The sequence below is a fragment of the Haemorhous mexicanus genome, chromosome 4 (assembly GCF_027477595.1).
Source record: "Haemorhous mexicanus isolate bHaeMex1 chromosome 4, bHaeMex1.pri, whole genome shotgun sequence".
Taxonomy (NCBI): Eukaryota; Metazoa; Chordata; class Aves; order Passeriformes; family Fringillidae; genus Haemorhous; species Haemorhous mexicanus.
The window spans coordinates 4,238,996-4,383,174 of record NC_082344.1 but is presented as its reverse complement, the minus strand read 5'-3'; the positions used below and the strand labels follow the sequence as shown (position 1 = coordinate 4,383,174).

Sequence of the window (144,179 nt, the reverse complement as noted above, 5' to 3'; positions counted from 1 at the left end):
AAAAAAGAAGAGGAAAAAAAGAAAAAGTCTTGAAATAGTTCGTTTTCAGCTGGTGTTTTGTGTTTGTGGATGTTGCAGCAGCAGTAGACTCTGCAAAGCAGAGTGACTCTTGATTTAGTCTGGGACATGATTTTCCTCATTCTCCCGCTGTTTCCTAAGCTCAGCATGTCCCAGTGTTGTTTGGGAGAGATACAGAGTCAGCTGGCTGCTTTTCCAGGCAGCATTACTCTCCCCCTGCCTCTCCCTGCAGACAGCAACTTCTGTGTGATAAGGCAAAGTTTTCAGCTCTGAACATTCATCAAAACACACCATTCCTGTAGTAAGAGAATTAAACTGAGATCTCTGATGCATGGCCAATTTGTCTCCTGCACAATGTTCCTCTCAGTTTGCAGCTTTAATGCAGCAGGGTTGGAAATAATCGGGCTTTGAACCCGGACCGTGTGGCTGAGCACACAGAGCAGGAAGCAGGTTTGACAATTGCATCATTGGCTGTGCCATGCAGGCAGAGCAGCCCACCACAGAGCTCTGTATCACAAATGTAGTGGTGCAAATGGGGGTCAGTCCTCTCTCCCCCCATCCAGAATTCTGGGCAGTGGACTGGACAACAGCATGAATGTTCAGCGTTGCATTGTTCAGCTTCTGAGGTTTTTTGTTTTTCTTTTTTATTTCTTTCTGCCTTTGTAACTTATCCTTCTCTCCCCTCTACAGCATTCTCCAGGCTGATATGCTGCTGGTAGAACCAGACACTCATATTCATCCCAAATCTCTTTTGCTTTTTTACCAGCTCTACTTCCCAATTCAAACTGGCCAGGGGAGCAGTGATTCTAACCAGGCCAAGGTGCATGTTAGGAAGTGAGAACAGGAGACTGTGAGCTCTTACCAGCAACAAGAAAAGACTGCAGACAGCTTAGCAGCCATCAGGACTGGAGATGGATGGGGGCAGAATGCTGTGAGTGCTGCTGGTTCCTTCAGAATTCCTCTGAAATGGGTATTTCTGACTTAAGGGGAAAAACCCTCCCCATAAAGAATAGGGTGGGTTTAGTTCTTAGGACATTTAATGATGTACTGGCACATAGTAACTGCACTATAAATATAGTCTGAAAAAATATGAGCTTAGTTTGGAAGCTGCTCTCAGCTAAATTATGGGGTTTTGATCCTGACCTAAACTGATCCCACATGTTCATGTATTCTCCCAGTGTTTGACTGCACAGTAAATCAACTGTAATTTTTGATTTTATTGCAAAGAATGAACAGAAGAGATTGGAAATTATATGACTTTGGCATATGTTTATCACGTGGTTCAGGATTGTTTGATATCTTTTTGGGTTTAAGATTTAAATGAAGTTTAAAACAGGTACAGAGGAGCAAAACCTGTTAACTGGTATTAGCTCAGAGAAAGCAGCCTGAGGTTCACCAGAGTGCTCATTTCACAAACATTCAGTGCCTCTACAGAGAAGAAGAATGCACTGATTTACAAGTACTACCTGTGTGAAGAAAAGTACCACAGCAGGGAGCAGTAAAGGAGGAGGAAATATCAGGTGACTTCTTTGGTAATGATTCCCACTGCGTTAAAGCAACAGCCGTTGTACCCTGGGTTGTGGTGCTTCTTCTTAGAAAAATGAGCATATTCAGTATTTATTCTTTTTTATCTCTCCTAAGGCCTTCTCTTCCCTCTTTTTCACTCCTCCTCATACCCACTTTAGGGGTGATACCATAAACAAGTGCCTGCTCTGCAGTATGGAGCTTAGTTTGCCCACTTCAGCTTTAAAACTCTTTTTTTGTCATCTGATCCCTGCCTGCCAGCCTTTTTTATTTTTAAGATATTTCATACTTTTTGTTGTACCTTGTAACTTCTTCCTATCCTTCAACTGCCTTTTGCAATTTCTTTTTTTTTTTTGTTTTGTTTTAACTTAAAGAGTTGGTATTTATAATTCTTTTCTGGTACTATTGAAATATGGCTAAACTTGTCTTCTTGAACTTGTCTTTCCTAATGGACTGGCTTTCCCCTCTGAAACATTAGTCTTGCAGCATGATTTCTGTGAGCTGACTGCCCACACAAGTCTGCTGCCATGTGGGCTGTAGAGTCAGCTTGTCTGAAGCCTTCCTCTGTAATTACCAGGTAATAAAAGTTAACTGCCCCATAAAACCGCATGGATGAACCATGCTATTGCTGGCTTGCCCTACTTAGCCATCCTCTTCCTGTGTGCTGGATCTTTTGGGCAGGGGAAAGGACTACCCAGAGTCCCTTCTGGCTCTCTTCTCTGTGTTTCTGATAACTGGTGACCTGGCTATGAGCTGCCAATGGCAATTCTCAGAAGCACATCTCAAACTAGGAGCCTGAAGGAGTGAATCTAAGAAGTTCCTGTTTTATTTGTCAGGAGGGGGAAGAAAAGAAGTTAAGGCACTCCAAAGTTACCCTCCAACACTTAACTGTTTTCTAGACACCTTGAGAAATGTTTTAGAGTAATTCTTCAAAGCTTATCTATTGCAGCACTAAATTAGCTGTTGCAGAGTGAAGGTGTCTAACATGGACTCAAAAAGAGGTCAGCTTTGCAACTTGCCTGAATTGGCCATGACTCAAACTGGCAGAACTAGTCTTAATTTTGTAGTTCAGTCGATGTGTATAACAGCTTTATGGAGAATTGGAAATGTCAGGTTTCTGCCAACCTGCTAACAGGATTTATATCGCTCTTGTAACTTGTAATTTTTACTGCTGGGGCTCTGCTATCTTCTTTATCATGTGTGTCTTATGCCTCAATTTTTACTTCTTGATGAGATAAAAATCCCATTTGGGGTTTGGGTTTTTTATTTTCTTTTTTGCTTTTGTTATAACTAAGTAACTGAGTTTTCAGTCTTCTTCAGGGCTTGCAAGTATGCCTGTGCAGAGCTCCTGAGAGAATTGTAAAGGAGTTTAAAAATTGTACAGAAGGTTGTTAAAATACAGGGTGGCAGCTTGGAAGGGGGGGTGGTGCTTCTGAGTTGTAGAGCATCCAGAATCAGACAGACTGTCTATGCTTCTGCCCCAAAGAAGAATCTTTACACTAATATTCCTAACAGAGGCTTGTCTGAATTGTCCTTACATAGTGGCAACCCTTCAGCTTCATTAGGCACCCTTAACCTTAACCCTTGGAAAGCTTTTCTTAAACTTGAGTCTAAGTATTCTGATCCCAGAAAGGACCTGTTTGGGATAGTGCCAAAAGAATTCAGCTTCTCCTCTGCTTGCTGCAGATTTTCCAGAAGTTTAAGTACAGTATGAAAGGTACTTTCAGAACAAAGTGGGTATTTTCAATTCTTTTTGTCAGATTTATTCTTTTTGTCATTAACATTGCTAGGAATGCCTGCAAACACTTCAGGGCCTCCCCTCTGCAAGAGGGATCACAGCTGAGTGTTTTCTGCACTGAAATCAAAATCCTGAGCTTTCTGCAAGGGCTGCACATGGCCACACTGCTTTAAGTTAAAACCAGTGGGCTGAGAGCTGGGCAAGGGAGCTGAGGAGGGGAAGCACTTGAGAAGGCCATGAGTAATAGCATCCCTAAATGACAATGGCTGTTTTATGGTTTTTATAAGGACTGTAGTGTTTCTCATACATAAAAATAGACAAGATGTGGTTGCAATTAATGCAGAGCTCTTTGTTGGAGCTGTTGACTGTAGGAAAGAACCCAAGGGTTTGTTATACTCCTCAGTTGTAAAACTAACTAAATACATCTAGGACTGCCTTGTGTCACTCCATGGCATCTTTCAAAGCTGTAATTAGCAGATATCTAATGAGTTGTGGCTATAGCATGTGGATCAGATGACTCAAATGTTTACTTTAGGCCTCTGATTCTCTGTCTCTACACAAGGGAGAATAACTCCGGTGTAATGTCTAGAGACTAATTTTTTTGGGTTGTCTTGCCTAGAAACGTAATTTCTTCCTCGTGAGCTGTCAAACAGAGTCCTCTCCAGTTTCCTCAGTGGCAAGGTACATCTAAAATATTTACTGGTGAGTCCTTGTTTCATGAAGAGTTTTTTTTTCATGAAGACTTCATGAAAACCATGTTTTCACTTGCATTTTTTAGCAGGATTCTCCTGTTATTTCCCAGTGCAGCTTTTGAGCATAGGAAACAAATCAATCCAGGGTACATTTTTAGCCAGGGAAGGTAAGGGGCAGCTACAGCCATTCTTCCACTGTTGTCCGCTTGAATAAAGGGTGTTAACACCTCATAGTGTCCAGGAAGAAGGTGTTTTCAGAACAAGAGTTTCTGTGTCAGTTCAAACTACATAGTTTGAAGCTTTCTCATTTTTTTCAGCCCACAGGCATTTCTTCTGTGTTCTTTCCTTAGCCCATTTGAAAACTTTGAATATAAGCTTTGACAGTAATTTCTTATTGACTGTGCTTGAGCTGACCTTGGTTCAGAAATTGCCCAATTGCTCCCTCTGCTTAGTCATTCCACCATAAAGGATAAAGATTCAGATGAACCAAATATTGAACTAAATCAAAGATATATCTCTCTGTTAGCTGTTTTTCTAAGAGCTGGTTGTTCCTGAAGACTATTCAAAGCCATTCTCTAAGAAATAACTGCCTGAGTGCAGCAGTGAGAACAGCACTACACCTTGATCCATACCTCCACACAGAGTGTTGTGGGCAACTCCTGAAATGGGTTTGTTCCTGCAGTCAGCACTTTTCTAGGCATCTGTCCCAGGAGACTTGAACTGAATGTTCAACAAGTTTTTAATAAAGAAAGAAAAAGCATGGGGGAGGTTAGAATGTGCTGTAGGAGTGTCTGTTTTATAACAGTCATGGTTGTCACAATAAACATGATTGATGTGCTCTTCATCACCAGCCACTCTCGTAATTCTTTAGATGCTGGCAAAGATGAATAGGGAGCGAGCTTCATCCTTCTGGAAAGCTGTGAATTTAAGCAGTGCCAATCTCATGGTTACAGGCAGTTGACTGAATCCCATGGGAGGTGCAGTCAGGCCAGTAGTGCTTTTCCTAACAGGGATTTTCCATGTGCCAGTCTAGTTTGCCCCTCAGCCCAGTAGTATTTCTCTCAGTGATGAAAACAGAAAGTTCTTTTTCCTTTATCAAATTGGCTGCAATCTGTGGGCACTGAGTAATTGGTATGAGTTATGCAATTTATGGAAGATAGGAATTACTTTGGCTCCAAAATACATAAGTTTGTAGTTGCATCTCTGTCTATGACAATGGTTTGTCCATGTAGTCTAAAGATATGGGGGTTCTTTGGGTTTTATTAACCACACATAAAGCTGTAAAACTGCCTCCTGTGACTGGTAGGGGCACAAGTTTCCATGAGCCATTGGTAATAAGATAGCCTAGCTTGTCTGTCAGTCAGGCAGATCTTATTCTTCTTTTGTCTGCTTTCAGACATATTTAATGGACTGAACTATGGGAAAATGCCTCCTAGCAAGGATCTTCTTGCTTGAAAGCTGTTTGTAGTTCTCACTATGAAAGCTTCCCAAAAGTTATCTTTTTAGGATCTCTTTAGTGAGAAAATCCCAAACTAAAACAGGTAATGAGAGTCAACTAATTACTTCAAGCTATAAGGAGAGTAATTCCTGACATAATGATTTAGGCTATCAGCCCACGATCTAGAGCTGAGGGTCTGAACTGCACAGTGTGGTCTGCATCTGGGAACACAAAGGTACAAATTGCTTGAGCATCCCTACCCCACCAGAGCTCACAGCTTCCAAAGCAAATGGAAATAAATGGGTATGGTCAGGCAAAGGCTGGAAATAGTGAGCCTGCAAGATGCATGGCATGGCCAGGCACTTTTCATTAGAATCTCCCACCTCTTGGTGAACCCCCTTGGAATTATTACAAAAAATATTTGTAGTATTCCATCCTTTTCTTCCAAAGAGGTGACTCACATCTGGGATCCTGCAGCTTTTCCTAAAAGGGAAAGAGTGAAGGTGCTGTTGTAGAAGAACTGAATTCAGTGTTTTCCCTCCCTTTCAACTTGCTTGCAGTGATATGAAATTATTATACAAAAAGAAAATCAAATTGTCTTATAATTTAAAAAGCAGCTGCAGAACTGTTTGTGAAACACAGGCAAAGGCTGTTTTACCTCTTTCTCATGGTGAGGGTTTGGGTATTTGTGCTGAATGAGGGGAATGGGCTGCTCATAACCTAGCAGGGCAGCCTGCTGTGGTCTGACCTCACTCTGCCTGGCAGTGTCCCCTTCATAACCTTGGAAAGGGCTCAGCAATTTCAGCTGAGATGGATTTAATCACCTTAATTGCCTGTGATGGCTAGGAGCACTGGGAACTGGATGGAAGAAAAGGATTCTGTTGGTGCCCATGCTGACACACCAGCAGAACCCATCAGTTACCTCATGGATGTGACAGCAGCTGCTGGGCCAGCCCATGGCTCCAGCTCCACACTGACCACTGCAGCTCTCCACACATTCCCATGGAGACCAGATGGCTTAGGGCACTGGAAGGAGACTTAGGGGGCAAAAATTAGCAGGAAATCAAGTTCTACTGATTTTGCTCCTCATGGAGTAAACTTTTATTGTTGGAGTGGCAGAGCAGCCCCACAGGTCACTTTTTGTGAGGTTAGATCCCTCTCATCTGGTTATCAAATCAGCTATCAGTTTGTCATGTGCACCTATTTAAGTTCTTCTTTTCTGTTCTGTAGAAGGCTTGTTATTGATGCAGTCAGGAGTTTCTTTCATTCTGAACCCATTTACTAAATATATGTATATATAAAATCAGTGGAGCAAAGACATAACCAGTACTTGTGGATCACTTGTGGCCATCAAAGTATAATCAGACCTGCATTTTCCAGGCAATGTGTATTTTTATGTTCTCAAAAATTGTCTTCAGTTGATTTCAGTTGAAGGTAGTCAGAGGTTGAAATACTGACTAACTGTTTTGAAAACATTATTCCAAGATACACAGCTGGCAAAGATAATACAGTAGTTTAATAACCTGAGGTATGTCCCTGCAGAGTGGATGTAATTTTAAAAAATAATAGATAGTTCACAATGCTTGGATGTTATGGACAGGTGAGTGAATGTAGAACCAATCTCCATCTTCCATGCCATCAAATAAGCTTGTTTGAAGTTTAATAGCTACTTTTAATTGTTGTTCACTAACTTTTGAATTTTGGCCCCTGAATAGCAGGTGGAGGCTACTGTGACTGATGTTTTGGTGAGCTAGAGCAGGGTGTAGTGTGCTGGTGTGGGAATAAGGTACTGTAAGACACAGCAGCCTCGGCTGATGACTGAACTGCAGCTTTTAGCCTGGCTGGCTTTTTTGTTTATTTGTCCAGGAGAAGGGGGAATACTGAAGAAATTGTGTATTATTACAACAGTGAACAGTTGGCTGCAGTTCATATCAAGAGACAAAGAAAGTCATGCCTAATGACTAAAACAGACAGCAGGTTGCAAATTTGGGCTTCACGATGCATTCCAGCCAGTAACATGAAAGACAGGAAATATCTTACATGTGCTGCCTTTGGGAAACAAGAGAAGATATGGAGGTCAAGCATGGCTCTGCTACGTTTGCTGATAAATCTTTTTCTAATAGTGGCCTTTTTCTTTCCCCCCAAGCAGTGGGAAGATGAAGCAGCCTTGCTGCCAGCTGCTCAGCGTTGGTCACTGCCTGCGAAAAAGGATGGGCCCATCAGCACGGCTGAGCGCGGCCGTTCATCACCCAGCACGTGCAGAGGTGGGCTTGGCAGTGACCTTGAGCACTGCACCAGCAGCACTTGGCCAAGATACTGATAATGTCCATCCCTTTATCTGCAGGTACAATCCAACAGGCTGCTGCATGCAGGGATGGCTCTGGAGCAGTTTGTCACTGATGGTGTTTGAGAGCGTGTCTAAATTCAATTTAGTGAGATCACTGCAATGTTTGAGACTCCTGGTGTCGTTAGGGCTGACACGGCCCCCTGTCTGTGTTCCTTTGCACTCTTGGAAAAATAAGGTGGCAGACTTCAGGGGGTCTTGTTATTTCTGTTAGCAAATCTGGGCGAGTCACTAGAAAAATGGTGTGGTAAGGAAACCAGTAAAATTATGGGGGTTTTATTCATAAATCCTTAAAAGCTGTGAAAAATGGCGACTTCACAGTTCCTATCCAAACACACCGTAATAGAGCAAATGACATTATGTGGTTCCTAATGTGTTGGCTGTAACTGTTCCTGCTAGAATGACAAGTTAACACTGGCTGCTTTTAGGTTGCTGAGGAGCAGGATCCTTGTTCCAAACAGTTGTCATTTAAAAATGGCAATAATAGAAGTGAAGGAATAAGTTTCATGTCATCAATGGATTTCTCTTTCTCATCTCTTTAATTAATTTATTGTGGTGAGAATGATGAAGACTTTGTATGTAATCATAGTATAAAACCAGCCATTCTGTGTCAGGAAAAATACATGCTGAAGTTCAGTCCTGTTTCAGCAGAAACCAATAAGCAAATTCAGAATAACTTCAGCATTATAGGTTAAGGGATGCAATCCCTGGGTTAGAGTGCAATAAAAATCTGCCGGAAGCCCAGAGAATCAGCCAAGAAACACTTTGAGAAGTCTGGATTTCCTGTGCACAGTGAATTCTCAGAAGGTCTTGTGGCCCAGCAAGGTAGAAATTAAGCTGTTGGTTTCCAGCTGCAAGTTATCGGTGTGGGGAATGACATGGATCAACAAATGCTTGTGCATTTCCCTATTTCTGGACTTTAAAGAGCTAGTGACAAGGTAATTGTTTGATAGATGCAGTATGTTATGGGACTGCTATCCAAATAACAGCTACATCAATGTTTAGCCATATTGTCAGCATATGAGTGATCCTTCCTCAAATTGTGTCTGAGAGCAACAAAACCACATTTTCTCAGAAAAAAAGTTGCATTTGCATGTTCAGTGGAGAAAAATCTCTGCTGGTGATAACACATTGCGGTCAAGTTGCTCAAAATGGCTGAGTAACTTCTGCCAGATAAATGTACACTGAATTTATTCTGTGGAAACCAAGCACGAGCTTGGCTGGCAGAGCACAGCCCTATTCAGACATGCTTATTCTCCAAAGGAACTCCAGGAACCACTCTTGAAATTCCAGCTCAATCGGAATTCAAACTCGCACTGCTCTGAGTGACACCACAAGTTTACTGAGTTAGTGAAGAGCATTGGTTGCTTTCATTTGAGCCTTCCTGAAAGTAAATTAGATTAAAAAAACCCATATCTATAGCATTGAAAATGTCCATTTATATATTATTATACTTTGGTCTGCTTGCATTTTTCTCCATAATCATATTGTCATAAACATTTCCCACTGAAAATATTAAGTGAACAACCCTTTTTTTTTTCCAGGCCAATGAATTTTTAGGAAGATGAGCTGAATAACATTTACATAAATCAGAAAGTGTTGATGGTTGTGTTTCCATGTGTTGGGGCCATCTATGAAGGAAGCTATAAGGCAGCTTTCATGTATGAGGTAAGAAAATGGTCAATAACAGATCTTAAAGCTTTTTAGGAGACTTTGACCTTAGCAGTGTATGTCACATGAAACCAATAAATTAGAAGTGACTCAGCTCCTATTATTAACAAATCTATGTGGGCTTGAAAATTCTGTGAAGTGCCCTTAGAATAAATTTAACCTCTCCACTTTTTCTCTGGTCTTTTTCAGCTATGGGTGCATGTAAAATATTGTATATTATCCTTTGTTTAGTGTTACTAGTTCCACACCATCCAGAAAATGCATTTGGCTTGTCCTGGGGCAAAAAATGAGCCTAAATTGTACTTGACACTTTTCCTGTTACGGGGTCTTGCATGCACACTTTTCTCTTAGGAAATGGTTCAATGTTATTTGTCTGTCTTTCTATTATTGCCATTTTTTTATTTTTAACATGTTTTTTATTAGCATGTCATAATTCATGTTGAAATGCAGCGTCCTGTGTTCTTGACTCTAGATATTGCTCCTTGAAGATGCAGATTTGCTGAAAAACAATACTATTTAGAAAGTAAACAGTTTCTTTTTCTCCCAGACTAACATGAAAAACAAATAGATTCAAAGTTCTCCAAGGAACGTGTTTAAAAATAAATGGGAAGACATTTGTCTTTGTAATGGATAGTGTATTTTTAGGTAGTATGAATTTTATAGCAGTCATAAAGTTTTATGAATTTTAACAAATGTCCTTCTCAGAATAACTTGGATCTTACTGTCAGTGTGTTATCTGGGAAAAGGTCACCAGATCTGTTCCTAAAAGCGAGGAATTTGCAAGTGGGAGGTTACATACGCTTGGGAAGAGAGCTTAAAATCCATCCCTGCTTTCTAGTCTTGTAAGGTGCAGGAAAAAATGTCCCTGGAATTGCTGTGTGTCCGTGTCCTATGTGCTGGCTGGCACCCAGCCCTCAGGTGTGCCAGCACTGAGCTCAAAATCCTCCAGTCACCTTGAGGTGCCTTGCTGAATTTAATTCCAGCTACAGCCAGGGATACAAACCATATTATAATTACTGCTTCAAACCCCATTACGTTTATGGATCCAGCTTGCAGTAAGATCCTGTGCAATGACACAAGGTCTGCTCCAGCAGAAACTGGGAAGCAATGAGTCTTACCTTTTTTTTTCCTGTTCACTTTACACTGTTGACATGGTGCTAAATTCAGTACGCTGAAGGTGTTTCCATGTGTCACTTCTAATAGGATACAGGTGTCAGACAATTTGAGATTATTTCAAACCTAATTTTCTTAGAGTGAAGATACAAACAGTTACACCAGAAGCAGATGTTGGGCCTTTCTCACCCCTCCAAAATGTGGTTTGGCATCCATCCAGACTGAGTCTATGGGGAAAAAGAGAAAATTATATTTAATTTTGGCTTGCTTGGTTTCCTTCTTTCAAAATCTACATGAGTGTGTCATAAAAAAACAAACCCATCCCTTTTCCCTCTGCTTTACACAGGGACTGAGTATCTTGTTGCAAACAGATGGAGTACAGGCAGGTTGGGACATGAGCGCTTTTCCATCTCCACACTATCACTTTGTGGCCCAAAACTGAACATAAAATGCTGTCTTCTCCTTTTTGCCCTCTTACCCATGTCTCTGCCACTTGCTTTTCTGGGCACTGATGCTGAACTAACAGCCAGGAAGCAGAGGGGTGGCAAGGACTGTGCCTAAACCACCGACTCAGGGTCCTGCTCCTGGCCCACCTCCATTGGCCAGCCTGGGCTGGTCACTGGGACTCAGGAGAGAAACCCTGGAAGAATCTTCTGTCCCTCTGCCTTCCAGCTGCTTCCATTTTCCAGAGCTTGAAGTAAAGTCTCAGCTGTACACATGGATACCCAAACTACATCACTTGCTGGCAGTGGCCTATCCTGAGGACAGCAGGAATTCTCCATCAGGAGCTTCAGTGAGTTTAGTTGCACTTCATCAGAACTCATGTGGGTGTCAAAGAATGGAGCTCATAACTTTGATATTACAACTTTGTAGAAAAAAAACCCTGCTCCAAGGTTTGCCATGTGAATTTTGGGTTCTGCTGCTCAAATACCTTTCTGCTTTAAGTGAATGAATCTTGTGACAGTAAATGCCACGTGTGCTGCAACAGTATTAAAGCCAAATTACCAAAAAAGGCTCCACTTGAATAAGGGATTTTAATCAGTGTTTGTTGGTCACTCAGATGCTGCTGAACAAGAAATTCTTTAAGGGTTAAGAGCCACATGTGTACACTGGGAAGTGAAGGATATTTATATCCTGCACAAAGTCCTTCCACACATGGAGAGGACTCCACGGACAGACAGACACGGGGAGAAATGAGCAGATGGTGGACAGGAGGCATGAAAGCCACAGCTCATGTGCATGGGGCCATCCAGATTGCACTGGGAAGGTTCCTGAGGCAGCTCCCTGCCAAGGCCGCCGGCAGAGGTGGGGGAATGCGATCAATAGGAGGCATCAAGTGTTGGCTTGGCAATCAAAGGCAAAACTGTGGAAATGCCACTCTGCAAATGGGGTTTCACTGCGCTGCCAGGAAGTTCTCTAGAGGCTTTGGAAGACCAACCCGGTAACAGGAAATTAATCAGGAGCGTTTTTGAGCGGCTCCTTGGCTGGTGAGTGCTGCTGGGGCTATTTATACCTCTGAACTGCAGCAATTTACCCTGCTAAGGAGCTGCTCAGATGTCACACATTAGCCACTGCCAGAACAAGTGACCTTTCTGCACAGTATGTTAAGAGCAAAGTGATGAAAATTCCCATTTTCCAAGCATGGTCCCAAAAAACCTCTCTTGTTAAACCAGCTGCATTGAAGAGGAGTGATTAGAACAGGCCTTTTTTTTTTTTTCATCCTGCACCTGTCTCTCGTTCCACAGCTGAGGACACACTGAAATCTACTTCCCTCCAGACCTGGTCCTGTAAGAGCTTCAGGTGGTAATTAAATCCATCATTATCTACATCTACTTAAACACTTGAGGGGAAAAGCCACCTGAAGGCCAGCAGTCACTGGAACTTGCAGTATGAGTCACCCACAGGGGAATAAAAGCTCCCCCATGTCTCCATCCCCAGATGGGTGAGATTTTTCTTGGTTTTCATTCTTATGGAAGTCGAGGCCTTGCAGAGGAGGGAAGATCATTCTGAGCAGCCTTGTGTGTCAGTCTCTTGAGAAGGAGACAGCTTCACTCCCAGCTAGGAAGAGAGGTTCCCTGACTGTTCTGTCAAGAAATACACAGGAAAGAACTATGCCAGATTACTGCAGAAAAGATCTAAGTGTGATATTTTTTCTGAGGAATTTAGGATATTTTTTGGGAAGAACCTTGGTTCAGCATTGTCCCTGGAGAAATGAGACCAGTCATTTTCTCTCCTGGCCTATCCCTTCATTGTAAATATGCTTAAAGTGCACAGTGTATGAGGGATTCCACTCATTCCGTGGAAATGAGGTGTAGCAGTTTTAATGAGTGGGTTTCATTTGAAGTATCTTCCCTCTTTCATGGGAAAAACTTTTTTATTCTCCATTATTTTGCTCAGGTAATTCTTAACACATTGATCTCACCTCCCTTCAGAGCCAAAGTTTCCCCGTATTCCCTCAGTTGCTCTTCCCCTGTGACCATGCACACTGAATCAGACACAGCAGTCTCATGTCTGGCACAGTGATACAGACTTAATGGCTTCAAAATTGTCACTATTGGCATTTTTAAAATCCAAAGCCATTGAATATTTTTGCCTTTAAAATGTGATGGGTGCTTGGAAATTACTGGTAGTGTACAAGCAAATTATTTTTTGTTCAGTCAGTCAGACATCCCAAATAATCTGTATTTCTGGGGAAGCAAAAAAGTCAAAGTAGAACTTGAATCATTTTGTATCAAATTGCTGTATGGGACTGAGGCAAGACAGCCCGATGCCCACTGAAAATAACTAACCAAAAATATGCATAGCACTAAAATATGTCAAAACAAGGGTATAATAATTCATTATTGTCATACAAAATGCTGTTTGACCTTGACTCAAAGTGTCACGCCAGGTTTTATCACATGGCTATTAGATGTGATGTAAAAAAAATTGAATTTTCAAGGGTAATTGTAGCTTTTTCTTTTGTTTCTTTTAATTGTACTTTTGTCACTGCCTGAAACAGGAATAAAATCAGGTTTTTTAAGGCAAATGCGTTTAAGGTGAACAGTATCACCCAGAATATCTTGCTACAGAATTACAACCAAATTAAAGAAGAAATCTAGAAAACTGTCTTAAATAATTTTTAGAAATTTTAGAAAGATGCCAGATGTAGTGAGGATTTTTTAGCCTCCTAAAAATCATTATTGATGTATTTCTCTTCTATCAAAATAAAATAGATTGTAAGATTTTATTATTTCAAGGCTGTACTGGAATTTTGCATCGTTAGATTTTGATTACATGATAGAAAATGACCACTTTTGGCATTCTAATCAGATGGTGAACAAATTCCCTAAAAACTAGGGCTATGAACCAGAAAATGTTATTCATTAATTTTGTTTATGGTGATTTAATTTTAATTATAATACTTTAAAGCTATTTAAATCTACATTTCCATCATGTGTAAGGTCATGTAGCATATTTTGCAGAAATAATCAAGGCCTGGTAATACAGATCACTACAGAGCCCATAATTAAATCTTTGATGAGTGTTTCAAAGTGGTTTTTAAATGTGGCTTATAATGTGCTTTACAAAAGCTTTGCTTCTGTCATTGTGACTTCCCAAATGTTCCTCTGGCATTGTCCAAATTTAATTTCCATTCAAATTCAAAATGGAAGTGTTTGTAATGGAGTTATTGCCTTGTAAATAGGTGTTGTCTTTAGGTAAGGAAAACAATTAATTTTCACAGCAGCTTTCCTGTGGAAGTGTAAATAAGGATCCATCATCCTGATGTCAGTGAGCCCCCAGCCCAGCTGCCCTTCTGACAGCAGAAAAATGGGGTGGAAAGGTGTGTTCTTGTTGGGTTTTTTTTTCAGGAATAATTTCCTTGTGATTGAATTCCATGTTCAAGACAGGCTTTCAGTGCCTCATGTTACAAGATGGGAGCTCCAGGTTTGCAGTGATAAGTAGGCTGCCTGCAGGCAATTAGGGACCTCAGGGCTTGCAGAGTCTAGTCACTGAAATATGTTCCAGCTCGAGTCATTGTTTAACAATCCGAGTCTCTTACAGCTGTGAAACACTCCCATCATCAAGTGGGTCTCTGGGACTCCCTCAGGAACGGCAGGCTCTAGATATCCAGCTGCAAGGAACAAAAATAAATCTCTTTGAAGACTTATTTGCCATCACATTGTGTGAGGACTTAGAAAGGCTGAAACATTTTAATCATTAATCTCCATTCATCAAATCTTGTCATTCTTAACAAAACTCCAAAATAGTTTCAGCTGCGAGCTGGATGTTGATGACACCAGACTCTGCCCGTAGGTATCAATTTTGTGGTTAAGATGTGCCACACACTAGAAGTGCCTGTTGCACTCAGAACAGCTCCTCCCCATGCAGACACTGGGGAGCTTTTCAGAACTCATTATTATTAATGCTCTTGGCTGTCATGCAGGGAGAGCAGCAGAACTTGAATAGCTATTGATCATCAGCCTCTGTTGGGCAGTATTGGAATCTCCCTCACTGATGGTTCTGGTTATCTCTGCTGTGCTGTGGCACCAGCAGCAGCAATTAGAAGTGATCCCCTCACAGATACATTCACTGCACAAGTTGGGTTGAAAAGATATCTTAATGCCTCTCAAACTCAGCAAACCCTGCTAGTCTTGACTTCACTGGGATGCAAACAAATCCCGCTTTTCCTCCCTTCTGAGCTGCTTGTTTTAAAGTAGGGACTGTTTCTCTTTTCTTCCCCCAAGATTTTTAAATTTTATTGCTGACCTAAAAAGAAAGGAAATTTAAAAGAAATCTAGGAAAATCCATGTGTAGTTAAAACATTCTTGACCTTTTCCTTGCTAGTATTTAAAAACATTAGATAAATTAATAGCAAACGTGCTCACGACTTAAAGGTGAGCTCTTAACAGCTTAAAAGCTTTTAAACTGGCAAGTATTTCTAGTATATTTCATTAGACTGGTTTTTCTTATCATGTTCCTTCTTTTTTTATAAGCCATGTTTTGCTTCTCCCTTCTGGAGCTCTCCAGAGAGCATCAATGGCACACTTGTGACATTGGGCTGGGCTGTGCACTCAGCAGAAGCAAAGGTTGCTGCATGTGGGAAAACACACCCTGGCTCCATATGCACAAATATCCAAAATGAGCACTTCAAAGGAACAGCAGCTCCTTGCTGGCCAAGCACATGGATATTGCAGGAACACCCTCGGTGTTCTCTGCTCTTCTAGGAGACAAACTCCCCCAGGCTTCAGGAAAACCTTGCTTCAGCACTTCTCTGTCAGAGGCACAAAATGTCCTCAAATTGTTTAGGGAGAAGAACCTTATCCCATTTCAGAGACAAGACAGCTTTTGGAGGTACAGAGGTTAGATTGTCTTCCCAAATCAATACAGTATTGGAATGAGGAATAAAACATCCTAGCCCAAAAGTTATTTTGGAGGGGTTTTAGTTCTTTTGAAGCACAAGCCAAAGCCCCTTGCAGGCTCCTGTGGAAATGTTCACATTAACATCAGTTTTTAATTTTTCTGAGGTTTGGATCTATTTGATGAAGGAGAGGGAATAATGTTGAAATTGCTGGAAAATGGTAAAAGTATTTTGACCTGCTCCTGAATTTTAATATATTTTTTTAAACTGTGTGGTTTTGACTATAGTTTTATTTGTGCCCAATGCTGCAAGAAGGGAGAGCCCTGGCAGTGCTTAAGCAGAGTGAGGAGGAGGCTCCTGCAGTAGCCCTGCTGACTTCACCTTCTCTCTCAGTATAATTTCTCATCAAATTTCCCTTAGCTTCTGATATTTTTGTTTAATTATTCCCTCACAGAGAAGATTTTTCCTCTGATCCTTAGTTCCAAGGGCTTTCTGTCTGATTTATCTTCTATTTTCAGGACTCAATGAAGCAGAAAAACAATGTTAGTCTTTGGTGGCCAGGGAAAAGGAGGAAAGCTCGTGGTGGTCTCCAGATGATCTGGCCCTGACTGAAGCAATCTCCTTCCACAAGGAGGGAGCAAAGGGCTGGCAAGTGCAGGTAAAGCTGCCTGCACTCCATGTGCTAAGAAATCACCCACACAAACACATTCCAGCTTTGGCAGTGCTCAAGTAATGGCTATTACTGCTCCAGGGAGGAAATAATTAAAGCCATTTCTTGACTCTGACAGTTTGATACTGGTGGTTTTCAATAGCAAATTACCAACATCTGTACAGCAAAATTCAGCTACTGCAGCAATTATTCAGCAGGGCTAACCACAGAGGTGCTAGGAATTTTTCATTTTCTAGATGTCCCCTCGTTAGGTGTGACCTGCAGTTGAGACCCAAGCTCCACACCATGGCAAACTTAGAAATGTAAACGAAACCATCTGGAAAGCTGAATATTCTGTGAAAACCCCAGTGGCAAATGCATCAAAGCCAGAAAATGAAAGACTGGAAAGACATCTGAATGGCTTTCTTAATTATGTGACAATTTCAAGTTTCCAGAGCAATTCAGAAGTAAAATTTATACAAATCGTTCGATTCCACAAAAATTAGGGTTTTTCATTCCCACATACTGTTACAACTGTTTTGCATAGTAAACACAGTGAGTGTGACTGTACAAGCTGCAAACTCACATCTACAACCTGTAGCAAGCAACACAGCACTGCAGATTTTCATTGCTGCTGAAAGAAAGGGGTAGCAAAAGAAGTAAATAAGCTCCATATATCCCTAAGTCAAATATTTCTTTTTAAACATTAGCTAGAAAAAGTAATACAAATACAATCAGAGGCTGTGAGGCTAAATATGTTTCTAGGAGAGACCTGATTTGGGATTGATAATAAAAATGCCTTATTTCCTTTTTTATGTTGTAAATACTTGTTTGTCAGGGTTTTATGTTATAATCCACTTTGGTCACGGGTTTACTGATGTATAAAACTTGGGGTTAGTTTGTAAATTGCCACTCTGTCTTCAGCTCTGTTTCACTCTTATGAAGCTGCAGGACCCCATCAAGGTGTGGTATAATTTGCTGTAAAAGTATGCAGGAATTTTAAAGTAGAGCTTCAGACTTCAGCAGTCTTTGGCGTGGCCTGGTGGGGAATAAAAATAGATTGTGCACCTATCAGGGGATAACTGAGAGGCTTTAAACTAGATTATAGTCTTCATGGCCCATGTCAGCTAGTTAGGCTGTGGCAAAAAAAAATCACCTATAGACGTGGGACAATTAAACCCTTGCTTCCCTTTAGAGAAGAGAGAAACTTGCTTGAAGTGCTAGGAAATCAGAGGAAGTTCCTCAGAGTTAGATCAATTTAATTTAGGTATTGATATGCAAGTGTCAGTCAATAATGCCTTTAATTGATTGCTGCACTGTTATATTTTGATGTTGATAAGGAAGATTTTATTGTAATGATATTTTATCATAACTATCATACAGCAATTTCCAGACCTCATTGCAAGCTGTGTGTTGTGCAGGTTATGGTCAGATTTAATCAGTATCTGTCAGCTTCAAATCCAAACTTCAGGAAATGCAGGTCATGACATTTTTTGTGGCAGTACAAAATTCAAGTTCTATGCAGAGGAATTAAATGCCAAATAAATAGGCTGGGAAATACTTGTAGTGTTTTGAAAAGGAAGGGATTCTGCTCTGTATTCAGTCAGATGCACATTATAGAGGAGAAGATAGCTCAGTGAGTGTTTTCTTTTCACTCTTAATCTTCATTTGACATGAATGTGGACAGGCCAAGCCAGGGCATTGTATTCACATCAGCAATGCCTTCAGACACTGTGATGACTTAGTGCAGTGAGACCCACATGAATCAATATTGATTGGCCACTTACTTTAAGGCTACTTAATGAAACCTAACAGGATGGCACAGCTTCCAGGCAAACCCACAGCTCTGTGATTTATGAGTGTGCTGGGGAGAAAGTGGGAAGGACACAGTGTAACAGTTCTCTTTACTCTGCAATTGAGATCTCTTTGTGTAAGGTGAAATTAAAGAGTTTAAAAAGAGGAACTGAATGAATGCAATAAATAAACTAAATGGGCTGTTTTGTCATTATCTAGGCTGTTGGAGAGGACTTCTGGCTTTTTTCCAGGGTACCTGACTGTCTTATTGCATACTGGTATCATCCAGGGCGTCCAACATGAAGATCTCTAGTGTTAATGATAAAGAAAATTACTTCCCTATGCCTGGGGTTGGAGTGAGCACGAGTGGCATCACTGTTCTGTCAGGTTGGTCTTTAGTATTTCTACTAAATGTATTTATTTCCACAAATAAATCAAATTATAGTGTTTGTTTACAGTATCTACATCTGGGGGAATCCACTGAGATAATCTGAAATGTGGGTATTTTTCTAGAAATCTCCATCTCTTGATGCTTGGGGAGAAGTCATTTATTTCTTTACCAAGCTGATTTAGGCAACAAGTTGTTCTTTATGTGACAGCATCATGTATTGTGTGTGTTTGTTTGACCAGAGATGCAGGGAATACAACTCCCTGTGTCACTGACAAAACCCTGGGGCTTTGCACCTCCAGGTATTTTTGTTTTGCCATGTCCAGTGAGGAGGAAAAGTAGGAGAAGTCTCCCAGATTGAAATGCCATAAGGAATTGTTCCTCATCTGCTTGTATTTACACAAAAATAAATAAAGAGAATGATGCCTTTAAAAGTTCAAGCCTTTGAATTGTGCTTAGCAGGCATAAGTCAAGAAGTCACTTGCAACACAACTGGGTTTGTTTTTTATCAGCACTTTCAATATCCTGAATCTCTGCTTGCTATTGCAAACAGTTTGGTGAGGGAGCAGCTGAGATGCCAGAGGACAATGTATTGCTCTCTGAGGGGAAAGGCTTGGAAATCGTTAAGATAAAAGCAAGAATAGCTTAAAGAAGTGTGATTTAGGCAGTGAATTGAGTTTTTAATATTTCTCCCACAGCAAGAATCAAGCTTTAGAATTTATTTTTTACATCTGATGCTAGATGAAACTAAATTTTTTTGTCTCCTTACTCTACTAAAAGATAGTTTGTGTTTTCTAAGCGTTCTAAATAAAGCCAGACAGCTCCATTGTTTCTAGAGAACTTTACTGATAAACTCTTGATTGAAGTAATGCACTTAGATGAAATCATCCATTCTATTTTAGTTCTTTAGTTTTGTCCATGTGTATCAATTTCCAAAGACTGGCAGGCATCAGTTCTCTGTATTCAAAAGATGGAATTTTTGAAGTTTTTGAACCTTAGAAGTTACAGAACTTGCTGCTTAAAGTATTTCATCTTGAAGTTTTGTCAGAAGTCTGAAAACTTATCTGGTTTCCTGAGTTACCTGTAAGAGATCATAGAGTTCTCTCAAGGAACATGTATTTGTAAGGATTTCTTGTGAAGGAAAAGGATTTTATTGAATGCAGAGTAGTCCTCACAGAGCTCCTTGAACCATTTGCTTTCTCATTCTCACTCTTCACTCATTTTCTTCATCATGTCTATGGCATGAGCGTTAAGATTCTTTGAAGGACAGTGTCTCTGACTTCTCAGGAAGTTTTCTTTTGGGAACTTTTTTTTTTTTGGAACTTGTCTTTTCCTGGGATTTCAGGAAAGACCATGGTACAGTTGAGCTTATGTGAAAAACCCTTCAAAGAGCAGTTCATGGTGCTCCTTGCCTCTCTGCATTAGTGCTGGAAAAGTGTCTGTACTTTCCTAAACATTTACATGGAGATTTAACTGGGCAGGAGCCCCTGGACTTTTGTGTGGGTGAGAGAATTGCTGTCTTGTGATGTAGTGTTAACACAGACAGCACTAATAAACTGCAGGACTTGCTGGGATGTGTCCCTATCCTATTAAAAAAATATATAGATATGAAGTAGTATTTCTCTCCACTGCCATCTAGTGAAGTTAAAATGCTCTGAAAGGCTTTGAGACTCAGCTGAGCATTGTGGTGGTGAGCTGTTTCTTAGTGGCACAGAAAGTCCAGTTGCCTGCAGAGAGTCTGGTATTCATCCCTGAGATAATAGCAAACACTACAACATAAAGGAGGTACAATAAATTTGATAATAGAATTCTGTCGATGGCTGTGATGACAGAGACAGTGAAAGGATTTGTGTATGTTATCAGCATTGCAGAAGTGATTGGCAGCACCTAGATTGGAGTTGGAAAGAAAGCAAGCACCAAAACCTCTGCAGGCTGGTGGAATGCTGTAGAATCAGGCAGTTTTGGTGGAAAGCACACAGGTTCCCTGGGGGTCCAGATCTGCTGCCTCCAGCCTGTATCTTCAGGCCTGCAGAGTGATGCCCTCCAAAATCCTCAGTGGATTTTCAGCCTAGAACTTGAATGTCACTTTTTGAAAAGAGATGTTTGAGTTTTTTAGCAATGCCCAGATTGTTTTGGGCCGTGCATGGAGGTGTTCTCTTACAGCAGTGCTGGGATGGACACCAAAGGGCTCATGCTGTAAGCATGCTGCACCTCTCCATTTCTCTTCAGCTCAGCAGCATTGATTTTGCTTAAAGATCCTTGGCTATTTTTGTAACACACAAGTAGGTCAGCCCATCGCTTCCTGGTAGTGGAAATAGCTAAAATAGGACATACAGATCTGAAATCATTATTCTCTTCATCTATCATTTAGTGAGCAAAAGCTCTGTCCTAATACTCATGTGAAGTCTTCTTAAAATCAGAAGCTGTTCCCAAATGCAAGGGACTGAAATAAAGTTGAGAAAAGACACAATATTAGTATGATTTAGAGGAAGAAAAAATCAAGAGCAGTGCAAACCAGATCCCTTTGATGGCTGAAATGTGTATTTCTGCTGCCATAGCTGAGCAGTATGTCTGCACTCTGATTCATTTGCCATCTTTCCACTTCAGTTTCACAGGCACAAGGGAACAGCCCAAATTCCAGCTGATCTGTAAACCTGTGCATTCCCTCTGTAGCTGTAGTAGCAGTGTGGTGGTTTGCTCGTCTGTTTTTCACTTTCCTTCTACCAGACTTATCACAGAACCTACTGGGCAACATTTAAAGGCAAATTATGTGAGTATCCCTCAGCTCTAGCTGAATGATACATTACCTTTGAGCAGAAATTAAAGGTGAGTTTATGTTTTAACTTGGGGTTGGCTGCTAAAGTTTGTGTTTTCAGGTGGGAGCTGGACATGTACAGACTTGCTGTATTTTCTTAAGTTGTGTTAAGGAAGTAAAACAAACTGGTCATCTGGCAAATAAAAGACAAATGCAGGGTGGAGTGAGCTTATTATTATTGTTGTTAATTTTGTAGCTAAGCCTTTTTAAGGTCTTTTATTGAATTGTGCAATAAATTGTAAATTACAGAACAAAATTTCTTAACTTCGTTTACTAAAATGTGTGAGAGATTCAGGAACCTTTGAAAAATCTGAAGCTTGTAGGTCTGAATGAGTTTGCTCTATTCAGTGATTGGAGCCATGTTTAAAGAAAAGGAAAATCCTTTATTTTACTGAAGAAAGGATAAACAGGATTGAATTGTAGCCACTACCCCCCAACCAAGCTGAGTGACTGAGAAATTTGTTGTTTTACCTCTCTACTTAGGCAATGAATAAATCTTAAATAATAAATAAATCTTCCAAATAATCTTAAATCACAGTCTGCCCAGCTTATTTACAGAGTGCCAGGGCAGCCAGACAATGACCATGCTGCTAATTATAAGTTAGCAAACAGTATGGTTCATTGGCCACTTCAGCACTGATTTTTATTTTTTTTTTTCATTTCCAGCCAATTTACATTTAATATTCTTTGTTCAAGGAATCCTCTTCCTAAGTTAGAAGCAATGACATTTGAACACTTAATTACATAGTGCCATAGTACTTACACTTCATTTTTATTGAAAAAAAGACCCCATTTCTAAGTACAAAAATTCAACCAGTACATTTTTCTTTACTTAGGTTTTCATTCCAAGTGTTGAAGGGAATGTCATGTAGAGAATAGGGTTCCTAAACAGCCCTGTTATCAATAAGCAGCTAAGAAAGTACATCAGGAACTTAGAGATATTAAATGCATCAGGGAGAAGAAAAAAAAAATTGAATTACTGTGGTCTTTTCAACCAGAATTTCAACTCCTGGTTTTGACATTGTCAGGTAAGGTTGTAGTATTTAAAAGTTTTCTTTTGTTCTTTCTGTGATTGTTTGTGTTGCACCTCACAGACTCCAAGCTTTTTTATATTTCCCCAAAAGCCATCAGAGCTTGTGGATATCCCAGTGGGATGTAAATTGCCTTGATGTCCCAGGGTCAAAAGCAGCATTGCAGATGCAATGGCACATCCCCTTTGGAAAAGCAACAAGAAAGAAAAGCTGCAGGAGTGCCCAGCCACTCAGAGCAAGCTGGTGATGGATTGGGAGCAATAGAGGAGGGATAATCCAGGGCAGTTTGTTGAGACACAGGAGGGTTGAAGATGGATGACGTCCCTGGTTTTGCACTGGGCTCCTTCCACACGTACTATTAAATCCAGACTGGAAAGTGAAGGTAAAATACTGTAGGATGTGCTGAATGTGGCTTTGCACTGACTTCCAGTGCTGTCATCATTTCATTGAAGTATTGTTTTTAATTCCATCCTGTAAAAATGTTGTGTTGAAAAGATAAATCAAGGTTAATCAGGTATGTGGATATGCAGGACTGCTGCAGTTGGATTTGATAAAGCAATGCCAAAGTTTCTCATTGTGCCAGCGAGTTGAAGACTGTCCTATTTCAACAAGAGAAAAAAAAAAAAGGTTATAAAGAATGGGACATCAAGAGGAGTCTTTAAATAATTTTCCAGTAGAAAATATATGGATTTAACTTCTAATCGAGAGTAATATGTGGTATCTGCAGAAATGGCTTGTTTTCTCAAACAAAGATATCAAGAGAGGTTTTTGTTGTTGAGTTGTAGATTTGGTTTTTCTTAGAAGTCATCCTGGTTGTTATATCTCCTCTTCCTGCTTTCCAGTCAGGTAGTAATTGCATTCCACCTTCTCCACAGCGTTTCCATTTCATGTCAAAACAGTGCATGTTAAAATAAAAACACTGGGAGAAGAGAGGAAGGTCTAAGTTACAAGCATTGAAGGTGATGCTGTCACAGAGTCAGGCCCAATGTCCACCTCAGCCCTAACCTCATGTCCTAAAACCACCAAGAGTTCATACTTGGGAAGAGTGTAAGTATTCCCAAGCAAACAGTGGTAAAAGGAAAGACCTCTAGGGAGACTTATTTGCAGTGTACCTGTCTTAGCCTCTCTTGGTGGACATTACTTAAAAGTCATAACAATCACTTCATAGTTACAGAGAAGAGCAGAACTCATCAGCCAAATATAATTTTGCAAATTTATGTACAGTTTTAATTTCTTTCCATTTGCTGAAAGAATAGAATGATAAAGTAAAATCTTTTGAAAAAACAAATGAGTATTTTTTTTTTTTGCAAGGAGAAAGCATAGAGACATTGCTAATCAGGCTGCATTCCTTTGATGTCAGGCTTCACACTGCATAAACTTCATGAACCCATCATTAGTCCTTGTCAGCTCTTAGGGTCTTTTGGCTTGGGGCCAAACAATTGATATAGTGGAGAGCTTCCAGCTAAAATAACAGCCTCTGCATCTTTATCTTCCCATCCATCAGATTGTTGGTGGAAGATAGGGCTAATTTGTCACTCTACCCACTTGGAAAAGTTTGATAAATGGCTTAATTAGATTTTTTTTTTTTTTTAAGAAATCACATTTCTTGAGAACTAGAGGTTGGGAAAACAAGGGTTAGGGATTGAATTAGAAAAGAAAAATATTTTTTCTTCAGTACAGGTCGGAGGAAACAACCATTACACAATCAGGAGAAGTAGAAAGAATACAGTTGTTTGGAAGGATTTCCAAGGACAAAAAAGCACAAACCATCCTAACACACAAATGATATGTGGGCTGTGCAGCTGCCCAAAGACTGTGGCAAACCAATCTCTATAGAAACATTCACCTGAAGAGTGCAGTTTTAAATATGCTGCCCCCAAACTGCAAATTGTGCGCCTCAAAGCACAAAGTTGCTTTTGTGTTTAGTGCTCTAGAAAAGATAGCCCGGCAGCCTTATAGCTAAATGAACATCTAAATAGAGAATTACCTAACTCTGTGTGATGCTTTTCCTGTCTTCCAGCAGGCTATGGACACCAAAGGGAGCTGTGATTTCCAGGAAGCTCCTGGGATGAGTGCCTACACCACTCAAAGTCAGGACTTTGCTTCAGATCTCATCAAATCTCATTTTTGGGATAAAAAGAGAGCTGCTCCAAGGCCATGGATCAAGGACTGAGCAAGTCCAGGTCACAGTTTTGAATGTTCCTGCTCAGGATATGCTAAAGGTAAAAGGATATTTGCATCTTCTTCTTTTCTTGAGGTAATTTTGTGACTTACGAGTCAAACAGCCTACATGGATTAAAATTATTGGTTTTGATGTTTTTCAAACTTGAAGCCAGAAAAAGGGAGAGAGAAGCTGAGTAAAATGTTTCTCTTGACTGTTTCCATCCCTGTGTTTGGATAATTATCCTTCCACTTTGCATAATTATGGCGTGTATTCCTACACGTGGATGTGTTGGTGACAGCTGCCAATCTTAACATATTAGAGATGTCTGGGCTTTGTATTTCTAAGCATCTCTTTATGTAACTATTTCATTTGGGTCACTGGGGGAACATATTTCTCCTTTCTCTGGTCTGACATAAATTAATAAAGCAAGAGACAAACTGCATCCTCCTTTTTTTGATAAACTGTCCAGAAATTGGATGTAATTCAGAAATAATTTAAAAACTCTTTAACCTCTGGGTAGAAATTTATAATAGTAAGGAAAAGAGAAACATTTTTCAATTAAAAAGATTCAGAATCCCTTTCTCTGCAGAACACTAATCTGCAGTGACACTGAGGGGTAATAGGCCTGGTGTTAGTGCTTCCCCAAGGAAATGTCTTATCTTTTGCCCTAAATTAATTGTGTCTTTCTCACACATCCTAAAGCTGTCAGTTTGGGCGTTCTGTGTAAGGAAGCTCATGATTTAAAGTTTCTGAGAAGAAAGGCAAACCAAAAATGTTTAAACAATAATGACCTCTTATGCCCCACTCTCCACGACCTGTTCTGAAGAGGATAGCCATTAACATTAAATCATTCCCATTCCTGGGAAAGTCACAGGGGCAAGTTGTGGGAGCAGCCTCTGCATGGGTCAAGTCCTGGAGGTGTGGTGTGCAAGAGCACTGCAGCAAAAGCCAGGATAAAGTGGGGATGGGTTGGGATAACACAGAGGTCTGGCAAGGGCACCATTGCAGAGTTCTGCTGTCCAGCCTCCCAGCACAGTTACAATCAGAAATGGTCCCTCCTGACTCCTTGGTGGCCTCTCCAACACCAAATCATCTTAGTGCAAATGGCACGTGGGAAGGGTGCTGTTCCCCCATGCCAAGGTGACAGAAATGGGACCTTGGTGACCCAGTGCCAGCTGGCATGGCCTGCCAGGTGGGATGGAACAGGGGACTCATGACAAGGCAGATGGAGCTGCTCCATCCCAGCTGGCAGGCCATGCCAGGACCACGGCTTCTTGGAAGGGTGGGTGCAGACACCTCAGCAGCACTGGGACCTGGGCTTTGGTGCCCTCCCTGCAGCAGTTTCTGTGAGTGGCTGGTGAGTCCCCAGGAGCCTTGTCAGGGCTGTCTTGGCTTGTTCTCCACTGCTGCCTTCACCCAGGCAGGAGGGCTGCCCTGGCCTCCAGCTCAGCAGATGCTGTTTGCAGAGCCACTGTGCTGTTCTGCATCGCTGCTGCTGGCATCAGCTGCCAAGTGCCCTCTGTTGATGCTGGGAGATCAGAGCTCTGAGGCTGTGCTTGTCACTGTGGGACATCTTTAATATAACAGGGGAAAAAAAGGAGGTACAAAGGCATCTCATGCTTCCACGAGCTGTGTAGTGGTGATGGCTGGACCAGCTGCTCTAGTGAAGCTGTTCCTGGATAGGATCTGCTCCCAAGGCAGGAATTACCCCAGTCCTTAATGAAGTGAAGAGAAATTTTATTTACAGCTTTAGATCTTCACTAGGAAATCTGATTTATCTAATTGTAGAATCTAAAAGCTCAGCAAAGTGGCTGCACATTGGGACTTGAAAAGTGCATTTACAGGATTATTTTTTTGCATTGCAGAGAAATCAAGCATTTTCTTCTGTATAAAGAAATGTCTTGGACATAAGGAAGAAAAGGAATATGTTAATCCCTGTGTTGCTGATTTGCTATTTTAAAGTAACTGAATATATCCAATATGTTTTACTTTATTTTAAAAGTAAGAACTGTCAGAAATAAAGCTCTCTAAGTCTAGAGTAATTCTTTTTGATTTAGAGCCCGTTGTGGTTATTAATGTGTTAAATGAATTCAATATGTTTGAATTGCTTTGCCACTTGGTTTACTTGGAAACTAAAACCATTTGTAACAAAACAGACTGGTTCTAAGTCAGACCAGTGTATAAGAGCATGTAGAACTAATGGTGCACTTCAGACCATCAAAAAACAATCTTCTGGACTAGATAAAGGACAATTATTAGAAACCAAACCTAAAACTCTTCAGGTACTTGGAAAACAAAAGTAATTCTCTACACTTTCATCTTATGATTTGTAATTTTAAAAAACCCCAACTCAATTGAAAGGAAACTCAAGGGTGAGGATGAGATTTCTGCACACACTGGGCAGCCAGGAGAACTAGCAAGTGTGGACAGGAACTAACTTGAAGTTTTGCAACAAGCCTGCTGTAAATCCAGACACAGATACAGTTTTCAGCCTGCATAAAATGTGTGTTGTAGGTGATCTCACAAGGTGTTGCTTCATTTATGGATTAGATGATTCCCAAGAATTGAGAGAGATGAACTTAGTTTCTTCAAGCTGTCAGGTATCCTTTTTTTTTTTTTTCCCAGTGGTTTGCTACACATAGAACAGGCTCAGATACTTTTTAACAAGCACACTTTTAATACCTTTTGCAAAATGATTGTAAATCTGCCATCAGTTTGCTTGTTTATACATGTGGCTTTAGAAGAACCTGTTACATGTAATAAATAGAACAGAAATTAATAAATAGCTCTTAACCTGTGCAAATCACTGTGCAGAAATCATCTCTGGCAGTTTCTCTAAGACATGAAATGAAGCATGCTTTCAGTATTCACCTTACAGTGGACTGAGTTTTGCTCAAACCACTCTTGAGAGTTTTGTTTAGAGCCTGAGCTGAAATCTGTACTCTTAAACTCTTCATAAAATGCTTGGAAAAAATGAGTTTTCAATACAAGTTTTCAAAATGATGCCTTCATTTTTAGCCAGTGGAAAAGGGTAGACAAAACAGAAGTAAAAGGTCAGATTTATTGAAGTGTAAAAACCTGTACAAATGGATCCCAGGTGGAGTTCAGTCATGACCAAGGGTTTCAGGATTTGGTCATAGGCATGGCCTGTGGATTGCTTAGCTGTGCACCAGGCTCACTTCTGGGAAGAGTTGGTGGAATCTACCCTGAAATGGAAAAATTACCAACCCTCCACCCTCCCATGGCACAATGAACTTTGAATAGGAGTTTTAGTTATGGGCAGCTCTGGCACTGGGATTTGTCAGATAAATGGGCATTTTATCTAAGTACATGTGTATTGTTAGTGGTTTGATCATTTGGCTGTTGTCAGAGGGGAGAAAAACAACACAGTGAGTATTCAAAAACTTCAGTGCTTCACTGTCCCTCCAGTGAGTGTGACAGTGACAGATCTTGTAGTTTCTCTGGCCTCCTCTACTGACCAATAGACACAATTTCTGCCTGAAATATCTAGCCCACTACATATTATTGTAAATTAAATTAACTACATTTTCTTTTCAATGCAGATTCCAGTTGTCCCTGGACCCACTAAGAATGTGAGAGGGAAACACAGTGATGAGGGGCTATAAACCCAAGGGCCAGGACATAAAGCACAGGATATGTATGTAACAAAATGGTTTATGTATGTTTGCTTTGATCTTCAAATGTAAACCTAATGCTTATCACAAGTTAGTGATTGCTTGCCAGAACCAGATTTGCCTTGCACTCTAGCATCCAACTTGAGGCAGTAAGAGCAGCATGAAAAACAGCTTGGCAGAATGAAAAATAGCTTCCAAGCTGTTAATGCCTTGGACTTTCTTGGCTTTTCTTTGCCTGTAGAATCAGAGGTGAACGTATCATCCTTTTAGATTTCTTTGATAAATCTCATTCCCTCTAGGATTAAACTTTACTGAACTTTTTTATGCCTCATTGAGCTCTTTGGGAGAAACAAAAATTAATTCTTTAGTTCAACATTTATACTCATAAGATCTAATTCCCCTTGCCTGTAGTTGTTGTAGCCATGGCCATTCCTGCAGAGTGACTACACTGTTACTCTCCTGTCTGCTTTGAGCACTCAGATTTTATGTTCAGAGTTATTGTATGGCTCTGACCAGTGGGAAATGACTCAGCAGTGTCCTGCAGGGGTGAGGTGGATGGGTAGATGTCAAACATGGATTTTGGATGCAAAGCCAGGACACTTATGTGCATTCTGAGCATGCAAAATCAGGCTTAACCGCTAAGTACTTGGCTTTGGGTATCACAGCTGAATCCAGGCTAAGCTGAACACATAGAGACAAGAGTTAGCACCTCATAAATACTCAAATATTTGCAAAGTCATTATTGGCACAATGTGACCCAGCTCTCCTGAAATAATTGAGCCACCTGATTTATACCTGTGGAGGAGACCTGGCAAAGGTGAACAAGGACACAGCAGATGGGGTTTTGAATGGCTACCCTGTGGCTCCTTGGAAGGATGTCTTTACTAGCCACAGTCTTTTTGGTTTTCTGGCCCTCAGTCCTTGCAAAGGAATTCCCTCAGATGCCCGAGGTAAAAAAAGTAAGAGTTTTGTGAACAGCTCAGTTTTTTTATGATGAGAGTTTGCTATGAGATGGCTGAAGATATATTCCATTATTCCTGTTTGCCTTTCTGACAGCCAGCTAAATCACAAGGAGCATCCCAATAAACAGGTCATGTGCAGTATTCAGTATCTATGTAGCAGCTTAGAGCAGGGAAACAGGTGACAGTGTGTGAAGGTGATACAAACTTGATAAAAGGTGAATTTTTGTCCCAGCAAACCTTTGTTAAAGAAGTCACTGCTCAGGAGGAAGGAAGGAGTGATCCATCCCAGCTCAGACAAAACCTGAAGCACCTATAAATTAGTTTAATATTTCATCTTTTCCCATGTAATCTTAAATTATGTATCTTGGTAATGTCACAATTTGAAATAGTAAGATGGCACACCGGGAAATATGACAAAAAAAAAAAATCATGTGAACAAGAAGAAAAGCACATTTTCTCCTTCAGATGATGACTGGTTTAGAATGAATAAAATTTTAAAAAAGGCTATCTCCTTTTTTCTTTTCTATGTCACACAAACAGATTAGGAATTCTCTGCTTGAGGAACACAAGGCTTTCTATGTGATAGAGTACTGAAGTGCTGAGGTGCAACAAAACCAGTCCAGAGATGTGAGGTACATCTGGTTTGCCTTTTACATTGGACCTGCTGCTTGGCTGCTGAACAGCCCTCCTGCAATGGGCTGTGTGAAATTACAGCCTCATTTCCTGTGGTGACAGGGACACTGCTAAAGGAGGGCCCTGCCACACTCAGGTTCATTTAGATGGTCATCCAAATGCACAGATGTTTGTTCCAATCTCCTCTAGTAAAGGAAGTGGGACTCTGTGATTGTGCTCCTGTGACATTTCCAGTACTCTGGACAGGGCAGGATCCATGCAAAAATGCTCTTCCTTGCACTGCAGAATTAGCTCTGGCAAGGAGTGCAAAAGAGGCAGAAAATATGTGAAAGTAGTCTGCAATTTTTTTTTTCCAAGTGGCATGATTTGGGGATTAAAATAAGAAATTTACATTATCTGCTATTCTGTTCAAATTAATATATACATTTCTAACTTGTATGTTATATGTTTTGCATAGTATGGATCTAATTAAATTTGCAAGCAGATAAATAATTCCAAATGAAGTTAGAAAGAGGTGACCCATAATACTCAACTTGAGTGCTTTCATATCCTGGCTCCCTATTAGATTTCATGCAGTAATTTTAGAATTTAACAGTGCCATGACTTTATACTTAAGAGTTTATACTTAAGAGTTAATCTCTCAAACTTAAGAGTTATTTATTTGGACTAAAATAAATTTATTCCATTATCTACTCAATATATTGAGAGGTACATTTTTTTTTTCCATTATCTACTCAATGTATTATATAGGAAAACTGACCTCCTAAACCTTCCCAGGTAAAAATCAACTAACCAAAACAAACTGAGAGCAACTAAAGGTGATTTCAATAGCAGAGTTTTCTGGCAATTTAATTCTGTTGCTTTCAGAAGTATATTTTTGGTATTATTGTCCTTTAAAAAATTGAACAGAATACTAACCAAGTTGACAAAATTCAGCAAAAGCTAAGGCTGTCGAAAGCTCCATATCTCAAATGCTTCAAGTGTCCTTTAAGAAACTTTGTTCTGGTGTTCACATACATTAGCCCCCCCTTTTATAACTGTATTTTGAGGGGAAAAAAACCCTAAATCACCATTTGGGAGCTGTATTTCCTCAGGTAACGTCGGTAAGGCCCATAAAATTCCTCCTGCTCAAGCCAATGTAATCTTGTGAAATCTGTGTGGTGAATGCCAGAAGTACCACCATGTACAGGACATATTTTTAATATTGATGTAAATGGAGAAACCAAGCTGAGCCAGATTTGTGCCCCAGGCTTGGAATGTGAGCACTGACCACCTCTCTTGGCTACATCCAGTAGTAGGTGGGGAGATCAAGAAGTGCACAGGCTGTCAGTGGCTCCTGTGTGCCCCTGGCTGCCCTCATGTCTGGCAGTCATCTTCCTGCCTCTTCTGTGTGGTAAGACAGGATAAAATTGCAGTTTAACAGAAAAAACTGAGTTTCAGATAGACCTGCACTTCCCTCCCCAGTGGTGGAGGAGGCACCTCCAAGGAGCGAGTGATTCCACCCACAGCCCAGCCTTGTCTGTTCCTCTCCCTCCCCACTGAAGGCAGAGGGAGGTGGGATGGGAGGTTAAACCAGGTGCTTCTTTTTTGTATGTTTAAATTAGGAAAAATGAATCTACCTTAGCTGACTTCCCCAGCAACACACACAAAGCTTAGCTGGGGCATGATTAACTGTTCCATCTGCTGGTATCCTAATTACAGATACTGTAACCAGGGCTTTTGTCCTGCTGTATGACTAGGGAAGGAAAAGATAAAGAAAATTAGGCTGCTCAGCAGACACAAACAAAAGGGGGTGGATTTTTGTGCTTAGTTGTTTTTTTTTAACCTGTTAAAAAAGCAATGTGTTCCACTTGTCCTGGAATGTTATTCTCACCCAAAGTCTAAGTTTTGAAAATTACAAGTTTTTTAGCTCTTTCTGTCTTCTAATTGCTTAATTTAGTTCACTTGCAGCTCTAGAGTTCTTTAGGAATTATATAAGGAAAAAGGAATCTTTGAGCCCTGAATTGAAACACCCTCCCCAAGTGCTGCTTCTCTTGAGGGCAGTGGTACCATTTGTGCAAGAGAAGTGGTGAATGAAAATGTGATCCAGACTTCAGGACTAGTGACATCTCACACTGACACAGTGCCTTGAGAGAACAATAGGGTAGGCTGGCACATCTCCTATAACGTAGTAAATTAAAATAACCAGAATAAATACCTAAAAATGCCACCACATGTTAATAAGCTACCACCAATGAATGGCTGCAATTCCCATCCCCTTGAAAAGGAGAGGTTTTGTACTTGAGACACAATTAAATTATAACTAAGTTTTACACAGAATGAACTTTTACTGTTGAAATGACTGCCTGGGCTCCAGGCACAGCACCACCAAGGAACAGGCATTCCTTGGTTCTCTGCTGCTGCTTCAGCTCTATGTGGCCTAACAGACAGGGTGGAGTCTGGCCTGCAAAGTTACCATTATAATGTCAACATAAATATAATTACATTTTCTCCAGCAATGGAATTAGTGCCACCAGGAAACAAAATCATTTCAGGTTTCTCCTGCTGTGTTTGTATGAGCTTGGGGTCTAACTGCCAACCAGGGAAATTTGGCCTTTGTGCTCAAATAATGCAATGCTGTGCTTTCCATTTCGAGATGAAATTACTACTAGTGGGATTTGTGCAGTAGGAAAAGAATTTGTGCTGCTAAATCTTTTGGTTGTTGAGACTGCTTTGTGTCACCACATAAAGATAGTTATTTCCATGGCCATGCATACACAGACGCACAGCTAGAGCTTATGTGCATGTGTGTGTGTTGCTTTGGGATGTCTTTTTAGGAACATTAGTGTGATGTGAATCATTTTAAGTGCAATTTTTATGGAGGAGAATATGAGCCTCCAGGTACCATTCCCTGTCTCTCTGAGTGCATTCATTTTTTAAGGTTCTGGAGGTGGATGAGGGATCTCAGCAGTAAGCCCTGGGATGCTGCTCCCTGCATCTCCTTATTGCAGACCCAGGCAGGCCATGCTAAGGATTTCCTGGCAGGCCATGTGCCCACATTTTTCCTGGTGAAAGCAAGAATTGGATATAAGAAAGGGGAAGGACTTGGTTAACCATAGACTTTTATTCTGTGTTTTAATGTACCAGTCAGTTGGGAAATAAATGAATCCCTAGAGATTCCTGGAGCCTTTCTTGTGCATCAGGAGGTTGGCTTTTCCCTCAGCATCACAGAACACACAGAATTAGCTTAGAGTGATGGTGAAGAGCTAATTCTCCCTATAATTGTGCCTCCTGTGCCAATATTGTAGTGTTCCCAAAAATGGTCTCAAATGAGATTAAAATCAACAAAATGAAGCCAATTTCTCTTACACATAGCCTTAAGCCTTTTTGTCAAAGAAATCTGAAATTATACTGCAGGATAAGTACTCCAGCTGCTGCTTCAGCGGTGCCCAACTGCAGTGATTTAGAGCAAAGCCTCCCTGAAAGTAAAGGGAAATTTGTGCTCAGGCTTGCCTGGCCAGCTGGATTCCAAGTGCAAATCAAGCCCTAGTGCTGCCCTTATTCAGGGATAACTGTACAAATAAGTGAGGGTGGGCTGGCCTTTTAGGTCAGATCAGAAGGGCACTTCTGAAGCCAATTTCCTGATTTCTCCCACTTACCATGCTTTTCCTTGCACCTCAGGTCAGAGCATAGGAACTGGGCTTTTGGATAAAACCAACATCAGAAAGGTACTCCAGGAGCAGGCTTCCTGTGCTCCAGCCAGTCCAGACAAGGGGCTAGACTGGAAAATTCAGCCACATGCAAAATGTGGGTGTGGGGTCCCTACTGCCAGCTGTAGATCTGCTCCTGTTTAGCTTTCCAGTGTAGGTAGAGCCATCTGACACCCAGGTGAAACACTAATGCATTACAGACTCTTATTTTGAGTAAATTGGAAATTTAAATAAGTAGTAGAAACCTTAAAATAATACAGTGCTCATCCCAAGTGGTTTAAACTCAAGGCTTTCAACTCCCTAGCACAGTTTCTTTCTTCCCCTCCTCAGCTGAAGAAGCAACTCTGCTTTTAAGACTCTCCATTACCATATGCATGTTAAAAAACCCCTCAGCTCTTTTTCACTATGATTTACATGCCAAATTTGCTTATTTACTCCTAGGTAGATTAATCTTGTCTTTAATTACTTTTATAGCAATTACATGCTTTTAATCTGTCGTTTAGTGATCTATTACTTACAGCTGCAGTGAACAAAATACACACAGGCTGGGGGAAACACATCCCTTGTGTAGGTGGCCACTGTGGGCCTCTTTTAAATTATACCAAGCCTCGTGAGTTAAGGCCTAAGTAATTTTCAGGATTTGAACAAATGAGGACATTTCAGTCAAGGACACAATTGACAGCTCTTTATTGAAAGTGCAAAGAGTGCAAAGCCCAAAAAACTTGTCCCAGAAAGCTTAAGATCACAAACTTACAGGATTTTAATCTTCCTCTTGTTTTTCCCTCATTGCAAGTGTGTCAAATTACTCAAGTTGGGATAGGAGAAATTAATTCACAAACTTCTTAGGTATCTGGATTTAAAGTTTTAGTTGGACTGACTTCTAGTGTGCAAAAAGTGTACACTTGTATTGCTCTCCCCTCCTGAACATGTGAAGATGACAGCATTAAAGAATTAGTCCCCAGAGCATTATTATCCACTTCCAACTGATGGGGCACAAAGAGATTTGATGGCTTCTTCAATACACTGTGGTAAAGCTAGGAAAGGAATCCAGATGTCCTGGTTCCTCATCCTGTCCCTGAACCACAAACCACACATCCCTGCCTTATTAGTGACAATCAGAGCACATGAAAACAGACTATTTATATCTGAATATTTCATCTGTTCTCACTCATTATTCCCTAACTCACCAATGTAATTATGTTGGCAGGGTGACAGTCTCTTTTTTTCCCAGTAAGAGCAAACAGATTTGTTAGGTTTTCTGCTGAGATACAAGCTGCACAAGAAGAACACCCAAATAAATCAGATCAAAAGGACCATGTTTCCCTTGAAACACCCTTGGTCAGGCAGCAGTGGGAGAGAAGATTTTGTAACATCTTCCTTGGCTGGCTTGAACAGCTGCATTAAAAGTCTTGATCAAGAAGGGTTAACTTTGAAAAGAATATTAACCCAGAATAGGTTTAGCCCAAGAGAGAAAAAAAAGCCACTAAAACGGGGCTTTGGAAAGTTCTGGTTTTCAAATGTCATGGATATTTAACAGTCCTCAGAGTTTGCATAACCAGCAGCTTTGGAGAGAAAAATGAGATGGTCTGTGCAAAATAAATCCAAGATTCACATTTCATAAATATCCCTACACATCGCTTCAGTGATTGCATGTTCTCTGATTAGCACAAATGATGCTTGTTCTGGTAAAACACTTGCTTCCATGTATGGGGAATATCAGTGCATCTTGGGCAGAACACAAGGCTCCTTGAGAATTTCACTGCTGGAGTCAGTGACACCACATTTCACTCTGTAAGGCGAGCACCTCGCTGGTCTTGGCAGTGCTTGGGCTGCCTCATCCTGAAGTGGCAGCTATACTCTGTCTCAGATGCAGGCAGGACAGACAGATAATGTGCATAATCACAATCCCTTTAATTTCCAGTGACATGCAGGAGTCAGATGGTGTTTGTTAGCCTCTACACAATATGTACACTAGTCCTGCTCAATAGGACACCACAGTTCATTGTCACAAAACTTCAAGTTTCCAAGCAGACTTAGAGCAAGGGCTGAGAGCATAACATGGATTCATAATGTTCAAGTTTCAAAAAGCAATCACCAGTTAACAGGAATGTTTTGGCTGGGATTTTTTCTCTGCTGACCACGTGCATCCAAATCTAACCCTGAGAAATCTCCCCTGTAGTGGAGCACAACCAGTGGTATTTGAGGACACTGGAGGGAGAAGGCAGCTGAAGAGCACCATGTTTTCATCTCTTGCTAAGTCAGAAACTCTCCACTATGCACGTGCTCTTCTGTTTTCTGCTGGCCAGGGTTTGGTGACTTGGTACAGCCCCACTACAGTTCTGAAACCCTCTGTTGTTTAACACCACAAGTGAAATGGGCACCATAACCTCTGTGTGGCCCTGGAGCTGCACAGGAATGATTTCCTGCTCTCTGCAAAGGAAGATGCCTTCAGATTCTGTTAAATGATAACAAATAAGGAAAAGGAGGCCTCCCCTAGTTCTAGCAATCCTATCCCTCCCACTGGGCTTTCCTAGAGGTGGCAGAGTTGAAACTCACAGGTTTTATTTTCAGAACATGGTCATTTCTCATTTTGGTATTTTAAAGTAAACAATCCCTGGTTCCCATGTATTATTCAAGTAGGGAGAAGTGGGTATCCAGTGCACAGATAATCAAACATCCAGCCTGCACCAGACAACCTTCTCAAATCGCTTGAGAAACTTCCCTATTGCTGCTGTTATCATTCTCCATCCACTTCCTCCAATTATCCAGCACTTCAAACATTGTATCCCATGTTTTCCCCACAGCTGTGGGGTGAAGCAAGCAAGAGCTGTGTTCCTTCCAGCTCCCCTAACAGTGCTTGCCCACAGGAGAAGAGAGGGAGCTGCACAGATGTTGCTGGTATCACATTAATACAGAAATAACCTGTTGAAAGTAGATTTGTTTTCAAACCTTTCAGTGAGAAAATATCAGTTTCAGATGGAGGAATTAATGATTTTAACCTGCCTATCAAGCTCTTTCATTGCCAGCATGTAAAATAGTTATTGATGTTTCAAGTTGCAAGTAGTAATGTTGAGGGTTTTTTCACTGCTGCCAAAACATTTACATGAAGCTGCTATTCAGATCAAATTATCTTGGAACTGCAAAGCGTGCATGGATTCCAAATTATTCCATTGGAGAGATCGTTGCATGTTGAAATTACACAGTAGAAACTCACAAAACACCATGATTGCCTCAGAGTAACAGGGATGGCAAAAATAGCTCTTGAAAGAACTTTTCTCCTCAAATGCAGTGATGAAACAGACACAGGCTTTGGCTGTGTTTAAACCAGTATTCCACCAGCCCTGCTTTGTGATTCTGGCTTTGGTTCCACCACCCCTCAGACACAGACAGCTCAAAGAGAGGGGTGCTGGGGAAGTGATGCATCAGGAAGCTAAAGCACAGACACTAAGGAGCTGTGACCTTCTGGGGAATGACAAACCAAAAATGTAAATTCCAGAAGTGCAGTAGACACTCAGAGGTGCCCAGTGCTGGCAGGAATTCTATTAACTATCTCATATTTGCCTTCCAGGCAAAGATTATTGTGGAAAAGATTCCAGAATATCACCAAAAAGAGGATTGGGCAATTTCAAGTTTTTGATGAACCACCATTCCAGGTATTTTGATGTGCCTTTCTTTGTATAATGTTCTAAATAAACTGCTGCTTTTTAGTAAGGATTCTGTGTTGCAGTGAAAGAGCAATCTGGCCACATTAAAGGCATCCCTAAAAAAAAAGTGCTTCCCTCAAAGAACCATAAAAGTAATTTTCCAAGAATCACAGGAAGGACTCTCTAATTTAGCACCAAAGGTAAGGAGTCATTTTTCTCTAGCACAGAGGGGATGAACAGATGAAAACACTAAATGCAGAAAAATCTTAGAGATAAAACTAAAAACTCCTAACTGCTGTCAGAAAAGAGCTGGCAAAGAAAAGTGAGGGCTGTAGAAAGAGCTCACCTGTGAGGAATATTGAGTGTGGCACTGGAGCAGGGTCCTTTGCCCTTTCAGTCACTGGTAATTGGAGATTAACATCTAAAATTTGTGTGCTTTTTCCCTGCAAGTTTGTAGTTGATTTGTTCTCATTCCTTCAGTGAAATATCTTGAAAAGCAGCAAAAAAAGCAATAGGGTAAGACAGGTTCTCCAGATGTGGTGGGGAGTGCTCAATGGGTGTTTGTCTGCAACAGGAAATAAGTGCCTGTGTGCCCTGCCACTGGGGTGTGTTTTATCATGGCATGAAATCACAGTGATTTCAGCATTAGCCTGATCAGCAGATACTCTGCCCTGGTGGGTGTCCTGTGCATAACTCGCAGCTGAGGCATCCTGTTCAGAACAATCTGATACACTTCTCTGGGAAAGGGAAAAGGAATGAAAGAGCCAGATCAGGAGGAAAGAAATAGGGATGATCTCTTCAGGGGCTGTGCTTTTTCTGCTTCTTCTTTTAATGTGCATGCTGTGACAGCTCTGGGAGTAAAATACCAGAAGAATGCCCATGAGCTGCCACAGTGTACACACTTCAAAACAATCTAATACCTCTTCTCTGTTGCATTCAGATCAAGTGGGTTTTTTTCCTGAGAAGACCTAAGGATTGAGGGTTGCACATCATAGGAAGAAAACACTTCTGCAGTACTTCTGACATGGTACATCTGGCAGTGGTCTTCAAGTCACCTGGGAGAAGAGGGGCATGAGGTTTTCCCCATCATCTCCTTTCTTGCCAACCCTTGAGGCTTCCAGGAGGGAGATATCTCTTTGTTCTCCACCTTAAAAGAAAAAAAAACCAATCTGAATTAGTGGCTTTGGTTCAGTAGGGCATTTCAACACCTAGTTTAAAGCTTCAGATGAGCTCCAGTGAGTACAGGAAGTGTGGGGGCAGTCAGAATGACACAAGCACATATGTAAATATTTCCCTGGGTGAGGCTTCAAGTTGCATTTGGGAAAATGTGAAGTTACATAAAGAAAATAACACAATAATTCTTTTTTTTTTTTTTTACAGTATTTAACTACATTTTTCTTGAAGTAGGGATGTGTGAAAAGCTGCACTATTGTAGATAAAAATATATAAAATGGGGTAGATTAAAGATCTGGAAATTAATTTCTCAGGAGACCTTTTCCAGTCTAGACTCTATTGACATATCCTGCCAATTTGTTTGTCTGCTCTCCCTGTGAACATAACATTTGATACTGCAGGCAATGCAAAGATCTCTGATAAGCTTGCTGCTTCCTGCAGCACTCTGTGCTCACAATGAACTTCTTAAATACAACTTTCAGCTTCTCTGCATCACCTCCCTTCTGCTTTTTTTCCACCACCTGCTTTCTCCTTTTTTGCCCCCTGTGCCTTCATCCCCTGGGGAACCATTCTCAGCTTCCAAATCTCCTGTGAGGACAAGGATCTCTGAGCTCCCACCTCCTCACCCAGTTCACCCTTTGCCTGCTGGATGCACACTGCTGAACTGGTAGGATTTGATTGGGATCTTGCTTATTACCTGTCCTCAGCCTTTGCTGGTTTGTACTTGTAGGAGCTGCTGGAGGGAAAGGTGAACCTAAGGAATTACAGGGGTTTCCAGCAGAAAAGTGCCAGAAACAAAGCTGATCTTCAGGGGGTGATGCTGACTCATTAATGGTACTTCTGGCAGTGCCTTTACTGCTTTTTAGTTAAGCACACAATGCAGCTCTGTAATTAAGCTACAGGCATAAAATGGAACAAAAGTCACATATGGCTTTTTTTCCTGTTTTTAATTTTCTTTCTTGTAGTTATAACTGGGCCCACTAGACGTGAAGAACAGTTGTGCTTGAATTTTGCCATTTTAGATTAATCTGTAAAACTCATGGTGTTTCCTTCAAGTTGTATCTTTATTGCAAGTTAGATAAAGCACAATTTTTCTGAATTCCTTCTTTAGTCCAGATATTTTGGATTGAAAAACAAAGGCAGGAATATTTGGAATTCAAATTAAAAAATGACCTGGGAATAGGAGAGATCTACAAGCCCTGGAATTTAGGGAGATCAGGCCAGTCATCCACAAGGCAAGCCATCTCTGTTTGGAAAAGTGTCTTGATGCCCTCACCTGTGAGTAATGAATGAAGCTGAGTTCCAAGTCAGTATCCAGGCCTGCTTAGGTTGACTTTCTGGGAAGAACCCATTACAGGATGCCAGTAAACATCCATAGGGCTACTTTAATTTTCATCATTCAAATAGACCAGCATTGAGAAGCAGCCTGCACATGCTATCTCATCCCTGCTCCTCAACATCCCTGAAATGCCGTGCTCAGTCATGGTGTTCAATCACCTGAGTCTCCAGGAAAGGAAGAGCAGCTGGGAGAGGCTCTGTATCTTGGTGCTGCAGAATCAGCTGGCTGGTTAAAATTTATTAGGATTCCATTTTTTGCTACAGAGGCAATAAAGCATTATTCTAGCCTGCCTCTTACAGAACCTGGCACTGGTCTCAAAACAAAACCCCAAAGCCCTGGAGAAAGGCATTCTTTAAGGAATAGGTGTTTCTGTACCTTGATCTCACCAAGAGGTAGAAACGTTCACGTTTTCTGCAGCAAGGATGCAATGTAGCTTGCTAGGAATAACCTTTGGGTATCCTTGTGTGCATCTGGCATTAACAAATGCTTCCCACCTTACAGATTCCCTCTGGGAAGCTTGCTTCCTCTGGCTGATAGCAAGTTCCCAATAAAATCAGTTTGTACTACAGAAGCAGAGGAGTCTTTGTCAGAAAGAAATTCCTCCCAAACCATGGATAATCATTATCCCCTCTGAATTACCTAATTATCTTTTGGGAGTTTTGTTTATTGTGTGGAAAAAGAAACAAGGAGTTTTCTTGCCAGCTCCCTCAGAAGTTGTCTAAATGCTCACTGTCTGAGGGAGATCACAGGCTCAGGCCGCTGTCCCATTGTCCAGCTGGGTGCCTGCAATAGCCTGGCCCCATAAAACAGACATTTCGCTGAACAGAAGCAATTAGCCCTCCATCGTGGCCCCTGCTCACAATAGCAAAACCAGCTGATGTTCCCTTAACTTGAAACAATGGGAGGACAGGCATGGGCTGTGGAACTCTTACAAACACAGTAACTCTTTCCAGAGGGGGACCGTGAGAAAGTGGAGCCTGTAAAGAGCCTTTCAGTGGATGAACTCCTGAACAGTCTTTTATCCAGTGAACTCATCAGTCAGCTGTCTGTGGGTGCAGCTCTCTTTAGAAAACCCCAGCTCAACTGCACCATGCCAGTTTGTAGTGATAAACCTTCCTGCTGAATGATATTCTGTCTCAGCACTGTGTTCACCCTGGTATGGATTTATTCAGCAGCATCTTTTCCCTCCAGCCCTCTTTCACATTCCTTACTGTGCTTGCTCCTCTTCCTAATGATCTGGGAATAGCACTGACCACCAATGAGAGCATGGCAAGAACTGAATGTTGCTCATGACAATGGCAGTGAGGCTTCACTTAAGATTCAGATGCTGAGAAAATTCCAGCAAAGAAGCTGGTGAGCTCAGAAATTCAGCCCTTCCATATGAATCCAGTAATTCATTTCCTTTTGACTGCTTTCTCCTCCACTTTTGCCATCACCTCTAATCAGTGGATAGCCAGAGTTCAACTGCTAGCAATAAGGCTGGGTTCAATAAATGACAGCCCTTTAAAGCTGTGTACAGCACTGTGTCCCTTCCCACCTGGAATGTCTTCCAAGCACCTTCAGGCAACAGTTCATCGCTTCCAAGTGTGAAACTCTTTGAAAACACAAGGCCTTTGCTGGTGGCAAGGCAAAGATACCATTAACTTTGGGAAAACAGACCACAGTAAACAGAACCATCTATTTCCTTCAGCATCTTTGGCAACGCTCCAGTGATTTGGTTTCCAGCTGATGCCATGACTTTTCTGTAGGCACACATTCCTTATGAGCCTCTTTTCTCCTTGCCCTTGTGCTAAATTTCCTTGTTTAGCAGTTTGGATACCACAGCCCCAGAGTTCTGATTTCTGCCTGGCCAGCCAGCTGCAAATGGATATTCTGTTGCTTTTGGAATCTCCTTCCTAAAACCTAATCTAAAATCAAATTAATTATTTAGTGATTGAGTAAGAATTTTCAGTGAATATCACAGAATGGTTTGCGTTGGAAGTCCAGCCTCCAAAATGTCTCACTTCTGCTGTTGTTACCATGGTTTGCATTAAAAAAACCCTTTCCTTTGTTCAGCCCCATCATGGATCTGTTTCCCCATCCTGTCTACTCATTAAATCTTCAGGAAGAGCTCACAGAGTTAGTTCCAACATCCCATTATAGGATACTGAGAAGACTGGTAGGTCTTGTGGTTACTGAAATGTAACTATGACATATCCCCAAAAGTGCAACTGGAAGAATGAGGAGTGAAATAAAAGCCACTACATTTATGAACAAGCAGATGGTAGCTGAGAGAGCCCCTACTCCTGGATTATCTGTCCATCCAGGGACCTGGGTAAAACAACCAAAGAGATTAGCTGGTTTTGTGGGCATTCTTCTCTTGCTCACCAATAGATGGGAGCAGAGATTTCTCTACTCAGGAAATTTTCAGGCTACGGCACTTGCAGTTTTTAGTACACTGTGAGGGGCAAAAAATAAAACCAAGCAATGTCAATATAGCTCATTCATGTGTCCACAGGGAGAAGGATATTGTTTTGTTTAGTAGCATACAGATGAGGTTTGTAATGGGAGTCAAATAGAAACCAGGAGTCAGCACTCTTGGATTCTTTGACATTGGAATTCTCTGGTCTAGAACTGGTCAGAGGGTATTGAATAAGTTTATAACCCCTCATTGTTATTTCCCAGATTCTAAGTGTGTTTTGCTTGGATCCAAACCTTTACAAAAGCAATTGAATGTGTCTTAAACTTCCATTCCTTTTTCTTACAAGATCAAAGAGGAGAAGCTGTCCAGATGTAAATAGCTAAGCCTCTAATGAGATGATCAGTGAATTGTTTCTCTCTTGTGTTAGAAGCATTTAAATGACACTATTGCACTTAGGGCACTCCACACTTCTGACTTGTATAGCAGGACCCCAGCACCTAACACAAGCCAGACAAATAACTTCAGCAGTTGGCTTTCAGCATAGGTCCCTGCCCTCTGACCTTTGCTGTTCATCAGAGGCGAGCCAAATGCTTTGTTAAAAAAATATTAATTGGGCCTGGCACTCCTCTAGGGCCAGGCACGTCACAGACAGTTTCTAACAGCAAGGAGCTGTTTGCAAGAAGCAAAATCTTGTGTATTTTCTGCTCAACAGGAGGCTGACTTAGCCATGCTGGAGGTGAAGCAAAGGCAGATCTGTGGAAACCTGGGAATGGCAGTGCAGCACCTGCTCAGGTGCCACCTGTGTGTCCCCGTCAGGACTCCTCCAAACTGCCAGCAAGGGAGAGGAGGAGCAGTTTGTATAGCCTGAGGTTGGTTGGTTGGTTTGTTTGGGGGATTTTTTGTTAATTCCTTCTAATTCCTGCATAAATATTTTGTGCAAGCATAGTAGGAATATAATTTAAATGCACTGGAGCTAACTATAAAGACAAGGGTTGGTGAGACAGAGAGTAAAGAAAACCTCTCTCCTGCCCAGCTTTGGGACATGGGCTGGTGTTTACAGCAAGTCAGTACAAACTGGAGCTGAGCTCAGTGTGAGCTTCTGCCAAGGAGTACCAGAGGTGTCTGCAGAGGCAGAACGTGGTGCTGAGGCAGGAAGAGAGGATTTCCTCTCTGCCCCTCCTCTGCACCTCAGCCCAGACAGGGCCTTTGTTGGGCAGCAGTGGGATGTGACCAGGGAGATGCTTTGCCTGAACTTCTGCCCAGTCAAACCCTTTATTCCTTTTTTGGTTTTTTTTTCACTGATGTTCACTACCATGTTCATAATTTAGAGCTGAAACTTCCAGAGACAAGCAGTAGGTTGGAGCATCTGGAGCTTTCATGAGAGAGGCATCCAAGTCCTGAAGAGAGCCTAAAGAAAATGTACTTACCTAAACTCATTCAATCTTCTTTTTTAAGAGATTTCTTCTTTATATTAAAATTGATTTTACCACCCTTTCTATAAACCCAGCCTTCTAAGACATAGAAACCTTCCAGAGTCTTGATCTTGTCCCAGGGTGTGATGTTGGCTTTGAACAGCATTTCTCAGCTTTTTTTCCCTTGCTTTACTCAAGGGGAAAGATCACTTCAGCTGCATTTCATGATAGGGCTTCTCTGATGCAAAAGTCTAAAGTGATGATTTTTTTTTAATTCTGGCAGTAATCCTGCAGATAACACTACTCTTAACTTGTACAACTAGAGTAGAAGTTACCAAAGCTCTGGGAAAAAACAAACAAACAAAAAACCCCCCAAAAAACAAAGGGAGCTGACTGCTAACTTCTGATTTGTAGTTTGGGTGTGTTCCAAAATTATAAAAGCCATGCCTTCATTCTAGTAATAAGCTGTATTAAAAACCAAACTCCTCTACATAAAACTGACTTTTGACTTCCTAATTTATCAGGAACAGCAGCCTTTCTGAAAAGATAGTTTCTGTTAGCGATGAGTTAAAAATTAAAATTCAAACCTTATCCTGCAAGAGGGAGCAGTTTCACACAATTTTAGACTGTTTATGGTAACATGGAGGAGGAGTACTGCAAAATCACCCAACAAAACATCAGATTAAGATGCCCTAGCAATTAAAAATTTAAGGATGGCAGTGCTCCCTACCTTGTGTGCCCCTTCTGATCTGGAAGCCAGCAAAAGCCCTTGTGAAACTCGAGTGCAGAAGCTCCAGGCCCAGCCTGGGCTTTGCACTCAGGGTATTGGGCTTTGACAGCCCCATGGCATTTTGGTTTTACATAATCAGCTCTTTTTGTTATAAGCTGTGGGCTTCAGACAACAGCCATGATAAACAATTTCAGGTGGAAGCAGCACCCTGGGTACAGACCAAGATGGAAAACATTCAGAAAAATCAAATATTTCTTACTTTTTGTAATCACCTGTCTTACAGCAGTTGAGTGTTGTCTGCTGTTTGCTGACAACTTGCTTTGCAGGAAAAACAAAGTGAAAGAGACAGGAACAGAGGGCTTTTCTGCATTTCTGATAAACCTGTAGTTATGGCCTTCAGTGACAGATTGGCCAACAGCAGAGAGTAAGACAAATACGTGCAATCTGAAGTGTCTGGGAGCAAACTCACACATGCCTTCACTGTACTGCTTTTGTTTGCAGAACGTTTCCATCTGGATGAGTAGCAGGAACAGGAAAGCATTTGAAGCTAGGAAAACCACCATGCTGCTGTCTATAAAGCACTGATAGGATTTTTATGTGGAGCCCTAAACAGAATGACATGCAGTGCTTTTTTGGGTTTTTTTCTTTTTGCCAAAACAGAGAGCTCAGATGTTTGCAAGCAAAACAAAATAAACTCAGGCATTGAAACTCCTTCCTGAAATGTGGCTATGCCATGGCACGTCCCCCAGCACATGCATTGTGCACCCTGGGCACTGCTGGGACACTGCTAATGGCACCCATGGCACAAAAGGGAAGGTAATTAGCAGAGAACGATTATTGCTGCAGCTAGAAAGTAGACAAGTAATCTTTTGGGTTTCAGTCCTTTTCCTCAGTGTTTTCAAACCAGCACCTAATCTTCCCAGACCCCACTCTGTGGCTGATCCTTTCTTCCTTTCTTTTCTTCCTCCCCCTTTTTGCAGGGACTGTGGCTTATTCTGATTCACTCCATTTCTTTTTTCTCAAACAGCCCCAGGGCAGGCTCGCTGTTGCCAGGGATATGGTCAATGCATGTGACATCGTGCCACCAAAAACAATCCTGTTTATTTCTGCTGTGATGCTGCTGAAATCGTGCAGCCAGGCTGGGAGCAGGACACCTCAGTCAGCCACGAAATTTTGTGAGAAGAATTTTCCTTAAAGGAAGTGTTCTAAAAAAATAGCTCTCGGGGAGAAATGTGCAGGTTTTGCTCATAAAGTGGTTGTTGGCAAAGGTTTCCTTGCCAAAGTCCAGTCAGAGTATCAGTGAGGGATGGTAAACACATGCCATTTTGACAAGAAATTAGTAGGTTACATAGCACTGTGGAAAATATTAGACTTTCTTCTTCCCCTGACCTCAAAGAGCCTGTTAGGAGATTAAGAATCTCCAGCTCTCAAAGGTATTGCTGTTTTACCAAAATTCAATTAATGAAGAATAATATTTTGGGACCAAGAGAAAACACCTCTGTTGCATGTGGAGTGCTAGGAATAGATGGAAAGTTGCCTGTACAAACAGTTCAGCAACTCTGGGATGAATTATAGGAGCATTTGTATGCATGATTGCCCATCTGTGTAAAACAAGACGTGCAGTCACACACAGGAATGATGTGCAGGGCAGACCTGTGGGGCTTGTATTAACTTGCTCCAGGACAAGCCCTGTCCCATCACAAACAAGTGTGACCCAAGGAAGCTGAGATAAATCTATGTAAGTAAATAAATAGAGGAGGAGGCCTCACTGGGAGGAAACTCAAGGTATGCTATCTACATCTGTGTTTCTGTGTTTGGGGTTTATTTAGACTCAAGTCAGATTTTGGGCTGTTACTTCTCCACTTGAAGTTTTTTTGGCAGTTCCAGGAGGGCTGGAGGCTCAGATCCAGCGGGTTCCTTCCAGCTGCGTGGCCCAGCGGGCACTGGCAGGGTGTGGGGAGCTGCAGGACTTCAAACCAGGGATGCTGTCAGGAACTCTGCCTTGCACAGCTCCCCCCTCAGGTACCAGCTGCAAAATGTCAACAGCACCTTCCTCAGAGAACACAATTAATTAAACGAGGCCTAATTAATTCGTGTCAGGAAAGCAGATGTAGCGATTATGGCAGAAGTAAACAAATGTACATATTGTAAATTGTTCTGCAAAGGATTTGTTCTGGAATCCCTGTAGCCCTTTCACTCCTCCCCAGGATGCTATTGGGAAGGCCATCAGGGAAAATGTGGAGATAAACTACAAATTGATGAGGAACTAATGTGCTTTTATAAGTTTATATCTCAGGAAAACAATCAGCAAACAGACTCCTTTATTAACCCCTTGGGACTTGGGGGTGAAATACAATCCTGATATTTAATTTCCAGATCATGCAACATCATGTACCACAAATAAGTCAACTGTTTAAAGTCTGTTTAATGTGAGTGTGAAAAAGCAAATGTGGAGCCACCCCAGTCTGGTGTTTGAGTGGAGCCTTTAGACTTTATAAAGGATCTGCACTGAATGAAATCTCTCATGCCTTGTAGATATGAGAATGCTCCAAGCTCAGTATAACAGACACTGGAATAATGAAACACACTTGGAAAACTCAGATAGAAAAATTTCTGAGCTGCCTGTCAAATATCTTCAAGATGATAAAGAGGACAAATTAGGCTGGTTAGGGATGTAGCTGTAGAAGCAAATGGGACTAATGTACTGGAAGAGCCAGTCGAGATATTAAGAAACCAAGAGTACTGTGTGTGAAAGAAAATGCATTGCACAGCCAGTGCCATGCTGAGGGGAACAGCCCCTTAGGCAGCCTGGAGCAGTCACTTTCTAGATCTCAGCAGAGATTTTTACCCTTCACTCTGTGCTATTGTTTGCTTTGCAGGTAATGATGCTTTTGGTGCAGAGAGGATGGGAGCTGGGATGTACTTTAGGGTAGAGTCAGCTCACTAATTCATGCTGTGAAGAAGCTGGGAAGGTGGAAAACATCCCCTTGCCTTGGTGAAGAATGAAAGGATTAAGGTCGGCAGCAGCAGCCTGTGACCAGGGGGCTGCGAGAGGGAAGCTTCAGTCAGAGGCCACTGCTCTTCCCACCTCCTTGTGGTTCCCTTTTCCCCCAGATGATGCTGATACAAGTCAGAAAGAGAGGCTTCCATGGCCCATGCCAGGATATCTTCTTTGTTTGCTCAGGTGACAACATTTCCTGTGCAAAGGACTGCCAAGTGCCAAGCTGCTCATGAATGCTGCTCGGGGGCTATGGGCTGCTCCCCACCATGGTGAGTGCCTTGCCCTGCTTGCAGGAGATATTTGTGGATTTGGGGTTTTGCATTATGGGCTTTGTGCTTATGTGATCCTCTCCTTGCCTTCAAAAGCCAGGATTTAAAGGTGAGTACCTCTGTTTTATCATGGTGCAGTGAGTTGCCAACTTCCTGAGGGGAATGAGTTTGGTTTCTGTTCACAGACATTCTCTTCTTTAGTGCTTGTCTCAAACAATTTTTGTTCCAGTGAGTAAATGAGCAGTGAAACAAGTAATGAGAAGAGTGAAGGTGCAAACAGAATAGCAAGAACAAAGTTTAGAAATCATTCCAAACAAACCTACCCTGGTAAGATGTGTGAGAAGAGGGAAGGCAGCCTGTTCCTGTGCCCAGCCATAGGATGGGGAATCTGTTCAGGCAGCTGACAAGGCAGATGGATAATTAGGGCCGTGGGTTAGGACCTGGGCAGGCACTGCTGGTGACCTGGTAGTTGCTTTTGGCACTTTATTTGGAAATCTCCTCCTCCTGCTTTAGGTATTGGCAGAGTAGCACGAGACCATCTTGCATGAGGGACTGGGGCAGCAGCAAGAGTGCTTGACTTTTTTGAATCTTAAAAGGAAAACAAAACCTTTAAAAGAATGTTTGAAATCCCCCTTTTTAATTCTCTCTTAAAGTCTGAATTCTCCCCTTTTAAATGGGACAAAGGGCTCTTTTTCTTCTTCCCTCTCATTTAAAATTAATTTTTTGTGTGCATTCTAATGCATTTTAGAGTTTTTACAAGACAGCTCTGCCAGCTGTCAGCTTCCAGCTACAGCTTCTATGATCTGAGCACCTATTCAGGAAATGGTAACTTTACATTAAATAGTCAATGACAGGTTTTACACAAGCAGAAAATATAAATAATATCCAGGGACTTAATGCACTAAAAGCCAACCAGTTCTCTGTAACATCCCATCCTATTTTTGTACCTCGTTTTATATTTTAGGTAACACTTAGAAGGCAGGGGAGTAATTAAGGTAGTTGGATGAAATGCTCTGATAACAAAGAACATTTTCTTGTTTCTTGTAAGAAGTCATTGGTCAAATCATACAACATCTACCTATGCAGAAATTCTGAGAGTGAGTCCAGCAGCATTACTGCATTTCCAAGCCCAAGTTCATTTGTGGACCTTGTACCAGTAGATGTCCACAGGCATCACCTCTCCTGCCTCTTCCATTTGCCTGTCCTCGTGCTGCACCCACACAATGCTGCCAGTGCCTTTCCAAACCCCTGCTCTTTTTCAGCAGTCAGTGAATGACAAGCCAAAAGTAAATGGTATCAAATTTGGCCAGGCAGGGCAATGTCAAAATGAGGCCCAGCAGGGTGGTGTGGCTGCAGTCTTTGCTACCTGCCTGCAGCTGAACAGGTTCCATCCTCATATCCTGTACATTCAGCTTAATTGGCCTGGCCCTTCCAAAGAGAGGCAGCAGCACTGATTTACTGCACTGTATAAATGTGTTTATAGCTTGGCACCAGCACACTTACGCTCACTATTTTCCAACATGGATTTCCAATAAGCCCTTTGCTCAAATGAGTCTATTAACTTTAAAGTGCCTGAAGGTGAAACTGAATTATGAGAGGCAAGCTTTGGGGAATGAAGCCCAAAGCAGCTGGGAAAGGCTCCCAGCGTCTTCTGTCAGTACCTGTTGAGGTTGATATTTATATTAAGGAAAAATAATGTAGAAAGTAAAAGAAAACCTGGGACACACATGGCCTCAGCCTGAGCTGCCTTTCACTTCAGCTGGCACTCAGACCCATCCCATTCCACAGATGGGATCAGCAGCTCCTGATTTAAGCCAGTGTACAATCAGAACAGAACCCATTCCTTCCTCTCCTTAGGAATTTCCTTCCAAGAGTCACGTTGCCCTGTTTCTGCAGCAGGGCACCACGGCCTGCAGAGAAGCTCGTCTGACCCTGGTCCCTTGGGCAGTGAATTTCACAGCTCTCTCTGGTCTCTGGTGTCCTGCAGAGCTGGGACACACTTCCCTCTCCTCTCCCAGCCTGGGGGGCTGCGCACAGCTGCTCTTGGAGCCTCTCAGTGCTGCCCTGCTCGCTGCCAGAGGGGCTGGGATACTTCCATGTGGAACACCAATTATCATCCCTGCAGGGACGGGAAATCAGGCAGAAAGCTTTAGCGGACCCCTAAGTGCAGTCCGTAATTACCTACCTGTACTTGCTCAAGGTTACATCTCCCCAGCTAAGGAGTAAGACTGATTTCTAGTTGCTAATAGCTTGACTTTATCTGGAATAAGAAAGGAACTCCTTAAAGCCCATGGAGGAAAAAAAGATTAGTAGAGAATGGAATTAAATTAGGAAAAGTAGAATTTTGGATGAATATCAGGGGTAAAACTGCCAGAGTAATGTCTACTAAACTGTGGAATGATCTCCCAGGGTGAGTGAGTGATGGAGCCCCTCAGTGTGGAGAATGAAAACAGCATCAGGCAAAGCCTCAGGAAATCAGAGTCTGAGGAGGCAGCGTGGCCTGGCCATGGCAGTGCAGGGACTGTGTCTGTGTGGGAATGTCCATTGTCCATGCACAGAACCTGTTCTTGTCCTGTAAAATCTGCTGTGATGCTCAGGTAGCTGTGATCTGCAGAGCTTTAAATCCTGCCTGCAATTAAACTCTTGGGAATCTTACAGGCTGATACAGCAGCAAGCCCTCAGAGGACAGCAGTGACTCTGGCTGATGCTCCCCTGTCCCATCCTCAGCACGTGATGGCTTAAAAATTCTTCAGACTTACATGAGCTAGAACATGGGCTTTGCTGGGCATTTCTGCTTTAAGAAAAAGTCTGCTTTCACTTTTACAATTTTTTTAATCCCAAGTTATGGGCTGATCCAAGGAAGTATGGCTTCTCTGTCCGTTGGGAACTGCTCCCTTTCCACTCCAGTTACTTTTTGTGCCAGTAAAATGTTTGTGTGACAAGTGAAAAAAATCTCTGTGCCCCAAGGTCAGGGTGCAGTGTCCCTCTCTCTCCATGGAGATCAGCTTGCATTGCCTTGTTTCTGGGTGACATCCATATGAAAGACCTGCAGACGTAATGAGAGAATACAGGTTTTTAATTTAAAGTTATGATGTGCTGTTATCACATTATTAAACAAATTGAATTTGTGAATTTTTGCAGAGTACCCAAATTTAGGAAATAGTATTTCTTGGTGCAGTATTTCTTGGACCTGCTGTGATGAGTAAATACTGGACTGCATAGGTGGTCATTCAGAGTAAAGACAATGGGATTAGATGAGGGAAAATTCACAAACTTGATTTGTGTAACACTCAGACACCTCACAAGGTGTGAGAGGTTTTACCATCCAAAACAAAGGTGTGGACACGTGCTAGTCATGACCCTTTTAGCTCTTCTCTGAAAGTTCCTGTTTCTGCATAAAAGAAGAAACAGGAGCAGAGAAGCAGCAAGTGAGGAAATGCTCCCTCTCCATCTCCTGTCTGTTTGGACTAAGTGTGGGAAGCTGAGGGGGAGCAGGGCTGGCTGAACCTGACCTAGGGTGTGCAAACAAATTCTTCTCCTGCGGCTTGCCTCCCCATGGACCTGGGGAACAGAACCTCTGCAGGTAAGCAGGACTGCTTCAAACATATGTGGTAGCAATTCCAGATTTCCTTTGTAACACAGAAAAAGTGGAGCCCCTGGATTTTGTCCAGCCACTCAGACCAAGGCATTCAGTCCCCTGTCTTTAGCTCCCTGGCACCAGTCATGAGGCAGTGCTGACAGACTCTTGAAAGTCTCGTGGTTTGGGTCTGTTCAGGGAAAAAAAATGTGCCTCTTGCCACTCACCAGATATGCTGGAGGGCTCAAAAAACAGACATGGAAAAGCAATGGCCATGGCTTCTGTCCTGGCTCTTCACAGATGTTGGCTTTCCCATTCCTCAGGTTAAACTGCTGCTACTTCACAGTGCACTTCATCTCCTGGAATGAGGTTGGTGCCATTCATTTATCATCTGTATTTTTTTCTATATTTGGAAATTTTATAGTCTGGAAAGCTTATCCCCTATGATTTTGGTTTTACTTGACTGGCTCCACTTGCATGGTGACTCCCTTCCAATATTTCCCATCATGGCTCAGAATGGCTGGAGGGCTGCACCAGGTGGGAGAGCCAGGATCTCAGTGGAGCTCTGCAGCACAGGTCCACCAGAGATGTCTGATCCAGCAAAACTCTGCATCAGCCTGGGACACAAAACAGATCATTGCAATGGAAACTGAAAATTTCATTTGCTCTTGGTATTTTCTGCCCTTGCTTTGGGTTTGTTTTCTTCTCTTTTCTTCCCTAGCAATTGTCAAGGCAGCATCTGGGAGTTTTATGAAACAAATGTTACCCATTAAAAGCCCATCACTGCCTGCCAGAAAGGAAAATGGCATCTTATTGAAAACAATATGTAATGGTTATTGCTGTCTTGTTGCAAGTTATGCCCCTGAAAAATATTAGGGGCTTATTTAGTAGCAACTGATGGTGAGGAAAAGCCCAGCTAAACAGAAAATTAACTGTTGCATTATCTTTTACACAGCTTCAAGCACCCTCATACAAATGCCTGCTTTGTTGTGTTCATAGCTGTGTTTACAGTTGCCTCAAGGACAAGGAACAACACTTCTCCATTATGCTTTTGTTGCCTCAGTGTTGGAGCCACAAATAATTCCTGTCTGGTTTCACCTACCAGCCTTGGAGCAGCAATGGAGACTCTGGTCCTGACCAGGAGAGCACAACTCCAGCCATGTGAGTAAGAGACCTTCTGCACACACAGCATCCCTTGGGCACTGTCTGGGACTTTTTACCTTAAGCTGGCACCCTCAGCACCTGTCTTGCCAGGCCAAGCTGCTGATTCACTCACAGGCTGTTAATCTTCTTAATTTTTCCATCTTAATCTACTTTGTATTGTCTTTTTTAGTTTTACTTTGAATTAAAATTAGGATTAATAAATTAAAATTAACAGATTTTTACAAATCAAATTGGGAAACACAGGTCTTTTCTCTTGAAAACACAGCATTAATTTCTGCACACTGCAAAGCCCCCCTCTCAGCACAGCCTGGAACCAGGACTGGTGGCAGAACTTGTCCTTCCTAAGACTGAGCTACCATGAATAGGGTAAATATGACTGAGGCTAACAGCCAAAACCCCTGACAGCCTCAGGTGTGGCAGCAGTGGATTTCCATGTGCCTCCAGCTGGGGATTGGCAACCTTGGCTGAGCACAGAGCACTGAACAGTGCCTTGAGACCTCTGGTGTCAGGCACCCTGCAGAGGTCCCATACAGGCAGCTCATCACCTCTGCCCTAACATTTCACAGCCCCTCTATAACTCTTCTCTTTTAGAGCAGGTAGAGGAGAAGGTAAAGGAGTTGACCCTACTGAAAGATCCCCCAGATCCCATAACCTCTCCTGAGAAGGGCCGAGGCAGTTCAGGAGCTGTGGGCACCCCACTGGAGCAGCACCTTCCATCCTCTCCTCTGCTCCCTCCGAGCCACAGCAGCGCCGGTGTCAGTGCTGGCAGGCAGAGGGGCGGGGCTGCCATGGTCCGTGATGGGCAGGGAAATGCTGCTTTCCCCTTCCAGGAGAGAACATTTCCCAGGCAGGAACAGGAATCACCCCCTGCTCCCCAGGGCTGTTGAAGGCTGGAGATGCAATGGCCACGTGCTGTGGCTTGGGCCTGCAGGAATATTCAGCACTCTGGGCAGGATTACTGTTCAGCAGGGCACGGCTGGGCCCAGTGAGGTGGGGGTGCTTTAAAAGGGGCCCTTTCAGTTCCAGGAGAAACAGATTCTGTCCACAGAAACCTGAGGGTGTGTGCAACTCGGTGATACCTGAGCAGAGCTTTTCCCTGTCAGTTCCTGTAACTCACCTTACAAACTCCCCAGGGCACACAGCAATCCTCAGTGCCAAGGCTGGAATCTTCCAGGGCTGAGGTGGCAGAGCTGCAGAAGGTCAGGTCCCTTTGCCAGGGACAGAGCTTTGTCTGCACCACTCCTTGTTTTACTGTCACCTCTCCTTGCAAGCACAGTAGAGTCCACCAAGATCTATTTGAGTAAAGCAGGGATTTCCTGGTGTTTGCCACTGCTGCTCCTAGAGAACGGGGTCTGCTGGGGGGGCATGAGGAGTGATCTCTCTCCAGTCTTGGAAACGCTGTATCACAGCTGGTTTGAGTTTCTGATTCATTTTGACAGCACCTGACACATTCCTGCCTTAAAGGTCAAAGGTGCTCCTTGCCAGCCCCATCTGACGAATGAGAATATCTGTGATGGGTTAATCTGCTCTTTGTCAGCTGAGCCTGAGAGGGTGCTCTTGGAAAGGGACTGGGGACATTGACCACAGGCACTTGTGAGACTGTCAAAAGCTCAGCCTGAGCTTTGCTGAAGCAGACCAGAGCTGATCAATGTCATAGCTGAGAAACATTGGGGGATCAAGGCAGATGCCAAGTTTTCCCAGTCACTTAGGATTACTCTGTCAATGAACCTGACTGCATCACTAAATCTGCACAGGTGCCCTCCAGACAGAACAGGATTTGCAGGACCTCACTGGCAAAGGAGCTCCAAAAAAGGTACTTTATGTTGTTCTAATCTATGTTTCTGGAGCTGAAAAATAGACAAAGGAATTTTAAAGTATTTTGAAAAAACCCTGAACCAACTCAGTTTATTCCATGTATGTCCACAGTGGCACTGCAGGTTTAGCTGGAGTGTTTGGCATAGTAGAATTAATATGGATGTTTGGGCTTCTCAGAGTTTGGGAATATGGAATCATAGAACCATTTAGGTTGGGAAAAACCCTTATGGTCACTGGGTCCAATGGTGAAATACTAAATGGGCTTTGGGGGTGCCTCCAAAGGAATTATTGCCTTGAGTCTCGGCAGCGCCGTGCACTTGAGGCTGTTCAAAGTTGAGCCCAGCTCAGGAGTGATGTGACACATCATCCTGTACAAAAAATGAATCTAGCTCTATAAAGGTTCAACCTAAAACTGAGACACAGAAAAACCTACCTGGGCCCCTTGATTGACAATGCTACAGCAAAGGAGCCATCCACTGGAATTCCTTCCAGTACTGGAGTTCAGAAGCAGTTGGGTCAGAGCCGTGCCCCCGTTGCCAAAAGCCCTCAGGCAGAGGCTCTGAAAGTGCTGGATGGGGTCCATGGAGTCCCTCTGATGGTGAGGTGACACCCATGCAGTCCTGTGACAGTGAATTCCAGCAGTGTCAGAGCCACCTGGGGCCGGGCTCCTCCCCTGGCAGCCGAGCTGTGCTGGAGCTGCAGGGACACCCGAGCAGGTCATTCCTCCCGTGCCACTCCCCGCCCAGCCCCTGGGATGGGACATCCCAGTTAGGGGAATGGGAACTGCAGGGGAGTGAGGCCTGTGCTCTGCTGGCTCACAGCAGCCGGCTGGGCCCTGTGGGAGCACCAGGGGCTTCTCTGGGAGGGAGACACAGGGAAAATAGGGAAGGGCATCTTCTCAGCCATGCCACAAAGTTTCCCTTCAAAGGAGCGAGCTCAGTGAGGCCCAGCAGCCCCTGAGCCGCGCCCACTGAGCACCAGGGGTGGCACTGTGAGTCACCCTGCCAGTACCTGGGCAGCACTGACACTCCAGAGGGAATTCCTGTCCTTGTCCAAGGCAATTCACTTGATTTGGATGGGGGAATGAATTTCTCCTCCGAGTCCTCCCCTGTGCAGTCTGTCACAGTTGCCCACAGTCTGTTTCGTGTTGCTTACAGAAGTGCCAAAAGCCAAAACCTTGAGGAACACAAAGAGCAGACCCTAATCAGTCTATTTAAATAACTTCACTATCTCCTCACTGAATTTCTTTTTTGGAGGAAATCCTAATTGACTTTAGTTTTATACAGCCAGAGCAGAGTTATTCCAAAATCTGTCTCTTCAGGCTGCTTTCAGGCCTTGCATAGATCCTAACACACTTTTTCCCCCCCTTTATGTTTCTCCTTACTGCTAAGGAAGTGAAAGGAGTGGGAGATGATGTGAGAGGAGCGCAGTGAAGGGCAATTGCAAAGCTCCTCGCTCTCACCTTTGAAATAAGGAGAGAGCATTGCCCAGCAGGCAGGCAGTGGAACTGGTGGAGATGCCTTGTGAGGGAGGTATAAGGAATTAATGTCTGCAGAAGCCAAGTGAATGCTGAGGGTGTAACTGGGAGATGCACAACAGACATTGTCCCAACAAAGGGAAGAGGCAGTTTCCCGTATTTCTGGGGAATATCGGGGTGGCTGTTACTGCTGGTACCACTGGAACTCTCAGCCCAGGGCTCAGGCCATCACCAGCAATAATTTCTGCCAGGTCATGGGGATTGCTGAATGTCTCCTTTGCTGCTCAGTGATGCTCAGCAGTCTCAGTTCTGGCCAAAATCATTTCAGTGGGAACTATGAGGCATAGAAATACTGAGACCGATTTTCACGGAGACACCTCTCCCTCGTGAGTGCAGGGTGCAGTCCCAGCAGAGCAGGGCAGCTCTCCCTGGCTGAGCTTTCTCTCAGGACTGAACGAGCCTCAGTGTTCGGCAGGAAAGGGGCTCCAGTAAACTGCCTCCTTTCTCCTCTTACTGGAGTCCCAGCTGTAGAAAGAACTAAGCAATGGGGTGAAATCACTGCTTGAAATGACTGAGAACGAATCTCGATCACAGCCTCAGAACCGAGAGCCAGATCGTTGCATTTGCAATCTCCTGAATGCGCTGCAGTCACGGCCGTGCCCCGGGCCGGGATTTGTGTGCCAGGCTTTCCAGGCTAAGGTGTTGGAGATCTCTCAGTGGGCAGGAAATGGGCTGCCTTGGCTGCGCCTGCTCCTGACAACCGGATCCAACATCCACAGGTGACTTTGCAGTCACCGCGTGCGTCAGTCCCGGTCCTTAGGACAGGCTCCCAGCTCTGCCCTGGGAGTGATCCGGGAGCTCCGGGACACCAAAGGTTTGGAGCGGCCCCCGACCCTTGGCAATGTGTGCAGGGGTGGAGGCTTCCCTGGGCCAGGGTAGGGAATCCCTGCTTGTTCACAGGCGGAATTCCCGGGCTGGAGCAGTTGGGAGGCGTGGCCGATGGAAAGGGACACGAGCTAAAGGAAAACAGCTCAGGTGAAAGCAGCAGCTGCCAAGGGAGCCGAGCCGGAGGCAGCCCGGGCAGGGCAGAGGATGGGAATCCTGAAAGGTGAACGTGCCAAGACTGGCAAAGGGCAGAAAGCAGAAGCCCAAGCAAGCAAAAGACAACATAAACCACGGAGATAAAAAGACTCTTTAATTTCCCTTTTACTAATGAAATAAATACAGCTGGAGCCACATAAATAAAAGCAGTTGGAAGGATCGTACCAACAGATGGGGTTTTGCTCACCTGTGCTTTGCTTTCATGTCTTTTCCACTACAAAAGATCGAGACTTAAAGATCTAAATTAGCACATAGGTTGATCCAAGAGCAGTGAAAAGTGGGAATGAGACACTTTTAGCCCCATGAATGGCTCTTCCCTTGTGTGCTAAGAGAGCTTCAGCAGCAATTCCTGCTTTGGTGACATTGCACAACAATGTCTATTTCCTACAGGGGAAGACTTGAAAAAAAGCAGCTCCACGTGTAGATCACGTTGAGAGCACTCCAGCTCCCCAAAAGCTGAACTGTTTCTTGCAGAACGAAGGAGATGGAAATTGTTTTGCCATTATCTGTGTGGGGACAACGTGTGCCATGCAAATGTCACGAGCAGAGATGGCAGCAGGCGTTGGTCTGAGAAGCAGGGACAGGTTGGATTTAGGGCATCCTAATGAGATTAGAGTGAGACAAAATCTCAGATAATGGGAGCAAAGGAGCACGTGGATCCATCCAGGGATTTCTGTAATGGAAAGCTAAATATGCAGAGATCTGGCATCAGATTTAATTTATGGCTGTCATCTTTCTGCTTTTGAAACCTAGTCAGTGGCATGGTATTGGCCAGAGTTTTAAAAAGAAAATGGCATCATGTGTATTAATCTAACCTACGCGTAATTGCATAAAGAAGGAAAGGAGAACAGCGTTGTTTATCTTTGTTTTGAAGCCTGCAGACATTGTGGCTGTTTTGCATAATGCACAATGGTATCGCTCGGTGTGTGATACTCTGTAAAATGAGTAATAAAGCTTCTGGCCGTCCCTTAATCCCGCTCAAGGAACACAGAGCAAGTTCTCCCCTCAGGACCTGTCGGCTGCCAGTGCCGGGCTCCACCCGGGCACTCCCATCCGCCTCCTCCTCCTGGCGGAGCCCGAGCAGGGACCCCGCGTCCCCGAGTCCCCGTGCGGGATGCGAGTCCCGGGCTCGGGCACGTCCCTCTGCCCCTGCTCGGTGCAAGGGGCTCAGTGCCGGCTGCCGCCGAGCCCCGCCCGCTGGGGCTCCGGTTCCTCTCCCGAAGCACACGCTGGCCCTGAGAGAGGCAGGGCAGCTGCCGTGGCACGGGAGCGCGGCCATCCTTGGGGAGCTGCTCCTTCCCGGCAGCGGCAGGTGGGAGCTCCCTCAGCCTGAGCTCAGGGCCAGGGGAGGAGCACCCGGATCGTCACCTGCTGCTGCCCGCTCCGGCCCGGGCACCTGGCAGCCCTTCGGTTCCCTCGGGCCGAGCGGATCCGTGGGTGTTCCTGCGCCGCGGGAGCGCCGGGAGCCACGAGCGGCGTCGCTCGGCACAGCAACCCCGGGGTGGGGATAATGGGATATCTCATTGCTGGGATAACTGGGTAGTGCAGATAGGCTACAGTTTATGGCATCCTTTCGGGGAGGCTTCCTACCTTCCTGTCCCACGTGTGGTTTTTTGCTAGTCTGAAGCAGTTCTCACAACAGACTCAAATGTGTGAGAGGTCCATTCCCTGTCACCATCCGTGGGGATGTCCACAGTCAATTCCACGACCCTGTGAACTGAGACTAAATAAATTGGGCATTTTCTGGCCTCAGAATCGGAGTCTTAAGTCCTGCGGTTTTTGTCTTTATGGTTTTTTTGTGGTTTTTTTTTTTTTTTTGGTGGTGGTGAAGGTGAGGAGGGCTCAGGGACAAGGTGCTCCGCTGTTGGCGCTCGGACCCAGTCCCATCTGGCCGGGCCCAGGGCTGTGGCACAGGGACTTGAGCCCGGTGTTTCGGGGGTGCAGAACGAGGCTCGCCCAGGCCTTGAGCACAGAGGCCGAGTCCTGCATTTCGGGGCCCGGGGACAGAGCCCAAATCCTGCGTGCGAGAGCTCGGAGCACGGAGCCCCGGCCCGGCGCCGTCCGGGCTCGGCCCCGGCCTCACGGGGGCGGCTCCGGGGCTGAGAGCAGCGCTCAGGCGCTCCCTCGCGGGGCTCCGCAGCGGAGCCCGAGCTCCGGCCGAGGCTCTTCCCAGAGCCGGGACACCGCTGGGGCCTCTCCCCGGTGCCGATGGGCGGTGGGTGCCGAGCCGGGAGCGCGGCGTTCCGGGCCCGTGGGGCCGGCCTCTGGGGGCTCGGGCCCAGCCCCCGCCGCGGTCTCGGGTGCCGGAGGCCCCAGGGCCGTTCCCGGGCGGGCGGGGAGGTGCCGGGGCAGGAGGCGGTGCGGGAGCCGCGGTGTCCGTTCCCGGGCCTGGGCGGGTCCCGGACGGTGCTCGGGGACCCCGCTGCGGGCACGGCGGGCCCGGGCACACAGTGGGGGGGCGGCCCCGGCCGGGCCTTCCCAGCCTTTCTGCGGTGCCTGCGCGGAGCCGCCGCGCCCGTTCGGCGACCCCGGGCCCGACAGAGAGGGACGGGACCGCGGGGCCGGCGGTTCCCGCTCTCCGCCCGCGGCGCCGGGACACGGAGGGTGACACCGGGACACGGAGGGCGACACCGGGACGGGGCTGTGCGAGCTCAGGAGAGGCCGGGACGGGGAACGGCAGAATCCCGTCACCCGGGGGGAGAAGCGGCACCGGCCGCGCCCCCGAGCGGCGGCCCCGGGCCGGGAGCGGCCCCGCCTCAGGGGCGGGCGGGGCCGGCTCAGGTGCGCGGGGCGGGGCCGGGCAGGTGCGCGGGGCCTCAGGGCGGCTGCGCGGGGCGGGCCCGAGGTGATTTAAACCCTGGAAATCGCTGTGACCGCCATTTGCTCCCCGGCGAGCGGTGGTGTTAGCAGGGGCCGGTCGGGGCTCCCCGGCGGGGCCCAGGTGAGGCGCGGGAGCTGCGGCTTCCCACCCCTGCTTCTCTCTTCTCCTTTTTCCTCCCTTCCTTTCTCCGCCTTAGCTCTCTCTCCTCCCTGCCGCCCGCAGAGCCCCCACTTCTCTCCCCCCTTGCTCTCCTCTTTCTGCCCCGCACCTGGTCTTCCCCTGTCCTTCCCCTGCCTGCACACCTCGACTCTCCGCTCCGTCTCTCCTTTTTCTTCCTCCTTATCCCGCTCCCTCTCCCCTCCTGAACCCCCGCTCCCCTCCTCTCCCTGTCCCGTCCTACGTACCCGTCCCGACCCCTCCCAGCCCTCCTTCCTCCCCTCTCCTTCCCCCGGGCACCCAGCCCGACCGTCCCCCATTCCCCTCTGCCTTTCCTACCTGCACCTCCCTCCCCCGCTCCCTTGCAAACCCGGACCCCGCTTCTGTTCCTCTTTCTCATTCTCCCTCCACCTTCTCTGCCCCTCCTGACCTCTCCTCTTGCTGCCCTTTGGCCTCTCTACTCCCCCATTCCCTCTGTATCCCTGTGTCCTCCCCTGACCTTTCCTCTTGCTGCCCCCTCTGCCCCTCTCTGGTCTCTTCATTTCCCCATATCCCAGTGTCCCCTCCTGACCTCCGCTCTTGCTGCCCTTTGGCCTCTCTCTTGTCCCTCTGTCCCCTTTCCCCCTCTCTGTTCTCCCGCAGCCGCGGGGTTCGGGGCGCCGCACAATAAAGCCCCGAGGGCCGGAGCCGGCGCCCCTTGGTTCCAAAAGGGTCGGGGCCCGCTCTGCGGGTCCCCCCTTGCAGATGCCAACACCGCCCCACACCGCCCGCCTTGGGCCGTCCCTGCATCACACCGGGGTCAGGGCGGGCCCTCCTCAGGAGAGGTCCTGGGCTGGGTGGGTTAGCCAGGGGTGGGGGGTCCCGCACGGGCCCCCTCGTTAGGAGGGGGTCCTGGGGGGTGGTTCAGGATGGGCCCCCTCGTTGGGAGGGGGCCCTGGGGGGGTTGGGGGGGGGGGGGTGGGAGGGCCCCCTCCGGAGGAGGGGGTCCTGGGGAGGGGGTTGGGGCGGGCCCCCTCCGGAGGAGGGGGTCCGGGGTGGGAGGGGCTGGGGGGGTCCACCTCCCCCTTAGCCTCTCCCACCCGGGACCCTCTCCTCCGGAGGGGGTCGGCCCCGGCCCCCTTCCCGGGACCCCCTCCTCCGGACAGGGGCCCAGGGGGGTGGGGGGGAGGGTGGGGTGGGGGGGGAGGGGGTAGCAGAGGGGGTCACGTCACTCTGAACCGTAATTGCACATTGTGTCAGACAACAGCAGTCCCCCTCCTTCCTATCCCCCCCTCCCACCCCACCCCCCCCGGGCCCCTGTCCGGAGGAGGCGGTCCCGGGGAGGGGGCTGGGGCCGACCCCCTCCGGAGGAGAGGGTCCCGGGTGGGAGGGGCTAAGGGGGCGGTGGACCCCCCCAGCCCCTCCCACCCCGGACCCCCTCCTCCGGAGGGGGCCCGCCCCAACCCCCTCCCCAGGACCCCCTCCTCCGGAGGGGGCCCTCCCACCCCCTTCCCACCCTCCCTCCCGCCCCCAAACCCCCCCAGGGCCCCCTCCCAACGAGGGGGCCCATCCTGAACCACCCCCCAGGACCCCCTCCTAACGAGGGGGCCCGTGCGGGACCCCCCACCCCTGGCTAACCCACCCAGCCCAGGACCTCTCCTGAGGAGGGCCCGCCCTGACCCCGGTGTGATGCAGGGACGGCCCAAGGCGGGCGGTGTGGGGCGGTGTTGGCATCTGCAAGGGGGGACCCGCAGAGCGGGCCCCGACCCTTTTGGAACCAAGGGGCGCCGGCTCCGGCCCTCGGGGCTTTATTGTGCGGCGCCCCGAACCCCGCGGCTGCGGGGAGAACAGAGAGGGGGAAAGGGGACAGAGAGGGGCAGAGGGCAGCGAGAGGAGAGGTCAGGAGAGGCAGAGAAGGTGGAAGGAGAATGAGAAAGAGGAACAGAAGCGGGGTCAGGGTTTGTAGGGGAGCGGGGGAGCGAGGTGCAGGTAGGAAAGGCAGAGGGGAACGGGGGGGCAAGTCGGGGTACGTGGAACGGGGCAGGGAGAGGAGGGAAGGGGGGTTTCAGGAGGGGAGAGGGAGCGGGGTAAGGAGGAGGAGGAGGAGGAAGGAGGGGTAGAGGTGGAAGGTCGGGGTGTGCAGGGAGAGGAGGGAAGGGAGCAGTGAAGGGAGGGAAGGAGAGATTCAGGAGAGGAGAGGGAGCCGGGTAGGGCGTAGGAGGGGGAGGAAGAAGGGGTAGGGGGGGGTTAGGGTGTGTAGGGGGGCCAGGAGAGGACGGCAGAGGTGTTCAGGAGCGGATAGGGAGGGGGAGAAAAGAAAGATAAGAGAGGGAGACCTCACCGGGGAGCCCCGACCGGCCGCTGCCGACAGCACCGCTCGCCGGGGAGCAAATGGCGTCCGCAGCGATTTCCGGGGTTTAAATCACCTCGGGCCCGCCCCGCGCAGCCGCCCTGGGGCTCCGTGCACCTGCCCGGCCCCGCCCCGCGCACCTGAGCCGGTCCCGCCCCGGCCCATCCCGAGCACCTGCGCCGGCCCCGCCCGCCCGTGCCCAATTCCCGCCCCGCCCTTGTCCCTCCCCTGCGCCGCTGGGACCTTCGCTCTGCGCTCTGCGGGCTCCGGCCCGAGGAGGGCGCTCTCGCCGGGGCCGGGCCGGGAGCCGGACATTCGCGCCCGAATCCTCCCGGTGCCCTGCACTGGCTGCGGCCGGCGCGGGGCTCGGAGCCCCGGGGCGCTGTGCCGCTCCGGCCGCGGGGAGCCGGGGCGCTGCCGGTGCCGGGGCAGCCCCCGCGGTCCCGGGCTCTGCCCGTGGCCCCAAACGCGGGGTTCGGGCTCGGCCCTGAGCTCTGAAACCGTCCCGGGCCGAGCCCCAAAATGCGGGACCGGGGCTCCGCCGCCAGCCCCAGAGGCACGTCCGGGTCGCCGGTTCCGAGCTCTCCACGGCGCCGGGTGAGCCCGGCACTGGGCTGTGCCCAAGGCACGGCCCTAAAATAAAGGACTTGGTCTCCTGGCTGAGTGACCCTCAAGCCCGGTTGAGTGGTTTCATGGTCCCGAAACACAGGACTTGGTTTCTGGTTTTGAGGCCCTCCGATATACATTTGGCCTCTGACTTAAGCGCTGAAAAAGCACAGGGCTTAGTCACTGTTCCTGAGCTCCAAATCCAGCCATATGACCCTGGTTTCAGTGTCCAAAATGCAGGATTTAGTCTCTGGTTTTAAGTGCTGAACCTGAATTTTGAGACCTCTAAATGCAGATTTTGGTCCCTCTTTGAGAGCCCAGAAATGGATCAAGTGGCTCTGGTTCTGAGCCCCTGAAACACAGCAGTGATTTGGGTCTGTGAAAGCCCAAAACTGCCTGATTAGGTCTCAATTCTGAGGCCCCCCAAACCCTAAGTCCTGTTCTTAGCCCCTCGAACCCAGTGCCTGATTTACAATTCATTATTTTTATATAAATATTCCTCTAACTGCTAAAGCAAGAAGGAAGATCTAACAGGTTTTCCTTTAACAGATTTTTTTTACTTAAAAATCTACAGAGAAATTGCAGCTTTTATGTCCAATTGTCTTCTGAAGTATTTAATAACTCTTCTAAATATATTTATTTTTACACATAATTGATTTGAACAGAGCAAACTCAGTATTTTCCATTTGACCTCCAGAAACACTGAAATATGCTTTAATGTACAAACATTTTCTGAGTAAGTCAAAGAAGTGAAGCAGAGACAGAATGGTGTTTGCCCATCTCCTCCTGCCATTTCCTCGTGGGGAGCAGTGCTGGTGCTGCCGGATTTTTCTCCCGAGGAGGTGCCAAAGGGGAGCTGTGAGCAGAGCCTGGAGCAGGGCTGGGGTGATGGTGAAACAGCCAACTGGCACCGGTGCTGCTCCCCAGCAGCTCAGTGCTGCATGGTTTGGGCAAGACAAATCCCAGCAGCCCGGAAGCCAAGTTCCTAGGAACCCTTTGGCAAGAAGGGAGGCCAGTGCATCCACCTGTTACAAAAGCTGGCTGTAAAGAATTTGTCCGTGCCCTCCCACTGGTGAGACATTGCTTGGGCACTGCGGATTGTTACATCACAGCCTGGAACCAGGACTGGTGGCAGAACTTGTCCTTCCTAAGACTGAGCTACCATGAATAGGGTAAATATGACTGAGGCTAACAGCCAAAACCCCTGACAGCCTCAGGTGTGGCAGCAGTGGATTGCCATGTGCCTCCAGCTGGGGATTGGCAACCTTGGCTGAGCACAGAGCACTGAACAGTGCCTCGAGACCCCTGGTGTCAGGCACCCTGCAGAGGTGCCATACAGGCAGCTCATCACCTCTGCCCTAACACTTCACAGCCCCTCGATAACTCTTCTCTTTTTATGGCCCTGTAGGTAGAGGAGTTGATCCTACTGAAATATCCCTGAGGCTGCCAGCGAGGAGCTGCAGAGCTGCTTGAACAGCAGTCCAGATGCACACGTTCTCGTGGGGATCAGTGTGCTCTGACAGGGCTGAAGCTGCTCCAGCTCCACGGGACAGTGACACAGGGCAGCCCCAGCATGGCCAGAAGGCTCTGAGGTGACACCAGGCTCATGTGGAACAGCATTTGTGCCAGGATTAGCATCAGACCCCTCACCATCACATTTACACTCATTCTACATGGATGGGGACTGGCTGACAATTCCCTGCATTCCAGTTTGGAAGAAAGAGTTTTGTGTCTGACCTTTTCTTTTCAGTGCTGCCCTGCTAACACGCCTTGGATCCAGACCATTCCCTTCCATTTCAGTTACAGAGGAGGAAAACTAAAGTAGCAACACTGCTCTTTTTCCTGTTATGCTTTTGGCTTAGTGTTATCAAGCTGGGTTTAGTTTCTGCATTCATTTCACTGCTTTCATAAAACCGACTTGGCAAGTTTGGATGACTGATAAGGAATGAACTTTTCTCACCCACAGCTGCTCTGATGTGATTTTTTAAAATCCCTTTGGACTGAACAAATGCAGAAGATATTCCTGACAATTTTAAAATGAGATAATAAATCTCAATAAGGTTTTTCATACATATGTACTCATGAAGTCAGAGTTTTATCAGAACATAATCTGAATGCTCTGAAAATTTCCAGAGGCCTCACAAATATGAAAATACTTTTCTCAAAGTCAAAGGAGGATTAAAAGTGAGAGACAAAAAGACATTACCAAGGGAAAAATAAAAGAAAGAAAAAGCAACAAGTTATTTCAGTGTAAGCACCTTAAATAACTGGCATCTGTTCTGAAGTCTTCTGAAACAAATTGTAGCTCTCTGCAATTAAGTCCAATGGGTTACAGTATCCTGTGAGATAAGATATCTCTAGGGAATGCTGACAAGACCTTGGGTGTAGCAATGCAGTGCTGCCCCCTCAAAGAACAAAGGAAAGCTCCTGGGAAATAATTAAAGAACATTTTGGGCAGCTTGGGATGCAAATACAGACATTTCAGGTTATGCAGAAATAAGCTGGAAGCCCACAGAACATCACCAAAACAGACTAAAGGAGATGACTGATGTTTGTCCAAATGGGCCTGAAAGGAAGAGTCTGCGAAAGAGAGGACAGAAATCTGAGTAGCTGTGGTTCCTGAAAACCTCTCCTCTCTGTCCTAACTTTTTATCTTTGTAGCTTGATGATGGAGACAAAACTAACCAATCTTTTCATTAATACTGAATCCTCCTCCTTCATCTGGAAAACTGACACCAATTATGACTTCAGCTTCATCCTTTACTTACTCAGAAGTACTGTTAGAGAACAGCACTTGCATTTACAAATTTGTTGTTTTCACTGGTCTGTGCCTATACTCTGAGTCAAGCAAAGCTTTTCTTATGTTACCTTTTAATGGTGTTACAAACAGCAGAGGCTCCTCATTAGTTGAGCATGCTTGGTTAGCTCAATGCTTCCAACTGTTCTTCATCTCTTGCTACTTTTTGATTCAAGAAGAAAATTTACTGAAAAGAATAACAAGGAAAACCAAGCATTTTAAATTTGAACACTTAATTGCTGATGTCTATCTAAGAAAGCCATCTTTGGGTTATTTTGGCGCCATGGTAAATTTAGGAGGTAGCTGACCTTAAATGGGACATTTCTGGATAAAAAAAGCCAGTCAAACTTAAATCAAGACTTGAAAAATTAGGACACAAACTACAGGGAGGAGCCAAGTCATAAAGTCTCTTTCTCATACAGCCATAATTCACTAAGGGAGTGTTGGAACATTTCCTCTACTCCAAGAGTTTGGACAGAAGGAATGGGGAAGGAAATGCATTTTATCATTTAGCCTATACCTAATAGGTGGTCTCCTCCTATTCAAAGATGTAAGCCTGAAAAACGAAGAGCTGTGAAGTACATACAGTCCTAGGCATAAACAAGAGACAGACATTTAAATCACTGCTTTCACTTTTTGGATGTACTGATGTTTACAACAGTATTGTTTAATTACACTCTACTTTTTCTAAGGTACCCGAGTCCCTCATTACTGCTGAAGCCATTTGAAGGGATTATTCCATTTTTAAATAGTATCTGCAGCACAATGAAGAAATCCCACAATGGCTGCACGAGCATTATTGCCAGTGCTTGTGGTTTGAGGTGCACTGAGTTTCCTGGATGGACCATTGTGAGAGAAAATGATGTGCTGCAGGTATAAGCCAGCAATGAATCAGTAAAGAGCTGCTCCTCCAGAATGAAGTAAGGTTCCTGGGGAGTCTGTGGCACCACACATGTCAAAAAGAGAGGCATGAAACCTTGTTATGTGCTCTGACCAAGCAAAAGGAATTTCTACCTAGGCAGGATCTGTGGTTAATATTCTGCTCTTGTGCTTTGCCCACTGAAGCCCTGGCATGCTTTTGTTTATGGTGTGGTTCTTGTTCAGCACATTTCCATGTGAGCAACTGCGAGTGGCTCCGTCACCCTGGGCACAGAACAGAGCCCAGCTGAAATGCCAGAGGCTGCAGCTTTCTTTTGGACATGAAGAAAACCAAAGAAAAATATCACAACTTTTTTTTTTTCTTCTTCTTCTTTTTTCTTTTTTTTTTTCTGTGACAAAAACCTCAACAATAGCTTCCTTATTCAATAGAATGGTGTTGTATGGATATATTACAGCTGGTCAAAAGACTCCAATATTATTTAGCTTTTAACTGGTTTTTTGTACTGTTAGTTTTGTTAGTCATAAATAGCTAAATGACACAGTATTTGTGTAACTTAGCAATACCCAGCAATATTCACAGCTTAATTAAATAATTCACATGCCAATCTCTAGTCATGATGCAAAAAGACCAAAAGACAAATTAAATTTCTTGGCCAATTTCTTGAAAAAGAGAAGCAGGCTCTGTTGAGACATATGGCCAACAATGTTTTCGGCAAAGCAGCAAACTAAAACACATCACTTCTCCCACGTGGTAGGAGGCCCGATGCATTTTCAAAGCACACTCTCACCGTGAGCAGCAGGCGTGTAACTGAGCAGCTGCACCAGTGGAACTGGGAACTGGACTGCCAGGAACTGAAACAAAAGGGAGGAAGGCAGGAGAGGGGATGAAATACCATTCAAATTGCCATTTCCCAAGCAATTTTTTTAATTGTTTGGGAATTTGTGAAATGTGACAAATAAAGAAGTGACTGAGAATGCCCACTGCACTGAGATCTGTCTCTGCCAACACGTGCACAGGCAGGAATCAGTGCTGGAATTGGCTTCAGTTAAATTAGGCACCCATGCCAGCAGGAGTGAGGAATGAAGATATGGATTTAGTTGCTATAAATCTGCCAGGATTTGGGGTTTTTTTCTTACATCATGGCTTCATTATCTAATCACCCTGTTGGGATACACACATACTGTATGCAAAAAAAATATGTGCAGCACAAAAATCCAGAAAGCCACTATATATTGCTTTACACTCTGTTTAGCAGACATTATCCCACAAGTGAACAACTTCAAATAATTATAGTTTTCTCTTGACCAGGTTCTCTGCTACAGTGATGTTATTTATCCTGGTGTCACACAAGCAGCATTGTGCAGGGCAATCTACTGGTGGCAGCACAGTGATAAGTGTGCCACCCCTGTGTGCCATTTGTTCAAATTTTTCTATATTTGAAAAAGTGAAACCCAAACAAAACTGCCAAGATATGATATTCCTTGAGAGGAAGAACATGGTTTATGTGTCTCAGCTTTGCCAAAAAACTCTGGAAACCAATGCTTCAGTTTGTGAATAAAGATGTAGGCACAAACACTGCCTCAAGCAGAGTGAAGACCACCCTTGGGCAGAAGTGTTTTGGAGCTGCAGTGGTGAAAGGATGGGGGTGTGCTTTGTTTTGCAGAACATTTGGGTGTGTATAACAGGCCTGTCTAAACAGAATTGGTGTGTCTGATGGCTGATCCAATGTTCCAAGGAGGTCCTCTATTCAGAACTTGTTTTCCTTCCCACTTAGCCTACTTTGTGTATTGTGCTAGATTATACTGGTTTCGTAAGTGGCAGTCACAGTTACTGTCCATCTGGATATGTTTTGAGGCTCTATAAAGTTTTAACAACTGTGAAGGGGGAAAATACTGAAGTATGCAGCCAGTCTGAAGTGGTTATCTTGGGCTTTAACCTACTGTCACCAGCAAGGCACAAAACACCCTTCACAGGCCATGTAAAACTTATTTCCTTTATACCTTAATAACACAACAAAAAGCATTCTCTTATGAGATAAGAGATTATCTCTTTGTATCTAAAATCTCTTCATGAATGAAAATTGTTATCATATTAAAGTCATACTAATGTGTCTCTGCACATTGAATCTTGATTCAGGACACGTATAACTGAGTAAGGTAATTGGTTAACTCTTGCACTTGTCCTATTGCTTGCTTTTAAACTAGAAGATTTTATACTTTTCAGTATTTTTTTGTAAAAAAAATTATTCTCATGCTATTCATTAAGGGATGGCAATTAATTTTCAAAACACTTATGCATGCTTGTCGTGTTTTTTCCATGTTTATTTTCCATGTTATCCCATACTAAATTGCCCTGTCAATCTCTACCTCCTAGCTCTGTGATGACAGATGATGATAAACACGTGGCTAGGCACGAGCATGGTGCTGCACATGAACTGCTCAGGTGCACACCCTGAGTCTGGGCAGGCCTTTTAAGGCCAGTGAGGTTTGGACTGGCCATCTTTACGTGTTACCATAGGCAGGTGCTTGTGTCAGGCTCAAAGGGATCCAGGGCTTTGGGGCCGTGTCTCTCTAAGCTATCCCGGGCACATCACTGCACAGGGCACGGCTGACCTCCCTGAGCCTGGGCTGGCCTCGAGTCAAGCCGGGCCCAGCCCAGTGCAGGCACTCACCGGCTCTCCTGGTTCCTTCCCTGCAGCCCTGGGGCACCGGCAGGCTCCCTCTGCTCAGCTCCGTGGGCAGGCTGCCCCTGGCTGGCGCTGGCCGAGCTCCCTGGCTGCCTGTGAACACATGAATGGGAACGAGAGCGCGGCTCCAGGGCCAGATCTGTGCTGGGCTTGCCTCTGCAGGAGATTTATCGGCACGGCGAGCGCAGCTGGAGCAGGGAGCTGCGCCTTTCTGCTCTGTGAGGGGAACAAAAGCACATGGCACATGGCCAGTGCTGGTCCCCAGCGTGCCACTGCACTGCCCCGCTGCTCCAGCCTTCAGCTCCAAATCACGCTGCTGCCCAGGTGTGCTTTTGATCTATGGGTGAACACACAGCAGAGGAGAAGCCAAATCACACCAAACTGTCCTGTTCTGATCTATGGGGCAGTTAGCTACCACCAGCCCTCAGAGCAAAATAATACCTGGGCTGAGAACTGGGCTCTTCACACAGCACCTGAAGCTGTGCCTGCAATTCCAAGTGTGATTTAAGTCTCTCTTGTTCATGCACAGCCTTCTGGTACTTCATCCCTTGGCTACCCCAGATAGGCTGCTAAATTCTTTTCTCTGTCATTTGTAAGAGATGATTGAACCGTGTTGGACAGGAGGTGAACAAAAGTTACTGTGAGACCATCATAAGGCAGAGATGCTGTTAAAACAGCAAAGGATTTTCCTGAAGGTTCTTAGTACCCATCTGCAATAAATTTTTATGAGGGTTTGGATGAAATAGAGGCCCAGGCTAACCAGCAGGTTAGTGGTTTGGAAAGCTGCACAGCAGAGTTACTGGCAAATCCTTGCTTCATCCATCCTGACAGGTCCTACCATACTATTTATTTTTCTAATGCAATAATATAAATCACTGTCAGGTCATCAGCATTCCCTCAGTTTTCCAAAGTATTTTTTGTGTCTGCCAAAAGTTCCCACTGGACCTCTAGACTGATAGGATGCTATATAAGCTCCTTTAATGGAGCGTGTAGTGCTGAGCTGTGCTCTGCTCCAACATTCCTGCTCAGAGGAAGAGGTACAAGGAATGAGGAGCTCCCAAGAGTTACAGTTTAAAGGCATATTAAAGACCACCTCCAGTGAGAAAATGTCTTAAAACACCAAAGCAAAGCAGTATTTTACTTAAACAAAAGCTTTTTTTCCTCTCCCTGTCCACTTAAGAGAATTCTATGAGAATCCCAAAGTCAAGCAAGACACTGGCAGGACACTGGAATTTATGCCACACACCTGAGGCTCATGCTCCAGCTGAAAACAGCTCAAGTGCAAGGTGTGCTGGCCACGTCTCCCTGTGCCTTGTTGCTCAACTTTTCTTCCAGGTAACTTCCCATTCTTTTTCCTAAACTGTGGTGGAGCACTTCCAAAAGATGTTAAAAAAGGAAACAGAGTTCAGTTCACTGATTATTTTGTGAGACTCTAATTTCCCTGGGAGTTGAAGTTCTGCCTTTACCAGCCAATACCATGACAGAAGTCCTGACAGTAAGAGGTGGAGTCTCAGATCCCAGGGCTGCCCATGCCATCCCACAGCCATGCCTCAGTGCTCTTGGGCTGCCCTGCTTTGCTGAATGTCAGGAGATTAAAGCTCCAGCCCTGCTGAAGGATTTGAAGCACAAGAGGCCCTTTGCAGATCACCTCAAGGGCTTCTGAGAACAGGAGGAAATCAAATGACAGCTAATGGATCAAGAAGGGCCTGACCTGGGGATAAGGTGAAGGGGTGCAATAATCTCCATCCTGACCTTGGTGCTGTGCAGCAGCTTCCCTGATGTGCTTGGTCACCAGGTGAACTACTCTGAGCCAACCCCACAGGCTTTTTGCCTACACCACTTACAGCAAAGCATGGGGTTCCATTAACCACCTGAATCCTCCCCTAAAACCCTTTATTTTCATTAATTAATGACTATTTTCATCCACACTACGCTCACTGATAAACTTGCCTTATTTCTGTGCACTGTCCTTTCCTTGGTGCTCTAATTTGTTCCTTCCAAAAGTAAAAAGTATTCCATTTTCTAGATCTAAAACATTTCTTACTTAAATTACAGGCTTTCTTCTCTGAAAAAATTTAATGCATGACTTCTCTTTGTTTGGCTTTGTTGTGAGGGAAGGAATGGTCTGGCTGCAGAGCTGGTTTTCTTCAGAGAGCATTGGATGGGTATATCAGTCAGATTTTTGCTTTTCCTTCTTTGAAGGAAAGATAAAACTAGCTAATGAGTTGCAGAGTTTCTCTAGGCAATGGCCTAGAGCCTCTTTATGCTTGTTGTTAAAACCAGCATATGCAGTATTATCCACAAACCTTATTATGGAAAAATGTTTTAATGTCCTTTCCTCAGAGACATTACAAATATCTTTCCAGTGGAGGAAAAACAGTTTAGCTAAATTTGGAATTTTTTTAAATAAGAAAGAGACTATCAGAGTCTCTTCTCAAGAGAACCCATGAGGATTTATTCCCTGATTTATTCCCAATATATAATGTCCCAACTGAACACAGCCATACACTTGGTATACCATTGGGATGGAGAAAATCTTGAACTTATAAGACTTAACACCAATACACCAATGGTATTTCAGAGTGGAGAGAAGAAACAGCAATCTGATTTAAAATAAACCAAACAGTGAACAGAGGTAGGAGAGCTCATCATGATGAAGACAGTAAGTGAAGGAAACTCTACTCACCATTTCAGGATTGTGTACGAAGTTCTAAACACTAATGAAAGTAGCTGCACTGAAATACAGTATGTCACCTGAATATTCTACCTGAAATTGAAAAATACCAGGCTATGAGCTGATAACAGGATCAGTTGAAAGAAACACTGGGGTAGGAGACCAACTCTTGTTGTGGAGACTAGAAAGGACTTGCATCTGAGCTCTGGAAAGCAGAAGGAACTGAGCAGTAGGCTGTGCAGTCAAATAGATGGCCAAGAAAAATGGAAAGGAACTGAAAAACAGAAAGGATAAAAATAATCCTTCTAAGAAGGTTACTCATCTCCTAGTCAGGATGGAAAGGCTACTAAGGAATGGGTTTGGAAACAGTGGCAGCATAAATCAAACAGTCTGGTGTATTTGTAACAAAGGTACACAGATATTCTACTGTGACTTGGCTATGAATTGAACAGATAAGAGAAGTGCAATCAGAAGTTTTTGAGAGATTTACAAAGTAGCTCTCTGTTTAAAGTGTTCATATGGGTGATGAAAGGTGGAGGGTATTTGGAAGTGGATGCAAGTTGTTTCTAACACAAGCATTAAAGACAGCATGCCTTTGTTTTGTTGGCATTCAGAAAAGACATCTGAATAACCTGTCCTCTGCACCAGCTGTTCCAGCAAACTTACTCCTCTTTCCCAAGGAAGCTGTGTGTGATTGGCCTCTGAAGCAACTGCTGAGTTACAGTGCCACAAGTAACATGGAATTGCTGCCTGCTCTCTGGCACAGTCAGCATTTTCACTTAATTCAGATTGTAGCTGACATGGCCCGTGCTTTCAGCTCTAGGAATCCTGTTTGGCCCTTTGAACTGGCCAAGGGACTCCCTGTATAAATACATACACTTCCAGGATTTTGTGTCAAGGGATCTTCTAGTTCAGTCTCAAAAGGTCAGCACATCTTCAGTTTGGTTGATTTCTCTGAAGTGAGAAGGAACACAAAGTGAAGAAAAATCCCACTTCTCCCAGCCCCCAGGCTGGTTAATATCTGAGGTGCTAATGCATGGTCATCAGGCTTCCAGACTGACACAGCAGCTTGGCAGGAGAGAAAGGACTTTGTGTCCTTGGTGTGTCTGTTTTATGGTACCATCAGACCCAGCAGAGCTCACCATTCTGAACGTGCTGTCAGAGTTCATTCCCACAGGCACATCTAAGCACCTTGATTTTAAGTTCTAAAGCAACATATATCCCTAGCAGGAAAGAGAAAAAAAAAAAAAAACCAAAAATGAAAGAAATAAATTCAGAGTCTTAATAAAACAATCAGAAGTATAACAGAAAGAATAATGAAACATTGGAAATTATTTATGGCTACAATGGATCACCCTCTATGTCTTTACAGAAAGAAAATACCCAAATTACCTCAGCTTTCATACTCAAATTCCCAGTGACTGCAGATGAGGAACTTTGAAATGTATGTTTAAGACTGGAAATGGTTATAAAAGATCAGAGGCTTTCAAAACTCACTGTGTACCAGGTCTAGTGAGTGCAATGCCAAGAGCAATACATGAAACCCGACCTGACAGTTTCATAATTTTCCTTTGTTTGAGGAGATCCCTGTGCAATGAAAATGTACAGCAATGTGCCAGGACTAAGAATTAGTGGAAAGGACTCAGAGGTGAAGACCACTAGGCAGTTTCTCACTGGCACAATATTAAAAAAACATAAAAAAAGAAGAATTAACTACATTAAGAAATCCCAGGGAGTATGGTTTAGATTAAAGGACAGTCTTTTCAAACAGGCCGCTGGAAGGTTGATGTAGCACTGTTCCTGCAGATGTTTGGAAAGTATTTCACAAACTCTGCTTTTGGAGAGGGCTTCTAAAGGCTGTTGCTCTTTCACTGCTCTATGCCACCTTCAATTTATCTTTAGCCTAAAATAGAAAAAAAAAAAAAAATTGAAACAACAGCTGCTTGTTAAATAGGAGGGATGTTTTTAAAGAAACACAGTAAAACATGAGATATTGTAGTCCAAATCCTGTAGATCCTGTATCTACAATAGGCTGGCACCTCTCCTTTTACCTATATACTATAAAAATGAAGTAAAAGCAAATTTGTCAAAACTCAGCAGGTTTACTGCAGTCCCTTGGTTCATACTGCCTGCACGTGAACAGTGCACAGAGCAATAAACTGCTATACTGAAATCTTGGGAGTTCAGACCTGGTTGTGTGGTTTATCTTTAAAAGTCTGATTCAATATTATGCTCTGGCTATTGATTTTTAGCAGACAGTGCACCTGGCAGCTGTTCTTCAGCCCTTCTCAGAAATATTCCAAGCTGGACCGCGTTCCCTTAAACATTAAGCACACAAAAAGGTTACTTACAAGATCTCAAGTAAGGGATCTTGTGTTTGGGCCACATTCTGGGCCCATGCTCTGAAGTTCTGTTAATTAGTTTTGCAACTTTTTGTTCAATTCTGACTTTCAATTGATGAGGAGCTTTGAGTGTTCTTCAAGTCAAAGAGCAAGAGCTCCATCTTCTCTCAAACAAAACCAAACCTGCTGAGCGGTGCCAGATCAGCTCTGAAAATGCTCAGTGTTGCTCCTTCCCTGCCTGCTCCCCATTTCTGACTTCCTGCATTTCTGTGTCTCTTTTCTGATCATCTCTCAAAGACTCTCTCATTGTCTGGAAAAGGTGTTACCTCATGGCAATACGCAAGGAAACAGTTTCTCCTTTCCTTTCCACATTTCACAGTTTCATGTGATGAGGGATGGCTCTTGTGTTAATGAAAGAGAGTGAAGGTTCCCTTGACTTCACCAGGGTCAAAATTTCCCCCTCGGGGACCTGTTGGAGAAATGGGAAGGAATTTCCATTTTCACAGAGAATTTGCAACCCTTAATTGTGTTGGAACCTCAAATATTTTCTTCGCGGGGCAAAGTTCGTCTCTTATTTCAGATGAATGTAGTGGCTGAGCATCATCTGCTGCTGGAAATTCTTTGGAAGTTACTTAGAACTAAAACAAGCATAAAAGAGAAGCAGGGTGGGAAAGGGTTGTTTGCTATTAAACACCAACACAAACCAAGCTGGGCTCTTTGTCTGTGCCCTTCCCCCTTTTTGTTCACACACTCCTCTGCACCCTCCAGACAGCCTTAGAATGCTAATTTTTCGAATCACTTGGAGAATGAAAACTATTTTAGAAATCAACCAAAATATTATTTTAAACCTTGTTTAATGAGACTGGATCCACACTACAAATAAAGTCCTGATCCTTCCCTTCTTAATGTTCAAAAATGTTATTTCTCACACCCTATACAACCTGTCACTTTCAAATTCAAAGCAAATAATTGTAATCATTTTCAAAAAAGGATGTTTATACAAACTGGCAGGAGGGATTTATGTAGACATGGTTTTAAATAAAAGTCTATTTGTCTCTTTTCACAGATATTTAGGATTTCTCTTCACATAGCAGCAGATGATATGGATGCCCAGAAAGAATTAGTGCAATGATACTGTACTGATAAAGATCTGAATTGTTATTCTTTGCTGGAGTTTCCACCACTTTCTGAACTTTAAGGTCTTCAATTATTTTGTTTTTCTCAAGAGTAAAATATGCATGTAACCCTCAGTTAGCACTAAGAACAATGTGCAAACCTTCACACATCAAAGATGTGACTACGTGCTTTTGTCTATCCTAATGGTTTGAGAGAAAATCTTAATAAATCAACATGAGATTCCTATTTTCCTTTTTTTTCTTTCTTACATTTTGTTGTCTTGATTAGATAAAAAATAATAGGGGGCTGTCAATCTGTTTTCTTTTCAGGTCTTCTCTGTCTCTTTCTAAATTAGTTACAGCCTGCTTTTTGCAGCTTTACAGCCAGCTTGACCTAATTTAATTACCATGACTTGTGTGGCTTAAAGATAAATAGTTTTATTCAGCCTGACTACTTTTGTAAAAGTTTTCTCTTTCACACATCTCTCTATATTTTGGCATTCAGAATTCTTGCCCTCTGTTCTTCGGTAGGTTAACACAAGGTTGGTTTATAGCATTGTCCTATTCTGACAAAAAGGCCTTTGATGCCTTTAGTCCCTGCTTTGCTCTGAGTCTGGGGGCCTTTGTGGGACACGAATGAACATTCACTGGAGCTCAGGAGCATGGGATGGAAAATACAGCCCTGTGTCCATCACCAGGGAGAAATCCTCAGAGCTTGTTCTTATATTGCTACCATCCAAGATTTTTTCTTTTTTCCAAGATTTTAGGAAAATACTTCAGAGATCAAAGCTTGAGACTTCTCTACAGATTACAATGAACTGACGTAAGTGGCTAGAAGATCTCCAGTAGCATAACTCTGTAGCATGAAAATGCCTTCAAGCTGTCTGAGAACACAAATGCTTTACACAGAGATGTCCCTGATGCACAAATCCCCGAGGCTCCTGCCAAGATCACTGACAAATCCTTCTACTATCCTGCTGGACACCATTAAATACAGAAAGCAAGCAACCAGCTTATAAACTCCAAATTCCTACTTAAAAAAAGGGATCATCATGTTCCTTCCTCTCTGTCAAAATGGAAAAAGATTGACCAGAAAACCCAGAGTGATACTAAATAGTTTTCAAAACATCTGATTCAGGTTCTGTTACATTCCTGTATCACAACTTGTTTTTTTGGTTTTTTTTTAAATTTCATCTGTAACACTGAGATGGATGTACAAGGACCACCTCCATATAAATATGTCATGTTTTGGCTATGAACACTAAATACATTTTGCAGTAGTTTAAAAATAATTCTTTTGAGGCTCATTGCAGTTCTTCATACAAATGTAGATACCGAATTTGAAGCATCATTTCTCAGGTCATCTGTGTGTCATCTTAATGCTGCTTAGAAGAGCCTCAAGCCCCTTTTTAAAAAGGCCTCTACTTGGCTTTAAAAAGAGTATATTTGAGGTCCTTAGCAAAGGAAATTGCCTGCACTAATTCTGACCTACCACAGATTTTAACAAGAAGAACAAACTGTGAAACTTAAAAGGAAACCCAACAAATGTGTTTTATGAATACACGTGAAAAATTTTTGTTACAATCAAATAAAATGCTAATATGTGCCAGACACCTTGAAGTTGCTCTCCTGCGTCTAATTCTACTAAAGCTGGATTTAAATTAATCTCCCAGCACTTTGCCTCTTCCTACCCTTGTTCATAAACCAACAAAAGCAATTTACACCAACCACACCATAAGCAAACAGTTAAATAAAACCACTTTCAAGCCTTTGCTTCACCCTATTGGACACCTTTACCTAAAATCACAATAATGTTCTATTAAATAAAATTACATGCATAGAATTTTATTTCAAGATATAAAATGTTTTGTTTTCACATACAATATTCAAATGCCTTGTTTCAGTATTGTTGGTCTATTTTTCTGATGGCAATATTCCACAGAACTAACACGAAACTAACCTGAATAGTTGTAAAGCTCCCAGAAGCTGATTTGCTTCAGGACAGATTATGACATTTCTGTAGGTGCAGAAAAAAAACCAAATCCAAACCTTTCATATAAACTTTTCAAGAAATATTGCAATCCTCAACAGCTAACACTGTTTTGAAAAAATTCAAAACGGAGGGCCTGAGGACGTATTTCTCATACAGATAGGTTCACCTGCAAAGGAGTAATTCTGAGACATCCAGCTGGAGACATCTCAGTGGTTCAACCAGGCTTTCCCATTGTCCTTTTAATATTCAATGATACTTACTTGGAACTTTTCCTTGACTGAGCTGGTGTGTAACTCATGAATACAAAGAGACCAGTGCTAGACAGCTGAGGCAGCTGCTATCCTTGCCTTTAACCCTACCTGCTTCCTGTGTGCCACTGCCTGGATGGAAGGAAGAGATGAGCCAGAAGAGACAGGGAAGCCCTTCCTGAATGGCTCAGGGTCAGTTTACTATGGTAACTTACATCCACAGCCTGATTATTAACAAAAAACTAGCATACTGCATAATAAAGAAAGCACCAGCAGTGGATAAGAATGGCAGAAACAGACATACATAAAATAGGATAGGAAATTTGTGTGGGACATGGAATCTGTGCTGAAGGACTCAAATGAGAGTACCTGGGCTCCTTGAGAATTTCTTCTGAAAAAGGCAGAATAGTCCTGGCAACAGTGACTGGACACTTCTGCTCTTCTTTCTAGGAAGATGTAAATCTGCTTCCTTTATGTGTCCAGAGTATTTTGATTTTAAATGCTTCACAAAAGGACACCAGTATGACAGTAAAATGGTCTTTGACTTCATTTGGTGTCTACAGGTAGTTTCACATTGCCTAAAAGTAATAAAAGAGCAACCACAGATGAATTTTAGAAAACATCATTCCTTATTTACATATTTATCTTTGTTACACCCTGTACAAAAATTATGTCATAATGAGATAAGCCATGAGGAAAAAAAAGCACAGATCAATTCACTGGTCTGAACGTGGACCAAACACCAACTGCACTTGGCAGAAGCACACATCTGATCATTCCTGCAGCCAGATTCCAGGAAACAAAGGACAGAACATGGCCCAGATTCCATTGCTCTCATCATGCACAGAAAACAGCTGATATTTTGAGGTTCTGAGGTTACAACATGTGGCTCTTCTAAAGAGCAGACTGCAACCTTGAGGGGCTTGTTTTGTTTTCCAACTGAAATCTGACATGCATTACATGTGAACATTTGGAAGTCATATTGTTCATCATGCATTACATATAATTGCTTGAACTTTTTACAGTGTGCAGTCATTAAACTGCCTTCCACAATAATGGAGCACTTGAGAGAACCCTCACCCACATGTGACCCAGTAAAGAGGAGGAAGGATCTAACTCTGCAAGCACTTTGTCCTTCAGCAGAGATGCACAAGTGCCCTCTTTAAATCAGGGTGATGCTTGCAGTGGATAGGAAGCAGCCCACCCTGTGATCTACACAAGGATAAATTACTTCTGGCACAGATTTACTTCACTCAAGATTCTCTGAGCAGCAGGAAGGAGCAGCAGGGAGACATCTGACATGTAAAACAGTAGGCCCCAGCCAATTAGGCTGTGACAGATAAGAACCTTACCTTAATTTGTGTGTAGGGTTTCTATGTGGTCTGTTCCTTCGATGATTTCATGTTCCCCTCTGACTGCACTGAAACTTCAGTTTTTATCAACTGGGATTCTGGCATTCTTTCCAGGTGCAACAAAGGAATAGCCTGTTTGGAAGGAAGGAAGGAAGGATGTGTTCCTTGTTTCTGTCTTAGGGGAAGCAATGCTTTCATAGTTCTGTTCCTCAAAAAAAAACCAACCTGTGAACAAGGAAAGTAACTATTTTATTATCCATACAAGTGTACCCTTTCAAAGCATCACAGGGGATTCAACCATTGATGTCTAACAGCAGCAAGACTCAAATATGCTGCTTTGGAAATCTGCCTTGCCATAATTGTGCAGAAAAAGTTCATACTAAAATAGTCAAGAAAAGTTTAGAAAATCTCCCCCATCATGAATATCTTGCATTGCTTTTTATATCTGTGCATTATTATCTTCCCAAAGTTAAGAAAAGTAAAATTCTTTTAATATAACATCTCCAAGGTGCATAGAGACCTGTGGGGAGTGCTAGGTTGTTGAGATGGCAATGTTTTAGTTCCTGTTCCAGCTAGAGGAAATTGTAAAATTTTAAACTGGTACTTGCATTATTCCACTACATCAGCAAAAGCAGCACCTCACGCTTCTCTCGGTAATAATTTCACAACATGAACCTCAATTTTCATTTACGCCCCTAAAAAAAAAAATTCCCATTCCCTTCAATCTTGTGGCTCTGCATTAAAAGAAAAGGCTAGAAAGGCTTCATTTTACTGCTGGGAGTGGAATATTCTGAGTGGCAGATGGAACAGCTCCTGAAACAACTTGGTCCATGGTAAAGGCAGTAATTCAACAAAGGTTATAGAAAATATTAGAACAAATGTTCTAGGAAGCAAGAACTACCTTCTCACATACTTCTACCTTAAATTAAAATTTGAAAGGCCTGGGAAAAAAAAAAAAGCAGAAAAAATTTACAGTTCTTTTAAGTATAGGGTAGAAATCACTTTCTGAGGCCTTACAGGAGGGATTTTTATTTTCTTCTTCTTGTTAACTTGATTTATTTTTATGTATCCTCAGAAGCTGCAGTCAAATTTCACACAAAAATTACTTCCAACAAAAGAGGTTCATACTTCTGGATAGAAAACAAGAAAAACTCAGATCTAAATTCCTCCTTTACTTCCGTGACCTAGGGCAACTACTGCTGCCTTTTAAAGTCTGCATGCTTCTCCTGTCCCTGGTGATTGTTATTAATACAGGTTATGGAAAGTGGTGATAAAGATCAATTCCTGACCCAGAAAAGAAACATTAACTGCTTCTTTCATGTCTTCCATAGCCAGTGAGCAGCTACAGTTTCAAATGATCCCCAGATGTTTACTAGTCCTGGTGTTCAAAAGCAGTGTAGGTTTTCTCCAGAGCCATGTTGGTACTTCTGGTTACCCTGCAGACTTCAGCCCCTTGTCCTCAGAAGAAAATGCAGAGGTCAAATAGAAAGCTTGTGTAGTGTAGAAGTCCCCAAGGAAAAATAAACCAAGGATGGTCTCTTACTATTGGCCAGCTTAAGCTGTGCCTCTGCACACAAATGCAAGGAATTCCTACAGAGATGGGCATGGGAACACTACAAGCTTGTCACTTAATTACAGAGAGATTTCATGATTCCAGTAAAAGTGAAATGGCTGAGATTTCTCACAAAAACTGTGCTGTTTTTATGGTTCTTTACAGCAGTGTTTTCCTATTTCTTCTCACTCAGAGCTTGGACACAGAATAGTCCACCTACATTTGGAAACATGATAGCTAACAAAAAAAAAAAATTCCTCCTTAGATAATACAGGATTAAGAATAATAAGAACAATTTTCCTTCTACTTCTCTTTCCTTTGCACTTTGTCCTCATTATTCCCTGATGATGTGAAGACCTACCTTTACTAAAGCCTAGTCCCACTGGAAGCAATTAATAGTGATACAGAAAACAGGCACTTTCCAAGAGCTTGGAACAGGTTTTTATCTGAAGAGCCCAACAATTTTGTCATTATTATAACCAGGTAAGTAAAGACAGAAGAAGAACATGCTATACAGGACATTCAAGTACTTCACCTTCTCGAATGTGAACTTCTGCCCTGTTCCTCTATCCTCTCATCTTCTGAGCAACATTGGCCAAAAGATTTAGTGCTGCATGAACAGGAGAGATGGAGAAAAAATACTCCAAACCCAATTTCTTACAGCTGCTACAGCGTGTATGACTCAGAGAATGAACAACAAAATGAAATGAAATAATGAAAAACAAAAGCCTCTGATCCTCATTTCAGGACAATTATTCTGATTGAGCACTCAGGTAACTGAGCCAGACTCCTTTTTGATGAATGAGAAGATGCCAATATGACCTAACTGGATTAGTCCACATGGAAATTAAACATTTTCATGTATTGTTACACTTCTTTCATGCCAAATAGGCAGGCTTCAAACTGACTTTTGTGCTCACATGTAATGGTCAGAATTAACCAAGTTGTTCAGTCTCTGCAGGATCAGAATCAAAAGGTATCTCTGAATCTCTGAAAGGTATTTTGAACGAGGATGGAAAAATTTGACCCTATTTCCTTTGCTGATAACTGAGAAGGTGGTAGGATGGCCTTGTACACAAAAATGTGTTCCCAATGGGAACAGCAACTTTTGGGAAAGATCATGTTATAACATAGCACAGTTTTTCCAGTCAGTGCCCTGGCTCAACATGAAGCTGCTCTTTATTCTACTGCAAAAATACTTAACATCTATTTCTGAACAGAACAGCACCTAGCTCACATGTGAAGCATTTTCATCTTCTACCATATAAAGGCTGATGAGTGTTGATCTAATAGTCTGGTAATTCTTGGGTACTATTAGCCATAGATTTGTTCAAATTGAACTGAAAATTCACTTATTCAATAACTCCTGACTGCATGCAATCTTACTTTTATCAAAGTCATGTTACTTTACTGATCAGTTTCACCCAGCTTATCAAAAACAGGTGGAAAGGCTCTGAAATGCAAACACCACAGTCAGAGGCCTTCCAATGTAAAGAGGCCAATCTTCCTGCTGGGAAAGCTGAAAAAGACAATAAAGTGCATCACTGAATCTCTATTTACCAGGGAAAGGCACATGTATAAGCCTTAAGAAGCAAATACAAATTGGAATCTCTCTTCCGTAGCCCAGAGATGCAAAAGAGACATTAGAACTATGCTGACAATTTGGCATTGCGGTTTGCTGAGAGAAAATGGTACAACAGCTCGAAAGCAACTTAATAATTTCCACACTGTTTCTCCCACTTGCATTTCACTTGATTTCAAGTTTTCTTTCCCCACTCCCAAGTCTTTCACCTTTCTGTTTTAGCACTTAAAGAAATCTTAAATTTACAGATTTCCCTTTCTTTCCCCCTTTTTTTGCAATCCAGCAATTGTTTCCCTCCCATTTCACCTTGGGGCAAGTGAATTTTCATGACTGACTATATGGTTATAGAGGAGAAACTTGAAAACACATGGGAAAATACATATAATAATTTAAAAAGTAATTTTTTTTAACTTTAAGAATTGTAGAACTATCTTCATCTGAAAATCAATTTCTTTGATAGGGATCCTGTTTCCAAGAGAAATTCTATTGTTAATTAACAAAATTTTTCTCCAACTCTAAGAAACCAACTTGCAGAGACTGTGGGGCTTTTTAAATATTCTTTCATGTCCAAGATTATTCATGTATCATTCTTAGGTGTTATTTTTGTATAAATTAGCTTGTGTTTTCCATGTGGATTCTCAATGAGACTGCAGCAACAGTGTGACTTCAACCTTTTTTTTTCCCTTCTTTTTGAATTTTTTATTACTTAGCACAGATTTTAAGATAGGAAATAATAGCAAGCTTATTGGGCTTGAAGACAATCCCTAGTGGTGCAAACTTTAGCTGGGGTGTAGCTGTTAATAAATCTGTGATCTAATTCCCCTAAAGTCAGCCAGGGAGCCCACTTACTCAAAGCAAAATAATCATTAGGGTAAATATCCTGGGATCTGTAAAATCCATGGTTTCTAAAATTAATCTCCTTTACTCCATGAAAGAAGGCTGTGAGGATTATGCATCTGGGAAGTTGCAAAGAGCCCTCTACTACAGGTAGTTCTACAGACCAAACTCTTCCCTCTTGCAGATTACAAAAGCAGTGGGTTTCCCCTGCAGCATCTGCTGGGGAACTGGGGAGCACTTCCTGGGCACATCCTGGGGACACTTCTTGCAGCAGGATATAATTTAGTAAGAGCTTTTAGCAGTAAAATGACACCTTTGAAACACTGGGGTTTGCTGGCATAGTCTGACTGCTTCCATTTGGGCACACACAGTGGCAGAGGAACTGAGCCCACCCATCACTCTGTTGTGTGACCCAGCCACACAGCTGCCCCTAAAATACAAATGGGGACAAGTGTAGACACTGTCCTGAGACAAATTGAAACCAGCTCAAACAGATGGACAAAAGTACAGGTGTAGTACCCTCTTCTTCCACTTTTCCCACATTTCCTATTCTTGAGCATCCATTGAAGACTTAAGGATGAAGGACACAGTGTAAGAGTGAAGAATTATGTTTTGTGTCCTTTAGATGAGATGCATAGTAGCAAATGGGAGAGCTGCTCGTTTGTAGGCAGATACATTTTTATTTCATCTGTGATAACTGCATCTGATCAAACCCCACCTGATTTAACTAATTCCTTAAAATGTACAGATTTCTGAAACAGAGATCAGGAAGAGTTGAAGGAGCACATTATTGTTTCTGTTTCATCCTTCCTGCAACGTTCTGGATGCAAAGCCACTTCCTTGTGTTTCAGCATGCTCTCTTACAAGGTAAAGATTTGACTTTCTTTAAATATTGTTCACCTCTGAAGGTGACCAGCAATGAAGGAAGCAAGCCCTGGCTGGTGGAAGGCTGCAGATAAAGTGAGTGTGACCAAGAGCCACCAGGACACAACCTGTGCCCTGGGCAAGTGCAGTCAGCCAGGACAGCAAGCCAAGCAAACAGAAAAATGTGGTGCAGATGGGCAAGATGATTGCAAAATAAAATAAACAGGCTTTTACAGGAAGCAGAAAAGCAGAATGCTTAGCTTGTCCTTACACAATTCAAGCTACATTTGCCAGTGAACATGCTTTCAACTAATAAAGATCTCCACTGACCACATTTTATATGAAATTGGAGAATAATTAGTTTTTTATGATAGAAATGAGTACATGAAGTGCTTTGCAGGAGCCCATACAATCTACTGTAACACTCTTGGCTTACTGAACACTTTGAAACAGAGACTGAGCATTTCGGCAGAAGTTAACCCAGCTCAAGAGTCCTTGAAATCGGCTTTTATTCCTCACCCATAGATTATCTACTCTCCTGACTACTCCTCCTTTTCTGCACTATTATTATTATTCATGATTTGGCACCAGCCAAGAAATTCCTCTGGGTTTCAGTGATGAAGTGCCTCATTTGTACTAATTGTTTCATTTACTTTAAAAGAACAAAGCAATACGTCAAAGCACATTTACTCTTTTGAGGCCACTTTTGGATATCTGTTGCCAGTTGTTAAGATTTTTGGAACTGAACACTGAAGAGAGAACTTCCAAAAATTTTTCAAGTCAGAGCAGCAGATGGGAGATGAGGTGAAAAGAGCATCAAAGCTGTTGCATTTGTGCTGCTGCACATTTCACCTGGATGTCACTAATTTTCCCAGAGTGCCTTGGCAGATCTCTGGTACGACATGGGTTGTACATCCTGGGATGTAAGAATGTGGTTCAGGTTAAGCATACTCTGTTTGGCCCCCCAAAATTGAAAATCATTATTTTAATGTGTATTTTCCCTTGGGCTGTGCCTGGACTGGTATCATTTACACACTGCTCTCCAGTCTCCCATCCCAGTGCCTGTGTGGCTAACAAATTAAAGCTTTAGTACCCAGAGAATGTAATGTACCTTTTTATTGTAAATTTTTATGGCATTATTTCCTTACTATATCAGTATTCAAGAAGAATGTTAGGCACCATTTGAATTCAACTATTTGAATCTTTCTGGAGATTATACAGTTGTTAAGGGCTTACAAAATAGACCTCTGTCATTCTTTAAGCTGAGCTTCCTGTCTCACTGAAGGCCACCTGTGATACTAATTCTGTGATATAAGCTTTTGTGCAAGAATGAAAGGAGTTAGTCAGGTGCTACAGATGATTAACCATGAGACAGGAGAAAAAATAAATTTTCACTCCTTTAGTATTTACCAAATTTAAGACTAATTTGCTGTCTGTCAAACTGATATTTAAAACCAGAGGACACATGAATTTTAAATGTCATTACTCTGAGAATTAGCCTGTTACAATACAGAGCAGACAAGTTCATTTGATATTTTTCTTCCTGCAGACCACAAAATAAATAGTATTTTGTGTCATATCCTCAAGTTTAGTTGTATAAATATTGCTCTTTACCTTGAAGCCAAACAGATTGTCATTTTTTCTTTAATACTTGAAAAAGGTGAGGAAAAGCTCTCACACTGTCAGTTCTGTTTTCCCAGGGAATTCACAGTGAAACTGTCTTTCACAAACCACTTGGGCTATAAAAAGACTTGAGCTCCAGCTCATAGTGTAAGGAGCAAAGAGACACTCTTACACCCAAGATAACTGGAATGGAGCTGTCCAGGCTCTCTCCAGTGTCCACAGGAATATGTGAAATAATGGCCAAGAATCTTGCGTGGGTCAAGAAACAACAACAACAACAAGCTGATATTGATGATGGCAGGACCAAAAAGAAACTCAAGTACTTCAGTATAAAATCCTCACTTCAGCAGCAGAATAGCACCTTCCCTGATTCTAGGCTTGCTGGCCAGTCAAAAGATTTCTCCACAGGGCAGAAAAAATATTATTGAGCACATAAATCATCATCTGCCCCAGAGTACGGCCCATAAAGTCTATTTATTGCAAGGAGAGGCTCTGTGAAGGCAGATCCTATAACACCATGTTTTCAAAAGGTATTTACCAAAAGCCTGGGGCTGAAGTCCAGGGGTGCAGTTCAAGACCACATGCACAGGCATCTGACAGGCACTGTATTCCCCATGCCAAGCAATCCATCCAGAGGAGTGAGCACTTGCTCCAAAAGAGCGAGATCTTTATAATCTCCTTCCCCACATCCTTCCATCTGTCCCCCCTTCTCCTATTTCACAATGCTAGAGGCAAGGAAATACTCCACTTTTCACTGTAACTTCTCTAGGTCCATGATTTCCTCCAGTTTCCTATCATCAGGTTTACTCAAGGCAGCTCCTGCAGATCAACCACCACAAGAAAGAGCCCGAGGTTCTAGTAACACATGCTTGCCCTATCTCAAAACCTTGCTGAGCACAGGTTTCTGCTTTTATTTATTGTTCACATTAGTCTAAGAGTTTCAAGCAAGTAATTTTCAGTACTCTGGTACATGACACCTTTTGTGCAACTTTTGCTCCAAGTCAATGGCTTTTGTTTCTTTACCAATTTTAGACTCTCTTTACACCTCTTTGGTTTTTGTCTTTGAGGCAAATTAACAGATCCCCTCCCCCAGAGTTTGTCAATGTTTTTGTTTTCCTTCTTCTGTGCTTCTTCTGTGTCTTTTGTACAGCCTAACTCTTCAAGTGGTGTCCCTTGACTTGACTCCACACTGTAGCTTCCGTCACATAGCATTTGCAATGCTTTGATCATTCTCTGCCCTCGCCATTTTGTTCCTCCACTGGGAAACATATATTAACACCAGAAACTTTCCACTCTAGGTAAAGGGGCAACTTTCTCCTTGGAGACAGACACTGCCTGTCATGTTCAGTTTTACATTTTGCCCTGTTATGGACATTGACAATGAATTTGGAAACTGGGGACATAATTCTCACCACAAAATTTTCTGGAGTAAACTCAACCCTGCAAACAAATCGATGCATACAAGGGGAACAGTATAAAAGCTACCAGCAGGGCACAGGTTTATTTTATGCAGATGTACAGTTTGCATGTTATGGGACTCAACAGCACTCAAGTTTCCAATAACTTCTCTTTTTTGCTTGACCAATTTTGTTCATTACTTACAGGTCCCTGCAGAATGCTGAGCTGTTATTACAAACATATACATTACAGAAGGAACATGGCCTGACATGCATAGCTGTTTAATAAGGTTTTCATCAGCTGCTTTTACTGACATTTTTCATTTCTCTTAAGCCCTGCTTTTAATGTCTCAGTCTTCATTTGATACCATGAAACAAAAGGAGTGGAATATTACACAGAATGTGTTCGTGGCTGGATATCAAAAGAATCACACAATGCACTTGAAGCATGAACCCTCTGTAGGCAATTTCTGTTCCTGTTTGCATATGCAATCTAGACTGGAAATGCTTTCCTCTTTTCCTATATCAGATCAACCCCATTAAAAAAAAAACCTCAAAGAATTGAAAATCATACTGAGTTATAAGTCTAACATTCAAAAATAAGAATGCCTGTTTGTATAAAGAATTTGATGAATTTTTCCAAGAACCACACTTTGTGAAACAGTCCACCTCAAGCTGATGTTCAAAAAATCACCCATCTCAAAGAACATGAGCCAAAACAAAGTGTCCTATCACTGAGGAGTGATTCTGAAGTTCTAAACTTCAATTGTTTGAGTTAATAAGGTTGGCAAAAAGAGAAAGCAGTTCTCTGTCTTACCAAGATGTCAATAAAGTGAGGGTCTGATGGCTAATTAAGGTCCACTAGGACCCAAGGCAAGTTTCTTCTGGCTCAAGGGCACAGCTATGGCTCAAATCAAAAAAGCACATTTTAGGTGGGGCTACATTTACAAAAGAGGGGTCTGTACTCAAAATCAAATTGTTTGTTATGATCCAACCATTAAAAAAAAAAAGAAAGAAAGAAAGAAAAAAAACCCCTGCTAATTTTCTCAGCTCACAGGTGAATACTAGTGGTGTCTCTACATCCCTGTCAGCCAAGTTTTCCCAGTAGAAAAGAGGTTGAAGGAAGATCTAGTTTATTTTTTCTAGACAGTTTTCTACTTTGGTGGGGTGTAACTTTTCCTGAGATGATTCATGATGTGAAGGGGAGAAAGAGAGTGAAGCTTCACAGCCTGTGGTCAAAGGAGGTGAAAAGAAAGTTTTCCTGTGGCTGCAATCCTGCTGCAAGTACACTTGTGCTCAGTTCAGTGGATTTCTATCAATTGCCATTCTTACTACACCTCTCTTTTCCTCAGCTCACAGCTTAGCTCTGCTGCATGGGGCTGGCTGGCTTTGTCCCAGTTACACTCTACCTCCAGCAGTTGTGATGGATGAAGGATTCAGACACAAAACCCCCTTTCCTGCATTTGGGATATGCCACAACATTCTGGGCAAATTTGGTTTCTTGTTTGGATCCCCATAAGTATCAGCAGGCACAGTGAAACCTGAGCTGCCTTTGCTCAGATCTGATCCCCAGCACTGCCAGAAGAGGGTTATGCTGAAGTGTTCTGGACAGCTTTACAGACTGAAAATGCCAGTGCCAGCATGGCTCAAAAGAATCACAGAAGTTGACTGTTAATACAATAAATCTGGAGATATATCCAACAACAGCAAAGAAGAAAAAAAAACAAAAGCTGTGAGGGGCAGGAAGGAAGCTGGGAGAAAAAAAAGAGACAGGCTAAAAAGTTTGGACTTGGTGCTCAGTACTAGAAATATTGCCTAATTGTTTTGCCAAGACCTCTGCATTCATAGGTCATGCAGGATGCTTCAGACAGTCTGTCAGCTAAAACAATTCCCAAATGCCCTGACATCTCCAACCTGGCAAGTAACCCTGCTGCCTACAGATATCTGCCCAGATTGCTTTTAATATCTGGGGGGTGATGATGAGGCTGGCCATACAAATACCAACTGGACTTTGTAAGTCATAGCCAGTAGCAGGCCATTGCTCTGGGGCCCCGTACCAGCGTGTAATCAGAAATAAGTGCAGCTGGTAAAACACCCATCATTCAACAATCCAACTAGATTGTCACAAAGAGATTATTAAAACAAGGCCCAGATTCTGCTTTGATGGTTGCTTACTCAGGAAAGGAACAATTCTGAGCCTCTTTAGCCTTTGTTAATATAGGTATTAACAGTCAGATCCCAGATTTTATCTGCCTGTAATGGAGCTCAAGTAGTTTCTAAGAGTATTCAGTGATGTTATTTAATGTCACTTTGTTCATTTATCAGAAGCAGCATTTTTGTTTTTAAGTTTAATTTGCCATGGCATCTATGTAGGACTCTGCCAACGACCGGATTTTGTGTATGTGCTAAAACAATTCTGCTCCTACAGTCAGGTCCAAGTCTTATAAAATTAAATGGATATTTTGAGCATGTTTCGAGTCACCTGTGATTATTTGAGTCACCTCTGATTATTTTAAGCTTTGGTTTGTATCACCAGAAGAAAACACCCCCTTAACCTAAAAATAGTCAAGAAATATATAATAATTACTTTTTTAAAACCCGCAATTTACAGTGACATTTAACCAATTTTCCAGAGCTGCAATTTGACAAGTATGTAATTACATCTGACCAGTGATAACCACAGACACAAATAAAATAAGGCACATTGAGGCTGACCTGTCTTAATTGAACTTTGCAATCAATTATCCATTGTCTGTATATTATTTAATATCAAGAAACAATTTATAATAATCATCTATGATTATATCCTATTTTTCTAAATTAAAATGATATCACGGGTAGCTTAATTTCTTTGTTGTTTAGTCTAAAGGGACTGCTCACTTCTCATCACCTTCACTCCTGCTGGGAAGCACAATCCATAGGCCATGTGGGAAACTGGGAGACCTGAGATGGCTTTAGCCCCTTGTACTTTGGGCCAAGGCCCACATCCCTTGTGATGAGAATGACAACACTAAGCTTTGCTCTTTAGCTCAAGTAGAAACAATGGATGTGCTTCATGCCTGAAAACAGCTAAATATATACAAATATACAGCTAAATATATACAAAGTGCTACTTACAAACACATGAGAACAGTTATTAAGGCAACCTATGATGGAACACTTACTTATCTCCAAGAAGAGCTTCCACTTCTAGCAGAGAAGTATAATCTGCCTACCTAACCTGTTTTCCCCACAGACCTTGGTCTTCCATCCCCAGCTCTATTTTAGCAGTTAATGAAGTCATTAGAAGTGTTTCTATTGATTTCAGTAGCCTCCAGTAGAAGACTCCAGCCCTGCCTCTGGGAGCTGCTTTCAGTTCTCTTGGCTAAAAGGAATTTGTTAGCTGTGCAGCATTACATATTAATTTATACCACCAGGTCTGACAGTCTGGCTGGGAGGCAGCAAGGCTGTAATTCAATATGTGAAGGTATATTATGTTCACTAAGTGATATGTGTATGTTACCTGACTGTAGACCTTAACAGAAATTAATTTTCATATAACAGAGTGCAGTATAAACTAATGAGAAGTAAAGGAATGCTGGTAACCACACAGTAACAAAATATTCTCACATCCACACGTGCCCCCTGAGAATTGTTAGCTCATGCCCTGCCTGATAGAAGTCCACCAACAGTGGGTTTTGTTGTCTGAGGTGACTCACCTGGACTTAGTTAATGCTTCCAAGTGAAGCCAAGGAACATTTTAAAGAGCTCAGTGATATAGTAAATCCTTATACTGGATTTACAGTATTGGCATCACATTTTAGTATCTGTGACATTTTTCCACATTAGGTATGAAAAATGACTGAGAGGTTACAATTGTACTCTAGGACATACCTATACTGCAACTAAAACCTCTTTTTCCTCCTCTAATTCCAAAGCTAAAATGACTTTGTCTTCTGTACTGATCCACCAATACCTCAGGATAAACATGTATATTTGAAATCATATGCTGTAATATGCAAATTGGGACACCACATTCAAAAAATCTACTGAAATGACACAAAAGTAAACAAAAGACTCTTACAAAGCAGATTGCCATTCCTATTGGAGATCAAACACCTAACTTTTTCATGGCATGTTTATTCCTTCTTTAGTGTATGCTCCTTAGGACAGATGATTTCTTACGGCAGCAAGTTCTGTAAAAGTTTGCATGCCATAAATTTAGGCAAAAAGCCCTGGAAAAGATGCCTGGGCCTAAAATCAATTAAAACACAAAGGAATATTTAGATTCAAGATGCTTTGGATCAGTACATGAGTGGAAACCACCTTTTTTAAATAAACATTTTAGAAAAATAAAGTAATGAAAAAGAAAATGGGAATATCCTGTGACTCATTTCCTTCCTTATATTATTCACCTGCCAAATTATGTACCTATATAGATATCTATATATGTATATCCAGAACCTTTTCTGCAAGAGGGACTTCATGTTGGGCCACCATATTCTTAGTGTCCTTCATATTCTTCCATGTTTTGCTGTTGCCTCCAATGACCTCCTATTTCTGTCCATTTTTAAGAGTCCAACTAATCCAACTGCACCTCCTGTGTTAGCTGGTGGTAAAGACCACCAGATCTTTACAAATGCATTATAGTGATTCTGAAATTGCTGATTCCTCTCACCTTTGACTGAGATCCAGGGTTTCCAAAGGCAAGTTGACATTCTCACATCAGGAAAACAGACTGCTCCTTGGATGTACTTAGGCTTTGTGCATCAAAAGCAAACATCTGGCAGTACCTTGGAAATTGTACCTCACCTTACAAATGTGAAATGGATTTTTCTACAATGTCACCAGGAACCCATATTTTTAACAGTTCTGTGCTCCACTGGCCCTCAAGAAGAAAATGTCCAGGTTTTGTGCAGTAAGCACAATTACTGTATATTCCCTAATTATAATTTCCATAATATCTGAAGTAATACACCTTAGAGTAGGTTTAAAAGCATGTACCATAGAAAGCATTTGACTTCCACCCACACTTACGTATGTACCATCCACATGACTGAATTCATGGAACAGAAGAGCACCAATGAAAAATGACTAGACAAATAACTCTCTAACCACCTACATGTATAATCATTTACTTTATAATAACTTTATGCAAACTTAAGCACAGCCAATCCTACATAAGCCTTCAAATCCCTGCATGTGGGATCTGAGGATTCTCTGACCCTCATAGGTAATTTTATCAAGCAGTGAGAATTTTCAGAACTTCTCCTCAAAATAAAACTACAAAATCAAACTGAATAACAGAAGCAAAAGTCAGTAAAACACTAAGACTAGAGTCTAAATATTACTGAATTATTCCATTTTTCCCTGGCTGCTTTTGGCTTTTTTTTTTTTATTAATTGAAAAGATTTCACTGGGTGTAAAGTAGAATTTATTCTTTTCAGTCTGGAGCAGAACAAGACATTAGCTACTCAACAACAAGAACTAAGAAGCCTCTCTGATGTCAGGGTTTATCTGCCAGTTATCATGGGGGGCTGTGATGCTGATGGAATGTGAGTGCAGGTCCTGCCACTTTGACCACACTGCCTTTCCAAACCTCGTCCCAAATGGAAACAAAAACCAGTTGTGGCATCAGAAACCTGATTAATTGACAGTGGCATTCTGAGCCTGCTGCTGGTGACCTAATGACTGGGAATTGCCCTGGAGGTTTAAAGTCTCGCGTCCTTCCCAGGGTGGCAGTCACAGATATAACAAACCTGTCCAGTTAAATTACATTAGCCAACCACTGTTTACAAATGTGGGCATCACACAGGGCCTGCCCACTGTTTGGCACAGACAAGCACACTCAGCCCTGGCATCTGAAGCTGCTGACAGATTGCCAGCCTCTGGTGCAGATGGTGGCAGCTCGAGAGCGCTAATTACCGATGACATTAATGATGAGGTAACCTGTCTCTCTTCAGCTAATAAACACATGGAATACGTTTCCTATTATTTTTTTTTTCCCAGATAACAAATTGTTTCTTAGATAACAAATTGCAGCTTTAACGATGGAGAGCAACAAAACCAAATTATCTGTTCTTTGGAAAAATTTGTTTTCTGCTAATTGCTCTAAACAATCAATAAGAGAATTACAACTGGCATATCCCACTGAGAACAGAAGCAGAGGAGTCAAAGTCAATTAGCTTCCTGCAGTACGATGCACTCAGATGGAAAGAGTCATTACAACAGAGCGTAAAAGTCAAACTATAAAGTGTGCAGCTTCAGCAACAGAGCAGGCTCAGACAGAAAGTCTAACAGAGAGCTTTTACATACCTGCGAATTGTTCATGTATCACTGCAGTTTCCAGTTTTTCTTCAGAGGCTTCCATGAAAGGATAAAAGCCAAGGTAAGAGGGCATCCTTGGACTTGGGAGCCCGGGAAGGCAGTAAGTCCTCAGAAGTCATGACCGAGAAACATCTCCCCTATGGAATAAAAGGAGCAGATAATCAGCTCTGTTTTCTGTCTCAGTACACAAATTATAATTTGGAAAAAGCCAAGAACTCCATGGGGGCTAGTGAAATATTCTACAGGTGGCAGTGTTAGGTTTACAAGTGGACTCAGGGATGCTAGGGGTCTTTTCCAATTAAATGATTATATGACCACCCATATCAGAAAAAAAAATCAAGCACATAAGACTGACCTATTCGGCAGGAATGAGTTCTCGCTGCTGTTTTATTTCATTTTCCTCAAAAGCATGGAGTTTTAGATGTGCTTTTATTTTTTAGTCATTATTCACACATTATTTGGTAGTTCCAGTGCATTCAATTAGAAAGTAACATTTTAACACGCTTTGTGCTGGAGGTAACTCATTGGTGCGTTGGAAGACTCAGGTCCCCAGTATTTTACATTAATTTCTTGTACCCTTCAGCGAAAAAACATATATTTTGCCCTTGAAAACTGAAATCATAGAGCTCTACATGACCCCCTGACTGATTTAACTTCTCTTCTGGGCCAAGTTCCTCACTATTAGTAAGGCTCTGGGAAAAGCTCCTTGAACAACAGCGCTTGCCTCCCCAAGGCCTCTCCATCAGGACATTTTCCTGCACAATTTCCCTACAGCAATGTCCCTAATTTTATACAGGGTAAAAATTGCAGGCCACCCAAGAGCTTAATTAACAGAGCAATGTTTTCAGCTGTGATGTAATGCTGTTTTTGCAAACACATTATCTCCCCACCTTCTACTTTATGCTGTGGCACACAAAGGAGTCTGCTCACTTTTGCTTGCAAAGGCATCCAAAACTTGTGCTTAAGGCCACCTACCACTGCTTTTCCATGAGTTATCAGAAACAGCACAGCCAGCCTATTGAGAAGTGAATAACAGTGAATGGCTGTTCAGGGCTGGGAAAGGTTTACACACATCCTCACAGCTCTCTTTATTCAGAGCTTGTAAATAACAACAGTGCACAAGCCCTACAGCCACTCTTTCAGCACCATGTTGTGACTCCCTCTGTCTCTTTGTACTTGCCTCAAGCAAAGTCAAGTTCTAGAGATTTTTTTTGGCCACTTTATATAAAACTGGCATGTGTGACCTCAGTACAAAGCATTACATACCTTGTACAAAGTGAATAGTACAGTCTGTTGACCATCAAATTCCTGTGACTGGGCTTACGGTGGTTTGTCTACACACTGATGACTAATTAAGTTTTGTTGAAAGGGAAAACAAACGTTTTGTTTTGTTGCAAAACACTACTAATTCAGAGACTATTCTGTTGCAAAGCAGAAAAAGGAATGAAAAAAAATTACCACATTTAACAGTTCTCAGCTCTTCTCCTTGGCCAGGATTCTTGAGGAATGAAGGCAACATTCCTCCACAGCTGTATGCATAACAACAGTAAGTTAAGCCACCTGTATAACATGGTCCATTTTCCTCTGCAAAAGAGAGCATGTGGTGCTTGGAACAGAAACTTGATACAGGAGGAAACATCTCTCATACAGACTCTTGTTTACAAAGCCACTGACAAAATTTTAAATATTGCTCCGAATGCCTTGCTTACTTTTCCAGCAGAAATGTTTTTTTTCCTGTGCTAACACAAGACAGATTTCCATGGAATGCCAGCTGAGCGCTAACATTTACTCTTTACAACATATCCCTCTACAGATGAGACCAAATTCTGCTTTTCTTCTCATTTTGGCAACTACTGTACAAGCAATAGTTGCACTGTGTCATTCTAAATTACAAGTTTTGCTTAGCATTTTTAGCATCTATCTCATGTTAGACAGCTTTTCTCCCTTAACACTGGAATCTTCATACTTTATTTACAGATACACAGGGGGGGTTTCCAACAAAACTTAGGTTAGTTCTCACTGTGCGACTTTTGTTCTTCCTTCACGCACATGAAATGAAAAGGAAATCTTTCCTCATACTTTTTGCTCATCTGGGTCACCTGAAATGTGCTATGCAAAATGAAATTCCTACAAACTGAACTCCAGTTCATCCCTCTTCCTGCACTCTGCTTCACACTTTGCTGTGCACACAATGTGGTAATTGCTTTTGCTTGACTTGTTCAAACAGCCATTTTCATGATGTGACAGCCAGGGCACTAATATATTTATGCCCTTTGTAATGGGCCAGCACTGCTTGTAATTAGGTGCAAAGTTAATTAAGTGCAATACATCTAATAACTGCCTGCCAGTAACTGTAAAGTCTGATTTAGCACATGAACTGTCAAGGTGTCAGAATGGTGTGCTAAAAAATAAGTTGCTAACAGAGAAAACTCCTGCTTCAAGCCAGAGAAAAGCACAGTGACAGTGAGTGAGCTAAGGAAAGGAAAAGCTAAGCTAAAACTTACTATTTCCAGCAATGGGACATGAGCCACCTGGATGCTGATAAGTTGTATGTTGCTTAATGGGACAATAAATTGAAGTATTCTTTTATTTACCAGCTGCTGTCTTCTATAGACAACCCTTCCCTTCAAGAGCTATACACATGGCATAGAACTTTTTAAAGTCTAGAAATAACAGCAAAAGAACAGATTCTAATTTTAATAATGCATAAAAAGGGTTATAAGCCAGAGGCTCTCACTTCGTGTTTACAGACCTAGTTTTGTTTGTTTCTTCTATTGCACAAAACACTGCTTTTCTTCTACTGAACCTAAGAGAATATTCCATGTTCTTCTTCCTTTAACTTTGATTTGCTCAGAAGTTTACTACACCTCCATCACCATTTGGTATGAGATGCAAAATGTTCTTTTCCTCACATTAAGCATTCAGGGCAGCTGCAGAAGGAAAGTGTAGCTAGTCAGCATGGGCAGAAATAAAAACCTAAATGACACAAATTCTCAACAGAGAGCAATGCAGGATGAGCTGTACATCAGGCTAGAAGTTCCAGGGAGCACAACCCATGAGTTGCACATGTACCAGAACAGCAAAAGGTACCTGCAGAGTTCAATAATAATTTCACTATTAACACACACAGATGGATGAAGCTCACAAAATTTCCTGTAGGATAGGAAGAAGGACAATGGGCAATGTTCTGAAGCTTTTTTTAGGCCAGCAGATAAAAAAAAAAAAAAAATTGATGGAATTTGTATATATAGAGGATAGCTCAAAAACCTTCAGAGATCACCTAAGTTCAAGGGCAACATTTCTACCTCCAAAGCAGTCCCCAGTTAAGCTTTCTTTGTAAAAAACTTGACAGAAATCCATGCCAGAGAAGTCAGTCTTGGTGGTTTGTTATTATGAACTGATATCTGATCAGGGAAATTATGCTCTGGATTGACATGAAATTAATAATGCTTGTTGTGGGGTGCCCAATGACAAAGGTAAATGCTAATAGCTCTGAAATCCTAATGAATGCTAAAGTACTCTCCCGAGCTCTGATTAGTGCTTGTGTTGTGCAATTATGCTTTTCTATAATTACTGTGAATTACCATCATGATATGATTATTCTCATATTTTCTATTCCTCTGAAATTCTCAAAATTTCCTGCAGCTAAAAATGGATTTCATTTGCATTATCACAAGCTTTGATTGTTTAATGAAAAATAATTCCATGCAGACTCTCATGTTAAATTGTCCATTTAAAATTTTCCTGTTATCTAGATTATGTTGAAGTGTCCTTTCTTTCATTTATCATTTCCCTCTATTATCACAGTCACTGCCCTCACTTCATGCTACATTTCAGAGAGAAAGAAAAAATGAAAGACATTTTTACTCATAGCCTCATCTTTTGCCTGGAAGCCCTTTTCTCTGCATGTTCTCCCTTTTCCATAAAATTCTTTATTTGGAAAGCTTAAAATGAAAAGAGAAAGGAAAAAAAATCTTACTTGTCAGGAAAATGTGGTAGCTATGCTAAAAACCCAATTTTTTTTTGGTTTTTGATTGCAGTAAGGTCTGCAGAAGGATGCCTTGGACTCGCATGTCAAAGTGAGTGCAGTACCAGAACCAGCAAAATCCATTCAAAAGCCAAGCTGCAAAACCTGTGGGAAATGTGGGTTTGTAAGAGTATGAAGGAGCCTCAGAGGTGTTGAGTTGAATAATTTTAAAAAACCACCAGACAGACACGACCTTCAAAATTTAAAAGTATGAAAGCATCCCACAATATAAAGAAGTCACCTGATATTTGAAATATTTCTTCCTACATTGCTGCATGAAGTGTGTGTATGTTTAAATAGGTGGACAAAAGGAGATAAAAATAGCATCTATACTTCAAAATTTAGGGGAAGTCTGTTAACTTTTTCTTGGTTTACATTGGAAGTTTTCATTTCTATTACAACAAAAAGGGAAAAATCTTTTGACCTTGGCACAGTTTTGATAGTTTCAAGAACTGATATTTATGTTTTTCAGTCTCTCACCATCATTTTGTTACTTTCAACTTAAAATCATTCATTGCAGTATTTCTACCAAGCATGAAACAGTTATTTTTCAAGTAGATTATGAGCAATTTTCTGATGTATTGAGAAATGGGCTAGAAGACAGCCTAGATAACTAAATTTATATTATTTGCTACATACACACAAAATAATATTTTCTATTTTTTTTCTTCCTTATTTCTTTCCAACCTTTTCCAACTGCTTCCATTTTCACCTCATATATGCATCTGATTTTCCCCTCACATACACAATTCTCCTATGCAAAGTGTTAATAGAACACGTGCGGTCACGATTTCACACTTGCAATATTCAAATAGCTTCCAAGTTAGTCAGAGGAAGTTTGACCATGTCCATATGTACATTTAAGCAGATGAAAGCCTGGATCAGATGAAGGAAAACAACCTCTTTTAAAAAACCAAAAATCTTACATGAGGTTATTTATGCTTTAATGATTTTTTTTTTCATTTTCACCATGCATAAAAACAAATGGAAATACTTCATCTCTAACTTTATCATGATGTGGGGGAAATTGAGCCCACATTGAACATCTGCAGACTGCATCTTTCAAGGCAGCGCCGCACCAGGAGGATTTCATGAGGACAGCTAAAGAGTTTTGGGTGCTGAAGCAGGGATGTGCACTCATGAAACCACGGCCTCCTTTCCTCTGTTTGTCAGCATTACCAAGCTGTTCCCACTGCTTTCTACATGGAGCACCATCCCAGTGGGCTGTGCAGATGTCCTGATGGTGACCCTGCCATAAATCCCAGTTCCATGTCCAAGGCAATAGGCATGGCCGTGACACTGATCACAAGATTGCCATCTTGCACGCTTGAAGTCACACTGAATTATGCAGGGCTGTTATTTTTAAGCACCCAAAACAAGGACTCATAAACAAGATGGAACAAGACAGGGATCAGGGATGGGACACTGCCCTTGCCAGTGATCCAACCTTCTGCAATTGGAACCACTACAAATGCAAATTATTAGAGAAGCTCGCACCCATACTTCATGGAAACTTCCACTCTGCCACCCACATGGTCACTGCCCAGTCTTACCCCTCATATGGGAAGGCCAGCACGGATTATGCTCATTTCAAAATTTTTCTTTCATATTACAGATCAGCTTCAAGGGCCTAGGAGAGGAGCTAATCCTACACACATGTGCCTCTGGTGAGATGGCAACTGTCCCTGGCCAAGGAATTAACACCCCTTTTAAAGTTATCCTCTTTAATCTGAGCTTCCAACAAACAAATCAAATCCAGCATTTAGCAATGCATGTTTCACATCACCAAAAGCCCTTTCAGATCTCGAAACTGTACACACTGTCTGCTGGAATGACCCCAGGCACTCTGCGACAATTGAATTATAAGGGACACCCTCTTTCCCACCCCACTGCACTGAGTTACCTCCACTGGCTACAGAGAGAACTCCACATGCTTTCAGCCAGCCAGCAATGTACTGGACAACAGCAGGAACATATTGTTAAATATTTCTTTTATCTTCACTTACAATAGCCACAGATTTAACCAGCCCACAAATATTTTCCATTAGAGTATTGCAGCCACGAGGTTCCAAGCCTTGGAGACCAAAGGGGTTTTAGGTGGTTATAACTCTCCAGTCACTTTTATCTGGCCCAACCCATTTTATCCACAAAACCTTGAAGAAAATACCCAGCCACAAGGCACAGCACAAGATGAAATGCACACAGTCATCTGGGCTGCTCTGCTCCCTGCTAGACCTCTAAGATATCACACATTGACCTTTCACTATAGCTTAGATTTTGTTTGAGGAAGTCAGAAATATTCCCTGTGACTGGAGAGACTGCAGCCAGTGAGCTGGGTGGTCCTCTGCAGTCTGGGGCTTTCTGGGCTCTCAGGAAGTGATAGAGCTAATCCATCACTCAACTCAGTGGCCTGAGCAGTCATACTACTTCACTATCGCTGCAGCGTGGAGGGGTTTCCTTTCTGGATGACCTGGACTGGCATTGAGACTGGATCCTGTCAGTAAATAAATAAATATTTGTCTGGCTTTTAAAATTATCTTTGTACTACTTTGTGCAATGCTTTACCTGTATGCAGGAAGCACTTCATTTCCTTCCCTCTGGATGGTCTGCAGAGAATGGAAGAGCAGCCTGAACGCAGAGATGTGTAGAAATTACAGAGTGCTGCATCCAAATCCCTTTAAACATGGAAATGGTCTGATGGGTTCACATCCATTAGCGCATGGTTATTCCATTTATAAATTCTTTTAAATCTACCTGGCTATGGCTAATGCAGTGACTCTGAACTGCTTTGTGAATAACTCATGGGGATTTGGGAGAGAGAGTTCCAGTCCAGGATCTGCTGCTTAGCTCATACACAGTCTTGGACTAATCACTTTCCTTCCTTGGTTACTATTTTCGATTGCAAAGTACAAAGTTATTTAAGCACAGGAAGCTGTACAAAAAAAGATATTATTATTAATGGATATCTTTCTTTTCCAACTCCACTAAACTGCAGGAAGATTTAAAAACTGTAATCAGTCAAAACCACAATTTGTTTGCACTCGGTTGGTTCTACCTGTCAGCAACTAAACCATGCTATGAAACTATGGCCAAACAGCAGTATTTTTTTTTTCCAGACAGCTACATACAAGCCTGGAGGGATGCATGAAAAAATTGTCACCGAGTCTGGCTAGAAAGAAACCAAAACACTTTGCAGTTGCATACAACTCTCTAAAGTCCTTACTTGAACAACCAGGGACTATAAGGAGTAATGCTCACAGCTTCAATTCCCTGGATCAAACAGCTGTGAAGTCAGGAGGAAGTACGTGACTGGTTATTTGAATAATCCTTCCAGTGGGAGTCAGACACAGCACATACAACTGTGGCTGAAGCTGTACCTCGCTCAGGCTGGCAGGGATAAGATCTTCCAGACAGCCCAAGTCATGCTGGAGATGGTGGCCCCAGCTGCCTGCTGACAGAATGGCACCACAGTCACACATTTTGTTAGTCAGGTCCCAGGCTGCAGTGTCAATCACAGGGCATGATAAACTAGGCCAGTCACTTAACTGCATTTCAAAGTGGGTAACTAAAGAATGTCATCTGTCCCAGATAAAACCTGGATTGTAGCCAGCAATCCATAAATCCCTTTGTCCTATCCTGAAGGCAGTATGCAGTAACATTTTGGAGTCTCTGAAATGATCTTTAGCACAGAGATGACAGATGAGATCCTCTTGGGCAAACACTACTGGCCACGTGGCTACGACACTGGAAGAATACTGTGCCAGGATGCGTGAGCAGGCATGAAGATGCTGCAAGCTCGAAGGTGTTTGTCTGCTTGTCCTGCATCACATTAACCCAGCCCAAACATTGGAAAGTAGAAGTTTGCAGCCTTACACACAATCCAAGGTTACACAAATAAACAATCAGTAATCACAAGCACAGTACACACTGATTGTCTGCCTCTGACAAATACCTGCAAGCAAACGAGCGCTAAAAAGACTTACAGTCCTCCACAAAATTAGTCATGATCTTCTTCCCATGTAGAAAAATCCTAGGTAGTTATTTGATCTCACCCTCAAATAGTTTTACAGTTTAGGGAAAAAAGCCTTTTGCCTTAATGTAGCTATCAAACAGAACCAATATGAAACTTGCTCTGTACTACTGCATCCAAACCTGCATTCCAGTTGGGATCTTCACACACATAACAAAGAGTGAGCTGGAATGTGAGAGGGTTTGTTCCACCAGTTGGATTTTTTTAAAATTTGTATTTCCCTCTGTTTCCTGCAGCAACTGCTCTCCCGTGTAAAATGTGCAGCTATCACATAAGGCAGAACCAGGACCAGCTTATTCCTAGATTGTGACATCCCAGCTCTTGGCTTTCTAAGCCCAGCTTCTATCAGCCATTTAAAGATGAAACCAAGTATCCTGAAATTCACAAACAGAGCTTTCCAACACAAAACCTTTCTTGCATATCTACACACGCTAACAGCATCTTTACAGCGTTTCGAAATGCCATTTCAACACCGATGCCTAGGTGCCTTTCAGAGCCAGGGGAGGTTACTTTGACTCTGGCACCACCTACTGACCAGGGAATAAAAGCGCCTGGACTACGACAGCAAGAAAAGCCACATTAATCAAGGAAATACACCCCGATTTCTTCTTGCAGTGTGAATATTTCTATTTTTTCATCAGCGAGACAGCTTTAACTTACATCCTCGAAAAATATTTTCTTAGCTTCTCATTACTGTTGACATTCATCAGAGTGCAATGATATAATGTAATAGGATCTCTCCAGTCTGTAAGATAACCAGTACAAATAAACAAAAAGCTGCTTGCACTGACTTTGCAAGCAATTCTTCGCCACACAGACACTAAGGAGGAACGAGCTGTTTAATGTAACTGCCAGGAATGTACTCAGCTGTGCAAAATACATTAAAATATGAATGCAAAAATAAAACCTCACACAAAGGTTTAGTTTAGAAAACAGTTTTCTTATTCTTGCCTTCCTAAGTATTTCAGTTTCCCTTTCTAGACAGAAAATATTCTCCATGCATTAACAAGGAAACCATAAATGATATGGGAATGTACTTTTTGATTAAAATTTAGGCTGAAAATATTTCTTTGTTAAGAACAAATGGCAACTTCTTGTCTGGATTTTAAGGTTACTGAAAAGTACCAAAGTTGAGTTTCATAAGTTTTTGCCACTATTGAAAATCAACTATTCAAACAGAGATTATTTGTACTAAATGTGCTTTTTAAAATATTGAAAAATACTCCTAAATGTTGTAAAATTTTTGGAGTTATGTGGAAAATATTTTGCCTTTGTCTGTATGAATATACTGACCTCACCTAGCAGGGAAACAGAATTTAAACTTCAATCAAAATGCACAAGGACAAGCAGGGGTTACCACAAATTCCAAAGATTAAGACAGAGGCTGGTAAGTAAAAACTGCTGCAGAATAATAAGAATTGATCACCTGTAGCTCTGGGGAATGAAATGGAGACAATGAATACTGTCTTAAGCTTGCTGGACATTCAGAAGAAGAGAGCTGTCATGTTTGCAGGGCCCACTGATTAATGCCTGGCTTTAGTGTAACACAAAATTTATTACATTTTGCCTTAAGTGGGTAATTGAGTAATCCCTCTAAAAAGCAATAATTTTCCCATGAAGTTCATAAAGTTAATACACTTCAAATCTCCAAAGAGCAGAAAAGAAACAGCTCTACATCTACCTGTGGAAATCACCGGACATAAATCATCATGTATAAATGTGACTTCATAGAAGTTTGTGATCACGGTGTTTTACTGGGGAAAAAAAAAAAAAAATTTAAAATAGTACCTATATACACCCAGTATGACTGGCTGAATAAACATTGATTCCTGATCTCCCATCTTTTTATATCATAGTAATTTCATTGGATCACTGAATATAATTCTCACTTTATATGTACTAAAATAAAACTGAAACTCAGATGCTCCTGACTCAAATCTAGTTGTTAGAGAGTACAAGTTCAAGCTTAGACGTTTGAAATCGATGGGAAAATGGGGAAAAGGAAAGCAAATTCATATTGACTGGTGGGGTGTTTGGGGTTTACAGATGACATCCTATAAAATGCATGTAAGGCTCAGACAATGAGCCAAGGAAGCAGCACTGTATCGTTAGGAGTCACCGCACAGATGGAGGACAAAATCTTTGTGCTCCCCAGTGCAGATCTCCAGAGTGAAGATGCTGTCAGACCAGAGGAAAGCAAGGTGTCCTTTTCTAGTTTGTCCCACTTAAACCAGGTTGAAGGGGCTCCAAGAAAGACTTTACTCTATAGGGATGGATTTTAGACCAGCACACCAAAGATATGACACTTAATTTATGCAAAAAAGAAACTGATTTAAAAAAAAAAGAAAATTAAAAGCAGCATTTGGAATGTGGTGATCAGAAATTCTGCCTCAGATGATTATAACAATAAAGGAATTTGAACTCACAGTGTCTTTCAAAACCACAAAATGTGAGCTGAAATAGCCTCAAATCTACTAACATCAAACCCACCCAAATCCTCAAAATTATGTACTTAGAAGGTACCACCTTTGGAGCATCAACTCTTTACCACACCCTAGACAGTCTTCTCTTGAGAAAGCACTGAACAGACACTGGGTTTGGAGAAGAAGAAAACATCAAACACTTAGACTGCAACACTTGAGGATACCTGCTACAACATTCTTAATATTGAACACTACAACAAAGGTAGTGAAATATTTCAAGCGCCAGTTTCAACTGAAATTCTGACCTCTGAACCAGCATTTTCTCTGCAGGGGGTAGGTAATCCTAGAGTTCAGAGGGGCAGAATTACCCACTCCAACACAATCATGACCACAACCATTCCAACTCAGCTCCTCAGTGAATGCAAACCAGTAAGTTCTGGAGCCACACTGATGGCTCCATGCAGAGCCACAACAGATCAGAACCTGGACTCCAGGTTTTCATATCACTTTCCAACCTCTGGGTTCCACCTGGCCGTGACAGCACAATGGCCCTCTTGCTACGGCCTGCACCTTACACTTCCCGTATTACCCTCAGTGGGTTACAGCTGACAAAACTCTGATTTCTTTTGCACTAATGAAATGATTCTCAGGCTGGATTGCAGGGATACAACACATTTCAGACATTCTTCTTCTCTGAATTAATGCACATGGGGCTACTAACGCAGTACTTTTGACATCAGGCATCTTTTTTGACGGTGCACTTCATGTAACATGCCTTCACTAGGAACACCAATGGAAACACTGGAATTCTCTATTCATAGTTTTAAGCTTCACTTTGCACCATCTGGCAATCTCAGCCAGGTATGAAGTAAATTATGGGCCTCCAATAAATTTTCAGGACATTCTCTACTACGTAAGACTAGACAAAAAGCACATTTAAAAATATTATATAGACATTTTGAATTTGAAAGCAATGTTATCACAACACATAAAGTAAGACAATGAAAGAGGGAGGGCACATTTTGGTACTGATGTGTACTCAGAAAGAATTATGCTTTCATCCTTCAATCAGTTTTAGCACGGTACTGCCTCGGGAATTCTGTGCTAAGAAAAAGGCCAGATGGGATGACATATTGGCCCAACAGCTCTTAGGGAGTAAAGGGATTTGGAGTTGCTCTTATTAGAGTAGATTAATAGCATATCAGAATGGCTACGAGAAACAAGGGAATTGTTGGCTGAAGAAAAGTTACTCAATCTTGAAAGCAAGCAAGCAAGCAAGCAAGCAGCATGGGCTGCCAGGGAAGCAATCCTGAGTATAAGGCATTACACAAGTGATTTCCTTTGCTATGGTTTAGGAATTCACCGTTCTCGCCCATGTTGGTCGGAAACATGATAAACATTGATCTGTGTTTCCATAAAAAGTCTGTAGTATTTCCTAACTGAGTAGGAGAATTGCTTGGATAGAGTGTTATGCCATATTCTTCAAGGCTGCCAGTGAGATGGGCCTGACTGGATGTGAAGTATTTAGGATGCCAAATTTGCATTGTTCATTAACCGAAACACATCCTTTGGTGTCGCATTTAGGAACCGTGTTAACCCAGCACAGTGTAGGAAGGTCTGTTCCAGACAGCACAGCAGATACTGACAGGGAAACCTGGAAAGGGGAAGTCCACGACCTCTAAGCAAATTACAGTGGGGCCCAGTGGATGGAAGTTTGGAATGGCTCAAATATTTTGAGGGGTGAGGAAGGGGATTGAAAACTGGGAGTAACGCGAGATAGCAAATCTTGCCAAAATATTTATGCCTCTGACCTAGGCAGGTTAGATCTTCAGATGAGAATCTGTTTGCAACCAGGGGCAGCTAATAAAAAGTAAAATTTATGACTTTCTCATCGTAAACGCTGCCCCAGATGTTCAAACACAAAGTACATAGGTTCACCACCAAACCAAATGCAAGGAAGAAGATCAATAAAACAACATCAGAGTATCCTTTTACTGGTAAAGGCAGAGTATTTGTCTAAAGAGCAAACACTGCATGATATCTCAAGTGGCTCTTTAAAACTCTTGCCACAAAGTTATTGATGATGTTAATATGAGAATTGCAATATGAAGACCACAGACTACATTTTTTACTCTTTGTCTTTGCAAGGGGAGAAACAGAGCAAGTCCCTCGAAAGCTGGACTGATAGCGTTCCTGAAAGGTTATGAGAAGTTCATTTAATAAGAGGAAACCCCTAAACCATGAAACATACACTCATGATGTCCTTTTATGTGATCTGACACAATGCCACGTGGACTTTGATGCACACTTTAGCAACAAGCTATTTTCTGAACTTCTGCACAGCGTGATACTGCAATTACTGTACCTTTGACCTCAGTGCTGTACACCACAAAGTCCTTGGCTTCACCCTAAAAGCTGATTTCGAGGCAGACATTGCGGTATCACATTTTATTTTCACACAGACATTGTTATATATTATGTAAAAATATGATTAATCACTGAGCACTCTTCATATTCTACAGCCAAAAGCATCCAGCGCTGTAACTGCTGAAATGCAAGATTTCCCTTGCTGTTTGTTGAGTAAGTCCAAAAAGCCTCAGTCTTAGCTGAAAATGCCTGTTCTCAGTTGCAAATAAGCTTTCTGCTATTATTCATAAAGTTTAGGGCTCAATGCATGATCATGCTAATCTTCATGATAAAACAACAATAAACTTGCAACCAGTAAAAAGGTGAGTGGTCCCTGCAAACAGTGAAACCTTTTTTCTAGGTTGGAGAATGTTTTTGTGGTCCAACTTTCAATTTTTTAAAATATTTTCCAGGAGAGTTTTCTGTATTTTTCAGTTCTGAGGCTAAGGATCTCTTCATTACATGCCACATAAAACTCAGCCTTCCCTGCTACTGGTGATTAGCTACTTTAGTGAATTTTTGCTACCAAATATTCAGAGATCATGCATAATATACATATTAAGCACATCCTGCCTCTAGTAAGCTTCTGAGGACACCCTATGCCTGGTTCCCCTAGATGGCTTTAGCTGACAGTCTAGTAAGAAAGAAAGATGACTTCTTATTCCTTGTGAGAGACTTTAAGATTGTATCTATGGGGGGAACAGCTTTGGAAGCACATAAAAGTTGCAAATAAGCAGACTGAAAAGAATTAGAAGACCTCTCTCAGATTTTTCAAAGCCATGTTAGAGGACTAAAGGATGTAGAAGGCTGAGCAAGCCACACAGGAATGAACAGCATTCCATGGCAGCTGTGTGAGGCCCCAACTTTTAGAACACTTCTGACATGTAGCATTACAGGATTATATTAACAATGTTTCAATTGCTAACAATCTGTCCTATGAGTGCTCATGTGCATGATGTATCCATCATTTATGTCTCTCATTATCCATAAAAAGGAATGCCAAAAATTTAGGACAGGAAGCCTGATTAATTGTTTTATCCCTGCTGCTTTCCTCTATCTACTGGTGTTCAACACATGAAAAAATCATCTTTGGTCAGACCAAAGGTCCACAGCTAGCTGAGTAGCAGATGCTTAGGAAAACAAGGTATTTAGGGATTTACCCTTCCCTTGAGATGCCCTCTCAGTCACTCAGTCACTCCCTGCTAGCATCTACTCAGGTGCCTCTCTTCTCTTACTGGAACAAGTAAAATCAAAGCAGAGTTCATTTCTCTGGGACACACAGAAAAAGGATGGGGATTTAAAGACAGATGAAGCATAGCCTAAGAAGCTGAGCTACAACCCTTGTGCTAAGGGTTACATAGTAGCCCACCACGCTGGATTTACTCCTACAATGCTTTCTTTGAGTTTCACTCTCTCCTTTAAACAGCAGTGCAGTGCTTCACTTGAACAGCTCACGTTTCTGGATCAAAATTTACTGCTCTTCCTCAAAGAACACTGTTCTTTGTAATGCCTCTTGTAACAATTGCACTGTTAGGCTAATTTAAATGTAGTCCAAATTTCACTTCCTTTCACATTCCATTTTTGCTGAAATGAAGTAGATGAGACAAATACAGAAAATTCAACGGGAATAGTCTTGTGCAGATGGAGGAAACCCAAATGTGCTTACTAGAGCTGGTCTTGGTCAGAGTCAAAAGAGTCCAAAGGACAGATGTGTTGTTTGTTAATCCTCCAGGAAACCCTTGTGATTAGGAACTCCTAGATCTCCAAAAGGCCAGCCAACTAAAAACCATACACTCTGCTCCAGCACTCGGAGTATTCCATTTGGGAGAATAAGAGGATTGCTTGGCCAGAAATAAGAAAGAACAATGTAAATAAGGCTATTATACATAAAAATCTGAGTGCATGCCCTGGAGGATGGGAAGATTTCAGTTCAATAAATCAACTAGGAAGATCTGGCAAAGTTCATTGTCCAACTGGCTTAGAAATTTAACAAGATTACTAGGGCAGCCATTTCTTTAAGAAGGAAAAACAGAGGTAGAGTCAAGCCAATGTATTAAAACACTACGAGAGGCAAGTGAAAGCCATTAGGAATGAACCTGAAAGCAATTCACTGTGACCCCCAGAGAATATCAGCACAAGGGTGGAGGAAAACCAGAGAGTATCCAATGAGAGCTAACAAATGAAAGCATAGAGTCATGTGGAATACAGAAAGCATTCAGATTTTACTAGATTTTTGCATGGATGGAAATAAATGTCTCTATTTTCCATAATTCTATCATTGTAATTTCTATAACATATGTGATACCCTACACTGCATTTAATCAACACCATTATTTTAAAACTTTTCTCTTATTAATAATTATTTGTATTCCTGAGGAGACTCCAGTTCACAAATATGAGGAACACAGCTGCTGTCTCTAAATATGGAGAAATACATATTAGTACCAAAAAAAAAAGAAAATAAATTAGTCAACAGTACAATTATTTCAGCACACCACCTACATACTTGCTTTCAATATTTCTGTAGACCTCAGGACAAAGCAGAAACAGAGGGTGAAGCCTCTCAAGTGCCTTTGCTAACTCATGGGAAGCACCTTCTCAGCACGAAGGACATCTCAGAAAAAAGTACAAGATATTTCTTTGGAAATCTCTGGGTGAATCAGTTCAGTGGAAGCAACAAAGCAGCAACAGCAGCAGAGGAGGGGAGTTGAGCTGCTGAGCCGAGCTGAGGGCTCATTGAAGAACAGAAGCTGATGGAGAACAACAAAGACTTCAGTCTGGACTAAAGGAAACACTGAATGCCCTTGTTGAGAGAATATCCAAGGCTAAATCATAGAAGTAAAAGAGAAGGAAAATGGGCACAAAATCCTGCAGAAAAGGAGAAGGGAACTGGAGAGGATCTGCTTACAATGTGCTGAAAGAACAAATAGGAAAGTAGCAGACAGATTGGGATAAGACAGAGGCAGGGAGCCAGACCAGACACGGTCTCATGCAGACAAGTGCAGCTGGATGGGTCAAAGGGAATGAGCAGGGACATGGACCAGAGAGGCCAGGAAGGCTGGATGGAGCTTCGGTCATGTTGAGTTATGAGGCAGCTGCAACAGCCACCAACAAATACCTGGCACAAATAAGCACCTTATATAAGAATTGGAAGCCAGTAGAAGAGAATGGCACAGTACAGCAAAATCATCTCTTTCTTGTTATTCCTCGGTATCAGGACAGAGTACTGAATAGCTTTATGGCCCATCTATGAGAGAACACAGCAACTGAAATTATATGTGGACAGTAGGACACTGGTTTCAAAAAAAAACAGACTAGTAGTACTGATGCTCTCTCATTATGCATACTCATCATCCTCAATGATTATATATTCATCACATCATTTTCTTGTTTTGATTCTTCATGACAAGCAAGATTAAATATTACTCTCCAGGATGTACCACTCTTCTATAGCTACAATCTTCCTACCTCAGTTGACACAAGAGTTACAGGGAGTCGGGAAATAAAGAAATTCAAATTTTATTTTTTTTTCTTCTCATAGAGGAAACAATTGATAACTCTGCCTCCACGTTCACCCACGCTCGGTCCAAGGGCAGTTCTGTCACTCCAGCAGCAGTGGCAGCTCACTCCTGCACACTTATGAAAAACACACCCTTTTTGTGAGGGTGATTTTTTTTTCAAACACCACTGAGGGTTTTGGACAGAATAATGTTTACACCAGCAGTGTAACACAAAAAAAACCACCCCTGTACTGATAATTACAAAATGACATCAGCTAACACATCACTTGGTAACTCTTTATTAGTTTTGAAGATCCAGAAGAGATTTGAAGAGTCACAAGCTATGTAACAGATTCAACTTTGCATCTGACACTTAGCAAAACTGAGACTCGGTTTTGACCCAAGGGAAATTGGAATTTCACACCTAAATGGCTGCCCAGAACAAATAATCAACTTGCCCACAGTCAGATCTGATGTGGGAGGCCCTCTCCAGATAAAATCATGAATAATCCCAAAATTAACAGAAATATGTTTTCATTTACTTATCCACATTCTCACACTCCATTTTTTATAACATAAATAAGTGCAGAAGTTATTTTAAGAAAGGAAGTAAAGATTACTAGGGGTCTATCAAGAATTACAGAAGAGTGTAAAATATTTTGATCACAGGATTAATTTCTGGCTAATTCATTTCAACATTTAGGTCTTTATCATTTCAGGTGTAGCCTGAATTAATATTACACGTTTAAGAAAGAAACTCATGTCAGATAAGTGCTATCTGCCAAGAAAGTGCACTTTTTTAATATTCTTCAGTGTGCAAAAGAAATATTAGATTTCCATGAACTCATTCTTATGTTCTTACTAACAATTGTGGTGGACAGCAAGTAATAACAGAGTCAGGCCAGCACAGCGGTAAAATATGTGAACACATCAATTTATACAAACCAGCATTTGGTTACTATTGTTGGTTTTGAGGAGCAGTCCTGCCAGCTGTCACAAAATGCATAAACAGTTCATAATCTGTAATAGTTCCTCGGACAGCTGCAAGACCATAAGGAACCAACTTTTATTCCTCCAATGGAACATGTTATTTCAGTCCAAAATGGACAGATATTTTAGAAAACATATTCCAAAAATACAGCAGAAAATAAAGACATTTTAAAAGACTCATGGGGTTCCAACCAGATAAAATTCAGGTTAAAATGCTTATTATCACTCATTACTTTCCAGAACCCCTCCAGCTTCCTGTCTTCTTATAACTGTGTTATGCAGCACATGAAGGCCCCTAACAGCCATGGCATGGAAAAAAAAAATAAATAAACACAGGAAAATCACATAAATATTCAGACTATGCAACATAGCTGTTCAGAGTTGGTGTTTTCTTTTGCAAGAGCTTGTGCAAACATTCTCCTCAATTTCATATCTGTGGGAGTTTGCATCCCCCACACCCAATTTTCAAAAACAAACTCTCACAAAGCCTTATTCTCATAATAAACATCCCCAGCTACATCTCACCTAAATTTTCCATGGTGCTGAGTTTAATAAAAGCTGGATTTAGCACCATTATTTGGACAAGAATTGTTGAACAGTTTCTTGTAAAGAATCCTTTTTTTCCATCTGCACTAAGAGAGGCACAGGATTGGGTGTCTTATGATTCTTTGCACGACTATAGAAAATGAGGCATTTTCTAACACAAGGCAACTTAAAGAGAAGTTTAGTGATTCCAGCATATAAACCCATTCTTTTGCAAGGTAAAACCCCAACTGTCTGCAATAATGCCTTCTATGCGTGGTGTCAAATAGAACAGTTAGGGGGAAATGCAACACAATGCTCAGAAACACTCAGAAATATTTCATTTCTGTGAACAAGTTCTAGGATTGAAAGTTCTCTAGCATTATGATGAAATTGAAGGACGAAGTGCTTTAGAAGAGCTTATTTATGACAGCATGCACACTACAGAAAACAGTTTCATGCCAAGTATCACTGCTGGAACATTTGTATTCATGTTTGAACAACGCTATAGCTCCTGGTTTTCCAGCCTTTTAAGTACAGTAGGAAACACTAGATTGTGTTTCTTTTACCAGAAACTCTGATAACAGAGCCCTGTCATGCTTCCTTGCTCAAGTTTGCCCTGCCTTAGGCTGATCTGGAAGGCCATCTGGAAATTAGCAGTGATTAATTAGCTGTGAGCCTATGATGTGAAGAGGGCAGATGAAGAACACAGCACTTCATTGCTCCCAGCCCTGCAAGCCCGACCAGTCCAACACCTGATCCATGTCAAGGTCCCAGTCTCTATCCAGGAAGATTGAGAAAGATTCAGGCTCAGGAGTTCTCCACAGTAATTGTCTTTCCTCAGCTGCTTTTTCCCTCAGCTCTGTTCACAACATTCTCAGTGGTAACAAACAATGCCTAAAAGCCACAATGGAAGGGAGCAGCAACAGAGTGTTTTCACCAGAAGCCCTGCCTTCCTATCCACACAACTTAGACAAAACTGTCATGGTTTTACGTTTATCACTTCTAGACATACTCCCAAATGAAAAAAACTGCACAACACTGCAGTATTAGAAACTTTTGGGTTTTTTTTTCTTCTACTGGAACAATAGCATTTGCTATCCCTGCTGGCTCCTGTGCTTACACACCAGATCCACTTGTCCATGTCACAAACACACCCACGTGTTTACTGCCCGTGACTTTCTGGCCAAGATATGGAAGTCATTTACCAATATCCCGGTCTTGCAAGCATCACAAGTACAAAGAAGCAGTTTTAGACTGAGAAGGGGGAAAACCAATTCAGCTTTACCTCCCCACTGAGCCTTCCATTTGCCATCTCTCCATACACTCTAAGTGGGAAGGACAAGATGAAATGAATATCACTATTGCTATGTAAAAAGCAAATTATTCAGTCATTCTCTCCTTATTATTGTAAGCTACTTAAAAATTAAGACAGATAAGCAAAGAGGTATCAGCTTTGATAAACAGCTTTTCATGCACAAACAGCATCACAGCACAACAGTTGAATTTAGGTCTCACTTCTTTCAGATTTATGAATTTAATCCATACGCATGAGCATCACTAGAAACTGCACTTCCACGGGTTTTTCAAAAAACGTGGTCATAAGTAATGACTTATGATTAACTTAAGATCAACAATATCAAATTCTGGCCAGAAGGTGGCTGGCTAAGAGAGGGATGAATAATTATAGTACATTTACTATTAATGTTGAGACAGAATTTAAGGCAGAAGTTCTTCAGTAAAAGTTTACAAATATGTCATTGCATTTTGGTCCATATTAACATATAAGGCTCAGTACCTGTTCATCAAATTCTTTTTCTCTTTAAATTCCTTGAGAGCCCCTGTTTTGAAATACCAAACTCCTGACTAGGAACACAAAAAAAGCTATCTGATGCCTGCTCAAAGAAATCCTTCCTTCCATACTGAGACCTGAAAACAGAGTTAACCACCAACTATTTTGCTCTGTCACATTTGCTGCTATCAGCAAATTTGGTGTGCAATTTTCAGCTTGTCAAACAAGCCACTGACCTGCTGTTTCAAACTAAATTTTAAATATTCCAGGAGTAGCCCAAACGTAGAGCAAACCATTATATTTAGTTTGTAAAACCTTTCCAGCTCATCACTATTTTCTATGTGGATGAGTGCAAAGATCTTTTTTCCCCAAGAGGATAAATGACACACAGAACCAAATCTGAGTGCATACATTAAAATACTTGAGCTCGTGACTTTTCCATTACAAGGTGAGGCGTTCGAGGCTTTTGCTATTAGCTAACAGTAATACATGGTGTGTGCAAAATGTTGTTTACTTTTCCCTGCTATTCTTCTTTCCTCTTCTGCCTTCTCCAAACCCTCTGAGTGCCCATGTCTTGACACACTGAACTCCCCAGGTTAGGCTGCTTTTGATTTGTGAGGAGAGCTACAATGGTTAATTACAGAGCATGGTCTTCTGTGCCTCAAACATTTTGCATTTATAGGCTCCTGATATAGTCCAGAGCAAGAGGCTAACCCACATTTAATTTGTCCAACACGTTTTTGGTTAAAGTTCCATCAAATGGGTGACTGGAATCCCTCCGATTCAGCTGGAAAAGTCACTTTGAAGGAGGCGTTTATTAGCAACATTTGCCTCAACCACAACAGGAGGCCCTGAGGGCCTGGGTAAAATCAGTGCTTGCCTGTAACAGCCAGACTCGGCCACTCCCCACGGGCTAAAGTGTCAATAATAGGTTAGATATTAGTCGGAATTGATTTTACAGCGGGTATAAAATTAAAGCAGCGAGGCCGTTTCTGAAGGCAGCAGAGGTCTGCACGCCGCAATGCCCCCGGGGCGGCCCCACAGCCCCGAGCCCAGGGCAGCTCCAGCCCAGCCCGCAGCTCCTTGTGCGGCACGACAGGGACAGGGCACATGGCACACAGGCCCTGGCCTCCTCCTGTCCCCACGGCTGCTACAGCAATCCTGGCGAGTGTTCAATCCTCTCCGCCGCCCAAGGTCTGCGTGAAAAGTTAATGTGTGTGTGGTTGTGACTGCAAAATCCCAAACCAGAATATCATTAGCTCACAGCTCTTTCAAGTGAAATTTTCAGTAGTTCATTCGGAAAGGCTCTCACGTGAAAACATTTTCAGCAGTAGTGTGAAGGAACATGTTAGGTAGCCTGTAACTACAAATATTTATTTCTCTCTTCCTGAAGTGTCCCTCTTGTTCAAGACAACCATTATTATCCTTTCCTTGTTACTTCATTGTCCCTGGAAAACTCAATGGATATTGTTCTCAAAAGCTTTCTTGTTCAAATGTTTCATGAAACTAAAGCTCCTCCTTGGCAAACACCTCTCAAACTTAGCCTAAGTCTCGAAATGCTAGAGGCACGTTGGAGCTGAAGTCTCAGTAAAACTCTGATACAGATGCTTTCTGAAAACAGACTAGCTCATCAATCACACAACACTGTCAAAGAAAGTTAAACAGTTTTATATTTTCCCCATTGTAATCAGGTACAAATTCACTAGTGCAACTGCACTTACACCCAGCAATATCAGGTGTAAGTTTCATCCACCCTATGGAAAACCTTGAATGTCTGAAACTTATTTTCAATTCTTTTTTTCTTTTTTTTTTTGAGGGAATTGTGTGGATTCTCTTATTTTAGTTTTATTTTCCATCTTTATTCCCTTCTGTCTTTGCTTCCTTTATAGCCTCCTTCTACATTCTTTGCCTTTGTCAGTGTTTCTATCTCCATTAAATACTTCTTCACGGTTCCTTTTGCACAAGGCTTCACAAATGATTTTTAAGCATGTTAAAACCAGGAAGCTAGGACTTTAATCTCATGGTGAACACTCTATTTGAAAAAAAGAAGCCAGACTTCATCTAGAAAAGATGGTACATGATTTTTTTTTCCTGCCTTACTGTTCTCTCTGGGTGTGAGAGTGGAAAACCACAGTGCTCAAAGGAGGATCTAGGATGTGCATGGACTGATGGACCCTGGACCTGCCCACTCCTCTCTTCGTGCAGCCCAGGACAGAGCTGACATTCTGGGCTGGGAATGCGCACTGCTGGCTCATGTTCTGCTTCTCACCCATTCTTTCCAAGAGGGAAGGAAAAGCTGGGCACTCTCTTCATGGATATTTGAAAGTCCCAGGGATAAGAATGCTCAAATCTCTGTCACCTAGCACTATTCCACCCACTTTAATGTGGCCTTTCTTCTCATGCTATGCTTGTGTAAGGAAAAGGGGTCCTGTACTTTCTCTGCTTGTGAGTTGCAAGCTAACTTTTAAATCTTTGTGTCAAATGTGCCCTTACTCAGTAGTAGAGACCATTCTCAATCTGTTGACATCTTACCTACATTTTATATTCACCCTCATTCTCTTCCCCAAGCTGCCATTGAACTATGAATTGCTAGGGGAGACCTTGATAAATTTTCCTCACTGTCAGTATTAGGAAAAAAAATACAAAAATTCAAATTTTGAGGAAACAGTGCTGGTGTAAATACACACCTGACTTTAGTGCTACAGTGCTCAGCTGGCATGAGACTTGGAAGTAAAAATGGCTAATTTCAGTTTAACAGTTATGATACAAGTATCCTCCTCCTACCATACACTGAACTCAAAAGAAAGGTGTCCCAGCCTTCCTCCTCACTGCCCATTGCCTGTCCTCTACATTAAAGGAACAGCCCTGATGGGACCATGATTTGATTTACGTTGCCACAGAACCAATACATTCAAGAGTTATTGGAGATGATTTTTGCTGTGTCCTTGGTGCACTGCTTTCTGATGAAGTGTGCACAGCACACACATCTGGTCTAACAATCTATGGAGATGCTGTGTGAGTCATGTGCTAAGGGCTGATGGAAAAAAGAGACCAGGGAAATCTTCTGATTCTGGTCATAGCCAGCACTAAGGTGGGGTAATGTAGTTAAAATATGTGATGTTACACTAGTCCAGACACAGCAGTGTGAAATTTAACGTGCCACAAGAAATGCTGAACTTCAGTAGGTGAAGCTTTTAACAATCGTGTAACATTACTAAGAAAATAATTTACCAATACAACCAATGATATGGTGAAACTGCTTAGGTTTCCAGGTCTGTTTTTAACAAATGCACCCATTTAAACAGATTTTCCCACTCTTATGAGATAAAGCTGCGAGGTTGTTCCCTGGGATGAGGATGTCTGATTAACAAATCTCCGAAGACACATTTATTTTCCATAGCTATCCCTGAAGTACAGCTTTGTAGCCAAATTTACATTTAAGTAGCTCTAAATATGATATGAGCTGTTTTTAAAGCTAATAAGCTAGCTAGGTATATTAAAACAGAGTATTTTGGCTGAAGGAGATGAAGCAATAACAACTTTGAATTATGTAAAACCAGTGTATTCAGATGGGTTCTAAACTAGTACTTTAAATTATTAATGCCAAGACTCAGGCACAGCTTTTCCAGCTTTCAATTTGATTTCAAATATGTGGGGTTTTTCCTTTTTTTTTTTTTTTTTTTTTTTTAATAGGAGCAGGTAGCAGTGTTGTGTTCTGGTATTAATTACACATGGAAACAGAAAACCTGAAGTAGGCCTGGTAGCATTTTAAGAATCCAGCTATTGTGAATTCATCTGGAATTCATTGGGCTACCCCAGGCCATAATAAATTCATGCTGTATTAGCAGTAACATCATATGTACACTAATAGATGTTCTACTGAGATCAGTATTATTTAATTGACTCAAAGGATTACTTTAAGATCAGTTTTCTTCCAACTGTATTTTTAACATGGCTTTCTCCTGAAGCACAGCTTCCCACAAGGCAAAATGATGACATCAGAACAAAAACATGCATAAGAAAATACACAAAATCAGACTATTTTTTTCTCCTTAGGAAAGATACAAAGAGCATTAGAATTATAGAGTGTATGCCTCATGTAAACAAATCCATGTGTTTATTTATAATTTTCTCTGTGGGAAACAAGACATTTAACTCTCCAGAAGTGAACATATACAGATTCAAGAGAGGTATTAAGATGCAACTTAGTGAAAGTGATGTATCTTACTTAAACTGAAAAAATGATGCAAACTGTTTGTCAAGAAGTACTGAGCAGTATCACCTGCACATTTCTACTTTGTCATGCACACTAAATGAAAGAACACAAACAACATGCAGAAGACCTCACTGGTAATAGTTGCATGTTGGGAAATGGTAATTAATGGAAAAACAATACCTTGGATACTCTGTGTTGGAAAGATGTTCTTAACTGTTTTCTGTGTCTTGTGAGCTGTACAGAAACACTGATGTGACTGGTGCTAATAACCCTTAGCAACTTATGTCCAGGTCACACATAAGTCTGTATCTCCTTCCTGAGTTAGCTGCTAAGATGGACAGGCTGCTCAGCCCTCAAGGCTCAGATGCATCTAAGAGAATTATTTCTCATCCCTTGATGAGAAAAAACCCCAGGTCTTCCTGGGTGTAGTGGTTGGGCGTCACTGAATAAAGCACAAAAAGTAAAAATAAAGTTTTAATGCCAACCTCAGGGATGCCCTGAGCCAATGCTAAGCCAGAGCAGCACTGAAATGCAACCACGGACAAGAAAACATGGCTAAAAGGAGACCTTGTCTCCTGTCAAGTGTGTTTGGGCGCAAAACTAAAAGCACATGACAGAATTTTATTGACACAAATCTTGCTATTCCAACTCATATTTTTTTACTTATTCTCATCTGGATATGCTGAAGAAAATAAGGTATTTCTGTTTTCCCCCCCATTTGAAAACAGCTTGGCTCTTCTAATTCTTTCCTCTAAAGAAAGAAACCACTGCAGAGAAGTGGAAAAAAAGACCTGAAAGAGATAAATAGAGAATACCAGGATCTGGCAATTCTGCTTTTCTCAGACAGAATATTCCACCCATGGAGAGCAAGCCTTGGAAGCCATCAACATTCCTTAAGTCAAACAGCTGCACTTTCTTATTCTTTTATTTCAGATTATTATCCTTCCTGATTCTATCAGTTAGCTCTTAGCAGAGTTCAGAGCTGTGATCACAAAATAAATAGTCTGAAGAGCTAAATCAGGATTCACAAAATCTGCTCACTTAAGAAGCAAGAGTTCAACACTGGTGTGTCGTGTATATATCCATTACTGAGCCATTCCTCACAAGAACTTTAAAGCTCTGCCAGACTCCTTCAAACATTTTTATCAAAACAGCAGAGGTCAAAAAGATGTTAGATTTCTACAGTTTTCCTGAACAGGGAGAAAACTTACTAATGTCCATGTGGAAAAAGAAATAGTGTCTTCCAACCCTCAGCAGACATCCAATAATTTACACAGGGGTTATTATGAATGTCCTAAACAGAGGAAAAGGTTGAAGGAGGTTTGCAGCTTAGCAGACGTCACTTAATCCATTTCTAAGCCGTTTTAATTGTCCTGTGCATTTTTTAGAATCAATTTCCAACTGTCTCATTTCTCATTCCTTTTCTCTGTCCAGATTACCTGGCAACACTTCCAAGAATGCAGTTCTTACTACTTCAGTATCAGCTCTTTCACAATGACTTTAAATAATCAGAAGGCTCAGCAACATACATGCATTTATTTAAGGGAAGTGTAACAGCAGTGAATGCTGTGGCTTTACACTAATCACCCATGACATTTCTACACACAGAAATCTGCAAAAAAATCTCAAGTGTCCCCTGGGATTGCCTTCATGTAAAAATGAGTATGTTAGAAGTTACTTAGAGACAAACTGGTTTTTACACCAAGTTTTTAAAAAGCCAATTTGAGTTAATGGGAATGAGAGTGATTGTCATCAAGACTTGCTTAATATGGTTACTACTATAATTCAGTTTTTCATAGCAAAACAGCAAAATGGACATTAATAGGGAGTGAACAGTGAAAGAATCCCAACTTGCTGGAATTCAATTTTCTTCCAGCCAACTCAGCCCTTGTGTAAGAGTTGCGAAGGCACTGGGGATTAATTAAACAGCATAAAAAAGATCTATTGAACATATGGACACAACAGAGCTACAGAATTTGCTAGTATTTACCAAAAAAAATCATTCAGACAGGAAAAGGAGACCTCCTTTGTGGAGCACATGTGGAAAAGACCCTTGTTCCAGTGCCCTCCCAAGGCACATCAACAGCCAGGGAACAGCACAGCTCACCTTTGAAGGCAAATATAGACAGGAGATTCACTGGAGGGAGCAGAAACAATCTAGCAGCCACCAATACAATGCTCTAAGGAGATTTTCACATCTCTGCACAGCAGAGAGCAGGGAAGAGATCCCTGAACCATCTAACACACTGCCATGCATCAAGGGGTCATGTAGTGCTGTTGGCTCTGGACCCCAGCTGCAAGGATCCTGTACGGATCCCCAAGGCTGTTTTGGGACATGTACCTGCTTTTGTTAGTAAGCCAGCTATTGGCATGGAAGGGAAAGAAATTGCATTTTGTGGACAGCTAGAGTGGGGCTGTTGCAATTGCATGTATAAGAGCACCTGAGTAATTTAGTGTACGATACATACATTCATTCAAGTATCCATTTTGGATAAGTTACTAAAAAGAGACATCTCAAGTTATAAACCTCCTCTATTCTTGTTGTTTCTGGTGAGTTCCTGACAGACATCTGGCTCCACAGGTATTGTGTCAAAGCGTGCGCCCATTTTTATGAATGCATCCCAGTTTCACTGTTGAACTGAGTGAGCTTGCCCTGCTGAACATTCCCATAGGGGAGGCACCATTCCTAAAGGTATTCTGATGTGGGCTTTGTTGATGAAGCAGGGCTGAAGGCTTTCCCTGCTTCATATGCACACGCAGTATTGTGTTGGCTGTGTTAACTCACCCAACTGTACAGAAGAGAGACTGAGACGATGGTCAAGCCCCAAACCCCACTGACACCCAGTTTCACACACCATTATAAAACCAGTTGGGATTCTTGCCACTGCTGAGACACCAGAAAGGTGAGGAGTTCTGTTCAGGGCTTTGCTTTCTTAGACAGAAGCAACCAAAGGTGTGTTCACTTCACCAAGATGCCAAACTTTGCTGCCAACCTTGTCATCACCAGGTACTTAAAGCAGCAGAACCACTGTGCTGCCACTGACAGAGAAAAGGTCTATCTCTGAGCCTATCTCTAAAGAAAAAAATTAAAGCAGATGCATCTGGCAGGCTTTAGTCTTTTACAGATCCCTGAGGTTTCCCATTCTGCCAAATTTCATGAGAAAATGAAGGGACTTGGAGGCTTTCTGTAGTGTGTAGGAGACAGCTGGGGCTATGAATGCTTTAATGCTGCCAAGACAACAAGATTGCTTAATGCCAGAACCTTCATGCCCAAAGCCAAAGCCTGTAAGATGCCCATGGTGTAGAAAGCCCAAAGAAAAAAATTGTAATGCTTGTAGAAAAGTGAAGGCACTAAATTAAAGCTACCAAACTGATCTGCTAGGATTTTGAGGTTTCCTCCTCAGAGAAAAAAAAATATTCAGCAAAGTTCTTTATCCAAAACTTTCCTGTCACATTTTTACTAATGGTCTTGATGATGGGGTAAGGTTACCCTTAGCAAGTTTGATAACAGAAAGCAGGGAGGAGCAGCTGATGCAGGAGAGAGCCATGCTGCCATCCAGAGGGAGCTCAGCCACCTGGAGAAATAGGCTGACAGGAACTTCATCAGATTCCACAAGGGAATGTGCAAAATCCTGCACTTGTGGAAGAATAAAAAAGCCTCCACGCAGCAGGACATGCTGGAGGCCAACTAGCCAGAAAGCAGCTTTCCAGAAAAGGACCTGGACACCAGGCTGGACATGAGGCAACACTCATTCTCCTACCAAGGAAGGCCGAGAGGGCTGGGACAGTTTGATGTCACTATGGAACACGAAAGAACACAGGCGCACACCGCTGCTGTCAAGGTGAAGAGCAAAAAAGGGAAGTTTATTTTCTGACTCCAACATTTATAGTTTTCTAAAAGTGACAGTGGATTGGAGGGTGACAGTGCTACCTCTCCAATGACACTGGACAAACCAACAGTACATCAAATTTCTCCTCCTCCATAAAAGAATGCAAAACTATGTGTTATTTACAGAAAGTGTGTGAGAAAGTTCTCTACAAGAATGTCAACATCAGAAAACTTATAAAATCTTAAAAAATCAGGGCGACAGTTTAACCTGGAGAAGATCCCCATCCCTAAAGATATCCAAAAGCCATGTAGACCCAGTCCTGGGAAATCTGCTCTAGATGATCCTGCTTGAGCAGGAGGGGCTGGACAAGAAAACCTCCTGAAGGTGCCTTCAAACCTCAACCATTCTTTGTTTCTGTATCTGTTTCAAAGTGCTGGAAATAATGTGTGTTATGAATAAGCCCATGTTGAATACACGTGTAACCTCCTTTCTATTACCTGAAAAAGGCATCAAAGAAAAAGGAAACCACCAGAGCAAGTGTGTGAGTGTGTGTAGATAAACACACACGTATATATAAACATAAAACCTTATGTGAGATAAAATACTGGAAGAGCATGTAACAACACAGTAAATACAAATGAGGAACATTTAAAACTTGACTTGCTTCCTATTTCACTTCACACAGCATGTAAATTTACAAGTTTCCTACTTCCTAACATTATCCAGAACCTTGGATTTCATTTTCCTCAGATATGGACAGTTTTTGATAATTTATAAAATCCGCCAGCAAGCCAATGCCAATTTTAGTATATACTAGATTTAGACCTGCTTTTAGTTTAATTGACATTTTGCTTATTTAAAACACAAAAACTGGCCACTGAGGAAAAAGCACTCTCTTTTAACAGGATCATGGAAATATTAGCAACAGCAGCCCATAAATCACTAAACATGATTTTTAGATTCACAGAGAACAAACAGCTAGTGTGTCAAATAGAATGGAGGTTTGATGGAGAAGGAATGTGTTTTTCTGGGAACAATTATTTTACTTCACAAAAACAAGTCCTCTTATAAAGGGCATTCCTATTCCAACATAAGCATGGTTTTTAGTGTTCCAGTTAATAATACAGTAAGCCAAATATAAGAAAATTCGTTCTCAGGCATATAAGTGAGTAACAGCACCTTTACAAAATGAAAAAAAAAAAAAAAAAAAAAGACTGATCCCACAAAATTTCACCTTAGTGCTGCTAAAGGTACTGATAACTTCATGCTACAAATCTCAAGGGGAAATAAGGGAGACACGCAGCTCTAATGTCACACTCCCAGACCATGTCCTTCTCCTCCACTCAAAGACTGAGAAAAGAAAGAGGGAAAAGAGTCACGACAGGGCTGAGTGGGGACTGAAATTGCCTACTCTGGAAACACCAAGAGTGATTTAGCACAGCAGAAATACTCTGCATAAAGAAAAACTAATGTAGCACTACATAGTATTTTGTTTCAGTCTGGCTTTTATCCAAATCAGGCCACAGTAACTTGCAGTCACTATTACTTAATAGTGAATAGGGACTGAAAAATGGTTCAGGAGCCCTCTGCAAATTAGAACTAAGTCAGGTTTTCCTAAACTCTTCTGAAGCCACCCTGTCAAGAATTGGATTGTGAAGGTGAAAAGTGTGCACACAAACACAAGTTACCGCCTTGTCACAACACTCAGACACCAACTGCTCTGTATCTAGCAAAGAAGGTACTGCCGGTTTATTTGAGCCTTTAACATGATAAAAGTTGGCTAAATTATTCCTTACTCACAATTCATCATCTTAAGAGATGGGGCCTTTTTTCAGGTAACTTAATTCTTTGCCAAAATCTTCTGAGGGCATCAAAATCCCACACAGCCAGTAGTTTCCCATTTGTGATTCCTCCATGTTACTCTCAAGTCACTAATTTTCCTGTTCTAGTTGTGCTCAGCAGCTGTAAAATTCAGTTTATACTGACTACACATCCCTGAACAACTCTCTCAAGCAGGGGTGGCTGATGACTATTGCCCAAACACTACAATCTTTTACACACCTATGTCATTTGTGGTACCATGACTACTGCAACCCCACCTTGAAGTACATGAAGCTGAAGAGTTGAATTTGTTACTGCATGTTTTGATTTGTTATACAAAACTTTTGTTTACAACACTTAGCCACCTGTGGCTTTACAGAATCCTGTTTAATGTTGGAGTAACATGTCCACTATTGCTCCTTTGCTACAGGTTTTTGTTTCAGTCTAGGTTGAGTTTTGCTACTATCAGCATTTTTTAAAATATTTATTCATAATTTTTATGAAGCTGCAGCTGAAACAGGAGATGGGAGTGATCACGTGCATGTCCTCTGCCATCTGCAGGGAATTTAGTTGGATTCTTTTTCCCTCTTTATGAATAACAGTGCAATTTATTTGGTAAATATAATGCAAAATCACCAAGGGTAACGTGCAAAAACCTGCAGGTCAGCACAGATTTTTACAGCTTCTAAATTTGTGTGCAGCCTGGTTGGCCAAAACGTGCCCAAGGACAGAGCAAGGTTGAGGCTGCCATGGAGAGGAAAGCTTAAACATCATCAGAGTAATGCAAACCTCGTGTGTGGCAGTAACTGGAGACAGCCAGGCACAGCCAGACAGAGCTTTTGGCAGGGAGAGATCAGCAATGGGGCCATGCTGCTGAGGCAAAGAGCTGCACAAGAGCATGTGGGGCATTCTACCCAACCAACCGGCACAGGCAACAAGCAGACAAGGTATGCCATCCTGCAGCTTTTTAGGAGATTATTGAGGTAAAAATAACAGGGACAAATACCCCTCATTTCTTACAACCATCCAGGGCATCACATCTTTGTTACTATTTCCCACTAATATTGTTTTTAACATAGTTTACAATGAAAATGTTATAAAAGAAATGTGACTATCAATAAAAAGAAATATTAGAAAAAGTTCTCTGTCACAAGTTTCACTCAGAGAAAGAGACCCCACTGTTTAAGTTTTACGGGTACTGAAAATCTCATACAAAGTGAAAATATATGGAAAATAAAGTAAAAGAAACACCAAGTAATTTGACAGCTGGACTGTGGTTCTGCACTCTCTTTGCCAGGTTTGACCATTAAAGCTCAATGTCTTCCTCTTCCCTACTGCCTCCAAATGGATCTTCAACTCCTTCTGTTCCATGGCACAGTTTCAACACAGGACATAAGGAATGTTGTCCAACCAAACCAGCTTAAAGCCTGGTGATGACAAGACTTCCCTGGGCATGGGAGATGAGGTTTGGATTTCCTCTGGATGTAAATGCTACTGAACCTCAATTTTCTCAGTGTTAGATGACTGTTCTTATACCATAGTGTTTAATGAGTGTGGGCTCTGTCATCACTGTCAAACCTCAACAAAAAAACCCCAAACAAGTAGAGACTCTGTTCCTGAAAATAAAAGGATGTCAATGCACAAGGCATCTCCATGGAAGAAGCTGCAGAAACTCAATGTACATGAGCTTGGCAGGACCATTTAATCCTTTTGTGGAAATTTGAAATCTACATCCAAACTGATTAGGCCAAGTTCATACAAAGTTCCAGGTAAGCAAGGATGGAAAAGGAGAGTGCTGATTTCCTAGCTTATTTCTAATGCCAATGACATGCTTTTCACAATTTATTTCCCTCTTCAGTCATCAAAATTCTCAGGCATTATGTAAGCTGCACTGTATTCCTTGCTGCACAATGAACTGAACAAGCCCATCATGGTTATACATCAGAAGTGACACGATTAGAAAGCAATCACAAAGCAACAACTCCCATCTAACATGTTGCAACCACACAACAGAATCCTATCAACATTCCCTATGGTACTACCAAGACATATTTATTTACTGTGCTACCAATCTTCAGGATCCTTTTCTCCTCAGTTTCTGATGATCCACCAAAAGTCTCTGCTGATAAACCTATAAATGATAAATCAATGTTCCAGGGTACTTAAGAAAGCTCATTTTGAATTTAAAGCTAAATTTCCAGTAATATTGGCTTAGTAAATTTAAGCCACCTGAGAACTCCCTAATTTTCCATTGATTTATTAATATGAAAACTTCAGATGTGACAGGAGCTAAACTGAACTGGATTAACATTCACCTTTCAAACTATCAACCTTCAGCCTGGGGATTAAGTAATGAAGGGGATTAAGTTGTAAAGAGCAAGATTCAGTGGATTGCACATACCTGTTACCAGTGTAACAGGACATCATCCAGCACTAAGAAATTCCCAAGGCACAAAAAAGCTCAAAGTCCTGTTCTTCCCAATTCTGAAACAGGATTCCTATCCTCACATGAAATGTTTAAAGATAATCATTCCTCTGTTAAATTGTCTTTAATGTAACAGCAACCAAAGGTAAACACAAAAACTCGGCATTAAGTATCCCCTTGATTCTGGAACAATGATTTTAAAACTAGAAAAAGGTGTAAAACTAGTGAAGTACCTAACAGTGAAACCAACTCGCTGCAGGGGTGCAGATAACGCGTGTGCCTGCTGCCATCTCCTGGTCGTCCGGAGGTAAAACCGTCACAAATATTAACTCTTTTTTCCTTCAGAAAAATGTCAGGTCTTCCTAGGAAGACCTTCCCCAAAACCGGAAACATATATCCCTTTATGTTCTACAGAAAAAGCTTTCAAAAGTCCCCAAATCAACAAGAACTTATTTCACTGCACAAGGCAGCCACCTACCTGGACATAGCTACTTTCAAGCTAAATGGAGCTCTAACATTGGCTTAAGTAAAGAAACATCAAAGCTCACTCATTTTATAAAAGAAATAAGTACTTACCTGACTTATTCTAATTTCAAACTACATTCAGAAAATTAACTGTAAAACCTTCCACATGGCATTCAAAACCAAAGGAAGTCCCTTTGGAAAGTCTACCCATCACATTAAAAGTTACAGTGCAGATTATGGGCCCATACTGACTCATGTTAACATCCATTTCTTTTCATGAATACTTAAAGTTCAAGACCATCTTTTACTGCTGCACTACTCTCATTGCCTTTGGTGAAGGGCACAGCATTGATATTTTTAATAATATTCCATGGTTTACATTTTAAAAATAGGATTGGCCAACTTGAGATTTTATTTTCACAGCTGACAAGAGGCACCTGTACTTACCCTGCAAACTTTAGTGCTACAAAAACTTTTGAAAATTTCATTTCATAAGCTGTTTTCCTATTCTGGAGAGAACTGTCCACATCCTCCTGAAGGTTACAAGATAAACAAATAATGGGAATGAACTCTCCAAGTGGATTATGTCTCCTAGTGTGCCGAATGACTATGGGAATGTGACCTGGCTTGCCTTAAAAAAAAGTGAAGGCCTACCAATGATTTGGATTCCCCATGGTTCACTGACAATTTCCATGGGGAAACAATCATTGAATGTTGCAGAAAAGCCAAGCTAAATACAGAACATTTCCTTTCACAGAACAAGAATCAAAAAAAAAAAATTGTGTTGCAACATCAAGCGGTAATTGAGAAACTGAACAGTGACTGAGGAGTTGTAAGAGACCTAAATTAAATCCAACTGGGATTTCACATTCCTTATGAAAACGAAGGTTTTATCATGAGATAATTAAAGCAAGGGTAGCCAACTCCTGGTGTGCCAGGAGTACAAGTTAGCCTGTCCTCCTGGTTCGCCAGAGTCCCTCAGAGCAGGTCAGGAAGCAGCCTGTCACAAACCAGCCACTCACCCTCAGCAGCATCCCTGGCAGAGCTGCAGATCCCTCCTCCTGCTGGACATTCCCTAAGCACAAACTGCAGGCACTGTCTCTTGAGCACGGTCAGGAACACAAAGAAGGGCTTGTGTGCATGTCCCCATCACACCTGGCTGGGCCATGGTCAGATGGCAGCTGCAGCTCACTTACAGCACAGACAAAATGTAAAGGCCTTGGGGATTTGTTGAGGGTGAGAAGGGAGCACACCAGGGCAGAACCTGGTGCTAATCATGGCACAGAACCAGAGAGAGAAAAGTGACCCACAACTCTGAAATGCCAGGTGCAGGAAGCTCAGAGCTCTAACAGAGGTCACCAATCAACTCTCAGTGCCTGCCAGGTGAATCTTGTCAGCAGTAATGAAGAAGCAGTTAAGTCTGCCACTGATAAGCATATGCACCTGTGTGTGTGTGTGTGTGCAGACCATCCAAACTGGAACACAGGGACATCAACCTGCTAAACAAGAAACACCTGGATTCCTTTCTTCTGTCTGATTTCAACAGTAAGACAGCTGGAGGAGAAATATGTTAACTGAAAGCTCTACTATTCTTGCCTGGTCTCATGCTTTTGTGTTGTTCTATTTATCACAAAAATGAACAGCCCCCCAAAAGCAAAATGGACGAGAAGCCAAGTGTAGAAAAAACCCCAGAGAGCTGAGACCATTTTGGAATAGATAAATAAAAGCACCATAGTACATAAGGCTTTAAGAAAAACAGCTGATATTCACAGCAATCCAGCCTCTAAAAGTTAGGCTTTGGATGAAAAATGCCTCCATTATTACAACCTTGGAAATAGACCACTCTTACTCAAAATATTTTATTCAGAAGATTTATGTATAACACAATCACTAGTGAACAAGATCCAGAATAAATTTCCTGTGGTAAATTAAATTATTCAGACCATTTCAGAACTTCAGCACATGACTTCAGGACTATACCATTTGTTTTAATCACAGCAGCCTAAACCCTGAGGAAAACCATGCTTCTTCTTGGATCAAAACTGGAACCAAGAGAAAGCCTAAGCTTTTGTGAAAAAGTGTTTATTACAATAAAATAATCAATCACACCATCAATTTACTCTCTTAGCATCTGGCCCACTGTACTCTGTAATGACCACATGGTTTTTATCCTCACTATAAATATTTCTGGTTTGGATACAGCTTCATTTCAAGACTAATGAATTTGTTTCTTTCAAGGGCAATATGGGTATCTAATACAAGCACATCTTAGATGATGATATCAGATGATGCTTTGGAAAAATCACATCCAGGGAATAATTTCATTTGCAGCTATGCTGTGCCCAGCAAACCCATTAATTTTCATTTTCTTGCAAATAATTGATTTTATAATCTAATTAGCTGGCCACCTTGTTACAATCCCAGCAGACCGTAACTTCCCCTCTTCATATTATTAACATACTTCAACATTTTCTTGTTTTGGTCAGTCTCTCTTACCTGTTAACCTCTGCCACAGCTTCCTCCAGGATCTGATGGCCACTGCTGGCTGCAACATCTTCCTTGGTCTTCCTGTAATAACAGGACTGAAGTTGTTCGACCAAGTAGCAAACACCCTTCACCAAGGCAGCCCAACAACCCAAGTGCTTCTTAACCCATTTTTTTTAATTATTTCTGGAGTTATTATGGATTGGAAAAAAAATTGTTTATCCTGCTTTCCCATGTTCTCCCCACCTGCTTCCCCAGAATGCTTGCAGAAGAAACAGCTACTGCATGACTTACGCCATGAAAGCCACCAATAAATCATAAATGAACTGCTTGTTCAAGTCATACCTGGAGACTACCATTTTTAGGCTGGTAATGTCGAATACACCTTGGCAAACGCTGAAACGCAACTTCCCGCAGCATTCCCACGGCAGAGCTCCTCACTCGCTCCACCCCCGCTCCGCGCTCCCCTCAGCCCCGCCCACAGGCGCAACGGCGCCCGGAGCGGCCGGGCACTTTAACATGGAGAAAAAAACCCTTCCTTTCCCGCCAGGCAGCCACGGGACCCGCATGCTGCCGCCCGTTTCCCACGGGCAAGGGGCGCAGGGAACGGCGATTCCCGGAGGGAACGGAGGGAAGGCCGGCGGGGTCGCCTGAGGGGGCGCGCGCCCCCCCCCCCCCCGCGCGGCCGCGCGCGCGGGAAGGGGCGGGGCCGGGAGGGGGCGGGGCCGGATTCGAACCGGGCGGCGGGGAAGCGGCGGCCATGGCGGCGCAGCAGCAGCTCGGCCGGGAGCACCAGGGCATCACCCTGCGCGGCAGCGCGGAGCTCGTCGCCGAGTTCTTCTGTGAGGGGGCCGCGGGGGATCTCGGGGACCGCGCTGCGAGAGAGGGAGGGAGAGAAGGAGGGTGGGAGGGGAGGTGAGGGGGTGGGAGGCCGCGTCTTGTGGAGCGACATGGCCGCCGGCTGGGGCGTGGGGGGGGTGTGGTACACATCCCTTTCCCTTTCCGTCTAAATCGTGCAGCCTATGGAATCAACAGCATCCTGTACCAGCGGGGCATCTACCCCCCCGAGACCTTCACTCGCGTGCAGAAGTACGGGCTCACCCTGCTGGTCACCACGGACCCCGAGCTGGCCAACTACCTCAACAACGTGACCGAGCAGATGAAAGGTGCGGGCCGGCGGCGGGGCCTCCCTGCGGTGTCCCTGCCGCTGCTTCTCGAACTCTAAACACTGCCCTGGCTTCTTGCAGAGTGGCTGTACAAGTGCATCGTGCAGCGCCTGGTGGTGGTCATCTCCAGCATCGAGAGCAGCGAGGTCCTGGAGCGGTGGCAGTTTGACATCGAGTGTGACAAAACTGCAAAGGATGACAAGTGAGTACCGCGGTCCCTCCGCTCCCCTACCTCGAGTACCGGGGCTGGCACAGGATCGATGCCATTACTCCTTCTAACCTTTCTCAGTATCCTGCGCTCTGTTTGTCTGCCAGCCAGACTAAACATACCAACAACAATAAAGGGAGAGCAGCTATCACTTAACTCTTCTAAGGACTTGAAAGTGTCACTACTACTCTAAAAATACTGTAGCAAACAGACTACCAGAGCTTAACAAAGAGAACTGTATTTCGAGGAAACTGTCAGCGCAGTAGAAGTTTCTTCTCTTACCAGAGTTTTCTTATTTTTCCAGTGGACCACGGGAGAAATCTCAGAAGGCAATTCAGGATGAAATTCGCTCTGTCATCAGACAAATAACTGCCACAGTAACCTTCCTGCCACTCTTGGAATCTGCCTGTGAGTATCCCAAACTGCACTAAAGAAATAAAATGCTTTTGAAAAACCTCAGTAACTTTCCAACTCTAGGAAATATTTTCTGGTTTTCTGAGGCTTTTTGATTATTACACATCGTGTACCATCGGGTTTGTGACACAGCACGTTGTTAGTCTGAGATCAGAACAGAACTTTGGGTGGCTTAATGAACTTGAGGAAATTAAATATGTATGCCCTGAGGAATGCAAGTTTTCAAGAATAATTTGTTCATATGGAGTTCTATAGAGAGCTCAGCTCCACAGCACTGTAACATGCTTAAAAAAATTTATGACAATTTTAGTTTTTCAGCAAACTAAAATAGCCTCACAAGAATATAACTTATTTAAACTATTGCTTTTTTTCACATAACTAGTATCAGTGTAACTCCTGAAAACTTTGGTCCTTGTCTCAAGTTCTAGAAGATGTACTTCAAAGCTGCCATCTCCTTATGGTGAATTTGTTCTCCCTTGCTCCCAGGTGCCTTTGACTTGTTGATCTACACGGATAAAGATCTGGCAGTGCCAGCAAAGTGGGAAGAGTCAGGACCACAGTTCATAGCCAATTCAGAGGAGGTCCGGCTGCGTTCCTTCACCACCACAATCCACAAAGTCAACACCACAGTGGCTTACAAGAAGGATTCTGTTCCCTAAGATGCAGGGGCAAGTTCTGTCCTATCATCTTGTATAGTTTCTGTTCATCATGCAGCCAAGCTCTGAGCACATCATTACTGTCCTCTTGATAAAGCATGACACAAAGACAACATGCCTGTCTGTGAAAATGTGACACTAGACTACGCTGGCATCATTTTCAAAGAGATTTTAAAAAGGTATTCATGGTCATAGTTCAATTCTTACTTTCCTGTATGAGCTAATCTAATGGTGTGTTAATCCACTGCCTTTGCTAGAAAAACTGCCTAAATCTGGCATTAGCTGCTAGGATTGTGTTCAGATCCTGTAACTTTATATTTTAAAATTATTTTTAAACTACATTCTGTTAGCAGCCTTAAATTCTCTGTAGCAACTAAAATAATCTCACTCCTAGTGTGCCAGTTTTTGTGATAGAAGTCTGGGCTGTTTTATTACCAGAAATAAGCCAAAAACAAATCATCCAAAAAATTCTTGTACTGCTCTACAATGGAAGCAGCTGTTTATCAGGAAAACTTTAACTACATGAATCCTTGTATTTTAATGGCCACTGGGCTCTAGTTCTGGGGACAGAATTGTTCTGTGTACGTCTGTAGTGTCTGTCCAGTATTTTCTATGTTTCTATTCTTGTTTTACAGAATAAAGCTTCTAGTTTTATAGTGTTCTCTAAATCCAAATCTGCAGTCCTTTGTACTTCGTAAGATTTTATGAATGCTACATCATAAAACAGATTATAACTGTCACACAAGTAACATCCAAAAGGCATCCTCCTTGTCTTGTTACTTAACTGTTTCCTTCCTGAGTCTCCAACTGGTGTGGAGTCCGAAGGAAATCCATTCATGGATTAACAGTTTGCCCCCACCTAAGTCTTCAAATAACAGTTTAAATAGCCAGAGTGAACTAATAACAGTGCCTTCCGTATTTGTTGAACAGCACTGGACTCTTCATGTGTCCTTACCCATTTCTGTAGTGAAAGAAATTAGAGATTTAAATCTCTGGAACTTCCAGATTCTTCCATGGTTTCCTTCACTTCCTTCACTAAATTCATTCCAGCCAGAATGTTTAACTGGTTTTTCAACTCTTTTACAGTGATGCAGGACCTTCTGTTATAATAATATAATTATTAGAAGTTTATTATTAGAAGTTTATTTTAAAAACATCTATTACAAATACCTCACCCCATGACTGTATTACAACCTTTTTGGGCTTTCCTATTTCCAGGAAATAATTCTCCCCAACAGTCCCAATCTAGGAGAAGTTGGAAAAAAAAAAAAGCTTGTCAAAAAAAGGGATCTTAAAAACAGGACCACAAACCCCTTAATTTTTTAAAAATAAATACAATCTAGGTACTGAAAAAGGGACATGATTCACTGCTAGGGCTTGTGCTGCAGTGACAGAAGAATACCTTGGTGTTTTCTTTTGCCTGTCAGCACAATTGTGACTCCACTACCCCTTCACTCCCAGAAGCAGGTGCACATCAAAGAGTGAAGTCTGCAGTAGTGAGCATAAAAACCACTTATTTTACAGAGATGCAAAAGTGAAATTGCTCCAAGAAGCTCATTCTTGTACCAAACAGAATTTATCTTCTTCTTTAAGAAGGGCCAGCTCAAAGTCCATCTCCATCATCATCTCTGTATTTCTCCTTTTATAGAGGCACCAGCAGTCAAGAGAAGTTGCATACAGATCACTGCATGTAGATAATGTCCATGAAAGGTTCATGTGAAAAGGAACAGGTCAGAGATCCTGAAGTTTTCACAAAAACCCTGCAGAATAGGGAAGAAAATAAGCAAGAAAGTAATGTTATCTCTCCCAGGAACCAAACCTTCATGGAGGTGTCCAACAGCATGTGCTGATTCCTAATGGGACCCACTCTTGATTAGTTTCCTCTGAGGTCACTTTTGCAGAGTGACAATCAAAACCACGGCAGCACCCCCTCGATCTTCAATGGCAGCTGGTTGTCCTTAGGACAGGGAATGAAGGCTAAGCCTCAGAAGCAGCCCAGCAGGCACTGCTCACCTGACTAGTTGAGCTGACGGATGAGCTGGTTGATGGCATCCCCTCTGAAGCCAGGCTTGCCCATCTCCTTGAGGAAACCCACTCTGTTCCGCGACGCGTGCCGAGCCACCGACAGATGGAATGGCCACAGAAAGCTGGTCACTCTCTTGAAATACTTCCCAGTTGAGTAGATTTCATGAATAAGGTCTTCCAGGCAAATGATACCACAGCTCCCTGCATGAGGAAAAAAAAAAAAAAAAGAGATGTCCAGCTGTACCACCTTTCCCCACACTGTTCCAGAACTGCCAGTCCTCCAGTTTGGCAAGATTTTGTCTCTCCCCACCCTTTCAGGTCAGACTCTAAACTATCAACACTTAACTCTTTCCTCAGTTTTCTCACCCTCTTCCTCACCTAAATGTTCCTCTATCAGCATGTTGTCTGTCAGAGGCACCCTCTTTTTCTTGATCTTGGCTTGGCCCCGTTTCAGGATGAGCTCTCGTACAGATTTCAGGTTAGGCTGTCTGCGTAGAAACAAAAATCAGATTCTGTAACAGAGAGACATGATACAGAGGGAAGCCCATCCCACTTATGTGTGCAGAGGTGAGAAAGTAACCAAGTTATGTCAAGAACAATGAAAACAGAGGCAATAACAAGTTTTAGACATAAAGCTGATAAAGTTTTGACCATTACTGGAGAAGCAATGGATCTGTGATAGCAGCTGGAGAATCCAATGACCCCCAGGTCACGGGAGGGTACGTACCCCCACGCCACGTAAGGCTCCACGATCCGCAGCATCTTCAGCGACAGCGGGCTCAGCTTCACAAACACCCCGGTGTAATTCTTCTTCAGCCGCAGCAACTCAATCACTCTTCTCACCCTCTTGGTCACTCCCTTAATACTGAGGAAAACAGAGGTTATTTGTAATCACATTTCTCTAACACAGCAACGAAAGGCCTCAGATCACCTGCAAGGTGATGTCAGGGTTGATCCCACTGCCTTGGCATGGAAATGACACAACAAGGGCAGGGTAGGGGAAGGCTCTCACTCCGCAATCCTCACGGCAAAGGCCAGTTTGCTCTCCTGCGGCGCTGCTGCCTGCCCAGGCCTCTGCTCCATGCGCCTCAGGCGCGTGTCATCCCGGCGTTTGCGCCACGAGTCCCGAACAAACGTCTCCAGCCGCCTGAACTGGATCTGCTTCCCCTTCTGCTGCTGCAGACAAAAGGAAAACAAAGTGAGGTTCACATCTCAAAGGCCAAATAAAATGCAAAAGTAGTGAACAATATCCTTACAGCTTTGGAAGCAGTAAGAAATAAACTTGATTATCAAAGCCCAGGGGAGGCAGAATTGAGGGACAACACATGAATTTACACACAACTATTATTTATGAACAGTGAACAAAGAGCTTTTCCCCAGGAAAAATATAAATTAGGGAAAAGACCTGGGATACTTCTAGGCATAGCTACACACACAGCTCAGCAATGGCTGGGAAAGCCAGAAACAACATGTGGGCAAAACAGATGCTACAGCAGTACCCTAGTGTGACTCAAAATTACCCTCCAAGAGAATGTAACTGCATTTAAAGTCAGTTTCTATACTGGCACACATGCAAGAAAAATTTCAAACACTCAAGTAACTATTAAATATTGCTAATTTAAACAGAAAATCTGGCTCACCTGACAAAAAGTCTTTTCATTATTACTAGAAAGTGTAAAGCTCCTTTTTAGAATTTAACAGATGTTTAAATGTCATTCTTCAGCTTAGGAATGAGTACATCCACCAACACTCACAATGTTTTCTCATACAAATAGGACTTGAAAATGCACAGCATTACACAATTATATTTAAGATAATCTACTGGTTAAACGAGCAGGCCACTTTAAATTAAAGAACCTAACGTTGTGTGTCTTCTGTTCTATTTCACCTCATAAATCACCCATGAAATTCGTTTGAATTGTCAAAGCAGGCAGACCTAATCAAAGTTTTATCACTAAGATCCTTCTTGCAATGAGAATCTTAAGGAGTGGCTATTTAATATTATTGTTCATGCTCCCACCTTGGAAATACAGCAAGCCACTGATGCTTTTAAAAATGTAAACACGGTATCAAACAAAAATGGCAAGAGTTTTGCACATAATCCCACAAGATTCACTGGGAAAGCTTTAAGACAAACACCTACTGTATTAGCTGGGGTACAGCAGAACAGGTCTGAGATTGGGAATTAGAAAGGTTTGCTCTGCCAGTCTGGAAATGGCACAGTGTGCACAGGGGGTGTCTGCATTAGGACTTGTGCCACCCGACAGGCAGAAAAGGCTTCACCATGACCTGTGCTGCTCTAACAGACAAATAACTCTAAATGCACCCTGAGAAAAGCACGGCTTCCTTGCAGGGTTTCAACACAAAGGTAGCTTCAGACAGTGAAATCCCAGGGCAGCAGAGGCAACTCAGCAGCGCTGCAGTTTACCACACGTGGCTGCAAACACCTGACCACCACTGATCCAACAGGAACAACTCACACTCTTCCATCCATTTATTTGTTTCGGTGTAATAACCTGTACAATTCTGTGCTCTTTACAAGGCTCAGAGACACACGGAGAAAATGTTGAGGGACTCAAGTCCCCCTCAGAACCCCGAAGCCGATCCCTGCCCACCCGCGGTGCTCGGGCACCCCTTCTCTGAGGGGCCCGGATGCTTTCCCAGGAATTTCAAGGAAGTGTGTGATTCCCTCCTCCGGAGAACGAGCTGGGGCTGCAGGCCCAGGCTCTGCCGGGACCCGCCGTACCTTGCGTTTGTTGAGCAGCGCCTGCTTGGCCTGGGTGGCCTTGATGGCCAGGTACGCCTTCCTCTTCTTCAGCAAGTTCTCCGGCACCAGCGGGATCCGCCGCCTCGGCCTGCGGGCGGGACAACCCGGTCACATCCCGATCGCATCCCGGCCCCATCCCGCACCCCGACCCCTCTCGTGCCGCCTCCTTGGCCGACCCCAGCCCGCGGATGGCGGCGGATGCCGCACGCCCTCCATTCTTCCCTCTACGCCGCACTTACTCCTCCAGCTCCGCCATTTTGCCGGGGCGGCACGGCGCATGCGCGGGGCTGGGGCGGGGCCTTGGCCGCTCCCCCTCAGGCGCCGCTCGCCCGCGCAGGGATGGCGGAGCGCCGGGAGGCGCCCGGCCCGGAGGGACGGGACAGGACGGAACGGGATTGCACTCGTCCAGGGACAGCCACACGCGGCGAGCTCGGGACAGGAGCGGCCGCGGGGACACGCGGTGTGACAGCCGCGTCACCCGCAGGGGGTGCCAGAGCCCCAGGCTCAGCCGGGTGGTGCCTGCGGGATGGAGGAGGGATGCGGGACCTCACGCTCTGAAATCATTGGCGTTTATCCTGACCGCGCTGTCCGCTCACCGGCGGGGAGCTCCAGCCTTGCTGGGTGCTGCCAGGGTTGCGCTGCTCACCTCGGCGGTGCTGCAAACCTTTACAGCACTCCAGATGAGCCCACTTCTGTTTTGACACCTAAAACATGAAAATCTGTGTTTAGGAACTCGATCCCAAACGCCAGGAAGAACAAGCCGTCGGTGAGCAAACCCAGCTTTCATATCCAGGAAATGGATATAAGACTTAAAATAAACAAGCTTATGAAATAAATAATCTGAAGCTTTTTTCATAACTACACAAATTTCACACTGATTTATAAAAACAGCTGCAATCCCTGGTAGCTCCCAACAGAGAAAGCGGCCCATTTAAATGTACAGATGAACGTGCTTTGTTTGACAGGAGGGAAATGCAGCAGGCTCTCGGGCATTCCATCACTAATGGTCAGGAAACAATAAGTCAGTAAATATTTGAAACCCTGTTGCTATGAAATATCTCCCAGCACAGCAGCATTGCCAAGCTGAGTCGCTAAACTTTAACCAGTGGTTATTTTGTTTTAAAGCATGGATATTCAAACCTCCCTGTTTGCAGGGATACCCAAGAAAAGTGTTCCCACTTTCCCAGACAGCAACCTATTGTACACTGGCCTTCAGCATTCTGAGCTTCTGCACACAAAATTTTAGGGCTCCGATTCCAAAAGCCAAGTCAGGAGATGAGGTGGGATGTCAGAGGTCCATGAAACTTCTTGATTTATTTTCTCATTCCATGGGTATAAAACCCCATTAAATTAATTTCAGATCCCACAGAATCTTTATTGATGCTGTGTGCAGTCTAAAAACAGCAAAAGGGCTTGAAGTCCATCATCCTCATCATTGAACTGTGCCCCACTCTGCAATCTGTCTGTAATAAATTCTTTACAAAAAGAACCGAAGAAATTATATTTTATTTTACCAATGATCTAACTTGGGAATATTTTGATAAGGAATTACCTTGTGATCTTAAATTATGCCTATTTTTAGATCTTTTAAGAAAAAAGTTTATACAATTTTGAAAGATGCCCAGGAACTACTCCATACACACAATCAAACCCATAATTATTAGAAAGAAAAGCTGGGGGATCCAAGACTTTCTTTCATGAAAACAGCAATCATATGGAGATAGACTAATATTTCATAAAAACATTTTTGAAAATCACTGTGGATAAATGCATGGGCTTATTCTTTTAAAATAAGCTTCCTTAAGATGGGCATTTTTGTCAGAAATCCTGCAAATTCACTGCAAAAGGAGCAATGTGGGTATAATGAAGGATGAGACTAACACAGATGTGAACCCTCAGTTTGTGGCACCTAATATGTCAAATTGAATAGGCTGAGACATAAAACTTGTCTTTGTGTTTCCCTAATAAAAAAAAAAAAATGAGTGGGGCAAAATAAATTAGTGCCACTAGTTTATCAGCATTAATGGAAAATATTCCAGTTTCAAAAGCTCAATTTTACCATAACCCTTGTGAATTCCCTGGAAAAAAAGCAGACTACTAATAAAGCCCTGGCACTACTCCCAATTATTGTCTCTGGAAATTAGATCTGGAGTTTGAAGTTACAAATATTAAATTACAGAATATCTGTAATTTATGTCTGTCAGAACGTTCTCACATATCCTAAAAGAGTGGCAGTACCTCTTTACAAGTTTCCAAAGTGAAACATTTCTAAGAATTAAAAAAGTAAATTATTTGGTTTTACTTCTAGTGCACTTGTGAAGGCCTGGCTAAATAACCCAAAATAGAAAAACTGTTTTTCAATTACAATAAACAGCAATGAAAATGATTTATTTTTCTGTCTCATCTATAAGAGAGTGCACAAAGTGTCTGCAATTTGAGTGTGCAACAAATTTAATTGTATCTCTAAAGAAAGTGGAGGTAAAAATAGACATCATTATATGTGGTCTCCACAGGTCTCCACGACCTCTCTCCTTCCACAAGGATGAAAAGCTGCATTTTATTTGGGAGAAAGACCAAATCAATTATGTCTGAGATGAAAGACAGCAACAACAGAATAGGAGTCTTTCCCACACTCAGTAATTGGGAATCCTACCTCCTACCAGATTACTTTTTAATTGAACCTTTGAGATAATTATGCCTTTTAGGTTGTGGAAGCATATTAATAAGTACACCACAGCATGAACTATTCATAAAAATACTACAGACTGGGGAGCCATAAAAAGAGATGGAATGGAATAACCTAATTAGAAATGTTATCATGTCAGTGTAGACAACTCAATAGGAGATGCTTTGAATAGACAGAATGTTCTCTGTCCTAAACCTCAGTGATTCTGATACAATGGAGGTAGGTGGTGGATGATAGTTTTTTAAACATGAGTAAAAGTTAAAACATTTAATTATTTTTATTTTATGGCTCTGGTTACTGACACAACTACACATTACCCTTTTGCAAGTTCAGTCTTGGAGACCAGGGAAACAATAGGCAGAGTTGTTTCAGCAGAAACAGAAACCAGAAAAGGATTAAAACATCCTAAGTGAGAAGTGACCTGTAGTAATTAACATGAAATCACAGCAGAGAAGTTTCACTGGTTTGTGGCGAGGCTGAGCCCTGAAGGAAGGTGTGGCCCTGAGTGCTGACAGTGCAATAGGGCTATAAACATCATCTCACTTTTTTCCCTGTTTGATTTTGCCAGCAATTATTAGTGACAACTGCCCAGTCAAGATCAAGCTACAGAGTGTCTGTATTTGGCCAGGAAATAGCAGGCAGGGGAACCCAGAGAGATGGAGAAGGAGGGATGTCAGTGATCACCTGTAGCTTTATCCCAAGAAAGGTGCTGTGTCCCTACAAACAGCAGAAAGAAAGGGAAGAGGCAGTTGCAAGATTCTCCTCACAGCACAGCAGATGTTAGAAGGCTGAGTGCTAAGGCACTGAGACAGCAGATAAAAATCAATAAATAAAAGTGAAGCAACGTTTCACAGATTTTTCTATGAAATGATAGGCTCAAAGTGAAGTAATAAGCTTGGGAGTAGGATTTTGGAATTATGAGAGATAGATAAAACTATCAGCTTAATGCTTAGTACAACAGAACAGTAATTGAAAATTATCAGAGAAGGGGTAAAGAACAAAGAAAAACTGATTCCACAGTGTAGCCTTCCACACCCACATTTTGGATGCTCCAGCTTTGGTCAGTCATCTTTCTTCCATCTGTCCATCCCATACCTCCACCCACCTTCCCCCAAGAAAGACTTGGAAAAGATTCAGAGAAAGAAGAACAAACACAGGGAATAGTTTCCATCTGTGGAGCAGTTACATCGACTGGACCTGCCAGCTGGGAGAAAGGTGCCTGAGGGAAGATAAAATAGTCAGTAAAATGATAAATGCTGGGATAATTGCTCCCTCTTTCTTTCAACACAAGAGGAAGGGAACCTCAGATGAGGGTAGCAGGAGGCAGGTTCACAGCTAATAATGTGGTTTTTTTCCAGCACATGAACTTGTATTGAAGACCCAGACCTCTTAGCCACAGCAGGAGTTAGATATTTCAGCCATGCAACCCCACTTACCTGCCCCCCCTCCCCAGTGGATCTGGCTTTTCTGCTAGCTCAGCTCTAAACTTTCCATTCAACTGAAATCTATCCCATTTTATATTTGTCCTTGCTATTATAGCCCAACAGTAGGAAAGGCAGACAGAAATCAGTTCCTTTGCCTGCATACAGCAGGGCTCATTTAATCTGAATGCCCTCCCTTCTCCCCTGTTCAGCTGCACTGTGTCCCATTTTCCTGCCTTTGAAGTCCATCCTTTCCAGTCTTTAAAGAGCTTTGGATAAATGAATCCTGTTCCTGCAGTGATCTATCACCAGCACTGTCTAAAAGCTATCAGGATGAGGCAAATGTGCCAAAAACCTGAGGAGAGGTAGAATAAGTGAGAAGGGAATCAATATCTTTGTAGCTGCAGGCTGCACTGCCCAGACCACAGCTGTGGGGAGCACCTGCAGCAAGCAAAGCCCAGTTGGTTCCAGCAGCTTGGAGCATCGTGGTCCAGTTGTAACAGTGATCCATCAGCTGGCAGGCTGAGCCTGCAGGGACACTCCATCACCTGGAAAAGAGAGGTATGAGATGAGTGGAATGCCCCAACAGGAATAAACCATAGAAATCCAAAGCTCAGCAAGACTTGATTCTTCCCCCAGAGTTTTCCATAACCCCTGGGGGATCAAGGCCTTTCTGTATCAGATGCTGTTCTCACATCTAAGAGAGTTTCTGACCCAAGACACTTCCTTAGGAAGAGCTCCTGAAGAAAAAACTGGTCCTGTTTCTAAACCAGTCAGCAGGATAACAAGCCTATATTGTTAGTGCCAATTTTATATCCACATATTAATTACATTGTAAATTATTTTTGGTATATTGTATAGATAAAGTAAAAGATTCATCATCTTTTGTTTTCCTAATTTTAGTAGAAAGATTAAGCTTCTTCCTGTCAGTACACAAACCCAATAGCAAAAGAAATCACTCAGGTACTTCAAACAAAGGTTAATTATCAAAATCATCAAATAATTGTCAAAACGTTTGCTGTCATCTTATTGCAGGGGTTCCATACTGTTGTCTTCTTATGGCAAAGGTTTCACACCTTCTTGGTGTTTCTGGCAGGCAGCACCTCAGAGCACCAACTCTTTTTTTCTTCACAAAGCAGCCATCTGACTCCAGTTCCCTTCTCAATCAGCCACCCCACTCTTTTATAGCACTCTTCTTCTCACTGGTTACAGCAGTGGCTTGTTAAAGTCAGGCCTGTTCCTAATCTTTGATAATTGCCCCAGCTGCAACTCCTTAGGGGTAAGATTATTTTCTACACTATCTTTATTTTCTTATAGTCCATCCCCCTACAAATGTTCATTCTCAAAACAGCATTTCTTACCTTGGCATCTGACACACTGAAGTTGTAGGTGAAAAATGCTGAAAAACACATGCTATTTTTTTTCCTTTAAACCAATTTTGTCAAGGCACTGCCTTATGTAAGAGCTGGTTCTATGTGACGAGGCAGAGCTAATTAGGCAGGTAGGTTTTATCAAAGAAGAGAAGGCTCTTAAATCTGCAGCAGAGGGAAGAATCTGACCTACTTTGTGTATACCCTGGTGCTTTTATTTCAGGTGTTTTCACAGTCTTCCTAAATTCCCCATATAGCCAAGGTAGAAAGGCTTTGGGTATTTTCATAGTGCTTAATTTAATTGCTTTAACTCAGGTTTCAGTATCTCCCTGTCAAAGAAAAATTATTCCTCACAGCCTTTTAGACAGGAGATGGAAATGAATACCTTCAAACACACTACATTCCCCAATCTTGAAATCTCTATTCAGAAACACTTTAATATGAAGAAATGGGAAATGATGGCTTCTCCATCTCTGGTTCTCTTCAGCTCCAGACCGGCTCCCTTTCTGGGAGATAAGCTTGAATGAAAACGTGTTATCTGCAGGATTCAGAGTAGAGATAACAAGGTGCAGGGTAATGGATTGACCAAATGCACTGCTGCAATGTGATTCTACTTCTGGTGTCAGGAGGAATGTGGGGCAGGAAGAGGTGCCCATTCCAAGGCTGGGGCTGGAGCCCAGCTCCAGGGATTTACCTGGCAGGACAAGCCCTGGCACCTTCCTCTCCTTCCCTTTGTACCCTGATTTCTATGTGGAAAAAGTGGATGTGCAGAGCAGGAAAAAGCCAGGAAACATTCCTGCCACATCCTAGTGAAGCCTAAGAACTGCAGACTACACTGCAGCACAGACCTGTATAGCCCAGGATGTGCTCTGGCCCCAGCATTGCATTTTGATCCAAATAAGGATTTAATTCAAAGAGATCACTTCTTCATGGATACTTCAAAACCTGGAAGGCACTGCTGGAATTCAACCCTGTTATCTGTTTGTAATGATCTGAAGACACCTGGATTTAGTGGTGTTTTTTAATTATTATTATTATGGATTACCCACCAGATGGTTTCAATAAAAATACTTCAGAGGATGGATAGCTCATGAATTCCTAACATCACTTTAAAGGTTTGCTTTTCTGAATTTGCATTGTGGAAGTGCTCCCTTGGGCATGTGGGTTTTTTGTTGCTGATTTTCTTCTCCAGTTTACAAGACACCACATCTACAAGCTGCTTTCTGAATAATCTCATTTACCTTTGAGATGTGGACACTTCTGCGAGCACACATGGACCACTTCCACTGCTTTCTCTTTCTACAAACAGAAATTCACTGGCAAATTAATGTAAGGTTTCCCATATGGAACTAAAAGGGAAATTTGGGGGATTTAGTGGAACAAACAGAAATATTTTTTTTCTTCATTCACCCTAATTAAAATTAATATCACTTTGGCTCCAACTAACCCCAGAGACTGTGAGGAAATGAGTAGCTCAAACCAGCAGCTTGCTGAGCTGAGATGCTGCTGCACATATGGCCCGTGTGATCACGGACTGTTCCTGAGAAGAGCCCAGATGGGTTACAGCCAGCAGACACAGCCCTGCTTTAGCCCCACTTGTTGCTGTTACTAACTTGTTTCTCAGGTTCACTCCACTTCTAGCTATGAGATACTTGTCCATTGTCTATTTTCACCTTAGGCACAGTCTTCAGATCAGCTAACTGCTCAGAGCTTTCTTGCAGCCCCTCTTTTAATGACACAAGTCTTATGATACAAAGAAGCCTGACCAAGAACTGTGCATCTTGAACAGACTTCTTCAAACATATCATACCCTTACGAGAGCAGTGGCATTAATATTCCCTATCACACCTCACAGTCCTTTGGGGAACTGCACTATCTGCCAGTAAAACCTTTCTTCACGTTGTTCCCTAAGTGATCACTGAGTGTCTCACATAAATACATACAACAGGGAACATTCTTCCTGTTCTTTTTTTAACTCGATTTTGAATAGAAATATCTGTTTTGTTGTTTGTATGCTTGATAGGTTCTGTGGCTGCTGCTCATAAGGTGTGAAATACTCTCTTTCATCCTTTCCAAATTCTATTAAAATCTAGTGCTTAAGTTACTGTTCCCCTGAGCTTAACCCATTTTAATAAGTTTTAGATGCTTATTTGGTTTCTAAAATTTATCATCCATCTCCTAAATCTCTTTCCTTGCTTTAGCATACCCTTTGGAAGACACATGCCCAGAATATATTAAGAAAAATAATTGCCAATGGTGTAACTATAACAGTTTGGCTTTGTTAGCAATTCATTTGATGCCTGCAGTTCTAATGCTGGTGTTGAGCAGAAATGAAACATGGCATCTGTAGCAGAAGGTTTATTCATGAAGCATGAGAATATCAGTCTATTGCAAGCCAGCACACTTTTGTACCTAAAAAATACCAGTAGTTCTTAAATTTTTGTATTTGTGGTATCAGAGCTCTTCACAGAGATTTCACACTGCACTGACTGAAGAGAACTCCCCTTCCTTCCAGAAGTGCATTTTAAGCTGAAATAGCAGCTTTGGCCACATGTTCTGACAGAGTGTGTATCTCGTTACTTTCTGTCATCAAGTGTTGGATTTTTATTATGCTGACTGTGAAAGGGGATAAAAAATAGAACTATGCTAAATCTTGGTTTATATAACACTAATTTAATAGGGAGCAATTAAAGCACAGCTAAAATAGAAAAGTGCCCTTTAGCCCAAAACTTAATGTCAGCTGAACTCGGGTTCTTTCCAACACAACAGGAGGCCCATGCTAATTCTGTAAAAATGAACTTTTTAAGTTACACTTACTTAATAGTAGCATTTTCATTAGGACTAACAAAAAAAAAATTAAAAAGGAAAAAAGGAAAAAATCTTAAATCTTTAAGGAAAAATATTCCCACATATATTACTCACCTAGGAAATTATTCTCTTAAAAGACTATTACTTATTGGGATAGTCATAATTCTTTGTGAGCTTTCCTTTTTTCATTTTGATTGTTCTAAACATGTTACTTTTGAGAAACTTAGCCTCTTGACTTCACTGAAATCTGAGTTAAGCAGTCTTTGGGAGAGAATTTACAAGGCAATAGGTGCTGTGGTTTGTGGTAAATTAAGTATGGGACACAGGTGATGCCATGATCAACGTGACAGTTGGACACAAAGATCCCATCTCCACAGGTGGGGGGCAGTGAAATCCCAGCCTGTAATGAACAAATTTATTGCACTCAGTAGCTAAATATTTGTTGTACCAAGTCTCATAGTTGCTCCTCTATTATTTTTCCCCAATCTCATTAAAAGTGGATTATGGCTTAATATTGCTTTATTGTCTGCACTCTGCCTGCACAGCAGCACAGCAAGACTGTTACTTGAGATTTTGAAACACTTTCACAGTGACACAGATGAAAACGACTCTCAATTCTTGTGGAGGCAGAACAAGAGAAGGAAGAGATGACCACAGAAGCCTGGCAAGAATGAAAATGACCATTGGCTTTCACAGTGGGACTGAGAATTCAAAAAGAGACCAAGGAAGCATGGAAGAAACAGCTCTAGAAATGCATCTTCACTTACCAAATGTTCACTGCACCAACTTAAGAAATCTTTGCAACAAAATAAGCAAAAGAGCTGT

The 144,179-nt window shown here is 42.6% G+C and overlaps 2 protein-coding genes and 1 long non-coding RNA gene across 7 annotated transcripts; 1 reads left to right on the top strand and 2 right to left on the bottom strand.

Moving 5' to 3' along the window:
* Positions 1-63,209: 63,209 nt before the first annotated feature.
* LOC132326037 (uncharacterized) lies at positions 63,210-128,307 on the bottom strand. Of its 4 annotated transcripts, XR_009486117.1 has the most exons (8): positions 128,179-128,307; positions 127,846-127,917; positions 94,361-94,486; positions 92,891-93,039; positions 77,759-77,967; positions 74,360-74,502; positions 69,003-73,594; positions 63,210-65,638 (listed from the first exon to the last, which is right to left on the bottom strand). It is a non-coding gene; the product is annotated as an uncharacterized LOC132326037 (long non-coding RNA). The 4 variants fall into 4 exon arrangements; XR_009486115.1 differs by having other exon boundaries at positions 63,210-73,594; XR_009486118.1 differs by having other exon boundaries at positions 63,210-73,594; positions 94,361-94,431.
* Positions 128,307-130,945, top strand: MAD2L1 (mitotic arrest deficient 2 like 1). Of its 2 annotated transcripts, none has more exons than XM_059843702.1 (5): positions 128,307-128,423; positions 128,869-128,999; positions 129,081-129,201; positions 129,512-129,615; positions 130,108-130,945. In XM_059843702.1, the coding sequence occupies exons 1-5, from the start codon at positions 128,353-128,355 to the stop codon at positions 130,278-130,280; spliced, it is 600 nt and encodes a 199-aa protein (XP_059699685.1). In that variant the 5' UTR covers positions 128,307-128,352; the 3' UTR covers positions 130,281-130,945. The 2 variants fall into 2 exon arrangements, with proteins under 2 accessions (XP_059699685.1, XP_059699684.1); XM_059843701.1 differs by lacking the exon at positions 128,307-128,423 and adding an exon at positions 128,557-128,675 and having other exon boundaries at positions 128,853-128,999.
* Positions 130,946-131,404: 459 nt separating this feature from the next.
* On the bottom strand, positions 131,405-142,206 carry RPL7L1 (ribosomal protein L7 like 1). The gene is made up of 9 exons (XM_059845601.1): positions 142,027-142,206; positions 141,788-141,845; positions 135,309-135,588; positions 135,049-135,157; positions 133,315-133,478; positions 133,030-133,167; positions 132,681-132,790; positions 132,291-132,503; positions 131,405-132,037 (listed from the first exon to the last, which is right to left on the bottom strand). Exons 1-8 carry the CDS (start codon positions 142,204-142,206, stop codon positions 132,295-132,297), a joined length of 1,248 nt encoding a protein of 415 aa, XP_059701584.1. The 3' UTR covers positions 131,405-132,037; positions 132,291-132,294.
* Between the last annotated feature and the right edge of the window lie 1,973 nt (positions 142,207-144,179).

What these genes read in the sequence shown, in the direction of transcription:
- RPL7L1 (XM_059845601.1), bottom strand. Translation starts at nt 142,206, where the DNA reads ATGGACAAGTATCTCATAGCTAGAAGTGGAGTGAACCTGAGAAACAAG. An exon ending in GAAGTGTCCACATCTCAAAG is followed by an intron (nt 135,589 to 141,787) that starts GTAAATGAGATT and finishes TCCATCCCGCAG; the next exon opens with GCACCACCCGGCTGAGCCTG. An exon ending in AAAATGGCGGAGCTGGAGGA is followed by an intron (nt 135,158 to 135,308) that starts GTAAGTGCGGCG and finishes TCCCGCCCGCAG; the next exon opens with GCCGAGGCGGCGGATCCCGC.
- MAD2L1 (XM_059843701.1), top strand. Translation starts at nt 128,594, where the DNA reads ATGGCGGCGCAGCAGCAGCTCGGCCGGGAGCACCAGGGCATCACCCTG. An exon ending in GCTCGTCGCCGAGTTCTTCT is followed by an intron (nt 128,676 to 128,852) that starts GTGAGGGGGCCG and finishes TAAATCGTGCAG; the next exon opens with CCTATGGAATCAACAGCATC. An exon ending in AAAACTGCAAAGGATGACAA is followed by an intron (nt 129,202 to 129,511) that starts GTGAGTACCGCG and finishes TTATTTTTCCAG; the next exon opens with TGGACCACGGGAGAAATCTC.